The sequence below is a fragment of the Ceratotherium simum genome, chromosome 1 (assembly GCF_057802395.1).
Source record: "Ceratotherium simum simum isolate JZ-2026a chromosome 1, ASM5780239v1, whole genome shotgun sequence".
Classification (NCBI taxonomy): Eukaryota; Metazoa; Chordata; class Mammalia; order Perissodactyla; family Rhinocerotidae; genus Ceratotherium; species Ceratotherium simum.
The window spans coordinates 61,888,042-62,003,339 of record NC_141900.1 but is presented as its reverse complement, the minus strand read 5'-3'; the positions used below and the strand labels follow the sequence as shown (position 1 = coordinate 62,003,339).

The 115,298-nt window shown below is 39.8% G+C and overlaps 2 protein-coding genes across 3 annotated transcripts; one reads left to right on the top strand and one right to left on the bottom strand.

Annotated features, from left to right (window-relative positions):
• Positions 1-38,682: 38,682 nt before the first annotated feature.
• On the bottom strand, positions 38,683-91,667 carry PLEKHA8 (pleckstrin homology domain containing A8). 2 transcript variants are annotated; one of them, XM_004418869.3, is made up of 14 exons: positions 91,256-91,667; positions 75,614-75,730; positions 74,466-74,621; positions 72,669-72,793; positions 69,156-69,314; positions 68,089-68,129; positions 66,158-66,315; positions 64,086-64,245; positions 63,593-63,678; positions 60,717-60,775; positions 60,206-60,336; positions 59,497-59,567; positions 49,835-49,896; positions 38,683-44,633 (listed from the first exon to the last, which is right to left on the bottom strand). In XM_004418869.3, exons 1-14 carry the CDS (start codon positions 91,293-91,295, stop codon positions 44,436-44,438), a joined length of 1,563 nt encoding a protein of 520 aa, XP_004418926.1. In that variant the 5' UTR covers positions 91,296-91,667; the 3' UTR covers positions 38,683-44,435. The 2 variants fall into 2 exon arrangements, with proteins under 2 accessions (XP_004418926.1, XP_087285276.1); XM_087429150.1 differs by lacking the exon at positions 91,256-91,667 and adding an exon at positions 76,434-76,529.
• Positions 91,668-93,449: 1,782 nt separating this feature from the next.
• Positions 93,450-103,492, top strand: FKBP14 (FKBP prolyl isomerase 14). The gene is made up of 4 exons (XM_004418872.3): positions 93,450-93,831; positions 96,636-96,787; positions 99,676-99,803; positions 102,611-103,492. Exons 1-4 carry the CDS (start codon positions 93,635-93,637, stop codon positions 102,767-102,769), a joined length of 636 nt encoding a protein of 211 aa, XP_004418929.1. The 5' UTR covers positions 93,450-93,634; the 3' UTR covers positions 102,770-103,492.
• The last annotated feature ends 11,806 nt before the right edge of the window (positions 103,493-115,298 follow it).

Below are 115,298 nucleotides of genomic sequence, written 5' to 3'. Positions count from 1 at the left end.
TTTTGGGGTTTTTTTCGTTAACATAAAGCTGAATATTTCTTAGAAAACAGCCTTATGACTAGCCTGAATACTAGTCAGCTTCAATTCATGTTGCATAACCTAAAATGATTAACTGCTAGTTTGGAAGAGGAGAGAGTAAATTTTAAAGCGAGAGTACACGGCCCAACGATTGCACCTGTTGCATTCTCGCTGGCTGCCAGGAACGGACAGGCATTGCTGGATTGCAGAAAATGCACTGGACAGAGCACTCGCCCGCGGGAATTGAATGAGTACTAGCAGAGACACGTTAAATAGCATTCATTCTACAAACAGTCAGCGTTTATCTTTAAAGTTGTCTTCTGAACTCGGCACTGTGCTAGCCCTGGGGAAATAAATATGAATAATATGTGGTTCCACCCTCAAAGAGCTGGCCGACTAGCCAAGGGAAGCTCATGACACCATAAACCCTTTGAACACGCCCTTTACTCGGTAGAATAGATGTGAGTCTGGAAAGTTGTTTCTCTTGCACATTTCTGGGAAAGGAATTCTTTTTCCCTTGACTTTCCTTAAAAAAATCAAAGCTGCATTCCCGTAGTGAAGGTAGAAACTCCACTTAATCTTTTGGTCGAGGAAGAGGTCAGGATACTGATCAGCCCAAAGGCATCCTGGGCATTGCATCTTGTCTGATCTTTTCCCCCATGTGAGTTGTCCTTACCTGGAAGTTGATGCTCCCGTGTAACAATTTCCTGACTTAATAAGTTCCCAGTTCCTTTAAAACAATTCAATTCAGTGAACATTTATGGAGCATCTATTGGGTACCAGACAAAGATGCACAAGGCCCAGTTTTTGCCATCAAAGAATTTACAGACTGTAAACTAGGCAGAATTCTAAGATGACCCCCCAAGACCCCTGCCTGCCTGGTATACACAGGCCTTCTCCCAATTATTCAACCAAACTAATCTAGGCACTGCTGTGAGGGATTTTGCAGGTATAATTAAGGTTTCAAATCAACTGCCCTTCAAATAGAGAGGTTGTGGTGGGCCCCTTGGTGGGCCTGATCTAATCAGGTGAGCCCTTAAAAAGGATTGGGCTCTTCCTGGAGAGAGAATCAAAGCATGAGGTAGACTTATCATCTGGGAGATTCTCCACTGATGGCTTTGGAGATGGAGGGGGCCACCTGGCAAGACCAGAGAGTGAAGTCTAGAAGCTGAGAGCAACCCCTGGCCAACAACCAGACAGGAAATGAGATTTCAGTCCTTACAACTGCAAGGAACTGCCTCCGACCTGAATGAGCTTGAAAGTGGATTTTCCCCAGAGCCTCTAGACTAGAACTCAGCCTGACTGATACCATCACTTCAGCCTTGGGAGACCCTGCGCCAAAACTCAGTTATGCCGTGGCTGTGCTGGAACTTCTGACTTACAGACTGTGAGCTAATAAACGAGTGTTGTCTTAAGTTGCTAAGTTTGTTTTAATTTGTTATGCAGCAATAGAAAAATAATACATAGGATAATGGAGGAGACAGGCACATGAATAAAAAAATTCAATATGCTATTGTAAATGTTACAAAATGTTGCTTTTTTCTTTCTTTCTTTCTTTTATAATATGGGCACCTCAAGATAGAGCAAGATTCCTTGCAATTTTACCTGGTTCTGCCATTTAAAGCATTATATGCACTAGTCTGGAATTTTCCAAAATGAAGAGATTTCTTAAATTTGAGACTAAAATATATAAAATACATAGCTTTTCCACTTTTTGGAAAGGAGGGAATTTTAAAAGTACATGTGTTTTTAAATCCATCAAGTTTGCTCCAAGTGATGGATGTCCATAATTACAAAGTAATATTTATTTAACGAACACTTTTTGTCAGGACGTGAAAAATTCTCATGATGAAAAATAGAATTCTGGGTATAAAGCAATTGCTCACCGAATTGAATAGATACTGTTCGAATCCTTAGAAAGGCATTAAGTTCAAGAGCAGAAACTTTGGAATTCTAGGTTGATTCCCACTTCTGCGACTTTAAGTTTTATGTACCTCTGCAATTTACTTAATTGTCCTGAGCCTCAGTTTTCTCTTCTGAAAATGGGGGAAATAGTGAGAGTATGTGAAGTCCTTATCCCAGGACCTGGCACATAGTAAGAATTCAGTAAATGCCATCATTACTCTCAATCTGTTTCTTGGGGATGATTTGTAGGATGATCAGCTGATGAATTTTAAAAGTAAAATTCAAGAATGACATGAGTACTGGTGAGTACTGGTCACAGAGGAAGTGAAATCTCATTTTTTCTAAGTTTTTAGACCAGGGTTTCTCAATAGCGGCACTACTGGTATTTGGAGCTGGATAATTCTTACTTGTGGGGAGTTGTCCATTGTAGGGTATTTAGCAATATCTCTGGCATCTACCCACTAGATGCCAGTAGCATCTGCCCCCAATCCCCCTGCCGTTGTGACAACCAAAAATGTCTCCAGACATTGCCAAATGTTTCCTGGAGGGCAAAACTCCCGCCATTTGAGAACCACAGATTTAGAGAGACAAGTCTTGTGCTAGTTCTGCTTCAATCATTTTTATTAACTAATGGAAAGCATGTGCACATAAAGCAGTGGAAATTAGTCCTGGAAAGGGCATCTACAGAAGGCACTTGGACCTTGGTTTCCTTAATGCAACTGGAAAAGTCAGTTGCTTAGACAAGAAAATGATAAATCCCTCCACCTCCCTCTCGCTTGGATAGAATCCTGGAGGCATCCTACCCCAGGTACAGGACAGCGGTCATTCCAGAACTTCGGCCATATCTTCTGTGTAGCCCGAGGGGGCAGGAACCTCAGGGCCTCCTGAACTCCCTTTCTCGCTCTACCTTTGGCCATTGTTTGGCAGTAGAAGGAAAATTAAAACGTATCCCCATTCGTGGGCAGAGAGTTGTGCAGTCTTCATTCCATTTAGAGAAATGTTTCTCTTCCTTTATATGAATCTGGACTTTGCTCTCTCTGAACCACTGTTTGTCTTCCGGTGATGTGTGTTGGTAAGAAGAGGAGGCATATTCAAATCCCACACTGGCTTGGAGGTCCCAGGAGCCCAATTTAGAATTGCAAAGCCCACCCTAGATTCTCCTGCTCAAGCCGACTGTTCCACCCACCGCTGTTCCCAAGTCCTCCGTGGCTTTTATTCTAGTGTAATTTTGACATGTAATTTTACGTTTTATTTGCTCCCACATTGTAAGTCCATTTAATTAGCTCTACCCTCTGGTAAGTCTGCTTCATCCACACAGCGTGGTGGTTATGTGGTATGAGAAATTAGGCAGAAAAGGAAGTGTGGCTGGTTCCACATTCACCCTTTGAGCCCAAGGTAGTCATATTGTATCAAGAGGGACTGTAGATCTCAGGTTCCAGGAGGTAGTGGTCAATAGAGCGGTGTGTGATTGTCACAGCAGTGAAGGGAGAGGTGAAAGGGCCCCAGGATCTGGAGAAGCAACACCTGAGAGGGCAACATAGGAGAGACGAGAGCTATCCCCTCTCCTTCCCAGGACACTCAAGAAAGGGGACACCTGGGCAGTGGGGTGGGCAGGAGAGGGGGAAGAGGTGTGAGTTAAGCTTATGCCAAATTCTTGTTTCTTTACAACTAGAGTTTGAAAAAAAATTAATTTGGAAGGTCAGTAAAAAGTAAAAATCTCCATAAATAAATGATTGTGACCAAATACCCTATAAAGCTCTGGAGAAGGATTTACTTCAGCACTCCTGCCCTCTGGCCAGAAAAATTCATTCAGAGTTCTGTTTCTGAGTCTGTCGATCTTCGTTTTTACAAAATCATTTCTTTTTTGTTATCCCTCTAAAAGGTTTGCATCTAGAATTTGAGGAAGCTCTGGGTTACATAATTTGACTGTCTTTGCCTTGAAAACATGTCTATCTGATCAAATTCACCGGGTAAACTTTTTCCTTTTATATATGTCAAAGAAACAGAAATAATTTGATTTGGTTTGATTTGTTAATTTCTTTTTTTATTCATTTAAACACTTCAGTATTCTACGTTGCTCAGTCATTCCCCTCCTCTCCCTTACTTTCATCTAAAATAGTTCTCATGCTCCCTATCTCTAAACATTTTCACTGCCTTCCTTCAGTACAGCACACAAAACTTCCTTTCCAGTAATAACTCATTGGTGGTGCTGAGAGAAAAGCACAGACTTTAAGGTGGCAAAACAGTTGATTTAAAATTTTTCTCTTTTCTCTTTCTGATAATGATTATAGTTCCGACTCTATTTTATTTGTCTGCTGAGGCTTATTAGAACCAGTTATATTAGCTCATCCTCTAGAGAGGTGTCCCAGGAGCATTACCCCAGAACTCCTACGAGGATGCGGATCTCCTCTGGGAAAAGGTGGGTACCCAGGTGATTTGCTAAACCAGAAGCTGCTGTCATTATATTAGCAGACTGATCTCTTCTGATATGTCCATTTAATAAGGTACGATGATCTGGATGACAGCACCGTCTGCTTTACTCCAGCCTTGCCCCGGATGGAGAGTGTGCGTGTCCTCAGCTATAGTGTCAGGAAAGTAGCTGATGGAAAGAGTGCAGCTCAGATTTGTGACACAATGGAAAGGTTTGGGTGGTGGAAAGACTTCAAATCAGGACTTTGTCATTAATTGTGTGACCTTGGATAGGTTACCTAACCCCTGGGAACTGCAATTTCCTCATCTGTAAAAATGGAACAAGGGTATAAACCTTGTGAACTTGTTGTGAGAATTTGAGAAAATAAATAGGTGAATGTGTGTGTGCAGTAGGAGAATACAGTACAAAGAATCAGCATGGAGTTTTAAAAAATGTGAGAAATTTGACTATATATCCAAGGTTCTACTAGTAGTGGTCCTTGGTCTGTAATGTAGGTAGAGGTATGGATTAATTTTATTTATTTTTATTTATTTATTTAAATAATTTTATTTATTTATTTTTCCCCCAAAAGCCCCAGTAGATAGTTGTATGTCATAGCTGCACATCCTTCTAGTTGCTGTATGTGGGACACGGCCTCAGCATGGCCGGAGAAGTGGTGCGTCGGTGAGCGCCCAGGATCCGAACCCAGGACGCCAGTAGCAGAGCGCTCACACTTAACCGCTAAGCCATGGGGCCGGCCCATGTATGGATTAATTTTAGGTTTTGTTAAATGAAGTATGCATATTGAAAAATTTAAGGTGTATCATTAGAAATTGCATTCAGCTAATAATAAAAATCTTGACTAAAGTGACTTGAACAAGATTGAAGTTTATTTGTTTCACATGAATGAAATCTGGAGGTGGGCAGTACAGGGCAGATCTGGCTGCTCCTTGGTCATTAGGGCTCAGGCTCTTCTTTCTGCCCCATTGTCCTTAGGCTTCCATCCTCAAAGTTGCCTCATGATGCATGATGGTTTCTGGAGTTCCAGCTATCAGACCTATATTCCAAGCAGGATAAAGGAGGGAAGGACAAAGGAACACAGGCCAACTGTCATTTCTCTTTTAATAAGCCTTCCCAGAAGTCCCAACCAACAGTTTCTTACATGCTGTTTCCCTTCTATCTGTGAAACTCAGACGTGGAGTTTTTCAGCAAGGTATATTTCCCAGAGTTTTATTGCTAAGGAAAAAAGGGAGAATGGCTAGCAGGCTCTGCCACAAGGGTAACCAGTAAATATTAGAAAAAGAATGAGAAACTTCCAAACAAGTAGAAAGAAAGGAAAATGTGGAACACAGAAAAGTCCATCAATCCAAGAGATAGCAGGAAAGGAATAAAAAGAAGCCAAGAAAAATCATTATAAAGAAAATGCACAAAATAAGATGGAGTACATAATTCCAGTGTAAGTGTAATCATAATCAATGTGAATGGACTTAACCCACAGATGAGAAATAGTTGAATAGGAAAAATCAAACAAAACTCACCTGTGTGCCGTTGACAAGAAACACACTAATTGTAATGGAGGACACTAATTGTAATGGAGCAAAGGGGCGGGGTGGGGGTGTGTGTGATATATAACAGGCAAATACCTGTTAAAGGATAATATTTTTAAAAGGTAAAATCGTGATTCTTATATAAATAGAAAATGAAACATTAAAGATTTTATTTAACTCTTTAATTAATGAGGGAACCAGTAAGATGCTATCAAGGAGAATGCAAAGTTTTTTATACTCTTTTTATAGTTGAATCAGGAAGGAATGCACAAATAGATGCAAAATTGGTTAATATCCACAGAGTGATAATAAATTGCATTTCCCTGGACACAATTTTTATTTCTATGGACAAGAATTATTTGCATTACTATCAGTTGTCTATAAAACAACTCAAAGACAATGAAAGGCACAAACTCTATAGAGTCAGAAAACTCTGAAGGGTGTGCTCTCAAACAATGCTTCCTTTTCCATTGAAGACACCAAGTAACCTTTGGTCTCTGTCAGCCTTCCACAATTTTCCCTAGTCTCTCCTCTCCTTTTGTGATCATAACAACTTCAAAGGAAGATTATTCTTAAGTTTGATTTGCAAAATCCACGTCCATACAGTAATTTGACCAACTACAAAACTAATTTCCGTCTAGTTTTCATAAGGAATACCAGGATGATCTTTTTTTTTTTTTTAAAGATTTTATTTTATTTATTTTTCCCCCCAAAGCCCCAGTAGATAGTTGTGTGTCACTGCTGCACATCCTTCTAGTTGCTGTATGTGGGACGCGGCCTCAGCATGGCCAGAGAAGCAGCGCGTCGGTGCGAGCCCGGGATCCGAACCCGGGTCGCCAGCAGTGGAGCGCGCTCACTTAACCACCAAGCCACGGGGCCGGCCCTTTTTTTTTTTTTTTTTTACCAGGATGATCTTTTAAAAGATTTGCTCTCCTGTGACTAGGAAACTCTTGCCGTCAAATTTCACCTACGGTATCTGTAAATTTGGGCGAATTTCTTTCTTCTTAAAGTCCTCAAAATTTCTGAAGTTTCCTGCTCTGCCAGGAAATAACCTCCCTCACCTCCTGTAAGGCTGGGATCCTTTCAGCAAGACTCCAGCCAGTTTTCCTCGGAGGGCCGTGTAAGCATGAGCTCCATAAGTATAGTCAACCTTAGCTTCCTCAAAGTGGCTGCTCATAGCTGATGAAATAAGCATCATTCTCAAACATGGCACTCCAGGTAAGGCCCTGGTGTATGATCGATTCATCCAGTTGTATCCTGGTAAGGAGGAGAACAGATTCTTATCTAACCCTTGCAAATAACTATATTGCCCTGAAAAGTAAGGAGACTCAGTAAGGGTTTCTAAATTCTGTGTGACAGATGAGGATCAAATATAATTTCAAAATGTTTCATTTCAATTTACAAAAGTAGAGCCTACTAAATTTTATAGGTTGCAGATAGCTTAAGAAGAAAGAAAAGGGTTTAATTATATAATCAGAATATAGAACATTGAAACAAAATCAACAACATTCCAAAAAACAACCACAGTGAAATTGCCCTCATCAGTTCATTCAGTCTTACATAATTAATTCTTGTTCCTTGGGTCTTGGGTTAGCAGTCTTCTTGACTAAAAACAGTCCTGGAGATCTTGACTCAGTCCAATGGTATGGTCTGAAAATTGTTTAAGCGATGCCAGCTCAGAAGCTGGTACCCTAGAGACTATGTTTGAAAGCGTTGATGGTTTGAAGTACCTGGTACAGTCCTTTTCTGTACTGAGAAAAGGCTCTGAGACCGTCCTCCTTGCTGAAGACAAAATCTGGCCTGTAGCTTACAGCAGAGCCTTCAGGCAAGTGTTAGAAGAAAACAAAAACTATCTTTAGATGGCAGAGACTTAAAATAGCTGTGGTTAATTTATAACTGGTAACCTTCAAATGTGAAAAGTCTGATGAGGGGTGCCTAATAATAATGCAGCTAACAAGGAAATGTGGTTGCTTCTATGGCATGCCAAAGAAAGATAATAAAGCCATTCCAAAAAAGGAATAAATAGAGCCAGCCCTGATGGCCTAGTGGTTCAAGTTTGGCAGGCTCTGCTTCAGCAGCCTGGGTTTGGTTCCTGGGCGCGGAACCACACCACTTGTCTGTCAGTAGCCATGCTGTGGTGGTGGCTCACATAGAAAAACTAGAAGGACTTACAACTAGAATATGCAGCTATGTACTGGGGCTTTGGGGAGGGGGAAAAAAGGGAGGGGAGAGAGAGGAATATTGACAATAGATATTAGCCCAGGGCAAATCTTTCCCAGAAAAAAAAAAAAGGAATAAATAGGAAAACTGTCCATAAGGATAATGATTAAGCTTATATTCAAAGAAATCTGATTCATAAAAATGTTCTCCATTTTTTTTTACATAATTTTTACAGAGGAAAAATTCTTGAGATAGAACAATGATGATGAGACATAATATACCAAGAATATACTAAGAATATCAACTAAAGAGATTCAAGAGTAGGGCCTAGACATCTGTATTTTCCTAAAACTCCATAGGTAAATCTGATGTGCATCCTCATTTAAAAACCACTGGCCTACAGCCCCGTGGCTTAGCGGTAAGTGCGCGCGCTCTGCTAGTGGCGGCCCGGGTTTGGATCCCGGGCGCGCACCGATGCACCGCTACTCCCGCCATGCTGAAGCCACGTCCCTCATACAGCAACTAGCAGGATGTGCAACTATCACATACAACTATCTACTGGGGCTTTGGGGGCAAAAAAAGGAGAAGGATTGGCAGTAGATGTTAGCTCAGAGCCGGTCTTCCTCAGTAAAAAGAGGAGGATTAGCATGGATGTTAGCTCAGGGCTGATCTTCCTCACACACACACAAAAAAAACCACTGGCCTAGAAGATACTAGATTCAAATGAAAGAAATAAGACTGTGGCCAGGCCAAGGTAACAAGTTAAATAATAACTGAAATTATGGTTGAGAACACTATACTGCTGTTATCTAACATCATCAGGCAAAGAGTTGCAGGACTCTGATAAATATAGGAAAACACAACACAACTATTTCATAAGAGTTTTGTTTGTTTTTGTTTCTTTGTTTTTGGGTTTTTTTTTGGTGAAGAAGATTGGCCCTGAGCTAACATCTGTGCCAATCTTCCTCTATTTTGTATGTGGGACGCCACCACAGCATGGCTTGATGATTGGTGCGTATGTCTGTGCCCTGGATCTGGGCTGCGAACCCCAGGCCACCCAAGCGGAGCGTAAACTTAACCACTACACCACCAGGCTGGCCCCATCATAAGAGTTTTGATCAGTATTTTCCTTGAGGGTAAAACAGATCATGGACAGACAGGACATTGACAAATTTCCAGAGGCTTCCTACAAAGCATACCATTTCTGAAATATTTATATTAACAATGTTATATCTATACAAATTTAACCTACAGAAGGCTGAGCTTCTCTTCTGATTTGACAGAAGCCATTCTCAGCCACTCCTACAACAGTACCACATGCACAAACCCAGCACCTCGCTTTTTATAAGGTTAAAGAACTAGTCTTGTGATTTCCAGGGGCCCCCTAAGGAGTCTCAAGATAGATTTAGGTGTAAAAGCTATCTTAATTTCCTGTACATTTAAAAATGTTAAAATGGTAAATTTTATGTTATATATATTTTATCACAATAAAAAGATAAAAAATTTAAAAATTAAAAAAATGATGAGGCCAGCCCAGTGGTGCAAGTGGTTAAGTGCGAGTGCTCTGCTGCGGCGGCCCAGGGTTGGCCGGTTCGGATCCCGGGCGTGCACCGACGCACTGCTTGGCAAACCATGCTGAGGCAGCATCCCATATAAACTGGAGGAAGATGGGCACAGATGTTAGCCCAGGGCTAGTCTTCCTCAGCAAAACAAGAGGAGGATTGGCAGATGTTAGCACAGGGCTGATCTTCCTCATACACACACAGAAAAATTATCTTCCATTTGTAATGACCCAAAGATATATCTTCTCTGTAACATATAAAAATAGGAAGCAAAAGTATATAAAATTAAATTATGGTTAGTAATCAACATTTTGGTATTCTACCTTAGATGACTGCATATACTAGAAAGCCAACTCAAACTAGCTTGGGCAAAAAGGAAATGCACTGGGTCAGGTAACTGAGAAGTTCAGGAGTTGAATAACTTCGGCATGGGCGACTCTAGGTGCTCAAATCAAGTCTTTGGGTATCTGTCTTTCTCCATCTCTTGGTTCTGTTTTCCTCTGAGCTGGCCCTGTTCTTCAGCAGACTGTCTTCTCATGCTGGAAGGATAACCCCTGGCAGCTTTAAGCTCACATGATCCTCAGTGTCTCAGAGCTCAGACAATACGAGATTCATATTGTCTCTTTTTCTCCGAGTATCTGATTGTTCTCCCTAAAAAGTCCTTAAGTAGCTCTATTTGGAGCAGAAACCCATCCTTGAGCTAATCACTGACTTCGGAAGGCTGGGATACTCCAAATGCTCAGCCTGGATTACGTGCCCACTCCTGTGTTTGAGGAGGTGGGGCTCCTTGATCCCCAGACTTATCACGTCATTTAGAATAGGGAGCAGGTGTTCTCTGCACCGAGCATGATGCTAAATGTTTTCATGAAAAGGCAGCCTTGTTTAGGGGAAAGGACACCAGATGGGAATTCAAAAGACCTCAGTTTTAGTTCTGGCTCTGCCACCTCCTAACTGTGTGATCTTAGGCAGGTTATTTCACATCCTCGGACACCAGTATTTTACCTATAAAATGAATGCGTTGCATTAGATGATTCCAGATCTAAATGTCTATAACTGTGTTTTATTAATTCAGAAAGAATCAAGGTTCATTCTTCTGTTTTGGGGCTCAAAACAAGATGGAGAAGTAGGTTCTAGTAGTCTTACTCAATGGTCTTCTGTTTGTCAATAACAGAAACTCATTCAACCTAGCTTAGGTAAAAGAACAAAAGTCCAGAACGTTACATAAAAATCCACAGTATCTCACAAGAACCCAAGGACAGGAGTGGATCTCATGAGAGCTGAGAACCAGGAACTGGAAAACTACCAGAAACTATTATTTCTTCCCTCTTTCTCACTCTCCCTCCCTCCCTCCCTCCCTCCCTTTCTCTTTCAGTCTCTCTCACTCTGTCTCTCTCTCTCTGGCCAGATAATTTTTTCCCTCTATCCTTTACCTTGCACATCAGTTCCCTTCTTCTCTTTAAATGTCTACTTTCCCTGCTTCTCCTGGCATGTGCATGAGAATAATTTGCCATGATGGCAGCTTCTTTTTTTTTTTTTTTTTAAAGATTTTATTTGTTTATTTATTTTCCCCCCAAAGCCCCAGTAGATAGTTGTATGTCACAGCTGCACATCCCTCCAGTCGCTGCACGTGGGACACGGCCCCAGCATGGCCGGAGACGTGGGATCCGAACCCGGGTCGCCAGCAGCGGAGCGCGCGCACCCAACCGCTAAGCCACGGGGCTGGCCCAATGATGGCAGCTTCTGCTCATCAGTTTCCATAACTCTTATTCAAGCTAAAAGGCAGAGTCAATCATCTCTGAACCCCAGCTCCAATCAGATTGCCTCACCTCAGGTCAAGTGTCCATTCATGGCCAGCAAAGCAGAGTCATCAATCACAAAGATGACTGCTTCATGGAGATAAAGAATCCTCAATGAAAGGAGGGTATTGAACTGGAAAGACACCTAAAAAGGTATCTATTTCAGGGCCAGCCCAGTGGCATAGTGGTTGAGTTCGTGTGCTCTGCTTTGGCAGCCCAGCGTTCGTGGGTTTGTATCCTGGGCACAGACCTACGCACAGCTTATCAAGCCATGCTGTGGTGGCGTCCCACATACAAAATAGAGGAAGATGGACACAGATGTTAGCTCAGGGATAATCTTCCTCAGAAAAAAAAAGGTATCTATTTTAACAGGGTAATTTATCTATACAGACAAGTGCAATTGACTACTGTTAAGAAAGAAGAACTTGACAAGAAATAACAAGTGTTAGCGAGGATGGAGAAAAGGGAACCTTTGTGCACTGTTGGTGGGAATGTAAATTGGTGCAGCCACAATGGAAAACAGCGTGGAGTTTCCTTAAAAACTTTTAAATAGAACTACTATATGATCCAGAATTTCCACTTCTGGGTATTTATCCAAAGGAAATGAAAACACTAACTCGAAAAGATATATGTACCCCCATGTTCATTGCAGCATTATTTACAATAGCCAAGACATGGAAGCAACCTGTGTCCATCCATGGTTGAATGGATAAAGAAAATGTGGCATATATATACACAATGGAATATTATTCAGCCACAAAAAAAGAATGAAATATTGCAGTTTACGACAACATGGATGAACCTGGAGGGCATTATGCTACGTGAAATAAGTCAGACAGAGAAAGACAAATTCCATATGATCTCACTTATATGTGGAATCGAAAAAAAAACACCCAAAACTGAACGTGTAGATACAGAGAATAGATTGGTGGTTGCCAGAGTCGCGGGGTGGGTGAAACGGGTGAAGGAGGTCAAAAGTACAAACTTTTAGTTACAAAATAAATAAGTCCTGGGGATGTGATGTACAGCATGGTGACTGTACCGTATATTTGAAAGTTGCTAAGAGAATAGATCTTAAAAGTTCTCAACACAAGAAAAAAAAATTGTAACTACGTGTGGTGATGGATGTTAACTAAATTTATTGTGGTGATCACTTTGCAATATATACAAAGATTGCATAATTGTGTTGTACACTTGAAACTAACATAATGTTATATGTCAATTATATCTCAATTAGAAAAAGAATAAAAAAGAACTTTATAACTATAACGCTTTTAGACAAGATGCACATGATTAAAAAACCTTCTTGGAAAGGAGTGGATTCATAGAGTATAGGAAGCTGAACATGAGTCATAATAACCATTTAAAAAACACAGTGGGGAAAAAACACAGTGGGAAGTGTAACCACAAGTATAACACATAAATAGTTTTAGGGTCTATATGATTTATATACATTTGTCAGTGAGGATATTGATATATTAATATATGGATTTGGTGGTATTTCTTTTCTGAAATCTATTAGAATAACCAGATGGGCCAATTTCCAACAGCAGCTCCCAGGCTAATGTGTTCTGATTCCAGCTCTTAGAAGAAAGGCCATCTGATGGAATGCCCAGGCAGAATCACAAGGCGTTTCATGTGGACACTCTCATCTCTGGTCACAGCTCTAACACTTCTGTATACATATAAATATAAATATATATATTACATATATAGAGAAATAAATCTGGACATTTCATCGAAATGGAATCCTATAATATATGGTCTTTTGTGTCTGGCTTCTTTCATTTAGCACAGTGTTTTCGTCCATGTTGTAGCATGTATCAATACTTCATTACTTGCTATGGCTGAATAATATTCCATTGTACAGATAATACCACATTTTGTTTATCCATTCAACTGTTAATGGACATTTGGGTTGTTTCCACCTTTTGACTATTGTGAATAATGCTGCTGTGAATATTTGTGTATGAGCTGTTGTTTGAACACCTGTTTCCATTTCTTTTGGGTATACACATGGGTAGGAGTGAAATTGCTGGGTCATAAGATAATTTTATGTTTAAATAACTAAGGTACTGCCAAACTGTTTTCCGGCTGCGTCATTTTACATTCTCACCAGCAAGGTATGAGGGTTCCAATTTCTCCACATCCTTGCCAACACTTATTTTCCTTTTTTTTTTTTTTTTTTGTGAGAGAGGTCAGCCCTGAGCTAACATCCGTGCTAATCCTCCTCTTTTTGCTGAGGAGGACCGGCTCTGAGCTAACATCTATTGCCAATCCTCCTCCTTTTTTTCTTCCCCAAAGCCCCAGTAGACGGTTGTATGTCATACTTGCACATCCTTCTAGTTGCTGTATGTGGGACACGGCCTCAGCATGGCCGGAGAAGCAGTGCATTGGTGCGCGCCCGGGATCTGAACCTGGGCCGCCAGTAGCAGAGCGCGAGCACTTAACCGCTAAGCCACCGGGCCGGCCCAATTTTCCATTTTTTTGACTATAACTATCCTAGTGAATCTGAAGAGGTATCTCGTTGTGGTTTTGATTTGCATTTCCCTAATAGCTAAGTTCTTAGGTTTTTGATTGCACAGAAAAGACTGTTTGCTCTCAGAGGCATGGATTGTATCTTATGGGTTTAATATTCTCAGGGCTGAGAATACAGTAGGTGATTAATCATCACCTGTTGACAAATCTTTCATTCGCCAAACATTTACGAAGAGTGTCTGAGCTTTGTGAATTAGCTCAGCACCAATCCAAAAGAGTTATATTTAGCTTCAGGGGGTCAGAAGATCAGAGCGCATAGATACATTCTGGACACTCTGTGACAACAGGCTCCTAAGCTGGCAAATTCACACCTCAACATGAAGCAGCAATGGAAGCTTTAGAAGCTCTGTAATTCATTGCACCAAATGGTGGCTGAAGGTCAATTATAGCGAACACAGGTATTGGCTGCTGTTTTCATCTCTCTTTTCATTTTTAATATAATGTGTCTTGGCAGAAACCTCTGAAGGCAGATGGGTGCCCACTTCCCAGAGGTGTTTGGTGAATTAATGTGAGTCAAACACTCCAAGATGATAGGACTTCTGCTGTAATTGAACAGTCAGGTGCTCTTATTAATGAGACTTTTAATTCTGAGCATTTACTACATGGAAGATACTGTCCCAGGCAATTTATTAATAGCTGAGAATGTAATGCACAGCTTTCAGACATTATCTCAATCTTAATAATAGCTCTTTCCCCTGCTGCAGCACTGGGTCTGTCTGGGTTCACATCTGAGCTCTGCCACTTACTAGCTGTGAGATTTAACCTCTGTGAGCATCGATTTCCTCATCTATAAGGATGGAAATTAAAATGCCCATCTCTTAGGGCTGTTTTCAGGATGAGCTAAGATAACCAGGTTAACTTACTACAATGTCTGGTACCTGGCAAATGTCAATACATGTTAGTTCCCTTTGCCGTCACTTAGAAGTAGGGACATTATAGATATTATTCCTCTTACTTTGTAGATGGGAAAAGTGAGGCACAAGCCTCACAGTGAATGAGAAGTCATCACCCTTTGTGGTGTCTTCCCAGCTCACAACCATTTCCAACTCCCTGGGGACTGCACCCTGAACCAGGGTGACGGACCCACGGCAGTCATGTTTGTACCACAAGCCACTGCCCCTGGGGTCACCGTTGATTGAATTGAGGGAGACAGGTATGCGACTAAAGTGGACCTATCAGATTCTTGCACAAGAATTTGGAATTGAGACCAAGAGACAAAAAGTTAGAATCTGTATGTGGCTAGAAGTGTGTCACATAACTTAGGATCTAGATGCCACTACATTCTGGGACATGGATGGGGGAAGTGGCAAAAGCTGGTCCTTGGATAGAGAAGAGGGAAAGTAGATATGCAGAGAGAAGCAGCAACGAAAGTTTAGAAAAGATCCCAATTGCTTTCCAGTACCTGGTTCTACTCTATTCTGAGCCCTGCTCACATTTTTCCCCTTGGATTCCATGAGACACCCACCTGCATCCTTATAATAAATTCCCTCATGTTGATTCTCAAAGTTTGGTGGGCAAGGTTTTCACAGGCCATGATCTCAAATGGGCAAATGATTGAACTTTATTTTCCTGTAACTCGATTATATTTTGAGCCCTCATTCCACCTGATTGCAGAGAAGCAATCAAGTAAGCTCTAGGTAAACTCAGTCATTTCAGCACTTTTCAGGCATTTTAGGTTTCACTCAATTCAGGATATTCTCACACATTTCCTTCTCTCCATGTTGTCATCTCTGGACTTCTTGGGCATCCTGGCCTCAGGGGAGGCATTTGGTCCATGCTTATCCCCCTGGAGAGAGCTGTAACCGAGATGTGATGCATTCCTTCTGATCCCAGCTCATCTTGTCCTTGCAGTTCACTCTCCACCCACCTTATTGTGCATAACAGCTCTCCACAGGTCTTTGGCCACTGTCAGACACATTTGTGCCCCTTTTAGGAACTCATCAGCATCTAAATATTTTTCTATCCTGTTTTTTATATAAAAAGGTTTTTGACTACAGTCTGGGCAATCTTTAATCTGCAGGAAGTACAGTTGTTTAGTTATTCTTCTAATTTCTTTCTAATATCTTGTTTACAACATAAACTTTGTGCAGTCATCTTTTTAGGGGACAGCCTTTTGAAACTTGAAATTTCTTTTTCTCTCATAAATCCCAGCTGTTGTAAATCAAAAGTGTTGGATTTTAAGACTATTGTTTCTACTATAAATTTCAAGAATCTACCTTGGAACTAATTTGAATTTCAAGAACGTAATTTGGAACTCAAATCCACTTGGCTGAGACATTGCATAGTGGTGCATAGACTTACCTGGGGAGGGCCAAGGGGTAACTTACAGGAATTGCACATTTCATCATGCTGCATTAGTCTGAGTTGATTTCTTGATGACTGTGAGCTGAAAACTCTGGTTTCATTCCCAAGAATTCTTTCCATCCTTTGACCCTGCCTTTCTCTTACAATTTCCAGGATTATCTCCTCTCTAGCGTTCAATCTGCCTTCCACAATCATTATGTCAATTGGGACACAGATGCTGGAGGGCAGATGGAAAGGCTGTACCAAAGTTAGACCTACATTTGCAAGACCAAGTGAAACACAACGCCCATTCTCCTGAAGCCAAACTGCTTTTAGAAGGAGAGAAAGGAATGGCATTCCATCAAGCATACTTGTCATTCCCTAACTATGGTTTCAGATTGTCTTTATACCTTGGCCCATGGAGAGCCTTGCTGTTAAATTCTGTTCTCCCACAGCCCTTATATAGCAACTGTGTTGGGAGGCCATTTTAGACATTCCATGCTTCACTAACAGAGCAATTTCAACAAGAAAACTAGAACGGGGGAGCATCTAAGAGTCAGTTGCAGCAAATTGGAGACCAGACAATATATTCAGGATATAACTAGTTATTCAGAATAGTCAGTGAAAATCAGTTCTATGGGAGAAACACAACATTACCTTGCTTTAATATAAGGCATTTATTAGTGGCACCGAGTTAGTTAGGATTGTAGGGCTCTTAGAGTAGGTATTCCTTCTTTTATTTCTAGGTTGCAGGGCACAGAAAAGTAACCTTAATGAATTTTAATGATACAATCAAAATATAATAGCAGGTGAAAAAAGTAGTAAACAGATGTACACATGTGAATCCAGTTATGTAATACATCTATCCATACATACACATACATGTGCATGTATATCTAGACACAAACAAGAATAAAAGAAGGAAACACATAAACAGTGGTCACTTCTAGGTGGTGGAATCATGAGTAGTTTCTATTTCCCTCCTAACACTTTTATATACATCCCCAATTTTTTATTATTTTTATCAAGAGAAAATAATTAACATCATACCTTTTTAAAGGGTAGAATGAAACTTCCAATTCTCATAAGATAAGGTGAGGTAAAAAGATAATCTGAAAACTCTCCTGCCTTATTGCCTAGAAATGCTTGATGAAATATAGCAAAAATTATTTTAAATGCATGAATGAACCAGCAAGAGAGAAAGGAAGGCCCAAGCACATCGGTAACAAAGGGGAAAGTGAGTGGTGAGGATGTGAGATGCTGCTGCAGCTGGGGTTAGGCCTGGGATTCCTGAAGAAAGCAGTTTTTCAAGTGTACTCTCACTGACAGAGTAGCTTAGGAAAAACATGGGTACATCCACTGGCATAGAGAGAAAAAAGGCATTTGTATGCTCCTGTCTGGGTGGGGAAAATGTCCATCTGAGAAACAACATCTCCAGGTCTATTTCTACCGCAAATTTGGAGGTTCAAATTTGCAGATGATCCAGGAACCACAAGTATAAATGACCTCCAAGATGACAAATGACCAAAAAGGTGGTCCGGGTATGGTGATCTCTCTGTGGCAAATGCAAAACAGCTTTTGAGGGACACACCTGAAACCCAGGCCACAGGGGATTCTCACAGAAAAATGGGCTTCTCTAAAGATAAGCTCACAAACAAAAATGATGAAATGCAGAAGGGCAAAATCCTCCAGGAGAGTCAGCAGACACAGTAAATAGCACCAAGGTTCTCTAACACTTCACATAAGAGAATGACAATTTGAAAGAGAATGTAAAATAATCACATTTAAAATGATTAAAGGCCTAAAAGATGTAATTAAAACACCAAGAAAAGAACAAGTTCTATGAAAGGCACTGTTGTATGACACATATGAGCATGGAATCTGGAGCTAAACTGCTGGGTTCAAATCCCAACACTACCATCCATTAGCAGAGGGTACCACTCATTAGCTTGATTCCTTTCCTTCTTCTTTTTTTTTTTTTTTGTGAGGAAGAGTGGCCCTAAGCTAACATCTGTTGCCAATCTTCCTTTTTTTTTTTTTTTTGCTTGAGGAAGATTAGCCCTGAGCTAACACCTGTGCCAATCTTCTTCTACTTTATATGTGGGCACCGCCACAGCATGGCTGCTGAGTGGAGTAGGTCTGCACTGGGGATCCAAACCTGTGAACCCAGGCTGCCAAAGCAGAGCATGCAAAACTTTAACCATTCAGACATTAGGCTGGGCCCAAACCATTAGCTTTATTTCTTGATGACTGTGAGCTGAAAACCCCAGTCTCCCAAGAATGCTTTCCATCCTTCGATCCTGCCTGCCTCTTAGACTTTCCAGGAGTATCTCCTCTCTAATGTTCAATCTGCTTTCCACAATCCTTATGTCCATTGGGGTGAGTCACTTAATATTTCTGTGCCTCAGGTCCCTCCTCTATAAAGTGGGAATATTAACGGTACCTACATCACTGGGTGTAGCGAGGATTAAATGTGTTAATACATGTAAAGTGCTTAGAAGACTGCCTATCAAACTATATCACTATATATGGTAGATATAGATATAGGTTATATCAGTATACATTATATGTATATTATATATATATATTCTAAATCCATGAATTTAAAAATAGACTCTCAGATACCAGACACAAAAACCCAACCACATGCTGTTCACAAAAGGCACACTTAAAATCTAAGACTCAGAAAGGCTGAAAATGATGGAACGGCAAAAAAATTACACCAGGTAAATACATATTTTTAAAAATTGACAGCAAATTACTCAGTAGCCACAACAGAGGCCAGAAGACAGTGTAATTATGCTGATATTAGACAAAAAAGACTTTAAAATTTTTTAATTTTTTAGGGATAAAGAAGGTCATGGCAAAATGAAAACATAAACCATTCACCAGAAATATTCAACAGTTCTGATGTTCTATGCACCAAACAACATAATGTAATTGACAGAATGAGATGGTAAAACAGAAAAATTCACATTCAGAATGTGGCAGACAAAAATAGAATATGAAAGATTTGAACAACATAATTTACATGACTCAGTGTATACCGAAAAAGTCAAGGTTTTCTGACTACAATGTACTACAATTTGAAATTAGTTAACAAAATATAACCTCTCAAAAATCATAAAAACACATTTCTAAATAGTTTATGTGTCAAAAAAGAAACCTTGAGGGAAATGAGTACATATTTAGCAGTAAAAGACAATGATGACACCACATAATAAAACATGTGGGATGCAGCTAAAGTAGAACTTGAGTCATTAATGGTCTTAATTGCATACATTAGAAAAGAAGCCTGAAAAGTAACGAGAAATGTCCATTTTCCAGTTATAAAACAAATATGACAAACCCAGGAAAGTAGAAGCTGGGACATAAAAATAAAAACAGAAATGAATGAAATACAAAACTAAGAAACAATAGAGAGAAATCACAAAACCAAAAGTTGTTTAAAAAACAAGTTAAAATAAGATGACATAAAATAGTCAAAACAATCTTGAAAAAGAACGAAGTTGGAGGATTTACACTTTTCAATTTCAAATTTACTACAAAGCTATGGAAATCAAGATAGAGTGGCATTAACAAACTGTTACATTAATGGTCAATAGATTTTCAACAAACATGCTAAGAAAATTCAATGGGGAAAGAATAGTCTTTCCGACAAACGGTGCTGGGAAAACTAGATACCCACATGCAAAAAGATGAAATTGGATCCCTATCTTACATAACATACAAAAATTAACGTAAAATGGATCATAGATCTAAAACTATAAAATTATTAGAAAAAAAGGATAGGAGGTAATCTTTGTGATCTTAGGCAATGACTTCTTAGATGCAATACCAAAAGCACAAACAATAAAAAAAAAATTTGATAAACTGGACTTCATCAAAATTAAAGAATGCAGTACTTCAAATGATACCATCAAAAAAGTGGAAAGACAAACCACAGACTGCAAGAAAATATTTGAAAGTCATATATCTGAAAAGGGACTTGTATCCAGAATATATAAAGAACACTTACAACTCAATAATATGAAAATAAATAACTCTATTAAAAATTTGGCAAAGGATTTGAATAGATATTTCTCTAGTGAAGATATACAAATGGCCAATAAGCACATGAAAAGATGCTTAACATCATTAGTCATTAGGAAAATGCAAATCAAAACCACAAGATACCACTTCACATGTACAAAGATGGCTATAATAAAATAAAATAAAACAGATAATAACAAGTGTTGATGAAGATGTGGAGAAACTGGAATCCTCATACATTGCTGGTGGATTATAAAATGGTGCAACCACTTTAGAATACAGTTTGGCAGTTCCTCCAAATGTTAAACATGGAGTTACCATATGACCAAGCAATTCTACTCCTAGGTAGGTATGCTAGAGAAATGAAAACATATGTCCACACAGACTGGTACATGAATATTCATAAGAGCTTTATTCATAATAGCCAAAAAATGGAAACAATCGAAATGCCCAGCAACTAGTGAATGGATAAACAAAATGTTGTATATCCATACAATGTTATACTTTTCAACAGTAAAGCAGAATGAAGTACTAATATATACTACAATATGGATGAACAGCAAAAACATGTTAAGTGAAAGAAGCCAGTCATAAAAGACCACATATTGTATGATTCCATTTATATGAAAAGGTCCAGAATAAGAAAATCCATAGAGACAGAGAGCAGATTAGTGGTTTCCTAGGGCTGGAGGAGGGAGGAATGGGGAGTGACTGCCTAATAGGTACAGGGTTTCTTTTTGGGGTGATGAAAATATTCTAAAATTAGATTATGGTGAGAACTGCACAACTCTGTAAATATAATAAAAACTATTGAATTGTACACTTTAAGTAGGTGAATTTTATGGTATATAAATTTTACTCAATACAATTGCATTTTGAAAAAATTAAATAAAAGGACGTTAAATGCAATGTGGTATCCCAGATTGGATCCTGGAACAGAAAATGGACATTAGTGAAAAAACTGGTAAAATGTGAGTAATGTCTGTAGTATAGCTAATAGTGTTGTACTAAGGTAACTGTACTAATGTTAATTTCTTAACAAATGTACATGATTATGTGAGATATTAACATTAGGGAAGATGGGTGAAGGTTATACAGGAATCTGCATTATCTTTGCAACTTTTCTGTAAATCTGAAATTGTTCCAAAATAAAAGTAAAAAACAACCATGGCAAACTTTTAGTGCACTTGATATAGAGAGACAGAGAGAGAGACAGAGAGAGAGAGAGAGGAGGCACAATAAATAATCAGGAATGACACATGGGATATAAACTGCAATATAGTGGAGATGTCATCATAATACTAAGAACGATTATGTTCCAGTGTTGTATAAGGTAGGTTTCTGCACTGTTACCACCTATCAGGTCTCTGGGCTTAGGATGAATTCTATAATGTGACACAGTTTGAGATAAGGAACAGGCTCTGTTGGGGGAAACCTACACTATAGGGTCAGCAAGAAGAGACGAGATACATGGTTCACTGTCCTCCATCACCGCACGGAGAGTCATGTTAGGACCTGGGTGATGAGCTTGTCAGTGGTAGGCAAACAGACTGCTTGGCAGAGTGATCTGGATTTTAGTGTTTAATGTGTGGAGCAGCTGCTGGAGCACCTGGAGCAGCCCAGCACCTGGGGAGCTGGGGGAGCTGTGGGAAGCTGCAGCCCTCCTGCCAAAGGAAGGGAGCTACTGGTTCTGTGGGAAGCTGAGTGTGGGTGCAGCCCCTCCCTCTAGGAGAAGGCAGGGCCAGTCCTAGCTGGCTTCTTGCCCAGTCTACCCAGAGAATCAGCTCTCAGGGTCATTTATGCATAATTCTACTTGACACTGATAACCAGTAAACTGAAAACATACACAAGATGTACAATTTCTTAGAAAAATATAACTTAATAAAACTACTCAAGAAGAAATAGAATTTTTTGTTAGATTCATAACTTGAATCAGGAGTTTTAAAAGCCACCCTCCCCCCTCAAAAAAATAAATAAATAAATAAAACAACCCATTAAGCCCAGAAGATTTTACCAGCCAGACCCAAACTTCAAAGAACAGATAATATCTAAAACAAACTGTTCCAGTGAATATAAAACGAGGGAACACGGCCCACCTCAATCTATGAAAGAAAATAATTCTGATGGAAAAATCAGATAGGGACAGTAGGAGAAAGTAAAATTAAAGGCTACTCTCACTTATAAATATAGATGCAAAAACCCTAAATAAAACATTGATAAACTGAATCCAGAAATGCCTATTAAAAATACATCATTACTCAGTTGGATTCATCCTAGGAATGCAAAGATGATTAAAATTAGGGCCGGCGCCATGGCTTGGTGGTTGAGTGCACGTGCTCCACTGCTGGCGGCCTGGGTTCGGGTCCCGGGCGCACACCGAGGCACCGCTTCTCCGGCCATGCTGAGGCCGCGTCCCACATGCAGCAGCTAGAAGGATGTGCAGCTATGACGTACAACTATCTACTGGGGCTTTGGGGGAAAAATAAATAAATAAAATTAAAAAAAAAAAAAGATGATTAAAATTAGAAAGTCTGTTAATGAGATTTACCATATTAACTGGTTAAAGGAGAAAACTACATGATCATCTCAATAAATGTATAAAACCTTTTGATAATATTCAACATTGTTTCATAATTAATACCCATAGCAAACTGGAAGTAGAAAGAAACTTTCTTAGCCCGGTAAATGGTAGCTACCAAAATTATAGCAATTTTCAAAATTACATAGCAAACATTACATATAATTGTGAAATGTTCAGATCAGGAACACAAGGAAGATTTGTTCTAACACCACTTCTCTTTAACATTGTACTGGAGCTTTTCACTAGTGCCATAAGACAAGAAAAAGAAATAAAAGTTATGAAGATTAGAAAGGACAAAAATAAGCACTACTCAAGAATCTACAAACTGCTAGAAATAAGGGTTTATTAAGGTTGTTGAAAGCAAAACAGTAACATTGTTGAATGTAAAATCAGTAACATTGCTATTCACCAACAGCAAAAATTATAAAATGCAATTTTTTAAAAAAAGATATGTTTTTCGATGGCAACAATAAAATATAAGGTACCTAGGAATAAATATAACAAAAGATGTACAAGACTTTTACCAATAAAATTATAAAGCTTTATTGAAGAAAAGAGTAGAATACCTAAATAGATGGAAATATAAACCATATTTATTGAAGGGAAGATATAATTTTGTAGCAACAGCAGTTTCCCCCAAAATCAGTCTAATAAATTCAGTACAATTGTAATAAAAATTCTAACAAGATATTTTTCAGAACTTGACAAGATGATCCTTAAATTCATACAAAAGTTTAAAGGGTGAAGAATAGCCAAACTCTTTTTAAGAGGAAACACAAGATGTGTGTGTGTGGAGTGGAGAGAACTGATTCCAACAGACATCAACACTTTGTACAAATAATAGTGTGGTATTGGCCAAGAGGGAGACAATTAGGCAAATGGAATAGAACAGAGTACAGAAGTAAACTCATTTATATATGATAGTGGTGGCATTTAAATTACAGGAAAAGGATAGCCCCAGTGGTGCTGAGACAAAATTAATCTGAGATAAAATTAATCCAAACCACATTCCATACAAAAATAATTTCCAGACCCAAAGGTGAAAAATTATAAAGTTATTGGGAAAAATATCACATGATGTTTTAGTGACATCTGAATATGGAATTATTTTCTAAACCAAACCCAACAAGTACTCATCATAAAGGAAAAACAGATACATTTCATTACATTAAAATTAAAAACTTGTTTTATAACAAAAGGTATGAGCTACAAAAAGACAAGCCACCATCCAACAGAAGATATTTGCTACTCATATAACCAATATAACTAGAATCAAAAATAAAAGACAAACAACTGAAGAGAAAAATGATAAAAAGTATAAACACGCAGTACCTGGATGAAGAACCCTGAGTGGCCACTAAACATATGAAACCAAGCTCACCATCCCCTTCTTTAGCCATTCCTATTTCCTCATTTGTGAGTTGTCTCGTTATAACCTTTGTAACTTTTCTATTGTGTTCTGTGCATTTTCTAACTGGTTTGCAGAAATTCTTCATGTTTTGAACTTGCTGTTTGGATCCGGCTATTCTGACCTTGCAATGTTGGCCCCGCTGTTTTTACCCTGTGGTTTCTGAGAACGTGTTTTTCACTTAACTTTTTAAATTTAAATATGATTTACACACATTTATAGTTGGTGCTTTTTGTGTCCTAAGAAATCTCGTCTACACCAAATTTACAGAGATATTGCCCTACGTTTCCTTGTGGAACTTGCAGATTTTTCACTTTCACATGCAGTAAGATGACCTATCTTGAATTATTTTTTGTGTGGTGTGAGACATGGATTGACGTTCGTTTTTTCCCATATAGATAGCCAGTTGTTCCAGAACCTTTTGTTAAAAAGATCTTCCTCTCACCATTGAATTACTTTGGTACTTTGACCAAAAATTAATCGGCTATAAAAGTGTGGGTTTATTTCTGAACTCTCTCTTGTTCCATGATATTTATACCATACCATCTTAATTACTACAGCTTTACAGAAAGTCTTGTAATTGGCTAATGTAAGTCCTCCAACTTTGTTAACTTTCAAGATTGTTCTGGTTATTCTAGGTCCTTATATTTCCACATAAATTTTAGAATTAGTTACTCAATTTCTACAAAAAATCCTACTGGTATTTTTTTAAACAGTTTTGTTGAGATATAATTCACATAACCATACAATTCACCCATTTAAAATGTACAAGTCAAGTGCAAAATTCAAGTATACAATTCAACGTGTACAATTCACGCAACGATTTTTGGTATATTACTTTATTAATTTTTAAAAGTTGTGGTAAAATATATGTAACATAATATTTGCCATTTTGATCATTTTTAAGTAAACAATTTAGTGGCATTAAGTACCTTTACAATGTGGTACAAACATCACCACTATTTCTGGAGCATTTTCATCACCCCAAACAGAAATTCTGTAACCAGTATGAGATGATTCCCCATTCCCCCTCCTCCTAGACCCTGGTAATCTCTAATCTACTTTCTGTCTCTCTGAATTTGCTTATTCTAGATATTTCATATAAGTACAACCAATCAATATTTGTCATTTTGTGTCTGGCTTATGTCCTTTAGTATAATGTTTTCCAGATTCATCCATTTTATATCATGTATCATAACATCATTCCTTTTTTATGGCTGAATAATCCATGGTTTGTATAGACCACATCTTGTTTATCAATTTATCCGTTGATAGACAGTTGGGTTATTTCCACCTTTTGGCTATTGTGAATAATGCTGCAATGAATATTGTCATACAAGTGTCTGTTCAAGTCCCTGCCTTCAGTTCCTTTGGGTCTATGCCTGGGAGTGGAATTGCTGGGTCATATGGTAATCCTGTGTTTAGCTTTTTAAGAAACTGCCAAACTGTTTCCATAGCAGCTGCCCCATTTTACATTCCCATCAGCAACGTTCAAAGGTTCCAATTTCTCCAAATTCTTACCAACACTTATTATTTTCTGTTTTTTGCTTTGTTTTCTTTTTCATTATAGCCATCTTGTTATGTGTGAAATCGTATCTCATTTGTTGCTTTGATTTGCATTTTTCTAATGACTAATGATGTTGGGCATCTTTTCCTGTGCTTATTGGCCATTTATATATCTTCTTTGGAGAAATATCTATTCCTCTTTTGCCCATTTTTTAATTGGGTTGTATGTCTTTTTGTTGTTGAGTTATAAGTGTTCTTTGTATATTCGGGATACAAGTCCCTTATCAGATATATGATTTGCAAACATTTTCTCCCATTCTGTAGTTTACCTTTTTACTTTCTTGACAATGTCTTTGATGCACAAAAGTTTCTAATTTTGACAAAGTCCAATTTATCTATATTTTCTTTTGTTGCTAATGCTTTTGGTATCATATCTACATGCTGGTATTCTTACTGGGATTGCATTCAATCTTTAATTCAATTTTGGAAGAAGTGACATTGTGATACTGTAATTTATAACAAGAAATATATATTTGATCTTCTGTTTCTGGCACAGAGATCCTAAAGCCCTTGGAACTTCTTAAGTTATAAGAGTGATAAAAGCATCTTGATATTCATAACAAACCTCTTTCAACCACACCTGAGTTTATTTAATGAGGTAACTTTTGGAAAGCACCCGAGGATGGGGCTGGTTGCCAGGGGAACCAACTATGTGATTAGAGGGTTGGGCTGGAGATTGAGTTCAACCACCAATGGCCAATGATTTAATCAACCATGCCTATGTAACAAAGCCTCCACAAAAAACCCAAAAGGACAGGGTTTGGAGAGCTGGGTTGGTGAACACGTGGAAGTGCTGGGAGAGTGGCACGTCTGGAGAGAGCACGGCCCTTCCCACATACCTTGCCTTATGCATCTCTTCCATCTGCCTGTTCCTGAGTTATATCCTTTTAGAATAAACTGGTAAATGTAAGTAAATGTTTCTTGTGGTTCTGTGAACCACTCTAGCAAATTAATTGAACCCAAGAAGGGGGTCGTGGGAACCTCCAAACTATAGCCGGTCAGTTAGAGGCTTAGGTAACAACCTGGACTTGCGATTGGCATCTGGAAGGGGTGGGAATCTTGTAGGACTGAGCCCTTAACCTGGGGAATCTGGTGCTTTCTCTAGGTGGAGAGTGTCAGAATTGAATTGAGTTGGATTGTAGGAGACCCAGCTGGTGTCAGAGAATTGCTTGGTGGTGTGAAAAATAAAACACACGTTGGAGACATCCTATCAGTGTCAGATCTTCTAACCTATGAACATGATATACCTTTTAAAATTTATTTTAGGTCTTCTCTATCTTGTCTCAGACATGTTTTATAGTTTTCCATGTAAAGGTTTTGTACATATTTTATTAAATTTATTCCTGGTTATTTTACAGTTTTTATGCTATGCTATTTTATTTTCTAATTGTTTTTTGCTAGTATGTAGGAATACAATTTATTTTTCTATATTGATCTTCTGTCCTGCAAACACCCTAAATTCAGCTATTAGCTCTAGCAGTCTTTGTGGAGTTCTAAGAATTTTCTACATATATCATTTGCAAATAAAAGATTATCTTTCTGCCTTTTCAATCTCTATACCTTTTCTCGCCTTACTGCACTGATTAGGACCTCAACTTCAATAATGAATAGAAGTAGTGTGGTGAGAGTAAACATCCTTATCTTGTTCTTGATATGGGGGAAAACGTTCATTACCATATTGTTAGGTATAATGCCACCCAGTGTTATAGGTTGAATTGTGTCCCTTCAAAAGATAAGTTTAAATCTCAGTTCCAGGTGCCTGTGACTCTTACCCTATTTGGAAATGGGGTCTTTGTAGATATAATTAAGTAAGATGAGGTTATAGAGAATTAGGGTGGGCCCTAAATCCAATGACTGGTATTCTTATAAGGAGAGAGAGATTTGCAGACACAGGAGAAGACAGCCATGTAAAGACAGAGACAGATATTGGCGTTATGCTGCCCCAAGCCAAGGAACAAGAAGCTAGGAAGAGGTAAGGAAGTATTCTTTCCTAGAGCCTTCAGGGGAAGCACAGCCCTGCCAACACCTTGATTTTGGACCTTTAGCCACCAGAACTGAGAGAATAAATTTCTGTTGTTTTAAGCCACCTAGTCTGTGGTAATTTGCTATTGCCCTAGGGAACTAATACACGCAGTCTTGTAGTAAAAGCTGTTCATGAATTTTTGGTGTTGCTATCTAGTTGTTCTGCCTGTTTTTATGTGGGAATTTGGAGACTGAGAAATTATTCTGCTGCCATTCCCATCTCCGCAGAATCTTTCTTCACATCAATAATTTTAAACTTGTTTTATGGTCTAGCATATGGTTTAACTTGGTGAATGTTCCATGTGTACTTAAAAAGAATGTGTATTCTGCAAATGGAGGTAGTGTTCTACAAAGGTCAATGAGGTTGAGTTGGTTGACAGTGTTTGTTGGGTCGTCAGTCACTTGCAACCAAGAGTGCTAACTGGCACAGCATTCCTGAGGCCCAAATGTCATCACCACCCCTCTGCGGAGCCTTTGTCCCACGCCCTCAACTAACAGGACACAGTCCCCCTTCTGGATTCCCACAGCATTTTGTTTATACTTCTTGTAGAGCTGATACTACATTCCGTTTTATAGCACAGTGATTTAAGAACATGTCTTATCTCCATTCCTAGATTGCAGATTCCTGGAGAGCAGGGAGTGTATCTGATTTACTTCTGTGTCTGCAAGGCACAGTGACTCGCACACCATAGGTATTCATTTGTTCGCAGTGTTTTGCTTCTTGCCTGGTTGTGGAGACACGTCTGCTAATAGAACTCAGTTTTACAACACAGGGACTGGCAAGGGGCTGTATTAGATAGAGAGATCTCTGTTCTGGTATGTGATGAAACATCTTATTTTCTAAAATGTGAGATGTTTTAAATAATTTTTTTTCCCTTTTTCTCCCCAAAGCCCCAGTAGATAGTTGTATGTCATAGTTGCTTCCAGTTGCTGCACGTGGGATGCCGCCTCAGCATGGCCGGACAAGCTGTGCGTTGGTACGCGCCCGGGATCTGAATCCGGGCCACTGGTAGCGGAGTGCGCGCACTTAACCGCTAAGCCACGGGGCCGGCCCCTAAATAATTTTCTTGTAATAGAAACGTCCTCTCCTACCAATCCTGAATATTTGACAGACTAAATCAAATAACTAAAAGGAACTTAAAAAGCCTTAGGTGTAATATTTGACATTTTACATTTATGAACAGTCTAAAGATGTCCCTCCTGATAATATAATTTCCTTTGTGTCAAGGAGCAGCTGGAGTGAGCTGAGAAGGGATTACCTGTCAGAAACAGGTACCTTCCCTCACCACTCCACCATCCCAACTTAACCATTACTTGCCATGTGTTAGGCACTATCTGCTATAAATATGCTCATCTCACATAATCCTCATAACAACACCATCTCAGTCTTACAGACGAGGAAACAAAGACTCAAGGGGTTAAATGATTTGCCCAAGGTGACCCAGACTGTAAATTACAAAGCAGGACCAGAAGCCAGATCTGTCCATCCCAAGTCCTGTGTAGTTTCCACCCTCACACTCAGGAAGATGACAAGGGTACAGAAGCACCTGCACAGAGCGTGAGCACCCACCCCATGTGTAGGAGATTTGCACGTGGGCCCTGATGAAAACACCACCAAGCTTTTCCTTGTCCAGGTGAGTAAGGCAACATGCCTCATGATTTTCATATGCTGCAATCTCACTCTCTTAGCTTACAGAGGAGAAAGTGCAACTCAGAAGTTAACTAGCAAGCACAGAGCCCCCCAGGTAGGGTGCGGCAGGGCTGGGATCTGACTCCAGGTCTGTCTGATTCCAGCCTCCTCTCTCTCTCACACTGTACTCCCAGTGGTAAGGATGTGGGCTCTGAGTCAGCCTCTCTGGGCTCACGTGTCAGTGGTACCTCTCATGCCCATGCTCCCAGGGCGGATGGAGCAACATTTCTAAGCCTCAGTTTCCTCTTACATAAATGGAATTAATAATAGCGTATATTTCATGGTTATTCTGAGGGTTAAATGAGAGACTCTATATGAAGTTCTTCGCACGGTTCTGGGTGGTCCATAAATACTCATTATTATTATTGTTATTTAGGAAGGAGGTAAAGGCTAACAGAAACCAAAAGGCAGCCCAGTGTCCTGATGCTGCAGCGGTACCAAATAGTTATGACTTAATTGGACTCCTAGGTGGCCCCAGCTTATGTTGCTCAGTTTTCTTCGATTAACCACAAAAGAACATATCCGTATATTACGTGGAGGCAGAAAGCATTGAGAGAGAAATATGATAATCTGGCCAAAGGCAAATGGCTCAGACTTATTTGAAAATTTCTTAGGCTTCTTTCGGTTACAAGTGACAGAAACCTAATTCCAATTAGTTCTAAATAAAAGGGGATGTATTGATTTGTATAACTGGGAAACACAGGTGTGGAGCTGGCCCCAGGCGTGGTCTGATCCAGCACTTAGCAATGTCATACCCACATTCTCTCTTGCTCTCGCTCTGCCCCTCTGTGCAGCCATTTCTCAGCTCTCTCTGTTGCCCTCATTTCCTCGTGTTGCAGACCTCCCTGCAGCCAAGGGAGGGCAGGCTGCTGATGAGTCATTCTTATGCCATCCCACTTTGGTAACCCTACAGAAAGGGATTGTCTTAGCTCAGGCTGCTATAACAAAATACTACCACAGTCTGTGGGGCTTAAAAAACAGACATTTATTCTCCAAGTTCTAGAGGCTGGAAGTCCGAGATCTGGGTGTCAGCATGGTCCGGGTTCTTGGTGAGGGTCCTCTTCCTGGTTGTGTCCTCACATGGCCTTCCTGGTCAGTGCATGCAGAGATCTCTTGTCTCCTTTTTATAAGGGCATTGATCCTATCATGAGGGCCTCACCCCATGACCTAATCTAACCCTAATTACCTCCAAAAGACCCCACCTGCTAATACTATCCCACTGGGGGTTAGGGTTTCCACATATGAATTTGAGGGGGGACACAAACATGCAGTTCGTAACAGGGATACGCTCTCCCAGTGTCCAAATATACAGCCCCAGAGAAGTGCCCGGATAGGCCACCGCTGTGGCCAGGGGACTGGCAGTCCAACCAGAACTCAGAATAGCGAAGGGGCAGTCACTGCAAGAAATAAGAGTGTTTTCCAGAACAAGGGGAGAGGACATCAGGGCAGAACAATATATTAGATGTTCTCTGGAGTGAGGGGGAGGGGTCCTATGGAAAGTGTCCACCGTAATGCCCAGTTAGTCATTCTTCTGGAATCCCTCAACTGGGACACAGCTATGAAGCATCACAGCTGGCTCTAGGGCTCAGGCAAGGAAGAGGAAGTACCCCGGCCTCCATGGAAACTTGGTTAGGTGAAGGTCTCCTCCTTCAAGGTTGTACAATATTCAGTGCAGGGAGGAGACATGCCCTACGGGGAGCAGTGAATCCTCTGTGAGAGCAGGGACAAGTGGCCCAAATAAGAAAAGACTTATTCAGCCAGGAAAACACCAGGCATGACAGCCTTTCAAGTTTTACCTCCCTTTAAAACAGTCATGATAACAACAACTATTATTATGGCCACCACCATTTTTGGAGCTCTTACCTTGTGCTCGACACTGTGCTACGCATGTTATGTACAAGTCCTGATTTGATCCTAATACCACTCTTTTGCAATAGCTACCATGACCCACACTACGGATGGAGGGGTCTTCCAGCTCTACAATCCAGTGATCATCTTTCTACTAATCATGTCAGGGATTTGGGATTTTATAAAACTCTTTGTGTGACAGAGAGAGAGAGAGGGTCTTGAGTTCTCTCTCGCTCGCCACAACAGAATATAGGGCTTCCACGGGTTACCACAAACATAATGCTAAATGGTCCTTAAGGCAAACGCTTACTGAATCAAGTTGACTGCTGCACTCTCGCATCTGCCATCACTGGCAGCTGAGAATGAGCAGCACGAGCTAACACTGAATTACAGCTCGACTACCCAGCAATTTCACTTGGGCAGGGAAAGGGTTGACATTTCATTTCCAAACTCAAGAAGCACAAAGAAAGAAACCTTTCAGCTCCTCCAATGGACTGCAGCCAGTTCATGTGCAAAATTCCCATGTTGCTGAGTCTTTCTGGCTTCTTCTTGGAAGATGACTGTCAACCATTCCAAACGGCTTCTTTTTCCATTTTTTCACTTGTTTCAGATGTACTGGGCAAGTCACTAGATATCACACTGGTGTTCAGTTTTTCTCATTAGCCCCCATGAATACAACACTTACCAGTTATATAAAATGGGATATTTAGATGAGTAATATCTTTGTGTGGGTAAAGGAATAAGATAACCAATGAAAAAAAGGAAGTGAAGTGTGGTGAGATTAAGATAAAAATTTAAAGTACTCTGCTACCAGTTATAAAGCAAACGTTACTATAAAGAGCAGCATACACCAGGGATCCACCCACACTATATAGTGCTTTTTAACCTTGTTTTTAGAATACTCCCCCACACTTGAAAATAAAAAGCATGGTTATCAAACAAAAGTCAAACAATATAATAAAGTACAAAGAAAAGAGTAAAATAACATCAATACCCACTTAAAAATAACCATCATTGACTTTAGTTGAATATCTTCCTGACTTTTTTACACAGATAGATAAAATGATAGAGGATATTTTTATAAACATAGACTCATACTTACTTTTATTTATCATATTTATTTCTAATCATATTTATTGTTTTTTTTTTAAATAGCATTCAGCTAATTTGCTTGTATTTAAGATGAAACTAAACTGAGGCAATTACTAAACTTTAAATATTTATCCCAACAGGTATTTCTTTAAAAATCCATTCAAGCTTATTTAAAAGAAGATTATCAAAAAACTTAAGAGGCCAGTCATTATATATATATATATATTTTTTAAGATAATATCAACTCTCTGCTATGGAAATAAGAGGAGATTGGTACTCTTATACTTCCCTTTGCCCACTCCCAATTTATTATTTTATTATTAAGATTTACATTATGTGCAATATGCACCTATAATTCCCAGTTTGGTCTTGGTTTTTATGTAAATTCACCACCAGTCCTTTTACTACAAGCTCCTCCATTACTGTTATTTGAGTGATCTCTGCTCTCACATGGTTTCCTTAAGAAGGGCTCATGTGTGCTGTATTCCCTGAATTCTTGCATGCTCATGAGTACTTGACATTATATTTGACAACCTGGCTGGCTTGACTTAAGTCACTCTTTTTTCCTACTCAGAACTTTGGAAACATTGCTGCATTGTCTCCTGTCACTGAAACTTGTGGTAAAGAAATTTAAGGTCCTTTGGTGACTTGCCTTTTCTGCCTGAATGGTGAAAAATTCTTTCTTCATTCTTGAAGTCCATTAAATTTATCAGGATGTTTTGGTGTCAAGTGCTTCCTGTCAGATTTCCTAGATCATACTACACTTTTTCAATCTGAAGATTCATTGCTTCATTTTCAGGAAAACTTTTCTGTACTGTATCTTTCAATACTTTCTTAGTTTATTTTTCTGGTCACCAATTATGCGTATGTTAGAATATCTTTGTTTTCCTACAATTAACCTCTCAAGAATTACTTTAATCTTTGTTTTTAAAATTCTTCATTCACTGCAGTCATCTCAAGCCTTTTCTTCTATGTTATCAATTCAGTTTTCAACCATGTTTCTTGCTATTTCTAATTCATTTATTTGTTCTATGATAGTGTTATTTTCACCAAGTTGTTACCTTGGCCACGTAATCTGCCTTTTAATCTCATTGTTGTTTAATCAGCTCATATATCATTATTGAATTCACGTTCTTTTGAAGTTCTTTGAGAACACAATACACCTGTAGGAACTTTTGTTTCTTAGGTTAGCTTTTCTTTCGAAATTGTTTCATCTGTTCCTCACTCCACTCTTTGTAGGCTGTAGTATATTTACGTAGTTGCCAGATCATTTTATTTAAATTTTCTTATGGTTAAGGTGGGCAGCTCTGTTCAGACCATTTATTTGCTTGATATAGTGTTAGTGTGTTTGCCTTGGGATGCTTCCCATTTTATTTGACAACTATTTCTCTTCCCCTGTGAGTTTCTGTTCCATATACTTTCCTGCGTGGATGATATTCAAAATACTTAATAAGCAGCATGACACAGACACTGAACAAGCAGAATAGAGGTTGGCCATAGTTTTGGGGTAGGGGACTGAAGGTTTCTTCTTTTTCTTTTTTTTTTTTGCTGAGGAAGACTCACCCTGAAGTAACATCTGTGGCCAATCTTTCTCTTTTTGCTTGAGGAAGATTCACCCTGAGCTAACATCTGTGGCCAATCTTCCTCTATTTTGTATGTGGGTCACCACCACAGCATGGCTAATAAGTGGTGTAGGCCTGCGCCCAGGATCTAGACCCTTGAACCCAGGCCGCTGAAGCAGAGCACACTGAAGTTAACCACTACGCCACCAGGCTGGCCCCTAAGGGTTCATTACTGGGTTACATGTTACTTCTTCAGTTGCTGGACTGTGGGGTGGTCTGGAGTTGGGGGAGTTCTTGTGAGAGGGGCTGGGATGGCCAGAGCAGCATGAGACACTTCAGATAGTGGTTATTTACCTCCTGGTGTGGAAGCATTTCGATATTTTAATAACCAGCACAGCCATACCAGTGTATACCAGCCAAACCCGAGCCCTGCTTGTCCGTGTCTGTGTCTGCGTGGGGGAGGGAGCAGGAGCTGTGTATACAGGCTTTTGTTGGAGGGACTGCACTCTGCTCTGTCTTCCCGCACCAGGATGAATTACGAATGGAGAGCAGACATATCTACTATATCATGGGGGAGGAGACCCTGGAATGTGGGTTTTTGTCTTAATTCAGGGATGGGCTGGTTGTTCCTGCCCCTTGTTTCACTCGCCTCTCCCTAGCAACACCCTTCCCCGTACACACACACACACACACACACACACACACACTCCCCACTCAGGGGAAGAAAGAGATGTCTACTCATCCTGCCCCATCTCTCCAATCCACTTCTTTCCAAAAGCTGAGATTTTACTGAAAATTCTGGATTTTGCAAATTCCCCTAGTCAGGGGCAGGATTAGGAGCTTTTCTCATTCTTGCCAGAAAATCTGGTCTTTTTCTTTGGTGATCATCTTTTGAAGTTTAGGGCACAATTGCAAAGTTGGTCTCCTATTCATTGCTGGTGAATTTTTTTTTAACTGGTTTTTACTTTTAAAATTTTTATTTATTTTAGGCTTTAGAAGATGGAGGTTCTGTGATCTGGCCTTATTTATCCTAATAGAGCCCAAAGCACAATTTTAAAGGACTAAACCAGCAAATCTGGCGTTCTCAATCTGGGCTGCATACTAGAATCACTGGGGAGATTTTAACAATACAAGTGACAGGCTGCATTCCAGAGATGGATTTAAGTGGTCTGGGAGGGGCCAGACATCAGTGTTTTTATTTGCTTGTTTTTTAAGTCCTTCTGGTGATTCTAATGAACAAACAGGGCTGAGAACCATGAACTGGACTTTGCTTTCTAATTGTTCATAATTTAATACATATAAGCACCATTTAAAAAACATTTTATATTTGAATTAACAAAGGCAAAATACAAAAAACACAAATTATTTATACTCTGAGTGGTCAGTCGCTCAGAGTATTTCTTGAGCAGTCAAGAAAGCAGGAAGGAATAGAAGATATGTGTATGGCTTTGCTCCAAAATATTTTTATGTAGCTGGACAACAGAACTAACACATCGGAAAGACCCAGGGAGCACCATTTGAGGTAATGCCCTACTTCTCAGACAGTTTTGGAATCCTCCCAGGGACAAGGAAGGCACTGTTGGGTGCTGGGCGCACTGACTTGAACAAGGTGAAGTTACTAAAACATACACCAAAGAATGAGGCGAGTTCCCATGTAGTTACCCTTCCCATCCCTAAGTTCTAATTTATTCAGTATTGTTTAGAAATGCAGGAGGTGTTTAGAAGTGAAATTGATGGCTGGGATTTATTGTATCCAGGCAGTTTTTGAAGAGAGACTCAATCTGGGCTTTCAGGAAGGGGAAAGGGGAAAGGGCATTCCAAGTTTGTGAAGGAACTTGAGCCACAGCATGGAGTCACAAAGGATTTCTAGGTTGGGAAGACAGTGACAAACAGGTTGAAAAGAGCACAGTATTCAGAAATCAGAATTCAGAGAATTCAGAGAAGGCCAAGGCAGGCCTTCATAACAAACTGGGTCTAGAAAGTGGAAGTGAGGAAGGAGTTTAGGGTGTCTGAATTTCTTGCCTGAGAGATTAGAATAATGGAGAAGCCACTGACTCAAATGGCAAAGCTTAAGGGGCAACCAAGTTTGGATTTGGGGTTTCAGATTAGGGTAGCACATCTAAGGGTAGACGAGCAGGAGGCAGGTAGGTCTGGATTGGAGCTCCAAGACCACAATCCAGGTGAGTGACCTGCACCTGAAGTGTAATTTAAGGGTTATATCTGCATGGAGGCTGCTATCTGAAGCCATGGAGATGAGTGAATTTAGCAAGTCTGCAGAGAAGTGAGTAGAGAGGCAGGTCTAAATCAGGAGGAACCAGGCAGACAATCAGCCCATCTCCCCTAGTGATTCACAAAACTCGGGGGAAGAGGTTAGGTCAGTGAAACACACCGTCAGGGGAAAGGTCAGGGGACTGTCTAAGGTGATCTCATGAAGGACTTTGAAGCAGGATTTGGTTTTTAAAACATCTAAACATTTTTCAAACTTGGACTGTCAAGCCAAAGTAAAAAAAGCCCTAAAATCGGCCATACACTCAGTGTTAGCAAAGATGTGACTGCTCTGTTCTCTGAGGAAGGAGATGTGTTCACATGGCCAACCACCCAAGTGTCCTCGGTGCTGATGTCAGACCACCAACACTCCTCAATTCTCTATCAACCAGAACCACCCCTGCTCCAAAGGTGGCATCTCCATTTCGTGCTTCTGGAGAGAATGATGAAGGCGACAGTGTCAGGATGTGTGTGTGTGAGAATGCATACAGACACACACGTGTATGTGTGCTCGTAAAAGGGGTCTCAGACATCTAATCTACCCATGTGAATATAAGAACAAATAAAAACACCAACTCTAGGATGGTTCCATTCCTTCTTGCTCTTTTGGTTTCTCCATTGCTGCCACAAAGCATAGATCTTCCAGGAGTACCCATGTTATTGTAGAATAATAATAGGACAGACAGAAAATGTACCATTATTCGTAGATTCTGGAGGAACAACAAGCAGCAGACGCAGCCTCTCCAGCTGGTCCCTCATTACCACGAGGCAGCTCTACTCCCCTACCCACTGGAAGTTGGGACAGATATCCAAACATGTTCTCTTCTGCACCCACCTTGGTTCATCCTCCAGGAAGCTTATCTTTTCATGGTTCCCAAGTACCCCAGAGGGTGGAGCTGAGGGACAGAAACTGACTCTCTTCACACAACTCCTGTCTGAGCACACTGCTCCAGGCAGGTATGGAGAAGACAGGAGGTAGACAGCTGGTCCTTATACAGCTATCTCTGGCAGTACTGACCTTCAAGATTTATGGGAATGAAGCCACTACAAAAAAGCTCCTGGGGTTCTGTGGGAGAACTGCCCATAACTTAGAATAAACAAAGCCCATAGACCGACTTCAGCTCTGGACAGGCACTCCATTTTACACAGCGAGGATGATGGTGGTGGTAGTTCTTCAGTGTATGTCATTTTAGTTTTTCTTTAAGATTTGCCCATACGCAGTGTGGAACAAAGACACACCTGCTTGTCACAGTGATTGTTCCAAGGGATAGAAGCCCTCTAAAAGCAGTGTATGCAAAAAGATTGGGGCCATACTGCACAGGTACAGGTTTCTCAAGGGGAGGAATCCTAGGGCAGGAGAGTAGGCCTCTTGAGAACCGGAAGCAGGAAAGAGGAAGCCAGCCTTCAAGGAAAGTTCGCTGGTGCCCTGGCGACTATACAGTTCCTCATCCTTGCTTCTTGGTGTGCCTGCACCATCCTTTCTCTTTCCATTAGCTTTCTCTTCCCACTAGCTTTCTCTTCTTCCTTCTCTGGCACATGGCCTAACACGGCTGCTCCAGCTCGACTCCACAGGACCCTTTTGCTCAAGCACCTACCACACTTCACTTGTTTCTCTTCCTTCAGTCCCCCTCCCCTCAATTCTAATTGGCCCAGCTCATGTATTTAAAGAGGCGGCTGGAGAGGAGGCCTCAAGTGGGCAATAGGTGGGAAGCCTCTCTGAGAAGGGGGTGTGAACAGGGTAGCACCCCAACGCCAGCCATACATCTCTATCTGTCTACAGGTATCTCAACATCCACCGAGTACATGAGAGAGAAAACCTTACAAGTTCAACCCTACTTTGGCATCAAGTGATTTAGGCAAAAAAGTATCTGCTATTGAATGTAAACTTATAAACCACACAGCCATTCAAACATTACATGTAGCAAATTCATCTCTGTTCTGCATTTGTGGTTTCTCTGAAAAGAGAATTAAACCAGGTCAAAGAACACAGCCACCTGTGAAAGGAGCTAGTCTTTCTAGAGTGCTTAGAACACCCAGGGCAATGACATTACAGAGGTCATTTGATGCTTCAAAATTATTTTTTGTTTAGGTTTTAAACAGTTTTATAAAGATTTTGGAGCTAGGCGGCTTGAGTTTTCAGCCTGGCTCTACCCCTCATCAGCTGTGGAATCTTAAGAGGCTTCCGCAAACTGTGCCTCAGTTTTCTCACCTGTGACTTGAGGCTAACAACAGTATGGGCCCTACAGAGTGATTGGGGGGATTAAATGTTTTAATATTTATAAAGGGCTAGAATGATGCCCAGCAAATAGTATGTGTTCCATAAATGATACTTATTATTGGCATTTTCAATTAAGCAGAAAACCACACAAAAATCCTTAAGAGAAGCACTTGGTAAAATACTTTAAAAATAAGTTTATTATAACTAACGAATATAAAATCTGACAGATGTTTTCAAACATTTTTGCAAAAAAAGTAAAACCCTCCCTTGTTTCCCCTCCACACAAGATATAGACTAAGAACTTGGACAGAGTTTTACATGAAACCTAAACATGAAATCTCATTCATCGGTTGGTCCTAAAAGGCTCCAACACATTACATTCTAAGTAAAGGTCCACTAAATTGAGAAATCAACTAACCACTTGACACTATCTTTCTACTCTCAATATGATGCTCATTCAAAATGCTGAAGGACAAGAACAGGTAACATAAGACTGCGTGTGACAGATATTCAAAGTGCACGGATCTATGAAACCACAAACATCTGGGATAAGAATACTGGGGATGGAATTAAACATTGACTTAAAAAATTAATCCAAGGAAATCTATGTACATTGCAGCCTTTGGCATCTGGTCTAACATGTTTCTTCTTTATAGAGACATCATTTTGTCCAATCTATTAACCAGATTAAATTGACCTTAACACACATCTCATCTGACACAGATTGTCCACAGCCAATTTCACATGAGGTAGTTGGGCTGTTTACTGACATTCTAGCGAAACTGTCACGACACAGGGGACTCATACATCAAACATGTCATGAGACTGGCTCATCAGCCTTCTGGGAAGCAACAGAATTATTTCTAGATCACCCTTCTTGTCATCACTGACTCCATATGCACCTATAAACAGACACGCATACACAGGAATTTGTGTGGATGAGATCAGTTTTGCATGGTGATCTCATCCCAGGTGACCATTCCCAGGGTGGTTTGTTTATAAAGTACAGGGAGGAAATACTGACCACACTTTAAATATATATAACAGAAAGGATGGTGCTTAAAACAAGCAGGATCTCTTTCTTTTGTTTGCACATAGCTTAGCTGAAAACATTTGTTCAATCTGAAAGACAAGTGATTAAAAAGGGTAACCAAAGAATTTTGAAAACTTATGTTTTACAGAGTAGTGGTATGTTTTTTCCTTTTGGTGAAAGGCTATATAAAAACAGTGGAGAGAAGGATCAATGCATGCGTCAACTGTACTGTCAATGATCGCTGAGTCATGCCCTGGAGTGCCTGAATGCAGCAGTGCAACGAGGAAGCATGCAAATGGCCTCTGCACACAGACTACTGACTGCAACAGGGGGGAACTGGGAACGTTTACAGAGAAGTCTAGTGAACAATAAATCCATGGAATTGTTGAAAGAACCCCTAACAACCTTGTAATAGATAAGCAGTCTTAAAATACCATCAGACACCTAATGAATTTTTTTTATGTCATTATTATGAAACCCCTGAGTAAGCAATTGCAGATTACAAAGGGACATCCAAAAGCAGAACATATTTCTCAATAAAACATTCTATATACACTTCCCAGGGACACAGCTTTACTGTGCACACTGAAGTCTGTGTACAGACTGTACCAGATCACAGAGCATCTGAAGTCAGACCCTCTAAGACCAAACACATTAGCTCAGGTAACAGAACAATGGCTTAAAATACATTTTACTTGTAAATTCTAAACCTAAAAATGTAAAAAAGGTTGATAGTTCACCTTAAAAAAAGGAATGAAACATGAGGGTGGGGAAGCTGAAGAGCTGTGAAACCTACGGCTAAAATCAGAAGCAACTGGTTTTAACCCATGATTCAGAAATGCACCATTTGTGACCAACTTCTTACAGGACATGGTAGTTTAGCAGGAAAAAAACACTATAAAAATAGTTTTCCTTCAGAAAGTTTCCAAAGTGCCTCACATTATCTTCTATTGTTCATACCCTCTGACTCTCTCCACTGCCGTAAGTGATATTTCTTCATATATATGATTTTCACAATCAGATTAAGTGTCCTTTATAAGATATCTTTTACTTCAGCTCCTTTACGTACTTCAAATTTAATTAGGAAGGGTGTACTTTGTTTATTGGTTCCTATCACATAGTTTTCTTAATTAAAAACACTTCTCCGAAAATATAAAGCTGAAAGCATTAACTTTTTGGATATACACATTTTTGCAATTAACAATCAAAAAGAGAAGACTGCAAACTTTCCCAGCAGCACTCATCTAATGATAGATCACCTTTGCTAGATGCCACACATCAAGGCAGCCACCTGCTTTATAGCTACAAGTGGAAACGGGGGTTCTTTAAGAAGTTCCTGCAGTCTGGGAGGAGAACAGAATCCCCAGGCACCTAACCCTGGGCTAGGTCTGTGCCTGACGCTCCACATATGTACTAGAACACGCTGCTGAGGAATGAGGCAGAACAGCTAAAAGAGGGGATGGATTTGGTGCTCTGATGGGGCACTGCTGGCAGAAGCAGCAAGGCTGAACTATGGAGTTCAGACATCCCTCAGCGTGGAATATGACATTTGGGGAAGCTTTATGTTCAGAATGACACACAAATAATCATGACAAGGTGCCTCAAGCCACTACTTACACATCCTAATGAACACCGAGAGCCGTGCTTCTAGAACTCCCTGCAGAGCTGGATGAAGAGCTGATGAGAAAATCATTTCTACCTCACAGTCACAAATTGGTTTTACCCCCAAAATGTATCCCTCCAACTTAACATTTTTCACCAGGATTAGCTATAAGGAATCAAATTTGCTTTCAAAGGACAAAAAATTGCCATCATTGAAAGGATTTTGTTCAGTTTGACAGATATACATCAACCCCTCCTAAGCATCAAGCCTGGCTTCTACCGGGGGGAGGAGTGCAGACATGGTGAAATGATGTATATGGGAGTGCCTTGTAGAGGTCATCCAAATGTTTGGTATTAGCTTCTACTATACCTAGAAGACACATTACCTTTTTCTCCAGGATCTCTCTAAAGGTTACCCTAGAAAAGGAATCCTAAAAATGTTTTGAGCAATGATAGCTCAAGGTGATTACTCCATCAGCAAACATCCTAGGGTTTTCTCATTTCCTCTCCCTGTCAGGGTGAAAGAAAACTTGGATGTCCCAGGAATCTCAGAAGATTATGGAGAGAAAGCTTATCTTTTCTCTTTATCCCTTCTTAGATAGTAACTGCAAATTAGCACAAATTATGACTAACTAAAACGGAGAAACAAATATTGTAGATCCAGAAGGAAGCTCTGCTGTGCCATGCTTCAGGTCAAGCTGAATTTATCATCTAGTATTAGGTTCAATTTCTAGTTATTTTTACTTAAGGACCCTCAGAGCTGTAAATTTACACATCTTAGGCAAACTTAATATGCTCCAGTGAGGAAAATATCTATCAAAAAACATTACCCCCTTTCTATAGGGTTGGAAAAAGGGTAAGTAGAAAAGGTAACATTCAAATTATTCAAGCTATTCTGATCTGGGTTCCCAATGATCCCAGATACTATTAAACCCTTCTTACTCAGAAAAGTGAGTCACACACACCAAGGCAGTACCTATATAAATGTGAAATGGCCATGCCGAGCAGCTTTCTTCTTTCGTGTATATTCAGAGCCTCTGTGGCAAATCTGAGGTATTTTCAGTGGGCCCACCCCTCTCCAAGAGACCACACGAGTTCATCCAAGGTGGCAGGGAGCACCAGCAGTTGCTTAGAACGGTCATGCTTCATGATACTTAAAATCTCCTGGTGGCATCCCCTCCCAACGGCACAATGCCTAAAATGTTTTCATCCAAGGTACGAGCAAAGACTGGCTGCCTTTTCTTTTTCTCCTTTAGGAGGCTATGTCAAGGGCAGGAAGTCTAAATCATCCCCTAGTCCCACCATCACACTCACAGTAGCCAGAGAAGGAGACGCACACTAATTACTCGGGGGAGTGGGGAAAACAACACACACACCTCGGCAGCTGCCAACAGCAAGTGCTAAAGTACAAAAGAATCAATGTCATTTTAGCACCCTTTTTCTCCCTAGGTTTAAAACATTTCTAATTTTAAGCATTTCCCAGAAGTCTTTTTGTGAGCAGAGTACCTGCTTCATTAATTTGAGCTAAATAATGCCCATTTGTTTAAAGACAGACAAAAGACAGAATCAAGACCCCTCCTGACATTAACCTCCTGCCTAAGGAGAGGGTTCTCTCTGCCCTAGAACAGCATCCTCCGGGGCTGGTCAGGTGGCATGCACCTGTGCCCCTCGAAGGAACTCACCTTCTACCCTGGGGAACTACCTCATGCTGGAACTTCCCTTCCAGCTACTCTTAGGAAGTAGCCTCTAACAGGGAAGGTACCCATGGCTCTGTGCCAGGCACACTCTTGGCAGCCTGGCTTACCTACCGAGATAGTAGGACCATAGTCCTGGCATCACACTTTTCAGAAGAATGCCTACACAAGGTTGTTTTATGAAATATTTAAATCCCACCTTTAAACTGTGATACAGTCCCAAAGCTTTTGAGATTGACAAGAAGCTGCATTTAGCTTGCTCTGACTGTTGGTGATTAAACCCAGATTGATCAGAGGGCACATTCAGAACCGTGGTCCCTGAGTGCAACACCAAGGCCTGCTGGCTGGGTGTCGACACTAGCTGAATTAAGAAAGCTGCTGAGTACACTCGCTCCACTTCTCACTCTCCCTTTAACTATTTTATTTCAACAACAGCTTCTTTCTCTTTGAAAAAAAGGACATATCATTTAGTCCATGCAGATGATTGGGAATTCCATAAACTAGAATTTAATCTCGTTGTTCTTTGACCCTGTGCACACAAGAATCACTTGGAAAGTTTATTCAGATACAGATTCCTGAGTCCCACCCCGCCCCCCCAATTCTGGTTCTTCAGGTCAGGGTAAGGCCTGGGAATTTGCTTTCTGAACAAGCACTCCACATGATTTTGATGCAGAGATGGTCCGGATCACACTCAGAAATCACCTGGTTCCTCTATTTAGAGGCTGTGTGACTGTGAACAAATCTCTCAACCTCTAAATCTTCCTTTTAAAACTGGGTAATAATCCCTGAATGTCAGGGGAATGTTTTGCCATCATATCCAATTGAGATAATGCATGGGAAAGCATGCTGGCGAAGGGTGGGCACTAGATAGGGGTCATCTCCGATGACCTGTCCCACCTCTCCCGTATGTTCTCCAGCTTGGGGTCAGGGCACACCGCTCCTCTCTTCGGAGCCACAGAGTCCCCACCCGTAACCAGGGATGGACCCCTTGTTTATGGTTTCCACCTCCCACATTGACGTGGTCACACCAGTGCCCCAAACACCTTGACTACACAGTTCTTCTCGCTCACAGAGCCACAGAGAAGAGGCTCCTCTGAAGAAGGTCTGGGAATAGCAAACTCTACATTTCAATAGCTTCAACACAAGGGCTTACCTCCCTCCAAAATTTTTAATCTGGTTCTAAGTGGACTGAAACACTGGCTGTGAGTTACAGTCCTTGATACAGAATTAGCTCATTTTCAGCTTGGGTTTGGGTGGCCCATTAAAACTAAAAGCTAAAAACAAAACAAAACAAAAATTAGCAAATTCATTTGTCAAATCTGCTCTTATAACTTGCAGTGCAAGTCTATATAACAGCTATGATTTGGTTTCCAGGAGGCCCTTTGAACTGAAATATATAGCACCTTGATTTTTAAATACACAAAACACATATGCATTTAAAAAAATTATCTATAAAAGCACTGGGCTTTGCCTCCTCCTCTCTGTCCCCAAGCAGTGAGGGGTTAGAGAGGGCTGAAGCTGCTGCTGGAAATTAAACACGGCAACAAAACACGTGAGTGAACTTGATTCCCTGAAGTGAGCAGGTGGCCCTGTCCTGCAGACGTCACACCACCTCGTCAGACTCCAGTCCGTGGACCTCGTATAGAGTGTCCAGAATCGCCAGCTGCTTTTCCATGGCAGGGAGGTAAAGGCTGAGGTCCCTCTGCATCCCAACACTGAACGCTGCTTTCTGGTGGTCGCCTTCCTTTATGGTTAACGCGGCCACAAAATCTTCATAGGATGGAGCTGCCCTCAGAGCTAACTGCAAAAGAATCGCCAGTGAGAATCTGCATTACGTCTCTCTCTCTTTCACGCTTGACTCTTAGGCATGAGTGCATGCAGACACACACACTCACACACACACAGAGCTAAGGAGAGCAAGAGTAAAAAGTAGGAATATGTCCTTCCAGTTCGTGGACTCTACAACTGTGTTTTAAGCACCAAATCAAATAATTTTACGGCTAGAAGAAGCAAATATGTACTTGGGCCATCTTGAGGATGAATAATACCATCAAGTCAGGGAATGCTGAGAGAGAGTTGGAGAAAAGCTCCCTTCTCATTTGCAGTGTGATCCAGACTATTCCTTTTGAATCCGCAGCATCTACCTGTATGCATGTTGCTGCCACAGTCTTTGTTTCCACGTGGCCAGCCTTCCAGGGCACCTCACTCTCCTATTTGTGTCTCATCTCCATATATGTTTCTTTGCATGTCTCTTATCTCTCCCCACATAGATATTTCCTTTGCATTCTTGAATATCTTCTAAAAAGGAAGGGAGCTAACATTTGCTGTTTGCTTGTGCACTGATGCTTTAATGTATTTATCCCAGTTAATCTTTATAAGAACCTTGTACAGTTTATATCCCTATTTTACAGATGAACATCACATAGCTAATGAGTGCCAGGGCCAGGATCTGAACTTGGGATCATCTCTGTGCTCTTTCCAACCACACCACCACACCACACAGCTTCCCTGATGAAAGATTTTCTAGGCTCATCACAGCTCCTCTCCCTTTATAAGCCAACTGTTCCCTAAGCTTGCTAAAGTCTGCTGTCTGGCATCCACTGGGTTGGCTCTGCTGAGATCTCTGGAGACTTTCTGGAATCTTGAATTATCATTCTACAGTTGCTGTCTTGAGCTTCCCTGTACTTGGAAAGTCTTCGAGAATCAACCCTCCTCCTTTATGCAGTTGGAGAGTGACTGGCATTATCACGCAGTGGTTAAAGCACAGGCTTAGGTGAAGGAGACCTGGACTTGAATCCCAAATCTTTCACACATTAGCTTGAGGAACGTAAGCAAGGTGCTTAGCCTCCTCAGTTTTCTCCTTTGTAGAAGAGGACGGATACTACCTTCCTTATTTGAAGGACTAATGAGATATGTACGATGTGTTTAGCCCACTGCCTGGCACATAATAAAAACTCAAATAATGGTAGGTACAAGGGAGAGAGCAGAGAATGAAGGGAAGGCAATTATCCAAAAATATAACGTGAGAATATCTCCCACAACTGAGGGATATGAGTCTTCAGATTTAAAGACCTACCCAAGTGCTCAGCATAAAGAATGATCAAGACCAAAAGAGGAATATCATACAATTTTAGAATGTAGGGATAAAGAAAAGACCCTAAAAGCATCCAGAAGAGGGTGAGGAACAGCTTATATACATTGGAATGGCATCAGATTTTACAACAGTAACAGTGGAAGCTGGAGGACAACAGAGGAATGCCTTCAAAATTCTGAGGGAAAATTATTATTAACCTAGAATTCTATACCAGCCAAAGCATCACTCTAGAAAAAAAAGGCAGAATAAAGACATTTTCAGGCATGCAGGGACTCAAAATTTTAGCTCCCTTGTATCCTTTCTTGGGAAGCTACTGGAGGATGGACACCACCAAAATGAGGGAAGAGATCAAGAAACAGGAAGTCATAGGACCTGGGAAATGAAATTAGGGTGAGGTGGGGATTCAATATAGGAAATTTTGTGAAGAAAAGTCCTAAGGCAATAGCAGTACAACAGGCCTGAATAACTAATTCAGATTGCAGTAAGTGTTCAGAAAGTTCTGGAAGGGAAATCTCCAGGAAAAAAGAAAACACAGATAATCCGATACATTTGTGAGTTCAGAATGATGGTGATTTGAGAGATCTGATGGTGCAGGGAAAAGTATAAAACTTGTATAAGAAAGAACAAAAAAAAATCATAGAATTTTTGCTCATCATCATCATGTTAACTTGTGATATAAGCGTATTGGGAAGGTGGAGGCAGGGGAGGTGACGTAGGGGCAGAGGGGTCTAAGAGAGCTAAGTTCTAATCTGTAACAGAAAGTCAACGCTGATGACTAAAATTGATAAGGCCACAAGGAACAGTAAGCGTGTTTAGAATCACAGAGGTACTGAAAGGAACAGCCACAGTAGCTGAAAGCGGAGGCCTCTTTGGAGTGAGTCAGGGAAGTGGGAGCAGCAGGCAGGGACTGCTATTTTTTGTTACAACCTTTTTGGACTTTTTGACAAAAAAACAAAACAAAACCCTATGTACATATGTCTAAGTAAAATAAAATTTAAAAAAAAGTTTCCCCAGAGTGGGGCCCAGGACTACGTATTTCTCAAATGCTGCTAGAGGACTGTGATGCAGCCGAGTCTATTTGGGAACCAATGAGAGACTTCAACTGAAGAGGAAACCAAAAAGGTCAGCTGACGGCTGGTTAGGAGCCACACTGGAGACAGAGCCTGGACTGGGCATCAGGTCCGTGGATTACAACTGTTTGAAGATAAAAGTTCACTATTTGGCTGGTACATGAGTCAAATTCCCCGAGTGTAAAAGATGTTTCCCTGAGCAACTGAGATCACTTAAATGAATTTGCCCCTAATTAATTACCATGTTAGAAAACTCAAAGTTTCCAAAGTAGGGAGGACTGAAGAGTAATAGCAGAGAGGCTGAAAGGGCCTATTTAGCTCCTCTATTGATAAGGCTGTTGCCAAATGCTGGACAAAGTCTATTTTCTGAAAAACCAGCCACTTTAAAAATGACTGGCAGTAATACCAAGAGCCTTCTTGTTCTTCCTCTATAACTTTGGGTGTATTACCTCACCTCTTTGCATCTCAGGTTTCTTTGTCTATAAGCAGGGGAAATAAGAGAACCTATCTCAGAGCTATAAGATTAATAACTTTATGTATGTAAAGCACTTAAAACAACATCTAGTGCATGGTAAGCACTCACAATTCTAAGTTGTGGTTGTAGTTTTTGGTATTAGACACAGCAACTCTACTTCTAGGAACCCATGTTGAGGAAATAAGAGTTTTAGTCAAAAATGCATATAAACAGCTGCTGTTTTATTTGGAATAACAAACTCAGAAGCAGCTTAAATTTCCAACACAGTGGATTGAGCAAATAAATTATGGTACTTCTATACTAGGGAAATGTTATGCAGTCACTAAAAATAATGATTTTTAAAGACTCTTATGGGTATCTAAAAATGGTCATGATAGAATGCGAATCTCTTAAGTTGGGGGAAAGAATACAAAATTATACTAAAAGGTAAACGTCAAAAAAATTTATATGCATATACAGAGTAAGTATATAAAATAAAGATAATTATACATATATAATATAAATATGTAGATTTAAAAATATAAACATCTATAAGTAGATAAATATTTAGATAAATATATAAAATTAAATAGAACAATATTTAAAAGAATATGTAGAAATAAAAGGTAAGAAAGTAAAACACAAAAATGTTTAAAATGGTTATTATGGAGTGGTGAGAATATGGACAATTTTAATTTCTTCCCTTATCTTTTACTAGCCTAAGTTACTATACATTGGGGAAAAAGCTATAAGTTAAAAAGGTCTTTTAAAGACTCATGCTTATGATAAATTTTCTGCTATAGTTGCATTCTTGTTGGCAACATCTCTTGGATCATAAATATTTCAGGTTAAACTTTGCCTTCTATATTGAAAAAAAAACAGCCTCATTTTTTTTTCTTGTAAATGGGGCAGCTCAATGTTTTTTTTATGCTTTGTCATCTCACCAAGGGAACTCGGGTGTCAGGCACCTGCAAGCAATCACAGTATTTACTCAGGGAGATGGATGGATGTAGCAGCATCCTTGCCTAATTACTCATTAGCAGCTTCTCAATTATTCTGTCTTGACTGCGGAGAGCTGCGATGTGGGGGGTGAGCACCACCCCTGGAGACAGCAGATCTGGGTTTAGACCTGGGCTCTGCCGCAGCCTCAGATGGAGACTTTGGGACTCAAATTAACAGTTCTGAACTTGTAAAACAGTGGGAGTTAATCCTGAGGATTACCAAAGATAATGAACATGGAAGGACCTGGCACAGTGCCTGGTACACAATAGGTGTCCAATAGCCACATGGTAGCTATTATTATGATTATTGCATGTTTATGCATTGAAGGTAAGTGTGGGCAGTTTGCAGCTGCAACTGGTCTGGCTCTTATTCTAGTTAACAGTAAGATATGGAGCTAGTTATCTCCATGCTTTCAAAAAAGATTTCATTTTCACTTAAATTTTATTTCTTCCACTATATATTCTTCCCACTTTCTTTACCTGGCTCCTAATAAAGCATGACCTAAACAGTTCTTACCTTAGGGAAATGACGTCTCCTATCCTTTAAATTTGCAAAAGACATCATCTGCAAGACTATTTTTATCCTGACCTTCCAAAGAACACTCACATTCTCTGATGTTTCCTCGTGCACCACTGTACATGAGACTCTGCCTTCTCATGGCTGCATCTGACTCAGGCTGACCTCTGCCCGGATGGGAGAATCACAGAGTATTACCGCTGACAGAAGGGGCCATCGACTCCTGCTATTTTACAAAGCAGGCTAAGTGATTTGTCCAGGGGACCAGGACCCCCAGGTGTGTGTTCCTAGGTCAACAGGCTGGGAAGGGAGTGGTGGGTAACTGGAGCCAAAAACACATGAATACAAACACCTCCACAATGAAAACAACTGAGTAAGAAGAGATCTTTAGCCCTAGCTGCTGGCACACCCAATTCAGTTAATATTCAAAGATAAAAATTCAACTAAGTTAAAAAAAAAAATCAACTAAAATCTGAGAATTAACAGGATTGATTACAACGGGCAGCAGAGGGAGCTATGAGCTTGAAGGCATCACTGGTTTCCCCTCAACAGTGAGCATTCGGCAGCTTCCTGCCTACCTCTGCATTGATGCTCTTTACTACCTTATCAGAAAGGCAACTGCTTCTGAGGCAAATCTCCACGAGGTCATTGGAACTGGAGAAGGTAAAGCACACTCTATCAGTCTTTTCTAATCTAGACACTTTTTATAGCCAGCCTTTCCACACAACAAAGACCTACAGAGTTAAATGAAATAAGCAACATTTTATTCTTATTCTCAAAAACAAAGCAAACAGAAACACCACACATGCAAAACAAAACACCCTGCTGTGCCCATCAGAACATTAGGAGGCTGAAGGATTACTTACCGCAAAAACCCCTCGAACTACCCAGCCGTGGTGTTGCCGTAATGTTTTACCATATGCGGTATCTTGAAAAGAAGAAAAACTCCATGAAGAACAATTTCACCAGAATCCAATGTGCTATTTGTATCATTTCCTTTCTAAAATATGCAGTAGCATGGTCCTATTGGTATTGGAAACTGACTAAAAAAGTCTAATAACAAGATTATGTACCCCAAAAGTCTTGAGTAGGGAAAAAAGCCTACACAAATTTTTTTAAAAAGAAAAATAGATATTTCCACTGTTACTCTGTGATAATATATCTAACTTCAGCTTATTATCACAGTGGGAAACGTTCAACACATGTAAGGAAATAAAGAGGGAAGAAAGGATATTGGAAAATCGAGACTGAATACAATTAGAAATACACTGAAAAAATATTAAAATGCAGTTCTTTGAAATGTTGTGTGACCCTCAGCCAGTCCCTTAGCTGCCCTCTCTAACTATCTGTTTGTCTCTTTGTAAAATGATCTCTAAGATTCTTTTCAATTCTAATATTCTACTCGGGGATGTCAAATGTTTGTCCTAGATGTCCCTATGACCCTGGATGTACAGTATTAAACCTAGAAACCTTTAAAACTGCTATGGAAAGAATGGCTTGAAGTTATTAAGCTAGTTATAAAGTAACTGGTGAGGCCTATTAATAAAAGTCATTCATATTCTAGACTTTAAAGATAAAAACCTATCGTTTTTGTCCCAATGTGTTTTAAAATGAGATTTTAAAACTGGTATATAATAATTTTAATTACAAAAAAAAATCCTCAAGGACAAGATGACTGCATTTTATGCAAGGGATGCGTTCCTGAAGGCTTTGAATAGTTCAATATATGCAAAATTCAAAACTGGGGGCAGGCCTGGTGGCATATAGCAGTTAAGTTCACATGCTCTGCTTTGGCGGCCTGGGGTTCACAGGTTCAGATCCCGGGCTCGGACCAACGTACTGCTTATCACGTCATGCTGTGGCGGCCTCCCATATAAAGTAGAGGAAGATGGGCACAGACGTTAGCCCAGGGCCAATCTTCCTCAACAAAAAAAAAAAGGAGAATTGGCAACAGATGTTAGCTCAGGGCTAATCTTTCTCAAAAAAAAAAAAATTCAAAACTGATTTTTCCATAGGCATAAACGCATTTTCAGGTTTCCATAGGAATAAACGCATTCTCAGGAAGCACAGATCTACATCACCATAGTGCATTTTTATGTTAATGTTCCATTTTATTTTCCAAGCATCACCTCCAGTAGTTTACAGAGTGTTCATTCCTAAATTAACAGCACAGAGTATCATGGGGATTGTTTGACCTTCATCATGTTCTATCCCATCTAAATTTTATTCCAACCTTATTTATTTTGATGTGCTAGTTTCAGCACTAGTACAAGTACCACCACCATTTAATCAATGCTTTGATGACATGATAATAGGATATAAAAACATTTTAAATTAAAACAAGAGCCGACGTTAAAATAACAGAAAAACAGACACCAAAACCCCAACCACAAGCTCCTACGCAGTACAAAGCAATGTGGTTCACAGAATACTGTGCAAGGATGTGAAGCACCTGCATTTTACTGACCAAAAGGCTGTCATGCGACTGTAGCTTAAACAATTTACAATTTACCCAAGCTTTGAAATTATGTAATTCTTAGTAACTTTTATTTTTAAAATTTGGGTGAGGCTTTATTAATACTTTTAGGATATTCTACTATCAATTTCACATAAATTCAAGTTTGCATAAAATACAATTATATTTTATATAAAAGAAGACTGTACATTTGAAACATAACAGCAGATTTCCCTGGCTATCTGAAGTTTTAGGAACAGGTTGAAATGCCAGAATCTAGTGTGGGAAAGCAGAAATGATAAAAAAAAATTAATAAATTCAAAAGACTCTTAGAAACAGTCTAAAGGAGAACTCAAGATTAAATTTAATTTTTTTCTTAGAAGAGCAGACTGAGTAGACTAGGGCTGGTCAAAGATACAAGTCTTCAACATAAGCCACTCTTAAAACCTACCTGATTCTCTAAGGGGACAGATCAGGCACATTTTAGATATAAGGCCTTAGTGAAGAAAGGGTGGCTGGCTCACAAAGTGTACAGTGCAGATGGGCAGAAGATAACTAGGCACATCCTCTGAGGTAAATCAGCAAGACAATCAACTTTCCAACCATCTAAGGAGCCATCTGGGCTGCTAAGATTGTATACAGGTCCATAGAAAACATCCTGAGGGGAGTCACAGAGGCAAGATAGCGGGAACACTTTCTTTCTTCTGATCCTAATCCAGACAAAGTGTTAAATGCCATTATAAAAAACAGGAGAAATTCAATGCCATTAAAATTTGCTGGTGGACGTCCATGATGGAACAGCTGCTCCATTCAACAAGAATTTCGTGAGAGTCTACCACATGCCCCATACTGTGCTCGGCAGTGGAGATCCTTGGGTGATTTAAGCTCAGTCAGGCCCCTATCCTTAGGAAGTTCACGGGTTTATAAGACAGCTAGTCCTTTAACAAATCACTGTTAGACCAACTGCCAACTGCTGGAGTAGAGATCTGTACACAGTGCTACAGAACAGAAAGAAGAGGGAGACAAATCCAGCCTGGGGGCATGTGGACAGAGAGAATTCTCCAAAGGAGTCTCAAAGGCTGGGTAGGGCGGAGATAAGGTGGTGGCCAGCAGTGCAGACAGAGGAAGCACAATGGAGTTGTGAGAGATGCAGCGTGCTGGGCAACGGGCAATGGTGAGCAGTGCTCTGGGGCTGAAGATCACCGGGGCTGAGGCCAAATTGTGAGACCTTTATATGCCATGTCAGGGATTCTGAACTTCCCACCTGAGGCACAGTGGAAGTTTAAAAAATATAACACTGCTTTTTTCTGATTTCACAAGTATTGAATACTCATTGTTAAAAATACGGAAAACACAAAAATGAGGGAACTAAATTTATAATCATGCCTCCCAGGGATAACCACAGTGGGCATTCTGGGAGTATATTCTTTTAGTCTTTTTTCTGTACAGATAGTATCATTTTCTTCTACTAATAGTCACAATCATTCTGATTTGGAATTGTGGTAGGGAAGTAACAAGGTGCAATTCACAGTTCTTTACAGTATGCAGCAAACGTAGCCACCCTGGTCCCTGAGCCTTCAGCTCCAAAGCCCACCTGACTGGACAAACTCCCTGTTTACAAGGGCTCTGGATCAAGTGCTACGCCAACCTCAGGGACTTCATACCTTTCCTATACCTTGCCATTTAAGTCACCATTCAAAAAAGCCCAGAAACCCTTCTCCATGCCCCCTTCTACAGGACAGCAAGAAAACAAAGGTGCTGTGAGTCCAAACAACATTGGCAGCCTGGTCTAAGGAAGAGGGGGTGTTTGTACAGCAGCACGAAGATCTGTGTCCTCCCACGTGGCCCTTCTAGAGGAGCAGCTGTTCTTTGCTGTGCCTGCACCTTGCCAAGACAGGGCAAAATGTGGGCCAGATAGTCTAATGGGAGAAGAGATAGTCAGAGAATTTAGGCTGGGTCCTGACTCAGGCCTAGGAAGACCACTGCTACAATTTAAAACCAACAAAAGAAATAAAACTCATTAAAAAAAAAAAAAAAAAGACTTGCTGAAAGTCCTTAACTGACTTCTAGGGCTGCAAATGTCCCTGCCACGTGAGGCTGCATTAAAATAAGATGAAGTCTGAGCCTGACCTATTTTGGTTACCTAGAGAAGATTAGATAATGAAATACATTAATCTTCACTGTAATACCCATTCATTATCATAATGCATGTTCTATAATCTGGAGGTATTTTTGGCCTCTGAAAGACATAAATGATACCCTTCTCCCAGCTCTTTGAGATGTGTCAGTTCCTCAGAGACTGAGTCCAAGTATCTGAGTAGGAAGCCTTGGTAATCACCTTGCTCAATTCTCTTCCTTCTACAAACGAAGACACAGAAGACACAGAGAGTGACTTGCTCAAGGTCACAAAGCTAAAAGCAATGAGAACCCAGGACATTCTTGTTTCATTAAATCATTCTGCCAAAAAACTAATGTTTATTCTTTGTGAAACAAAGCAATGAAAATGAAATATGTGCCTTTTCCAGTCATTTCCTGAAAGAGTTAAAACCTAATTCTGTTTATGGATACAATAAAAACAGATCTGATTTCTCTACTGGTAACTTAGAAACTTGCTATGAGGTATTTAGAGATTATGCCTAAACCTTTATAGTATCTGATCAAGAACAACCTTTCCACTACTGTTGATGGACAACTATTCCGTCCAGGAACTGAATACATGAGAGTGTTTCTCTATTGTAAACCTATAATTGGTAGGAATTTGTAAAGTTACTTTGGGTTGTAGAGAGGACAAAGGAGGAATGCAAATTTAAGTTTTAAGAGAGAGCTTGGTAAGTAAATAAGCAAAGCCAGGAAAGATGGAATCAGTCCTTCACTGAGCTCAGGAAATGACAATCATCTCAGCTCTGCAAATGAGCTAAACTAGGGAGTGCTTAGGCAAGAATCATGAACAAGGAGTGGTTTGAAAGTGAATAAGCAGTGAATAAATCTGAAAAATAATACTGAGTGAAAAAGGAAGAATGTGTATAATGTGACACCAGGTATATGAGTTTAAAATATGCAATACAATACTAGATACTGTGTATGGACACATAAATACACAGTAAATGCATAAAACACACTTTATATAAACAGCAAATTCAGGATGAAGATCTCCGGAAAATGAGAGAAGTAATGGGGTCATTAGCCAGTCCTGGTGGTCTAGTGGTTAAGATTCGGCGCCTGGTCAGGGAACCACACTATTCGTCTGTCGATTGTCATACTGTGGCAGCTTTGTGTTGCTGTGATGCTGAAAGCTATGCCACCAGTATTTCAAATACCAGCAGGGTCACTCATGACGGTCAGGTCTTAGTGGAGCTTCCAGACTAAGAAAGACTAGGAAGAAGGACCTGGTCATCCACTTCCGAAAAAGAAATTGGCCATGAAAACCCTACGAATACCAGTGGAGCATTATCTGACACAGCACTGGAAGGCGAGAGGATGGCACAAAAAAGACAGGGCAGGGCTCTGCTCTGCTGTACACAGGGTCACTAGGAGTTGGAATCCACTCGACAGCACTAACAACAAAACATTAGTGGGGTCAAGGGGTGGTACACAGATACTGTATTGAACTATTTTATATATTTGGTCAAGTGGTAGATATTTGTTGAATATCTGAAATATTTATAATAAAAAAACTGAACTACTAGGAAAGTACCCTCTGAATTCTTTATAGTGACTAAGTTTCAAAATGAACTGTATGGAGAAAAGCCAACTCAATAACCAGTGGTCAGAGGTGAAGCACGTACCCAGAGACATCCCTTGTTAACTTCAGGCACTACCACGACGAAAACTTGTACTGTAAGTCAACTCTGCCGTTAGAGGCTGTGAGTAATTTTGGATAGGGCATGACTTGATTCACGTTCCATAGTATTTCCAGAATAATTAGTCAAGTTATGATTTGATGCTAAATATCTGATTATGAGTTCTGGCTTTCTCGCTCTCACACAGCTCTTCCTGTCTGTGAAAGCCTTTCATATTAAATATATAACTGAGCATCCTTTTTAATTTTTCCCATTTTGTGCTAGAGATCTTGGTTGGGCTAATGTTTATCTGACCTTTACAGAAGCATTCCGAGATGAGGGATGCAGCAATATGCTATCCCACTGAGGGAACAGTGCAGAACACGTAACATTTAGTACAATGGTGCATAAAATGCCAGAGCAACTTTTCTTCCTTCCACTTAAACGGATGTTTTCCAACAGCTCTTTCTGATGTGGTATCTCAAATGGAGGGGCTCACCTACAGGGTGAAGCATTAAACATATCTGCCTTACGGACCCAACTCTTTCCTTACCTCTAGAGAATGTCATAGGACACTAAGGGTTCAGAGCAGCGCTCAGCATGAGACCACTCAAAATATTCCACTCTGATCATCGTTATGAGGAATCCAAGTGATGGCTCAAATGCAAACAGGGGCAGTATAAAGCCTAAGGCCTCATTCCAGATGCTGGGAACTTATTCTGGGTCACAGAACTACAGCAATACAATGACTATATGTGCATTTTCCAGAGAATTAATAGATGTCAAGGCTTCCATTGTGTAATTTAGGACTTTTACATATTGTCTCTCATTTTCAAGGCCACTAAGATTATCAAGTTTTACGAACACTTGCCTCAAAACCTTTCTTAAGGGCCGGCCCCGTGGCTTAGCGGTTAACTGCGCGCGCTCCGCTACTGGCGGCCCGGGTTCGGATCCCGGGCGCACACCGACGCACCGCTTCTCCGGCCACGCTGAGGCCGCGTCCCACGTACAGCAACCAGAAGGATGTGCAGCTATCACATACAACTATCTACTGGGGCTTTGGGGGGAAAAATAAATAAATAAAATAAAATTATAAAAAAAAAAACCTTTCTTAAGCAGTGTTTTCAAATTTGGGAGTGCCATCTGAGGTTTATGCTCAATTTATCCTTCCTAATTGTCTTGCTGTTCCTAGGTTAGGAGAAATTCTCAGTGATTGGAGAACTAGCTAATTATCACGAAAATGATGCAAAATTAACTGATGCTGTAGCTAACTAATTTCAGCACTTTTATTCCTGCTTATTTAATAATCACTTAGACACAGTAAAAATTCCCAAATAATCAAAATGTAGCATAGTGACAGGTGAGCTGCAATGTCCTGGCTCTAGATGAGTGGGTCGCAAACGTTAGCACGGATTAGAATCACCTGAATGACTTATTAACACACCGATTGCTGGGCCCCACCTCGGAGTTTCTGAGTCCGCAAGTGTCCGGTGGGGCCTGGCAGTCTGCATTTCAAATAAGTGGCCAGGTGATGAAGATGCTGCTGTCCTTGGACCACTTTGAGAACCACTGATGTAGATCTGAGACCCTAGAGAAGGTACTTATCCTCTACAAACTCAGTTTACGCACTGTAGAAGAGGAGAATTTGGAAACTCAATTTTAGAACTTAAAAGATGCAAGCTAATTTGCCTATATATAGCATATAAACAGTATACCTTCTCTTCTACCTACATACCCTAACTCCCTCATTTCAGACAAGCTATCAGTTCCACCTATAAAGGCTGTGATTTCAAAATGAGAAAAGAGAAGCTGTTAGCCCAGAAGAAATACACATCAAGGAGCCTATCTGTATAGTTAACGTGTGAACACTTCTCATAAAACTATATTTGCACAGAGCTTGTGTGTCTGTCTGGAGAGGAGGGTGGGTTGGTTAGGAGAACTTTATCTCCCCACATTGAACACAGCAGGAAACCAGGGATCCCTATAAGGAAAGATAAGATTTAAATCATGAATACCTCTGAAATAATCCTGAACATCAGGATGAAAATCTCAAATTTACTGCCCCCTTTTCCTTTCTGTTGAAAATAGTGCAGAAGGGGAAGAGAGGGAAGGAAAAGCTGGGATTGGCTATCATTATTTCAGTTTTGAAGCAGCATTTGCCCTTCAAGTCTCCTCTTGCTTCCCAAAGTCAACACCTCCAGACTGTCCCCAAATCAAGTAAAAGGTAGGGGAGAAAAAGGGGCAGAATCGGGGGCGGGGACAGGGTAGAAAGGGTATATCCTCAACTTCCTTTCCACCTCCATCGCACAAAGCTTTTCTTTTCAGTTGCTAATGTCCTGTAAGCAGCTGGGTTCTTTTCTGTCCCAGCTCCAACAGAGGGGTAAACGAGATTAGCACTCCCCTCCTCCCCTTGCACAGCCAGCTCTAACAAAGCAATGGCACCAGGTGACAGGTGGAGTCCACCAGGCACACAGTGCTGAATCCTGATCTTCTGCATTTCCTGCAAGTGGACGAGGCTTGTTCCCAGGGTGAAATTTCCATACGAAGAAGCTAGTCTGGAGAGAAATTTCTGGCTTGGCACCTGAGCTTTGTAAACTTTCCATTTCTGATTTGTGAAAAATAAGCCCCATTTTTCTGGCCAGTTATCAACTTCAAATGTCATGATAATACAAATATAAACAACAATAGAAGCTAACCTCTATTAAGTGCTTATTATGTAGCACTTTTCTAATCTTTTCACATGCATGAACCTACTTACAAGAATCTTATTAAGCAGATCATATCATCGTTCCCGTTTTATAGATGAGGAAACTGAGGCACAGAAAGGTTAAGTAAATTTCTTAAGAGCACAATGCTACTAACTGATGGAATCCAGAGTGCCCATGACCCACCTTAATCACTCCATAAGTTATAAAGTTCGACAGATACAGATTAGGGGGCATGAATAGTTACGGTGAACACATTTTTAGTACTGAAATCAGGACACATAGGGGTGAATATAAGTGAGACTGTCCTGGAAATTCAGAGATGTACGAGAAACTCAAAAATGTAGGTATCCCAGGGATGGTGGAGAAGACCTTTTGTGGGAGAAATGAGGGTCTTGGAGGCAGGGGCCCCAATGTGACCTTGCTTCAGACCCTTTGTGGTCTTAGCACGTATTTTAATCTTTCAGAGTTTCGGTTACCTAATCTCTGAAAATGGATTGATGTGAGGGTTAAGTTGTCTAAATTCTTCATAAAATGTTATAGAAATATCAGTTTTTATTGTTTCATGGCACATCAGCAAGCTTCCAGACAGAAAGGCCTGGGAAAATCACGTGGCGGCAGAATCCCTCAGGACTCACGGCCCAGAGGGAGGACTAACAGAAGGAGGTAGAACTCACCCCCGACAACGACGAATGCTGCAGTGAACACCAGTCCCCCCCCAACAGAAGCACCTGATGCATTCATTTCACTGTTTACAATCACGGCTACGTAGAGCTTGACCACGTGCTTCTCTACATCATCATAGTGGAGGGCTTCACAGTAACATGGGATTTCATTCTCTACCCTCCCACCTTGCCTCAGGCCTCAAGGCCCATGCTGGAAGCATTTCCTGCAGGTTAAGAGTGCGAGTTCAGCCGCTCTGTTAAGGGCGCTATGAGGATGCTTCTAAGTCTTTAATCTTTCCCAAAACTGGTCAGATAGATGCATCGACTCATCCATCTATCCACCCACCCACCCAATGTTTATTAAGCATCTACAATGTTCTGGTCGCTGCATTAAGACACTGGAGATATCAGATGATCTTCTTTGACCAAGGCCTTCAACCCAGTCTCAGCTCTACCACCACAAATTGGAGCACGTAGGGCATTTGAGGTGTACAAGATGATGACCAACCCTTCATCTCACTCCAGAGCAAATTCCCAGGGTTCCCCACCCCCTTCCTTTTACGGTCTCCAAAACTAGCTTCTCTCTGGATACGGATTTTAGAGGACTGCACAGTATTTGAAGATTAATTTAGGAAGAACTAACTTCTTGAAAATATTAGGTTTTCCTATTAAAATTACGAGATGGCTCTTCACTAATTTGGCTCTTCTTTAAGATATACTGATTTTTAATAAGTTAGATCTAGGTTACCAGGTCACTAACTCTAACAAAGCATATAAGAAACAAACAATAATAATAATGAAATAGAAAGGAAACAAAATCAAATCCTGAAAAGCAGAAATGTCCCCAACACCCTGTCTCCTCCTCCAGGGGTCTCCATTCCACATCCTAGTCAACTGATCAATCAAAATGTAAAGAACACTTACTCAGGGCTGTCTGGATATCCTTTTCTCCATTTTTCACTTCTGTCAAAAATCCCTTCAAAAATTTGAGACCTCTAAAACAAAAAAGAAGAAGAGATATTATTTTCAAAGTTCACCTACGTTGAATGGGTAAAAAGAAATGGCCGACATCAGCTTCTTTTTCAATAATATCTTGGGCACAGCAGTAAACAGGTCAAGTCATACGGCAGTCCTTTCTGAGTTTCTTCCCTCTCATTTCCCTTTACCTTGCTCTGGACCCTTTTCATCTGACATACCTAAACAGTGCTTCTCCAAATGTGGTCCCAGGACCAGCGGCCTCAGCACCATCTGGGAACTTCATAGAAATGCAAATTCTGGGGCCCCACTCCAGACTTACTAAATAAGAAACTCTGGGTTTCTGTGTGTTTAACAAGCCTTCCAGGTGATTCTGATGCCATGAAAGTTTTCAATTCACTGACTTAAAGAGAAACCAATCAACTTTATCGTCCTTAAGATTCCTATCTTATATATTCTATTTAACAATGTTTATCACCATCAAGAGGGAGGCAAGAAAAAAAAAAAGGTGGCGTTCTAGTCATCAGGCCTTCTGGAAAAGGCTATGCCATTGGGTTAGATCCTTCACTTAAAAGTAGTCTCCTTTGCGTAACAAGTTTTTCTTGGTAACACTTCAGCTGAGCTGGATTTTAACTGCTGCGCCACCCCGCTGCCTCACCTCTTCAGCCACAAGAGGGCTTCTGTAGCCGAGTTCCTAACCTGGGCTACATCAGCCTCCACTTCATGCAGTACTATCTTCTGGAGGGTGGTAAACTCTTCCTTGTTGGTTATATACTTCTGATTTACTTTCTGCAGGAAAAGCAGGGAAACAAACTAAGTTAAAAATGCCAAAGCTATCAAGCAAATCAGTACAGTATTGAGACTCAGAAGTTTGTCAAGCAGGTCTCCAAGAAATCAAAATAAATTAAGCCTCTATTACTTCCTTATGTTTTCAAGGTAATGTTTTTTCATTTGAGAATTCTTGTGAAGCTTTAGCTAGAATAAAATAGTCTCAGTGTTTTAAAGTACTGTTTTTAAAGTATTTTTTTCTGCCTCAGAACCTTTCTCACAGCTGGCCTATACTTTTCACCTGAGTATAAAATTCAACAATCATTTGTTTCTGAATGAGGTTTCAAGCAACTACTCCCTTCAAATACACAGTCTCCACAGAGACAAGTTAGTATATTCACCTTAATATTTCCAACAAGATCCATTTTAACAGGAGCAAACACCGTAGGGCCAAGTTTGTCTAGAAGAAAAGATTGAAAACATCTTTGAAAAAGCAGTTTTTTCAAGTGGGACATATTTTTTATTGTAACAATAAATTTAGCAGATTTTTCCCCAAAAACCTTCTATTCTTTGCTTTTAAATCATTTTCTAAACATAAGCTTCAAAGGCTTTTAGGATATCGTCATCACCTTTTTCTATTAACACTGCTCTGAGGTGAGTAACTATAATAAAGTCCTAAGTGGCAGGTGAGGATAATCTTAAAAGTTTAGAATGTATATGGTAATCCTCAGGGCTGCACTGTCCAATATGAGAGCCACTAGATATCTGGCTATTTAGCAGTTTCGATGTAGCTATTCTAAATTGAAATGTACTGTAAGTGTAAAATACATACATGTAAAATACATACCAGATTTCAAAGACTTAGTACCAAAAAAGAATGCAAAATATCTCATTAATGGTTCTTTTATATTTGATTACATGTTGAGATGATATTTTGGATATACTAGGTTAGCTAAAATACATTATTAAAATTAGTAATTATTTTAAATTACTTTTAACTACTTAATAATTGGCTTACAGATTCAATGTAATCTTAATCAAAATCCCAACAGGTTTTTTAACAGAAATTGAAAATCTAAAATTTATATGGGCATGTAAAGGACCTAGAATTGCCAAAACAATCTTGAAAAAGAAGAACAAAATTGGAAGACCTACATTATCTGATTTCAAGCCTACTATAAAGGCACAGTAATTAAGACACTGTAGTATTGGCATAAGGAAAAACAAACAGATCATTGGAACAGAAGAGAGAGTCCAGAAACACACCCACACCTATGAGGTCGGTTGATTTTCAACAAAGCTGCCAAAGTAATGTAAAAGGGAAAAGAATGTTTTTCACAACTGGTTCTTGAACAACCAGATCTCATAAGGAAAAAAAAAAGAATCTCAACGCTTACCTCACACCACATACAAATACTAACTCTAAGATAGATCATAGATGTAAAAATAAAATCAAAACTAAAGAGTATAGAAGACAACACAGGAGAGTATCTTCAAGTCCTTGGGGGTTAGCAAAGATTTCTTAGGACACTGAAAGCACTAACTATAAAAGAAAGAAAACAGATAAATTGAATTTCATGAAAATTAAAAACCTGGCTCTTCAAAAGACATCATTAAGAAAAGAAATGGGCAAGCCACAGTCCAGGGGAAAATATTCATAATGCACATGTTTGCAATGGAATGTTATTCAGAATATATAAAGAACTCTTACAACTCAAAATAAAAAGCAAATTAACCAACTTTTAAAAATGGATGAAAGATCTGAACAGACTTCACAACAGAAGAAATAGCAATGGCCAATAATTATATGAAAAAGTGCTCAACATCATTAGTCATTACGGAAATGCAAATTAAAGCCACAACAAGATACCAATAAAGACTCACAGGAATGGCAAGAACCAAAAATGCTGACACCACCAAGAGTTAGTGAAGATGTGAAGTAACCAGAATACTCACACACTACTGTTGGAAGTGCACCATTGTGCAACCGCTCTTTATAAAGTTAAACATACGAACCCTATGAATCAGCAATACCATGCCTAGGTATCTACTCAAGAGAAATGAGAGCCAGCCCTGATGGCCTAGTGGTTAAAGTTTGGCGCACTCCACTTCAGTGGCCCAGGTCCGGTTGCCCGGGCACAGAACCACACCACCTGTCTGTCAGTAGCCATGCTATGGTGGCGGCTCACGTAGAACTAGAAGCACTTACAACTAGAATATACAACTATGTACTGGGGCTTTGGGGAAGGGAAAAAAAAAGAGAGAGGAAGATTGGCAACAGATATTAACTCAGGGCGAATATTTCCCAGCAAGAAAAAAAGAGAGAAATGAAAACATATGCCCATAGACACAAAAGTGTTCAGAGCAATTTCATTTACAATACCCTCAAACAAGAAACTACTCAAACATCCATCAATAGAAGAATGAATAAACAAACTGTGGCATATTCATTTAATAGAATACTATTCAGCAATAGAAAGGAATGAACGACTGATATATGTAACAACAAGGATGACAACACTATACTGAGAGAAAAAGCCAGATGCAAAAGAGTATGTAATACGATTCCATTTATATGAGATTTTGGAACAGGCAAAGCTAATCCATGGTGACAGAAATCAGTAAAATGCTTGCCTCGAGCTGGATAATAGGTTGGGGACTGACTGGCACAGGGAACGTTCTGGGGTGATGAAAACATTCTATGTCTTGATAGGGATGTGGATTACATAGGTAGGTGCATTTGTCAAAACTCACTGAAACATAACACAAGTTCTATGCAAGTCATACCTCGATTTAAAAAAAAGATGCATAGTTAAAGGTCATATAGCAAATTTCAAAACATTAGTGATTCCCGGTACTAGTGACTCTATAAAAAGTAAACGTAATCTGAACTTAAATTTATACATGTAATATTCTTTTAATCTTTGAAAAAAAGTTTTAACTGGTAAAATTTTTTTTCATAATACCAATGGATTTGAAGGTCTGTTCCTCAACTACTTTCACTTTTGCTTCAAGTATGATTTCCAGAAAACAGAATTCCATTTTTTCATTACATTACTCTGAGGTCAATATTTAATCATAATTAGAAATGAAATGGAAACACGCAATAATGCCTAAGGTCATACAGTTTTAACTATGTGGCTGGTGATATGAAGAGGTAGCTAAGAAGAAGTGCCATCTCACTGTACACAGAGTTTAGGACATTTCTACTGCAAAATAACTGCGGTGAGAGAGATTCCAGAGACTAATGAATTTAACGCAAATGCAGCAATCTTACCTAATACTGGAACCACAGCATAACATGATGCCAAGAATGCTTCTGTGGGAATGCCACTGTCTTCCAGAAGTTCAATGTCACTAAAGCTAGACGATTTGGAGATACAGAGAAGGAAAGATTGAAAATACAACATTAGCACTCTGCAGTTCAGGGGTAGTCATGAAAACAGCTGCCCCTCTGTAGGCAGATTGTTTGGCCTGATTTCACAGATATGCCCCAGTGATTATTTTTCTATTATAACATAGTCTAATAAAATCATTTTCCAAAGATAATCCACAAAAGCAAGCTAAAATTCGTTCACAGAGTATACTCTCACGATCCAATTCCTTCTCACCCACAGCTTCCGACAAGGTAATAGTAAAGCGGGTACTTGGTATACCATATTCCCTATTCTGTTAGAAGACACCATCACCTGAAAGGAACACCAGGACTGATTTTTTTTAGAAGGGAAGCTGGGGTCCAACTGTCAGTGATTTTAGAGAGTACAGAATACCTGGTGTTCATGGTACTAAAGAAAGTTGGGATAACTTCTTGGCCTTCTTCCCAGTGGGATTCTGGAGTGCTACTTGAGGAGTTTGATCCAGGCTGTGCCAAGTTGTTGTCACGATTTCCCAGGTTTTCCTCTCCATCTTCCTTCATTATTTCACCTTGGACTGCAAAGTAGAAGATACCTATTACTAACCCTATTAGTTATTTATTATAAAAATTAATATATATTCACTGTTGAACATTTCTAAAACATAGAAAAGTACACAGAATAAAAATCAATGAAATACTATACACATACTCACATATATACATATACTCACACAAACAAAATTGGGTTTAAATATATGTAGATTTGTATCTTGCTTGTTTTCACTGAACAGTACATCATGAACATTTTCATTATTATTCAATACTCTTCAAAACATGATTTTAATGACCATGTAATATTGCATCATGCTCATGTGGAGGGCATTTAGGTGGTTTCTAAAATTTTGCTTATTATAAATACAAAGTCAATCCTCATTATTAGTATATTCAGTATTTGCAAATCTGCCTGCTTGTTAAAGTTTATTGGTAATCCTAAAATCAATGCTGGTGGCACTTGTACAGTCATTTGTGGGCATGTGCAGAGTGGTGAAAAATCTGAGTCACCTGACGTTCCCAGCTGAGGTTGAACAAGGTGACACTCTGCCTTCTTGTTTCAGCTCTCATCCTGCACACAAGTGTGTTTATTTAGTGCCATTTTTGTACTTTTGTGCATTTTGTTGTTGATGTCACTGTTTAAAAGGGCCCCAAGTGTAGTGCTGTCTAGTGTTCCTAAGTGCATGAAGACTGTGATGTGCCTTATGGAGAAAAATACATGTGGTAGATAAGCTTTATTCAAGCTTGAGTTATAGTGCTGTTGGCCATGGGTTCAATATTAATGAATCAACAATATATATTTAACAGGGTATCTTTAAACAGAAACACACATAAAACAAGGTTATGTATTAACCAGTCGACAAAAATGTTGTGAACAGAGGCTCACAGGAACCTAACCCTGTATTTCCCCTAGGAGCAATGGTTCAGTATTCGCTAATTCAGTGTCTGCAGTGACTTTACAGAACATAACTACCGTGAATAATGAGAATTGACTGTAATGTCATAAAGAACATCCCTGTCCACAGATGTCTGTCCTTAAATCTAACTATTACCTGAGAACAAATTTCCTGGAAGTAAATTTACTGGGTTTAATAAATAACAATACTGTTTCAATAGAAATTATCCTGTCTTTATTATTTACTCCAGGGATAAGACTTCAGTGATGTGTGGATTGCTTGCCTCAGATTAACACCTACAAAAATGTGTCTTCTTTTTTTCCCAACTCATTTGGAAAAACAGGGTCCCTTATTTCAGGGTAGATAAGGAGGAAATTTTTTTTAAACTTTATTTTCAAAATATTTATTAAACACTTCCAACTCTATTAAAAGCTCTAATATGGTTGTCTTGGACTGATCTGAAGTTGCTGTTAGTGGTCAGAGCCAATGGAACTAGCAAATTCAAAAAGGCAGCATTTTCAACCTCAGGCTATTACCTAAAACGTGGGACTTTGGGTTGATGACAACAGAGAAGGCTAGGTGAAAACCTGATGGTGGCTGGTGAACTCTGACATCCTCAGGCCTCACCAGAAACCAGGAAGACAGAAAACTGAACTGCCATAACTTTACACACTCTTAAGTCTGACATCACAGCCAAAGTCCCAAGGACTCAGACACAGAGTGGAAGGCCTGTGACATACTCACACTCTCTACAAAGTCAGCACAGCTACTGCTCACTGCAGCCCACGGACAACACAGCTCCCACTCAGGAACAGTGAGTGGGAGAGTTCGTCTCAGTCTGCCTTTTCAACACAGGGTCAGATGGGGTGACAGAATGTCGTCAACTGACCTGTGTTGGTGAGCTAACATCCGCCTCAGGAGCTACCTAGTACACTGTCTCCAGGTCAATTCCCATCAAGGGTCATATCACGGATTATGAATCAAACCCCCAAGATCCTATTGTTCAACGATTTGCTTCAGACTTTACTTTTGTTTTTACCTGTTATACGATCATCTGTATTTTCTTCACTTGATGTGCTGCAATCCCTCTCTGAAGGTTTTAAATGTAAGGAGCTCTTGTTTTTCATTAGGATTTCTTCATCATCATTCATTTCCATATTTAAAGATCCATTTTCACAATTGTTTAACTCCATTTGCCTGAAAATTTTTTAAAAGGGAAAAAGCCAAAAAGTCCAATTATTTGGTCATACATAGATTGCCCAGGTAGATCTTATTCTGAGGAATGGTGAAAGGGTTCACAACCACCAACTCACGTTAACATTGATTAAAAAATAGAATTGTTAAATTAAGCCAAACCTCTCACCCTCCTGCCTCGAAGGCAGGAATCTGTGATGGAAGTTCAGAAATCAAAGAGCCATCCATGGCTCTGCATGTACCCTCAGCTGGCTCAAACTTCCTGCTCCCACCAGCAACAGGAAACAGTCATTGTCAGCTCTTTGGTTTCAATCAGCTTTCTACAGGTACCACACTTAACACTCTTCTCACTTTCCTCAGCTTCTCCCTGGGAGGTCTTTCCTCTCTCCTCAGATCTCAAAATCACTGGCCACTTAGATGTGTTTGCCTAGCAGTTAACTGTCTAGAAGCCACATGCTGGGGTCAGGGGAGAACACTCCCCGCACAGTACGTCTGACAGAAAACACTCGGGAGGACACAATACAGCTTGAGGATCTGCTGCTCTTCAGGGTAAGAGAAAAGTCTATTTAACATGCAAGTGGAACAGCTGATTCAGTTAAAGGGACAATCATACATCTTATTATGAGTGATTAGACCCAGCAAAATTGGAACAAAAATATATTCTTCCATTAAAAATAAAGGGAAATAAGGGGCCGGCCTGGTGGCACAAGTGGTTAAGTGCACGCGCTCCGCTGCGGCGGCCCAGGGTTTGCTGGTTCAGATCCTGGGCGCACACCAACGCACTGCTTGGCAAGCCATGTGGTGGCAGCGTCCCATATAAAGTAGAGGAAGATGGGCACGGATGTTAGCCCAGGGCCAGTCTTCCTCAGCAAAAAGAGGAGGATTGGCATCGGATGTTAGCTCAGGGCTGATCTTCCTCACAAAAAAACAATAAATAAAGGGAAATAAAATAAAGGGAAAGGTCCAAGCTACATGGTGACTCCAGTAAAAATATTTATTTCCTAAAGAAACACCATATTTCATCTTAGCAATTAAAAATGTAGGAGTATATTGAGGAACTACCTCAAAAAAAACAACATCTACAAGATGTTCCTAGCAGAAATATTTAGAACAGGAGAAAATTGTTAACAACAAAATTGGGAACAATCTTTGCACTAAAGAAGCAAACAATAGCATATGCAGAGAGGAAATATTAAATAATTTGAAAGAACAAATATACGGACTATGTCAAAATATGGGATCGCTTATACAAAATAAGAACAAAACAAAGACCCCAAATAATAGTAATATAACTATGTAAACGCCTATTTTTTTTTAATTGAAGGACCATTTAGAGGAAGAAATAGTTTAGATTTTGACATTGTTTTTTTTTCAGCCTGTAAAGCTACCTAAGATTTTTATTTTTAAACAAAACAAAATAGCACTGTCTTTCCTGGATAAAAGCACACTTAAACCCAAGGCTCAGCTCCTCCACAGGAGAGGAGGTTCCCACCCTCAGTACACCAGAGAGATTAAAGTTACTATGCGAAGGGTGGGATCCACATCCCAGGGAGAAGGCAAACACCTTCCTTAGGAGTCACTGCTGAAGGGAAAGTCCCCATCACTTCAGGCTCACCCAAAAGAGGAAAATCAGATACTCTTTCCTTCTGCTATCATCTCAGATCATGAGGAAAACCACCATACGATCAAAATAGTCTCATTTTTTTAAACTAGGAATAACAATATTCTTATTTTTTTATTTTTAGAAAGAAGAAAAAATAAAAAAAATTACTGTACCTTTCCAATGAATTATGAATCGGTACAACAGGATGTTTCATCTTTAAAAGAAGCAAAGAAACGAAATGTTAAACTTCCAACACAGCATATTCGAGTTTTATCACATATGAAAGTGGTAAATATGACCATAACATATACTGCCCCACTCAACAAGAACAATTTTAGATCCTCCCAAAAAAAGAGAGTCATTGATACCAACCAGTCCTTCATATTTATTCAAATAAGGGTACCCAAATTTCAAAGGAAAAGGAAGATGATCTTTCGAAGGACCTAATTATCATAGCCAAACCCTTGGTGGTTGGCTTTCTGGTAATTTCAGTTATGCTCATCAAACACTAATAAACATCAAACTATAATGCAACATTGCATCAAACACTGGAAGTATAAGGGTAACTAGTATGGGGTTCCTCCCCTTAAGGTAATTTCAATATAGAGTAAAGCTAAAATAGGGGTATGCATAGAGGAGGAGCTCTTAGCGCAATTTAGGGAATCAGGAAAGAAGAGATTAAATCCTGAAGGACAAATAAGAGCTAAGCAGGGAAAGATAGGTGACAAGGGCATTCCTGGCACTGGGAAGTGGCACAAAGATGTGGGGGGAGCTACAAGCAGTTAATACGTTCAAGCCAGGTAATGACAGAGAAAGAAGCTAGGATGAAGGAAGGGGCTAAGAAGTTTTGACTTTAACCTGCAGGCAATGAGGGAGCCACTGAAAAGTCTAGGTAAAGTGGTCCAATTTACACTGTATGAGTAGAAATACCATCAGTTGCCTGGAAGGGTGAGGCTGAAGGCGACTAGTTAGAAGGCTACCACAAATCTCAGCAAGACTCACTGGACAAGGAGGCTGGAGAAGAGACATCAGAGACACGTTTAGGTGGTAAAATTGTGAAAACTGACTAGATATAGTGGACTGAGGGCAGATATAAAAGTGGACATAAAGGAAAGTCCACTAAAAATATGTCTTTATCAGTTGCCAAATGGTGATGGAGAACATAGCTCAGAATACCACTTTCTTAACTATTCAGTTTTTCATTATGCCATGGGGCAGCCAAGCTGAGCTGGACTGTTACCTTGTTGGACTTGAGCATGGCCAGCTGTGGTGATGCTGGGGGTGTGCGATACAGCAGCTCCGAGGTGAAGGCTGCATTTGCGATCTGCATGCATTCTTCCAAAGTCTTCAGAAAAGTATTGCAGGTTGATTTTAGCAGAGTTCCCACATCAATTCCCTCCTAGGAAACAATCAGAGTGGAAGACTCCTTTACCTTGCCAAAAAAGAAAAAGCCCAATGGTGGGATGTCTTTAGAGGTTTTTATCCACAACATATGTACCCACCTATTCTGCTGGAAAAATTTGTACATCAATTACAGAAGAAAAAGACTGAATGAGTCCAATTTATCTATTAACCATACACAAGCCTTACCCTCAATCTGATCCTTCACACTCACCCACCGCTCCAGCTGAAGGCAACAACCTCTTTCAACTCAACAATATTATATGCCAGCACTGTGGCAGGTGCTGGGCACAGAGCCCTCATGGAGTTTCCAGTCTATAAGGGGTGGCAGACATGAAACAGGGAATCACACAGACTGAAGACCAGAGGGATCAATGGAAAAACGTCTCCCATTGCCTGAGTAAAATAAGGTTCTAGGATAGAAGCATTAGAAACCACAAATCATGCATTGTTTGCTCTCAGAATGGGTTTTTTGGCTTTCAGTACAGGCGAGTCTAAGGGGTGTCAGCAACTGGAATTCCTTTGAACAGCTAATCATTTTTTTTCTCCAAGTTATTTTACTTGTTCAGGGTGTTTTTCCTCTGGATATTGATATTAATAAGTCGTTTAGGAAACCGAGGCCACACCTTGACTAGAGAGTACGGTAACCACGTCTCAGTGGTATTAAAGTAACCAGACTTGGCCCAAGATGGAGTCGCTCATGCTAAGCCTCACATCAGCAAATCAAAAACTTAACTAAGTTTCTATGCTCAGCTCCCCCAGAAAGAGAAGGCTTAGGTCAACCAACCAGCACTTCCCTGCTCAGCACTAGTTACCTAACCTGGCTCTAAGACTGCCCTTTGCTCCACATAAGGAAAGTAACTCTGCTTTACCCAGTCGGCAAATGCCCAGGTTAACTTCCTTGTTCCTGCTCACTTCGGTCTACAAAAATCTCTAGCCTTGCGTAGCTCTTCAGAGCTCATTTCTATCTGCTAGATTGGATGCTGCTTGATTCATGAATTGCTGAATAAAGCCAATAAGATCTCTAAAATTTACTCAGTTGAATTTTGTTCTTTTCCAGTGGCCTCTATATTTTCTTCAATTTTGTATTTCTAACAAGCTAGCAGGTGATGTTACTGGTTGTGGATCACTATTATTCTGACATCAATTACAATGTGTCGTCCCCCCCCCCCCCCCGCACCATCAAACAATTCTCCAACACCAGCTGTCCTATTATTCAACTAAATTCTGACACTATCTACCTGAGGTAGCATCAGATCTCACAGGTTAAGAGCTCAGTCCTATAAGACTGCTCCCCACCCTCCACTTCAGACACCAATGGCAAGTCCAGGTTGTCACCTGTGCTGACTGACCCACTACAGATCGGAGATTTCAACAACCCCCTCCCTGCGTTTGATTAATTTGCTAGAGCAGTTCATGGAACTCAGAAAAACATTTTACTTACTAGATTACCAGTTTATTATAAAAGGATATAACTCAGGAACAGCCAGATGGAAGAGATGCATAGGGCAAGGCATGTGGGAATTGGTTCGGAGCTTCCATGCTCTCTGAGTACACCACTTTCCCCGAATCTTCACCTGTTCACCAACTCAGGCACTCTCTGAACCTCATCCTTTGGCCTATGGAAGCTTCATTACATAGGCAGGATTGATTAAATCATTGGCCATTGGTGACTGAACTCAATCTTCAGCCCCTCTCCCCTTCCAGGAGGTAGGGGGGTATGACTGAAAGTTCCAACCCTCTAATCACATGTTAGGGTCCACTGCCATAGGCTGTCCTTAGGCACTTTACAAAAGACACCTCATTAACATAACAAAAGACACCTTTATCTCACTTATCACAAGAAATCCCAAGGGTTTTAGGAGCTCTATGCCAGGAACTGGGCAAAGACCAAATATATATTTCTTATAAATCACATCACAACCACAGTTTCAGTTCCTAGGTACTTATTATAAGCACTTTCTTGAATTAAAAATTGCTGTGTTCACATTTACCCTTCCCTCTAGACAAGGGCTTCTCTACCTTGGTACCACTGACATTTGGGGCTGGCTAATTTCTGGAGTGGGGGAAGTAGGGAGAGTGGCTCCCCTGTCCATTGTAGGATGTTAGGCAGCATCCTGGCCTCTACCCACTAGATGCCAAAAGCACTCCCTCAGTTGTGACAACCAAAAATGTCTCCAGACACTACCAAAGGTCATCCGAGGGGCAAAACTGCTCTGGGTTGAGAATCAGTGCTCTAGACAATAAACATCCTAAGAGGAGGACTGAACTGTTTTTTGGTACTCTCCCCTCCCCCTACCCCAGCACAGTGTCTTGTACACAATAGGCAGTTGCTGAAAGAATCAGAGAGATCAAAAGGAAGTAAATGCAAGTGAGTTAAATCACCTTCATCAGAAAAACTCGAAGCACATATACTACCAATAGCTCAGTATTCTTCTACTACCTAAGAAAAGTAACTTAAAACCATTAATTATAATCTTCAGATTCTTCATTTTATAGGCATTGTTTTTTAGATTATAACTTCTTTGAGAGCAGAGCAGAGACCCTCTCTGGTTAACGTGAGCCATTCAATACACAGATCTTATATTAATATATGTTTTAAGATGAGTGAATGACAACTTTATTAATAAAAGTTAAAAATCACAATCCTTGCTGATGATGGAGAGAAAAAAAGCTGTGTCTCCATGTTTGAAAGCACTAGTCTGTACTAAAGCACAACAATTACTATGGTGAAATAAAATCTTGTTACAGTCTCATCAAAGGTAACAGATACGCATTACTGACAGACACAATGCTGGCATCTTAGTAGCCACACCTATAGAAACAGCTCTGCTAGACAGGTAAGATTGCATTTTAAAAAGTGATGCAAACTGGGGAGAAACATATTTTAGTACATCAGTACTAAAGTTCAAGGTTCCAAATGTTATCAATGAATTAATCCTGAATTTATTCCAGGAAGGAAAACTACAGTCATGTGCCGTATAACAATGTTTCAGTCAACAACAGACTGCATATACGACGGTGGTCCCATAGATTAGTACCATACAACCTAGGTGTGTAGTAGGCTATATCATCTAGGTTTGTATAAGTACACTCTGATGTTCATACGATGACAAAATCGCCTAATGACATATTTCTCAGAATGTACCCCTGTCGTTAAGCAACGCATGACTGTATATGCTTCCACATGCTGAAATTCACACATTTCTTCTCTTCGTACCTTTCTTCTCTGTTACCTTTTTCCTCTGAAAAATAGTAATTTCCAAGACAGTCAGGGATCACGTAAGAGTAAGCATCACCTGTAGGCACATCTGGTGTTACTTTCACGTGACTAGGACAAATAATATTTTACCTCGGAATTGGACACACCAGTTGTGGTCACTTCTTTTGTTTTATCTACTTGCTGGACAAGGAGGTCACAGTAGAGTCTTAGTTCCGACATTTTGGTTTTCAAGTTTTCAGTGTTTTCAGCAAACTCTAAATAACAAAATGACGATAATGTAATTACCAGAATGAACAAATGACTTACTAGTTAGTATACTATACAGATAGCGGAATATATCACCTATGCCTCAAGTCAGATGTTTATAGTATGGGTTACAGATATGATCAGGTGAAGATGGGGGAGAAGAAAAACAGATAAAGGAGATTTTCAGTCTTCTGACGTAATCTACATTATTTCTTGAGCCAACATATTGAATGATCACCAGTACAGGAAGGATACAGCATATTTCTGATCCACTTGTGTCAGAACTGGGAGCAGAGTCAAGGGTTCAGGGTTTTAGTCTCAGTTCTGCCACAGTTTTCCCTATCTGTAAAATAGAGTCATGGCTATCTCCCTGCTAATACAGTGCTCAACAATGGGAAACACTGTTCTGTAGCATGCAAGTACCAGTAATAAGATGGCTTGTTAATTCAGAGGACTGGTCCAGCAAGCTGCCTGTCAAGGCTAATGGCACCCTCCGTGCACCTGCTGCTCCCTCGTTACCCTGGCACTCCAGCCACCCTGGTGCTGAGGGCTCAGCTACAATCATTACCATCTCTGCTTTCTTCTCCATTAAAAAGCTGTATGTTATCACCTGACCTGAGTCAAAGCTGACAGTGTCTAGAATTTGGTCCTGATTTAGCATTAAAAAACAACCAACAAAGAGGCCAATTTTTCTGTTAAGCACATCTGTCATGAGAAAGGTTCCCTGAAACACTTTTTCCCGGAGGCCCCTCTCCAACCAACCTCTTAGGTGTACATATTGGGCTAAGCAGCTGGTAAGGCGGCGACTAAGGCTCAGGCAGTAGGCCCTGACATTCTTGACCCAGTCCAAACAGAAAGTTGTGCCATGTTTCTCAGGAGACCTAATGATACCGAGTTAATGAACATTAAGCAGTAGCAACCTGACAATTAAGTATCCATCCCACCCCAGGGAAGGGAGAGGAAAGCAAAGTGTTACTGCGGAAAGAACCCTGATCCAAGGCTTCTCCTGCTCAGCTACTCTTTACCAAAGGTCAACTCTGTGCCAGCCCAGGGACCAGACAGTTTCATATCATCACTAATCCTCATGGTAATCCTTCTAAGGTAGGTTGGTTATTACCTCTTTTTTTTTGAGGACGATCAGCCCTGAGCTAACAACCGTTGCCAATCCTCCTCTTTTTGCTGAGGAAGACTGGCCCTGAGCTAACATCCGTGCCCATCTTCCTCTACTTTATATGGGACGCTGCCACAGCATGGCTTGACAAAAGGGGCGTCGGTGCGCGCCCAGGATCTGAACCTGCGAACCCTGGGCCGCCAAAGCGGAGTGTGAGCACTTAACCACTTGCGCCACCTGGCCGGCCCCTATTACCTCTTTTTAAACATGAGGAAACTGAGGATTAGAGAGGTTAGCTGACCTATGCCAAGGTCACAAAGCGAGTAACCTGCAAAGCCATGGTTTGAACCCAGTGTTTCTGGCTCCAAAGCCTGCACTCTTTCTACTATGATATGCTAAGAAAGAAGAGTTAGATATAGACTATGGTTTAAATTCCACTGAGATATAAAGCATTTGAAGGATACAAAAAGCTAGCTAGGTGGTCAGAGGCAAGATAACAAATACGGGAACCCAGAGATGCCAATGGGTGATTCCCAAGGTTCCCAGACCAGAGGACAATCAATACTTGCCTTTTTCCTTCTGGGTCCTACTGTCTGTCAGGCAAGCCTTGGCTGACCCCAAGGCTACCAGCCACCGCTGTCTCTCCGCCACACTTCTGGCCTTCAGGTAGAAATACTGTTCCCCAGGGATTATCAGATCCATGCGTGTGTTATCTACAGAATGAACTGGGAGCAAGGCAGAGGGAGGTCAGAAACCTAGAAGACTCCTATCTGGGCAGCCTCTACCCCACCCAAATTCTTGAGCTCAACTGGTGCCAGTCACTGAAGGCTTCTTTGAAGAGAGGATGCCAGCTAGTTTATTTATCTCTTCCTAGATGCCTCTGCTGATGACGAGGGAAAACCCTGCAAGTGGCCCCAAGGTATTACCACTTTGGCCTAAAAAAGAATTGCCCAGTTCTCCTCAGCATCTTTTATCAGAATCGAGAGGGAATCTCTCTTTTGGCTTATGTATGTAAAATATGCTGCTCTGAGGCCAAAAAGGCTTGCATGTCAACAAGGAAAGGCATGCTCTTTATCTCCTCGAGTTTACTGGAAAGCAATCAAGAACACAATATTTTTCCTCTTCTACTTTCCTTCATAAGTCAGATCAAAAGTGTGAGAATTCTCTCAGAGCCCTTCAGGAGAATAAACAAGCAAACTACATTCTCCTTCATCCTCTACCCCCCAAATTCCCTTCTAATCTGTTTCTGAACTACATCTTTTCAGTAATCTTGGTTATTTCCCCAAACCAAGAAGTAAAGGCTATTTGTAGGTCTGTTAGGTGTTTGCTTGTTTTGTTTTGAGCACGTGGTGGTGGCGAAAAGGTGTGCGTGTCCTGATTTAAACACAGAAGTGTTTGCTGCTGCAGTAAAAAGACTTAATAAGATTTACAAATAGCCCCTGGCCCCAGGTGAGCAGGTGACTAAGGAATGAGCACTAGATGTATGGTTAAGCACATTGCTCTTGTTTATTTTGACTACCTCTTAATCAACCTCCTTGTAAACACTGGTTGCAGTTTTAGGTCTTATTTGCAAGGCTTTCTTTTGGATCATAATATTATGTATCTTTGTACTACGGAAGCAGGAGAGAAAGGCACATAGAGGTCAGGGCTTTTTCATTTTGTGGGGCGGGGGGAGACGCAAAGAAAAATAAAAGCTGCAAGTCTCTCGGTTTCTCACCTTGAATTTCACAGACCGCCATTTGGATGCTCCCTTTGCAACCTTTCCAGGCATCTTCAGGAGAATCATAATAGGATAATATCCCCCCACAGAGAAGGAACCATCGAGGCTGCCAACCTAAAAACAAGCAAGAGCATGGTCTCAGGTACTGCCTGCACGAGAGGTGCCTCCCAGGACATAGGAATAGGAAGGATCTAACAAGGCTGCTGGGTCCCAGCTCCAAGCAGCTTACAACCCAGGGGAAACTCTAAGGGCAAGAAGTAGGTTAGAAAAGACCTCTAGGTTTGATTTTTGTAAAATTAAAAACACCCACGCACACAGGCATATATTTTTAGTCACAAAACATATAGAAGTCTGGAAGGATCAGCAACAAACATAGTGATGTTCTCTAGGTAATGGGGTTACTGATGATTTTTATTCCCTTTTTTCCCTAATATAGTACTAATAATCTGTTGTTTTTAATTTTTCTAAGATAAAAGATTATTGGTTCCTGAACATTATTGTTATCACACACTTGCTCTCTCCCTCTCCGGTTAGGAAAATTATCCCAAACTTAGATATGAGGCAAAATATCATATTGCCCTTCCAACGTCATACAGAGTACTGTCTAATAAGCCTGCCCAGGGTCATGTGACACCCAGGAAAAGGTAACTTTGACTTACTATTTAGTATTGATCCACTGCAATGAGTAATCTTAAAACATTCAAGGGTCTAACTACTTTTACTTAGGAGAATTTCAGGGGACAAATTGTATCCAGTCAAAATATACATCTTATCAAGTTCCCTTACGCCATCTATATTCTAGTCAAACCAAACTTACTTGCTGTATTCCTGCTTCTGGGCTTTTGCTCGAGCTGGCTCTTCTTCCTAAAATGTCATCCCTGACTCTCTCTGCACAAGCCTCATCAGTCTCTATTCAAGATTATATTGGAGGTTCTAGCCAGGGCAATTAGGGTACAAAATGAAATAAAAGGCATCCAGATTAGAAAGGAAGAAGCAAATCTACCTCTATTAGCAGACATGCTCTTGTATATTAAGAAAACAAAGCAAAACCTTAAAGAATCCATAAAAAAACTATTAGAAAAATGAGTTCAGCAAGGTTGCAAGATATAAGACCGATATACAAACACTTTTATTTCTTTACAGTTGCAACGAAAAATCTGAAAATGAAATTAACAATTCCATTTACAACATCAAAAAGAATAAAATATTTAGAAATAAACTTAAAAGTATAAGACTTATACTCGGAAAACTACAAAACATTATTCAAAAAAATTAAAGAAGATTTGAAGACCATTATTCCAAAACTGTTACCAGCTTGTTCTTTTCTCACACTGTACAAATGTCTTTCCATACTTAATTTACAGCAATTGTTTGCAAAATTCACTTTTTTCAGTTCAACTAATGTTGAACAATAAATCTTTTTTCAATGAGCATAATTTTCTTCTAAAAATGCACTTATATTTAGATCTAAAATGCACTATATTTTCTTCCTTTTTTATCTCACAACAGCCACTATTTTTAAATCAAAATTTCTAAATGGTGATGTTCTTTTTTTTTTTTTAAAGATTTTATTTATTTATTTTCCCCCCCAAAGCCCCAGTAGATAGTTGTATGTCATAGCTGCACATCCTTCTAGCTGCTGTATGTGGGACCCGGCCTCAGCATGGCCGGAGAAGCGGCGCGTCGGCGCGCACCCGGGATCCGAACCCGGGCCGCCAGCAGCGGAGCGCACGCACTTAACCGCCAAGCCACGGGGCCGGCCCATAAATGGTGATGTTCTTATTCTTTTAAAGATCCAAACTAAAAAAGTGATTACTTGTGAGTCATACTTCTGTCTGACTAAAAAATACTGTAGTTTCCCTTCTCTTTTACTCAGCAGCCTTGTGACAATAGCTCATCTAAACACATCACTAAAAAAACAAAAAAACCCCAAAAAGACTGTACTCCATTAAAAAGATACTTAAATTTTTTTTAATACTTATTTTTAAATTTACACACAGTGAAATTTCTTCTTTGATTAACAGTCCTGAGTTTTGATAAATGCATAGTCCTTTAAGAACCACCATAATGATCAAAATACAAGAAAATTCCATTATCTTCCCCTCAAATTCCCCTTGTGCTACCCCTTTGTAGTCAAGCCCTCCCTCTACATTTCACCACTGGCCAACCACTGTTGTGTTTTTATTTTAAGTAGAAAATATTTTCTAATTTTCTTGGAGACTTGCTTTTTGACCCACGAGTTACTTAGAAGTGTACCATTTAACTTCCTAGTATTTGGGGATTTCCCACATCTTTCTGTCATTGATTTCTAGTTTACTTCTATTAAAGACACAGAACATTCTTTTAAATTTAGCAGCGTTTCTACCATGGCCCAGAACACGGTCAATCTTAGTGAATGTTACATATGCATTTGAAAAAAATGTAGTATTCTGCTGTTGCTTGGGGGATTATTCTAAACTGTCAATTAAGTCAAGTTGCTTGATAGTGTTCAGATCTTTTACATTTTGGATGATTTACTGTCTACTTAGTCTATGAATTACTGAGGGAAGAATGTTGACGTTTTCAAGTATAATTGTGGATCTATTTCTCCTTTCAGTTCTACAAGTTTTTGTTTCGTATATTCTGACGTTCTGTTTTTAGATGTATACATTTAGGATTCCTATGTCTTTTTGATGAAATGACCCTTTTATAATTATGCGTTGTCTTCTTTATCTCTTGCAATTTTCCCTGTTCTGAAGTTTACTTTGTCTAATATTAATATAGCCAATTCAGCATTCTTTTGGTTAGTTTTGCATGGTACACATTTTCCTATCCTTTTTTCTTACCTTTTTTAAAAGACTTTTATTTTTTATAGCAGTTTTAGGTTTAAAACAAAATTGAGAGGGAGATAAAGAGGCTCCCCACATGTCCCCTGCCCCGACACCTGCATAGCTTTCCCCATTATTAACACCACTCACCAGAATGGTATATTTTTTTACCATTTACACTGACATATCATAATCACCCAAAGTTCACAGTTTACCTTAGTGTTCACTCTTGGTGTTGTACACTCTGTGGGTTTGGACAAATGTATAATGATATATATCCATCATTATTCATCTCCTATCACAACCCCTGCCCCCCAGCAGCCACTTATCTTTTTATTGCCTCCATAATTTTGCGTTTCCCAGAATGTCACATAGTTGGAATCATTCAGTACATAGCCTTTTCAGACTGGCTTCTTTCACTTAGTAATATGCCGTTAAGGTTCCTCCATGTCTTTTCAGGGCTCGACAGCTCATTTCTTTTAAGCACTGAACAATATTCCATCAGCTGGATGTACCACAGTTTATTTATCCATTCATCTACTGAAGGACATCTTGGTTGCTTCCAAGTTTTGGCAATTATGAATAAAGCTGCTATAAAGATCTTTGTATAGGGTTCTGTGTGGACATAAGTTTTCAACTCCTTTGGGTAAGTACCAAGGAATGCTATTGCTGAATCATATGGTAGGAGTATGTTTAGTTTTGTAAGAAACTGCCAAACTGTCTTTCAAAGTGGCTGCACCATTTTGCATTCCCATTAGAAATGTATTTCCCATGGTTCCACACCCTTGTCAGCATTTGGTGTTGTCAGGGTTCTGGATTTTGGCCATTCTGATAGGCATGCAGTGGCTATAGGCATTGGCATTGGTTAATGGCACGTAGGCATTATAGTCATCATATGTATTGTTTTTACATACAATGAACACCCCCATTGTTGCTTTAATTTGCATTTCCCTGATGACATATGATGTGGAGCTACTTTTCACATGCTTATTTGCCATCAGTATATCTTCTTTAGTAAGGTGTCTGTTAAGGTCTTTGATCTATTTTGTAATCGAGTTTTTTGTTTGGTTATTGTTGAGTTTTAAGTTTTTTGTATATTTTGGGTAACAGTCCTCTTATCAGATGTGTCTTTTACAAATATTTTCTCTCAGTCTGTGATTTGTCTTCTAATTCTCTTGATGTTGTCTTTCACAGAGCAGAAGTTTTTAATTTAATGAAGTCTAGCTTATCAATTATTTTTTTCATGGATTGTGTCTTTCGGATTGTATCTAAAACGGCATCAAAATACCCAAGGTCATCTGGGTTTTTTCCTATGTTATCTTCTAGGAGTTTTATAGTTGTTTGCATTTTACATTTAGGTCTATGATCCATTTTGAGTTAATTTTGGTGCAAGGTGTAAGGTCTGATCTGGATTCACTTTTTTGAATGTGGGTAACTTACAGGGATTTTTGACTGTGATTGCATTGAATTTAGAGATCAAGGTGGGAAGAACTGACATCTTGACAATATTGAGTCTCCCTATCCATGAACATGAAATGTCTCTCCATTTATTTAGTTCTTCTTTGATTTCACTCACCAGTTTTGTAGTTTTCTTCATACAGATCTTGTACTTATTTTGTTAGATTTATACCTAAGTATTTCATTTTTGGAGGTACTAATGTAAATGGTATTGTGTTTTAAATTTCAAATTCCACTTATTCATTGCTGGTATATAGGAAAGCAAATGACTTTTGCACATTAACCTTGTATCCTACAACCTTGCTGTAATCACTTATAGCCAGTTTTTTTGTCAATTCTTTTGGCTTTTCTACATAGGTGATCAATTCTTCTGTGAACAAAGACTGTTTTATGTGTGCCTTCCCAATCTTTTCCTTTTTTAAAAATTTTTATTTCCTTTTGTTGCCTTATTGTTTTAGCAAGGACTTCCAGTCTGATGTTAAAAAAGAGTGGCAAGAGGAGACATCCTTGCTTTGTACCTGATCTTCGTGGGAAAGCTTCTAGTTTCTCACCATTAAGTATGATGTCAGCTGTAGGGTTTTTGCAGATAGTCTTCATCAAGTTGAGACAGTTCTTCCCCCATTCCTAGTTTAGTCAGTTTTTATCATGAATGAGTGATTTGTCAAATGCTTTTTCTGTATCTATTGATATGATCATGTGATTTTCCTTTTCTATAGTCTGTTAATGTGATGGATTACATTAATTGATTTTCAAATGTTGAACCAGCCTGGCATACCTGGGATAAATTCTAATTGGTTATGGTGTACACTTCTTTTTATACATTGGATTTGATTTGTTCATATTTTGCTGAGGATTTTTACATCTATGTTCATACATCCTTTTATTTTTAATCTATATCTCTATATTTAAAGTAAGTTTTTCATAGACAGCATATAGTTTGGGCTGGTTTTTTTTTTTTTTTTCTTTTGTGAGGAAGATCAGCCCTGAGCTAACATCTGCCAATCCTCCTCTTTTTCCTGAGGAAGACTGCCCCTGGGCTAACATCCATGCCCATCTTCCTCTACTTTATATGGGACATCGCCACACCACGGCTTAACAAGCAGTGCGTTGGTGCGCACCCAGGATCAGAACCGGCGGACCCCGGGTCGCTGCAGCAGAGCACTCGCACTTAACCACTTGCAGCACCAGGCGGGCCCCTGGGCTGGTTTTTTTATCCTATCTGACAATCAGTGTCTTTTAATTCATCTGTTTAGACCACTTACATTTAATATATTATCAATACGGTTGGAGTTAGAGCCCCTGTTTCATTTTTATGATTGCTTCCTGTTTTTTCCTGGGTTTTTTTTTTGATTACTTTGTTCCTCCCTTTCCTGCCTTTTTTTTTTTTCATAATTTTATTTATTTTTTTCCCCCCAAAGCCCCAGTAGATAGTTGTATGTCATAGCTGCACATCCTTCTAGTTGCTGTATGTGGGACGTGGCCTCAGCATGGCCGGAGAAGCAGTGCGTCAGTGCACGCCCGGGATCCGAACCCGGGCCACCAGCAGCGGAGCTCACGCACCAAACCGCTAAGCCATGTGGCCAGCCCTTCTGCCTTCTTTTAAATTATATGATTCTATTTTAATTTACCTATTGGATTTTTTGCTGTATCTCCTGGTATTTTTTCATTGGTTGCTCTAGGGCTTATGAAATACATATCTAACATTTCAGCCTACTTAGAATATTTTACCATTTCAAATAAAACATACAAGGCTTAAACCATATAAGTCCTTTTAGCCTTCCCCCTTTATGTTACAGTCATCATACATATTGTATTTACATACAATGAACACCCCCACTGACACTGTTATAATTTTTGCTTCTTTTTTTTTTTTTTTTTAAAGATTTTTTATTTATTCATTCAGTTTTTTCCCCCCCAAAGCCCCAGTAGATAGTTGCATGTCATAGGTTCACATCCTTCTGGTTGCTGTACGTGGGACTCGGCCTCACGTTGGACGGAGAAGCGGTGCCTCGGGGCGCCCCCGGGATCCGAACCCGGGCCGCCAGCATCAGAGCGCGCGCACTTAACCGCTAAGCCACGGAGCCGGCCCTATAATTTTTGCTTCTAATAGTCATACACATTTTAAAGAACTTAACATGAGAAAAACAGTCTATAATATTTACCCAGATATTTATCATTTGTGTTGCTCTTCCTTTAATCTTGATGTTCTATGTTTTCCCTGATATCATTTTCCTTCAGCTTAAAGAACTGCCTTTAGCATTTCTTTATTATAGTTTTCCTTCAGCTAAAGATGTTTTTATTTTGCCTTTTTTTGTGTGTGAGGAAGATCGGCCCTGAGCTAACATCCACACCAATCCTCCTCTATTTTGCAGAGGAAGACTGGCCCTGGGCTAATGTCTGTGCCCATCTTTCTCCACTTTATATAGGACGCTGCCACAGCATGGCCTGACAAACGGTGCCTCAGTGCGCACCCGGGATCCGAACCTGGGCCGCCAGCAGCGGAGCTCGTGCACTTAACCGCTAGGCCACAGGGCCGGCCCCTGCCTTAACTCTTAAAGATTTCACTGGATACAGAATTCTGTGTTGACAATTCTTTTCTATCAGCACTTTAAAGATGCTGTTCCATGGCCTTCGAGCCACCATGTTTTCTGATAAGAAATCCCAGATATTGAAATCGTTGTTTCCCTATTTGTATTGTGTCTTTCCACTCTTGCTACTTTTGACTTTTTTTTTTAGTTCTCAGCAGATTTATCATGATGTGTGTAGGTACATCTTCCTCTGAGTTTATACTTCTTGGAGTTTGCTGAGCTTCTTAAATCTGTAAATTTGTAGCTTTCACCTAATTTGGGAAGTTTTCAGTTATTTTTTTAAAATGCTTTTCCTTGGGGCCAGCCCAGTGGCACAAGCGGTTAAGTGCGCACACTCCGCTGTGGCGGCCCGGGGTTCCGCCGGTTCGGATCCCGGGCGTGCACCAACGCACTGCTTGTCGAGCCATGTTGTGGCGGCGTCCCATATAAAGTAGAGGAAAATGGGCACGGATGTTAGCCCAGGGCCAATCTTCCTCAGCAGACAAAAAACAAAAAGAGGAGGACTGGCATCAGATGTTAGCTCAGGGCTGGTCTTCCCCACCGAAAAAAAAAATGCTTTTTCTTCACCAATATCTTTCTCACTTCCCCTTCTCCTTTCTCCAATGCCAGAATGTTAGATCTCTTCTTACTGACCTAGAGATCCCTGAGGCTTTATTCATCTTTTTTTCTCAATCTTTTTTTTCTCTATTCTTCAGACTGGATAATTTCTCTTGATTTATCTTCAAGTTCACAGATTTTTTCCTGTGTCATCTGTATTCTATTGAGCCCATCTACTGAGTGATTTTTTTAAAAATTTCAGATATTGCATTTTTTATTCTAAAATGTCCATTTAGTCCTTTTTAATAGTTTATATTTCTCTGCCAAGAATCTCTACCTTTCCATTTGTTTCCAGGGTGTTAATCTTTATCATGCTGGTTGTTCAAGTTTTGTCTTCTCTCTACAGTCTGTCTGCTATTTTTTACTTTTCAGAGTCCTCAGGTAGTTGCTTTTAGTACTTTGTTCAGAGTTTTTAGTTGTAATCAGTGGGAGAGAGGCTACCATGGGCTTACGCCATCTTGGCCCAATAACAACACTCAAATAGGAAAACGAGTAAGATGCCTACTAAGTGAAATGTCAGCCTCATGTTAGGGTACATCACTCTGCCTATAAACCCATCAGAGTTTCTTCAGAAAGTTTGCCAATTAGGTATTATGGGAAACCAGAAGTTTACAATCTTACTGTTTAACAGAAAAAACAGATAAAAAGAAAACATTAATACATTGTGAATTTTTAAAAATCCATAATGAAATGCTGCTGTGTAGAAGGGCAGAAAACATGAGAAGGGGCTATTTAAATCCATTATAGAGAAATGAGCCAAAAGTAAAGAAAAAAGTGAAGGAAAGGTGCTTTTTCACCAAACATAAGAGGAAAAAAATAGTGACCATAAGTAAGCAGGTATAGAATGAGAGAAGCAAAAAGGCTGAATAAGTCCCTAACTTCTTTCTAGTTTCCTTTTCTACAGAATTACAGCATGAGCTTAATAGAATCTAGTAGTCTCTTTCAGCTTTCAAAATCTTTAAATCTCTATCTAAATACAAAGTAACAGGAAACTCACTTCTTTTGCAGAATCTATTTAAACAGAAAGTAACTAACGTCAAGAAAATAAAGTGAGATTAAATTTCTTGACAGGATTGACAATGTTTCTGAAGTGGTGAGTCAATACCTAATTTATTCACCATAAATTATGGTTGCTGTGTTCATAACCATACATATTATATGATCGTTATAATACATTATATTATGGATGTTGTATAGACATGTTAATAGTGAAAAAAACTACCATTTTTAAATTGAAGCAAAGCACAGTTATTGACCCCTGACCTCCACAGCCTTGGTGTTTTCCACTGTCCAGCCCTGCATGCTCCGCCATACTCCACCTCATCAGAGCCCTCCCCATAACTCAGCTTCCCTGGGGGAGCTCCAGACAGGACAGTGGATGACAAAGCCTTGGGTTCCTCTGCCAGGTCAGTCAGGAAGAGTTTTGCTGCAGCTGGGGAGGAGGGAAGAAGAAGAAGAGACTTCCCTAAAAGCAACAGATAATAACCAAGCATTAACTAAATTATAGCCTTCTTACTTTACCATTAATTAATTAACAAAGCATTTTTTGAGCACTTATAATTTGCCAGGCTTGGAGACTTAGAGAAAAGACGATCCCAGCCCTCACAGAGTGACAGTCTAGTTGGGAGTCAGGCATGCAGATGGTGAGGAGACTAACTATAATTACAGTATATTATATCAAATTCTCTTTAGAACCTTCTGTTAGAGGCTACTGTAAGTCACCTCTCCTGTGTGCCTTGGACTACCGAACTGGATATTTATTTGTTATACTCATTTGTTCTGGGCAATGCCTCGTATATGTCCCACCATCACCTTACTCAAGAGAATATTAATTAATTTTTGCTGGAAGCAAAAGTAAAGACCAGTACACAGATTTACATGATCTGTAATCATCATTCATCCCAAGGAATGACTACCATACAACTGCAGAGTCAATTCCAAAATTCTGATGGTTTATTTGAATCTTTTCCTTTATAATTAATACCCCTCCAACTTCCAAAAGGAGGACTTAAGGAATTCTGGATACCTACACTCTCAGAAGCCATGAGGAACTACAATTTGCACATAGACAATACAAAAAAACTGAATTTTTCTGGCATCATTAATCAAAACAGCTATCCAATTAACCTACCCTTAAGTGAACTATGTACTAGGCAGGTTCGTATATGTTGCCCATTTCATCTTTATAATAAACTTAGTATGACTATTATTCTTGCTGTCATCTTAAAACTGAGGCTCAGGAAGATTAAGTAACTTACTCAGGTGTCAGCACTAGGAAGTAGCAGAGCAGAGGTCTGAACTTATGGCTTTCTGACTCCAACCTTTTGCACTTATGCATTCAAATATACTGGCCCACGGCCCTGACACGGAAACCATGAATAAAAAGTTGACCATTGGATATCCTCGTGCAAAGAATGAAGCTGTACCCTTACTGCACATTATACACAAAAATTAATTCAAAATGGATCAAAGACCTAAATGTAACAGCTAAAACTATAAAAGCTTTTAGAAAAAACACAGGAGTAAATCTCCATGACCTTGGGTTAGGCAACGGTTTTTTGATATCACACTAAAAGCACAAGCAATTAAAAAAAATTGATAAATTGGACATCAAAATTAAAAACTTCTGTGTTGCAAATGAAACCATCAAGAAAGTGAAAGACAGTACAGAATAGGAAAAAATATTTGCAACTCATATATCTGATAAGGAACCTGTATCCAGAATAAAGAACTCTTACAATTTCACGATGAAAAAATAAATACCTCAATTAACAAATGAGCAAAGGATGTAAACAGACATTTCTCCAAAGAAGATATGCAAATGGCTAATAAGCACACGAAAAGATAACCAACATCATTAGTCATTAGGGAAATATAAATCAAAACCACAATGAGATAGAACTGCACACTCACTAGGATGGATATAATTTAAAAAGACAGACAATAACAAGTAATGGCGAGAATATGGAGAAATAGGAATCTTCTCTCATTACTGATGAGAACGTAAAATGGTGCAGCCACTTTGGAAAACAGTTTGGCAGTTCCCCAAACTGCTAAAAGAGTTACCATATGATCCAGCAATTCCACTCCTAGGTTTATACTCAAGAGAAATGAAAACACATCCACACAAAAACTACACACAAATGTTCACAGCACCATTATTCATACTAACCAAAAAAAAAAAAAAAAATAGAGCAACCTAAATGTCCATTAATTGATGAAAGGGTAAACAAAATATTGCATATCCATACAATGGAATATTATTTGTTAATAAAAAGGAATGAAGTACTGATACATGCTACAACTGATGAACCCAAAAACATTATGCTAGGTAAAAGAAGCTAGTCACAAAAAACTATATAATGTATAATTCCATTTACATGAGATGTCCAGAATAGGCAAATTTATACAGACAGAAGATTAGTGGTTGCCGAGGGCAAGAAGGGGTGGGGTGGGAGTGACTGCTAATGGGTATTGGGTGTCTTTTTGGAATAACGCATATGTTTTAAAATTGACTATGGTGATGGTTACACTCTGTAAATATACTAAAAACCACTGACTAGTACACTTTAAATGGGGAAAATTTATGATAGGTAAATTATTATCTCAATAAAGATGTTAAAACACAACAACAAAAAAGGTTGACCAATGGTTGTGAGACCATGAGAATCCTGCTCTGGATCACTCACATTCCAGATGTTCTCTTGGCATTGTTTACACAGCACAAACTAGGGGCAAGAGTCACCTTCCTCCACCTGGGGGAGTAAGCAAAATTATAGCATCTCTTCAGACAACCATCTGGTCAGCATGATGCAAGCTTTTGTTATTGCTGGAATGCAGTGCTGCAATGTGCTTTGCCCTAACCTGCTCAAGGAGCCCAAGAAGCCTGCAGCTGGCTGGAGCTCACGGCAGCAGCCCTCCTATCTGCTGAGTGGGCAGCTGAAAGGGACCTAAAACTGCAAACTAGAAAGCTCACAGCACAGCTCAGAAGACTGCCTTGTGACAAAACATATGCACAACACTGGGCAAAGTCTTCCTCCCTCCTTAACTCCTCCCTACCGTCCACCCCCAAATAGTCTGCTATTCTAGGTCAACATACTTTAAATATAGGTGCATTATGAATCAGCTAGAGTTATATAATGATCAAGCAGGAAGGACCTTTACAAGTATTATGTAATGGAACACTGACTCTGGAGCCACTTACTGTGTGACCTTGGGCCAGTTCCTCCACCTTTCTGTGTCTCAGTGTCCTCATCTGGAAAATGGGAATAATAAAGACAACTACTCCTTAATACTGCTGCAAAGATTAAATGAGCTAATCCATGTAAAACATTTAGAATAGTGCCTGGAACATTATACGTGTCAAGTTTTTCACTATTCTTCTTATTAACTAGTAAATCTCATCATTTTTATGGAGGAAGAACTAAAGCTCAGAATGGTAATGTGACTGCAGCCAGCAGTGATAGAGCTAGTATTGGACTTGAGGTCTCTGACTCCTCAACTAGTGTTCTACCATAGAGCGTTAATGTATAACCATGCATGTATAATATCCCTTGACTGACTAAAGATACAAGTAACAACATACAGTGCCTAGCACTATGTCTCACATAATACAGGTGTTTGTAACATGTTTAATCCATTCCTTTTTCATTCCAGGTTTAATCCAATATCTGAAGAGAGGATTTGACACTAAATCCCAGAATGTCCAATGTTCTATTGTTCAAAAGGCAGGATGGCTCAGGACTGTTGAACAAAATACACATAAGTTCTTTTTTTTTCCTTTAATTTTCCTCTGAAGGAGCACAGGGTACCTGAGTATGCCTAGCATATTAGGGAACAGAGACTTTTCTTCCTTTCTCTTTCTGTATTTTAGCGGTATACTCATGAAAGCAATTTAGATGCTATTCTCAGGGCTGGATGATGTTTCCAACTTTCAGTAATTGATACCTATCAGTTGAATTCAAGAGGCAAGAGAAGCTCACAAAATAACTACAGTATTTGGCAAAATACAGTAAATGCAGCCAAGGTAAGCTTTTCAACAATCTCATCATTTCTCTCTCTCTCTCTCACACACACACACAAAATCACTCCACAGTGTTTAAACCAGCCTACGAGGCCCTGTAATATCAGGCCTCCCACCCACCCCTGCAGCCTTGTTGGAGCCTCACTCTTCTCAGCTCTCCAGCCATGCAGGTCTTTCCTTTCCTCAAACTCACCAGTCTCTATCCTGCTTTAGAGCCTTCACACTGACATTCCCTGTGCCTGAAAAGTCCTTTCTTACAGCCTCCATCTGCACCTCTGCCTTGGCTTGCCACCTAGCTAGCTTCTATTTATCCTTCAGGCTTTGCTTAAATCTCTTCCTCAAAGAAGCCTTTCCCAATGACCCAGACCAGTCCCTCCCCTGCCCCTCTCCCAAATCACACACACTTGGAACATGCTTCTAACCACTTCTCCAATGAATATCTTTCTCCTCCACCAGACTGTAAGCTCAAGGAAGGCAGGGGCTGTGTCTGTCTTGTTCAGTGTTGCTTGCCCTGTGCCTAGCACAGCGTTCAGCACACAGTAGGTGGTGAATGAAACTAACAACATCCTCCAAGGACTCAAAGGATCAGCTGATAAACTGATTTTCTAACTTCTCCACTCAAATTTGACACAAGGCATCCCATATCAACCTGTGGGCATGACAGAAATACACAAACTATACAAACAGGTTATGTACTCTCTTTGGAGAAAAATTCAGAATGAGCAAAAACTTGGACTGGGATTATATGTATTTTAAAATTACCATGTGCAAAACCATAAGAAAAATGTGTTCCCTTTAAAAATAAGCTTCAGAAGAAGAAAAAGTACTGATGTCTTCATCAAAGCTTGTCATTAACACACACACTATGCTCTTTTGGGGAGACTAACTCACATAGGAGAGTGGAAGAAACAAGAGAGCATTTATTTGTTCCTCCTAGGCCATTACCATTCATTTCCAAAGTAAATTTATCTCCTAATGAAAGAGAATGTGCTGAACCATAGTTTTAAGTATATCCAGGCAAAGTACCCAGTGGTGTGATGGGCTTCTATGAGCAGTGTGCCCGCAACGAGGGAGCACGGGGCCAAGGGAACAGCAGTATGATGGAAGGACAGCTGCCTCTGCCAATAGCTCCAGTGCCTCTCTTCTTTAGGGCTTTCACCCTGGCACCACTTACAGAATTAACTTCTCTTACTTGGAGAAGAAAAAAGTAGACTCTTCTCCATCAGAACAGATGGCATAGGCATCACACGATAAAGATTCCAAAAGATCCTTCTAGAGAAATTTTTGCTTTACTGAAGAATACAAAAACAGTCATAAAAAAAAAGCATGACCAGGAAGTAGGTACTGTACCAAGAGACTAAACTTCCTGTATGGAAAGGAGGAGAAGAGGAAGAAAGGAGAGGCAAAAGAAAAAAGGTGGGGGCAGGGAGGTAGAAAAAAAGAAGGAAGAGCATTGAGGATGAAAGAAAAGTTAAAAAGCACGTGTGATGGAAAGGGGTGAAAGATCAGCAACTAAACTTTACTCAAGGGCATAAGATCCATACATCTCAGAGCTTAGAGATACCTCAAAAGGAAAATTATGTGATCAAGCATCCTCCCTTTAAGTTAGTGGAGTGTTAATCAGCCTCTGACATTCACTGAAGCCCGGCCATGAGTTCTCCACAGTTAAAGTAATGGCTTGACATCAATGAAGGTCCTTGAAGTAAAGGCCAGGACTTCTAAAACACCTCTCCTCACTAAGTCTCTACTACTGATTACAGGAAACATAAACAGAACTCACTTCTTTACGTTTTATTTATTTTTTGTGTGTGTGATGAAGATCAGCCCTAACATCCATGCCAATCCTCCTCGTTTTGCTGAGGAAGACTGGCCCTGGGCTAACATCGGTGCCCATCTTCCTCCACTTTATATGGGACGCCGCCCCAGCATGGCCTGACAAGCCGTGCATTGGTGCGTGCCCGGGATGCAAACCTGGGCCACCAGCAGCGGAGCGCGTGCACTTAACCGCTAAGCCACTGGGCAGGCCCCCAGAACTCACTTCTAACCACACTATGCATAGGGAGGAGATTCTGGGTACCCCCAACAGGTGCACTTTTGGCTGTGCTGTATAACCTCAACACAGTCACTATGGAAACTGATCCTCCCAGACACATCTGTCCATAAGACACCCCAGAGCACTATCACACTATAACCTTTAAAATCTGTCTTATCAAACGAAGGATGGGAAAATATATCTCCCCCATTCGAAGAGATACTGGGAATGTTTCTGGTTTCAAATACATTGCTATTGAAATTAAAAGCTCATTTTTCATAAGAAAAAGTTTAATTCCAAAAAAGTGCCTAGCACAGTTTTCAGCAAACAGAAGGCTTTAATTAAATACTGGTTGCTCAAATGAAAAAAATGTTCGTTCTGAATCATATTCACAGCTGAATAATGGTTATGCCCTCCTCAAGATATGAGGAAAGGACTTCCACAAACTGGAAAGGGGGCAGGGTACTATTTTAAGCCATTCTGCTCAGCAGGACAAGAAAACAGTTGCTAAGATCTGCATTCATTTTATGGTAATTTCTGAGTCTGTAAAACAAAAAGAAATGCTCACTGAGAAAACCAAAAGCCTTGTGCCTACTTTGGCGCTTTGAAATTGTTGAGATGGAACTCCACCTTGGTCTGCGCGCAGATGACCCTGAGGCGACAAAGGTAAAGTGTTGGCACTGGCGACTTTGTTTGAAAAAGGACTTTCCCCTCTGGATTTCCAGGTTACTGCTGGCATTCATTTGAAACCTTCCAACCCATCTGCTGGCCAGGCGATACCAGCTCCTTTGCCAGAATTCGAGCGATTCCCAGAGGACCCCACTGCGGGAGTCAGCGCCTCCCTCCAGCCGACCCGGAGGGCATCGTACCCTTCAAGGCATCCCAAATCTCGGTATTTTGTAGTACTTCAAGCGAAAGGGCAGCTGCCGCCCTCACCCAGCCCCAACAGGGAGCAGTGTCCCTACAGCATGGGTGACACGGTCCTGCAAGAGAACTGCTTTGGGGAAATATTCCCGGTCCGCGCAGGCCTCCCTGGTCTCAGGCGGGGCCGTGACCCGACCCCCGAGGCGCGTCCCGACGCCGCCCCCCGGCCGCTCAGACAAAGGAGCGGCCCCCCGGCGCGCCCCCACTCACCGCTCAGATAGTTGGTCCACTTGTACAGCACCCCCTCCATGGCGCCCGCGGCCCCCTCGCCCCCGCCGCGCCAGGGCCGCTTCCCTCGCCCGCCGGCCCCTCACTGCCCCAGACCCCAGGCGGCGAGGAGCACCGGCAGCAGGGCCATCGCCCGGCGCTGCCGAGCCGCCCACTCCCGGCGCCCGGGCCCGGTGCGGGGACGCCCGGCCCGCCTCACATCGTCGGCTCGGGGGCGGGGTCACTGCGGCGGCCTCGGCAAGTGAGGACTCGGCGGGCCGAGGGGCCGGGGCAGCGCGGGGGACGCGCTGTCCACAGGGAGGCCAAGGCGCTGGGTGGCCCCGAGAGGCAGCTGAAGCCTCCGAAATGCCGCAAGGGAGGCAGCGAGTCGCCGGCGGCGCCACCTCGCGCTACCTGGGTCCTCCACCCGCCGTGCCCCGGGCCCGCTCGCGCATGCCCAGTGCCCCGCTCGCGCTCACGTTCCCAAAATCCACTCCGGGGTTTCGTAGCGACGGCGGCGGTGGGGCTGATGAATCCGGAGGGGCCCGCAGGGAAATCGAGTCCGGGGAGGCGGGTTTGGGAGTAGGCCGGGGGTGAGAACGGAGGAGGGAGGCTCTGAGACAAGTGTGGGAAATAGTGCAGACTGTTAAAGGTGCCGTAGATGGGTCTGGTCCCACCTCCTGATATTTGGGGCCCCTTAGAGTGCCCCCTGGGTTCTAGTCCCCAGGGTCCAATTCTTATTTCAAGGCTGTCTAACTCATCCCGTTTGAGGTACCCAACAATAGGGCGTACGGAGATGATGAAGATTTCACGATAGAATACTGTGTGGCCAGTGTAAGTAGACGTCTAAACTCGAAGGCTTCGCTACTGAAAGCATGGTCCTTGGACAGCATCATTGCCATCAGCTAGGAGCTTGTCAGAAGTGCAGAATCTTGCCCCAACCCACAGCTCCTGAACCGAAATCTGCATTTTAACAAGATCCCCGGGGGACTCCTATGCATATTAAACTGTAAGAGAGTACTGTGCTAAGGACATTTGACCAGGGAAAATGTTAGCTGTAGATTAAGTGGAAAGAGCAGGTACGAAACAGAGTGTACAATTATGATCCACATTATTTTAGGCATATGTCACAGAAGCATGCACCAAAATGTTAAGATGATTATTTGTGGTCGGTGTTGTTGTAGGCTATCTTTTTTCTTTCTTTCTTTTTCTTTAGTGTAAGATTGCCAGATTTAGCAAATAAAAATACAATTGATTTATTGTTTATATGAAATTCCAATTTAATTCAGCGCCTGTATTTTACCTGGAAACCCTACTTTAGTGCTTTCCAGTTTCTTCCAAATCGACTGCAATGAACATGTATTGCTTTTGAAATTAGGAGAAAAATGTAAAAGTAAACATTTTAAACTAAGATGAGCCTGTGTAACTCGTAACCGTGATTACTATTTCTTCTTTAAAGCGGAGGTCTGCACATCTTTCTCCCCGATAGAAGCTATTATTGACCCTCTACCCTAAGGTCACCTATGTGACAAATTATTAGCAGCCATAATATTATGCGGTGTTGTAGAATGAATCAGAAGACCTGGTTTGAAGGCGGAACTCAACTGCTTTGGGGTTGAACAACCTTAAGCAGAACACTTAACGTCTCCTAGCCTAAAGATACTTATCTTTCCAATGAGATAAAAGAATCTGCCTTACTGGCAGTGCAGTGAGGTTCACGCACAGGAACACTCTTTGTGAACTCTACAGCACTATTTAAGCCTTTATCGTTTATGCTGTAAATTAAATAATAAGCAATAGCAGGAGTCTTAAGATTGTGGAATCCTGGGGGGCTTCTCACCAACAGCGAGAGTAAGCGAGCTTTTCCTGAAACCGCTACCGTTTCACCAGGTCCCACCACGCTCAGCCGGGGTACTTGACAGATGTAAATCTGCCGGAAGAGTTTCCGGGTAGCTCCTTGCCCCAGCCCTCTGCCCAAATCCGAGGTTGTGGACTTCTTTAACCCGCCGTGCTCTAGGACCGCTCAGGGTGGTTCGCCGCGGGGTCGCTGCCCCGCTTGGCCGGGCTGTGAATTACATTGTCGCCCCGCCTTTGGCTTGAGAGGCGCCTGAGGGACAGCACGGCAAGCCAATGGGAGGCCGTCCTTTCCAGGCGGCCGCGATGTAAGAGCCAGTCAGGCCGGGTCTGGGTTTAACTCTTTAGAGGTGAGTTCGCAGTGCGTGGGCAAGTTGTCGGTCATAAATGTGCCACGTCTGCTAGGAAGGGGGAGTCATGAACTTGCCAGACCACCGTTATGCTTAAGCCTTCAACTACGTTCTTAGCTCTGTGAGGTCGGGGACCCTGTCTCTGTTTTGGTAGGAACTTCTTTCCTGCTCCAGCAACATGAGGCTTTTCTTGTGGAACGCCGTCCTGACGCTGCTGGTCCCTTCTTTGAGCGGGGCTCTGATCCCTGAGCCAGAAGTGAAGATTGAAGTGCTCCAGAAGCCGTTCATCTGCCATCGCAAGACCAAGGGGGGTGATTTGATGTTGGTGCACTATGAAGGCTACTTGGAAAAGGACGGCTCCTTATTTCACTCCACGTAAGTAGTTATACTCCGCAGATAATGAAAGAACCCACCCACCTATGCTAGTTCTTGGGCAGAAAAGGTAGCGTGTAACAGGTTTTACCTCTCTTTTAAAAAACTGAAATATCTTATTTCCTTCTTTGGGGAAAGGAAATTGTTTAAAGCCAATCTTATATAACGAGGCCTTTGAAGGTGTTATTGGAAACATGTGGTCATGATAAAGCGGTTAATTTTTTATGTAAAAATTAGAACTAGAATCTGAAATACTGCAGAAATATCTAGGTGTATAATTAGGCAATAAGTAGAAAAAACTTAAAGGAATTCTCATTTCTCAAACTCCATTTCTGAGAAAAAATACCCAATTCCATTTTTAATTTGGTGTAGGTGAAATTTACTTAAAACTTTTAACAGCAACTTCATGAGCAGAATACACAATCATTTATTTGCTTATTGTAGGAGATACTAATGTTAGTTCATTGATCTCTTTAACTTTTGTTCTGACAGATGACATTTTGGTCAAGGCACAGGACCATGATTTGTTTCATCATTTGTTTCTTTCTAGAAATTCAAAGACTTCATTGATGGGTGTGGGTGTGGTTATGGAAGATTAATCCAATACCTACAGTGAAGGATTTTCAGGTGGTTACACTATCTTTATTTCTGTTCTATAAACAAAGAAATTGCAACATGGAAAAGCTTTACAAGTGTAATGCCAATTAGGCATTGGTTCTCTTCATTCCATTCCAAAAGTATTTATTGAGCATTTCCTCTATGTTAGGCCCTGTGCGTGATACAAGGGAGATTCAAATATTTTGGCTTCTCTCCGTCCTTGTCCATTCATTTATCTGTCATCTATCAAACCCTTATTAAGTGGCCACAAGTCAGGCCCTGGGGATGCAAAGATGACTAGGAGTGGGTTCTTGTTCTCTAGCAGTATACCGTCTACAGCGGGGAGGAAGACAAGTAAATAACTCATGCTATAGAGTACAGAATGTTCAAAGTGCTCACAAAGCATAATGGAGTCTGGAGTTAATTATGCTGTGAGAGGTGGGGAAAAAGAAAGACTTCCCAGAGGTTGTAATTGAGATGGGGCTTGAAAGATGAGTGGAGGGTTCCAGGTGGAGAATGGGAGAGGGAAGACGTTCCAGGTAGAGAGACGTTCCATGGTAGAGAGAACCACAGCCATGAAGCTTTGCAGTCCATCCTAGACCTCCTTTTCTGATCAAGTGCCTCCACTGGGCGTTCAGACCTGGTCTGGCTTGAGGTTTTGGAGAAGTGAATGGCACTTTTTGCTGAACTCTTCCAGCCCTTGCAAAAAGTTCCAAAACAATGGCTTGCCATAGAATTCTCCACAGCCCTGTCTTCTTATCGACAAGGCCAGTGCCACAGTGAACATTAAATGATATTATGATTTGCATTTAAAATTTTCACTTTTAGCCCGATCTCTTGTAGACCCAGCCTGATTTCTTTCAAGTCTCAGAACCAAAAACCTCTGCAGACTTTGGTAGTAGCCATGGGATATTATTTAGCAGTTTGCTACTAAAGTTCTAGTACCTGATGAGGGGACTGTTGTTGTGCAGCCTCCATGTAAATGGTTAGGAACTACTAACCCTGAGTATCATGAAAAGGAGCATCAAATGATCAGTTTCTAGAACCATAGCCTATGTGGTAAATAGCTTAAATCCTTTAGCCGTGATGAGAAATGTGCCAAAACTGTAGTCAGTGCTGGGTGGTAGGTTGTTTCTTCCTTCTTTATTCTTTCTTAGTCTTCCCAAGTTTTCTACAGTTGGTATTTTGTTACTTTGATTATGGGAAGAAATTAAGGAAAAGAGGAAGTAATGGGCTTTACCTAGATTTAGTAACCATGGTACCCATGAAACCTAGTGGAATGACTTCTCGTTCTCACCTACAAGATATCCTTGAATAGAACACTTTCCTTATTGTACTGAAAGGGAGCTCACTGGACTACTCAGCCCCGCAGCCCCCCAGTAGCTCGGCAGGTTGTTTTTCTTAGGCTGGCCTCTCTTCAGCTCATAAGCCAGGATATCTTAACCATTCCCTTCTTCCTCAGTCCTTGAGAGACTACTCCTCCAGGCTTCCCTGCATAGCCCCACAGTAGACCCCTGTGGAGAGAACTGAGCTAGGGTCTGAGTGGGAATTCAGGGTTGAAGAGCAGCCTTTTCTACTTATCAGAGCCATCAGCAGGCTGTACATCAGGAAGGTTTGTAGGCAGGCTATAAGATGCTGTTCTCCCAACTCTCCAGTGTCCTTATGGGTATGGACCCATGTGTGTTGGCAGTAAATTCTCCTTAGCCTCTCATCCTCCTTCCCAAACTCACTCATTTTTCCATTATTTTCTCCCTCTTCTGCACCCTAGTAGCCTTCCTGGGACAGCATCACTTTGTGGTTAATACCTTGAACTTTGGAGTTAGGTCAACTACTGGCACACTTAACCTCAGTTTCCTCATCTGTACAATGGGGAAATAATGGTACTTACCTCATATGATCATTGTTAGAATTAAGAGGCAAAGCATTTAGGGCATTACCTGGTATACAGTAAATGCTCAAAAAATTATTTGTTTTTATTATTATTCCCTCTGCCTGTCTCTAGCTGAGTCAACTGTGTGAAATTTGCATCAAGAAACATGGGCAATGAATTGAATTATTATAAAGTTGGCTTGGTTTTGTGTTTGTGTGTATGTATGTGTGGCTATTTTCATTAATTCCCAAATTGAACCACTTATAGGTGGAAAAAATGTACCACAGCAATAAAAAATAAAATTACTAAAGAGGTCTAATGTGTTTTCTTTCTCTCGCAGTCACAAACATAACAATGGTCAGCCCATTTGGTTTACCCTGGGCATCCTGGAGGCTCTCAAAGGCTGGGACCAGGGACTGCAGGGAATGTGTGTAGGAGAGAAGAGAAAGCTCATCATTCCTCCTGCCCTGGGCTATGGAAAAGAAGGAAAAGGTAATAACAATTCTACATTGTTACTATAGCACTAGAGTTCTTCTCAGGATTAGGAGACAGAAGTTAGTGTAACTACTATGTATTTTTTTTCTAGAAGGAAACCGAGGACTTGTATTTCTTTGAGAAATACAATTATGTCTTGATTATCATTTGAAATGGCCAATTAAAGCCATAATATCTAAATGGTCACCTGAGCTAACAATGAAAAAAGGTTCTGGAAACTTCAACTCTCTTATTTACATTATTCACCAATATGATGATTAAATGTGTGTGTGTGTGGTACAATATACATAACATGTTTACCATTTTAACCATTTGTAAGTGTACAGTTCAGTAGCCTTAAGTACATTCACATGGTTGTGCAAGCATTACCACTATCCATCTCTAGAACTTTTTCGTCTTCTCCAACTGAAACTCACCAATTTGTTTTAACAATGCAAAAAGAAAGATTACTCTATATATATATGTATTTTGATGAGTTGAACATTTGAAATATACATTAGTAAGGCATTAAATGCAGTTTCAGATATGGGCTGTGTGAAATGAAAGTTTCCCACGACAAGGATGTTATTGGAGGTTCTTTTCACTCTTGTTTTATAAAGTTTTTGAAAATTTATTTAAAAAAAATAATGGAGTGGCAAGAAATGAGTTTAATAAAGCAGAAGCAAATGGACTAACTGGTCCAGGGAGCTTTTGTGCTAATTTGTTCCTGGGCAGGCACATACACCTGTTTGAGTGGGAGCCCGTGCAGCTTTCCAAAGGACTATCTACAAGAGGCCAGAAGATGTTTCATATATAGGAGATGCATTCATCCTGTAATTCCTTTATTGTAATCTAACCTAAGGGAATAATCAAGTATCAGGAGAAATATTTGTGAACAGAGATGTCCATTACTGTGTTGTTTCTAATAGCAAAAAAATTGGAACCAACTTTCGTATATAATGAGAAGAGTTTAGCTAAATAAAATATGGTCTAGTTATTTAAAAAATGGCATTTCAAAGATTTTAAAAATTATATCTAAAATGTCTGTGATATAATGTTATACGTAAAAGTAGAAAATAAAGCTATAGTATATATACTATGATAGTAGTAAGTATAGGAAGAAAGTATATACACATACAAAATGAATCACAAGGAAATAAATAAAAATGTTAACAATGGACTGTAGGGCTGGGGATTATTTTTATTTCTGGTTCTGTCTCTTCCAAATTCTCTACACTGTGCATATATTACATACATAATGAAGAAAAAAAAATTTTAAGTAGTCATCAGAACCAGGCAGAGAACCACTCTGATACTGTAGAAATACAGACTTCGCAGCATCCTTAGGTCTAAGCTTAAGCCTTTACAAAGTGGGAATCCTAGCCCTAGTCTCCTGAGAAGAAAATAGGTGCCACATGTGAAGCATTATATATTCTAAAATGGAACTTGCTATATAAATCTTATGCATAGAGTAGAATTTACTAACCAATTCTTATTTTAATAATAATCCTCCTTAGAGAGGAAAATCAAGTGTCTAGAAAATGTTTCTCTGATGTTCAAATGCATTCTTTTACCTTCTTGTGTTTTTATTGTCTCACCTTTAATATTTATGTATATAGTATTAGTCCATTACTCTTTCTCCATACTATATTTAACTCAGTTTTATTTTACAGCGAGTAGAGAGCTAAATTTGAGTCATTTCCTTTAAACTGAGCACAATGAAACTAATTCTACTAATATGAATTTAACACTAATTTTGTAGTCCTTTAGTCCCATGTTTGCATGCCTCCTTTGGAAAGACACCAGTTTTATCGACGACCTAGTACATGCCCCTTCTCTGTCTAGATCTGGAATGGTAAGCTTCAGCACACAGTGTAAGTTTGTTCTTGTTAGTGCTTACAAATGCTCTTTCATGGAAATATGTGGGATATGGGGGACTAATAAATATTTGTAATGTCTAAACCTGTATGTTAAATATAGTTAGAGGAAAAGAAGTGGAAAAAAATTGTCCATACTTCCCAGAAAGTTTTTTTTTTTTTTTTTAAGGTCCCTGGGACTTGAACAAAGCTCTTTTCACTTAAAGATTTTTATCTCCCTTCTCAGAAATTTGTTTTAATTTCTCCCCTCTCGTAAAATTTCTTGAACATATGTATAATGTTCTATGTCAGAGGGGGTGTTTCCTAACTTTCTGAAATTGTTGAACCTTCCTGTGTTGTTTTTAAAGCCTGTAAGAGAATTACATGTTAGTTACATGTATTGAGAGCTTACTAATTTTCAAGCAGAATGCTAAGTATTTTGCATGGATTTATCTACCTTCATCCTCCCAACAGACTCTTGAGGTGGGCAGTATTGTCATCTGCATTTTACAGATAAGGACACTGAGGCTTAGAGAGAGGCAGAAGTAAGCTTCAATCGCAGATAGTACGACACCAGAGCTCACTCAATAGTATACTGCCTCCAAGTGGTAGAAATGGCAGTACTCTTATGTTTTTCTAGGTCAGAACTTTTCTGACCCCAGAGTTAGTAAATCACTTGTACTATAATTAACTCTAAATTATCTAAAGTCCTTTAAGTCATTCTTGACATATAATTTGTAATATCTTAATTATATTTGAAATTTAATACCCAGGCCATTAGGCACATCTGTATGTATGTGTATAAAACAATTTTTAATTGCAAAGCCAAAAACAGACTGCTTTTGATCTATTAGTTTGGATTATTCCTTCTTTATTCTATTTGTTTGACTAAAATATAATTAGAAGTAATTTCTATCATAAGTGACAATCTTAGGAAGGCTCTTCATTTAATTCAATTAAAAAATGTGTTGTCTAGTACCGTAAGTTTTCTATCATCAAAACTTTGAGATCTTTTTAATAAAACTTAACCCCCGTCTCTCCTCATGTCAGGTAAAATTCCCCCAGAGAGTACGCTAATATTCAATATCGATCTCCTGGAGATTCGAAATGGACCAAGATCCCATGAATCATTCCAAGAAATGGATCTTAATGATGACTGGAAACTCTCTAAAGATGAGGTGACCTTTCCTTCCTCCTACTCCTCTTTCTTTCTTTTAGCTCACTTTTTTAGAAATATATTTTTAAAGAAAATTTATTTTTATTTGGATAAAATGTTATGTGTAAGTTTTCTTAAAATACCAATGCTTTGAAAATTGACTTTTTCATAAAAAATCATTCTTTTGGAGAGAAATATATTGAGACTTAAAAAGTACCATGTATTCCTCTGCTGTTTTTCTTTCTCCCAATGCTTAAGGTTCACTGTGTCTTGCCCTTGCCCAGAGTTTTTCAAAGATCCATTTTGCCAAGACAATTCCCATTTTGGAGTTGGAAGTATTTGGAGATATTTATCCCTAGTATAAGTAACATAGATGTCCTGAGAAATACCTTAAGTGGAGAGTTTCTGTTTAAAACTGTAGACTGGCTGTTAAATGCATTTTGTAGTGATTTCCTAACAGTTAGCAACAAACACCTCACATGCTCAGTTTGTTCAAGTTAGCACCTGGAGAAAGGAGACTCCAGTCTGGCTTTTCACAGCAGGAGACCTTTCCCAGCCCCTTGAAGTCCTGGTGTTTGGGTAAGGAGAAAGGAAGAAGTCTCTGCCTATAATTTATTTAGGCTTTCGCAGCCATTGCTACAGACACTTGTCTTAGTCTGGCTGCTGTGGGGAAAGCAGCAGAGGTAGATATTTATCCCTATGTTTTTTGTCTACCCACGCTCTCCATTCTGCTTGGCTGGTCAGAAATCAAGTCCCTTTCTAAGCTTTGATCAGTTTCATTCAAATAGCCAGGAAATGATTAAGTCTTGAATAAGCTAAGTTGTTATGAATCATGGGGTCATGATCCACAGCTGCTAAATTTGTAACACCTCATAGTGTTACCAGTCGTAGGACTTTTTTCCATCCAAGATAAATTTTTATTCCCTTTCATTGAAAAAGAAGCTTGACTATATAACACATTCACATAGTTCAAAAAATCAATCCAATTTAAAAAGATATTTACTAAGAAGTGTTTCTCCTACCCACATCCTCTTCTACAGTGTGATCCACCCCTGTTTGTATCCAGTTTTATTAGTTTCTAATGTATCCTTCCGTTGTTTCTTTACACAAATACAAGCAAACATGAATACATATTTGTATTTCTCCCTTTCTTACACAAAAAATACATACTATGCATAATATTTGGCATCTTGCTTTATTCACACAATATATCCTGGAGATATATTCTATGGTAATCCATAGAGCTTCATCATTCTTTCTTTTGCCAACTCCATTAAATCATTGTAATCTTAAAAATAAATATCCTCCAGGGGCCAGTCTGGTGGTGTAGTGGTTAAGTTTGGTGCACTGTGCTTTGGTGACCGGGTTTGCAGGTTTGGATCCCAGGTACAGACCTACACCACTCATCAAGCCATGCTGTGGTGGCAACCCACATACAAAATAGAGAAAAGTTTGGCACAGATGTTAGCTCAGGGCCAATCTTCCTAAGCAAAAAGAGGAAGATTGGCAACAGATGTTAGTTCAGGGCCAATCTCCCTCACCAAAAAAAATAAAAATAAAAAAAATTTAAAAATAAATGTACTCCATATATTTGCATGTTGGTGGTAAGGAGAGGAGAGAGACTTCGAAATTGCTTATCTAACAGAAAGAATACTAGGGATATGATTAAAAATGAAAATACAGGTTGAATTGCATTATGGTGAATCTAGTGGGTAATTGAGAGCAGTATTTTGTTTCTATCTTTAAATATCTAAATGAAAATGGAAAATTTTAGTCTAAGCACTCATCCAGCTGGTTTTTGCTTTAATTTCTGAGATTGGAAGGTCATGTAGCGTGATTGTAGTTGTGTCCACAGCATGTACTATTCCCAGACACATATTTTTTTATTTTTGAGGAAAATTAGCCCTGCACTAACATCTGTTGCCAATCCTCCTCTTTTTGCTGAGGAAGATTGGCAATGGGCTAACATCTGTGCCAATCTTCCTCTACTTTATGTGGGATGCCTGCCACAGCATGGCTTGATAAGCAGTGTGTAGGTCCATGCCCGGGATCCAAACCTGCGAACCCTAGGCCGCCAAAGTGGAGCACACGAACTTAACCTCTATGCCACTGGGCCAGCCCCCTCAGACACTTATTTAAATAAAAGAAAGCCATCATTGAATCTGATTTTAAGAGAAATATCTGGGATTTTGACCCTTGTTGGATAATAAGATCCAGATAATTCAGTGGATTGAAAGACAGCAGTCTTTCAAATGCTTGGCTTTAGTTAGAATTGAATGAAGAACAGGTAGTATGCTTTCACTGGGTGTTGTTTTTGTTTTTGTTTTTTTTGCTGAGGAAGATTTGCCCTAAGCTAACATCTGTTGCCAATCCTCCTCTTTTTTTGCTTGAGGAAGATTAGCCCTGAGCTAACATCTGTGCCAATCCACCTCCATTTTTTTTGTATGTGGGACGCTGCCACAGCATGGCTGGTGAGTGGAATAGGTCTGCGACTGGGATCCGAACCTGGGAACCTGGGCCACTGAAGCACAGTGCACAGAACTTTAAGCACTAGGCCATGGGCTGGGCCCCACTGGGTGTTTTCCAGATGATACAAGCCTTATCTTTGCCTCTGAGCAATATTCTGTGCCCCTACTTTAGCAGTATAGCAACAGTTTTTAAGGGAAAAAATTCCTTATAATTTTTTTACTATTCATTAGAAATATAAAGTAGTTGTTCAGTAGCTGTTATATATAATTAAATGAACTACCAGTCCAATCTGTGATATTGATTGGCTCGATATGGGTATCTTATGAACTAGAATTGTTAATGAGACTCATTATTTTGTAGGTTAAAGTGTATTTAAAGAAGGAGTTTGAAAAGCATGGTGCGTTGGTGAATGAAAGTCATCACGATGTTTTGGTGGAGGATATTTTTGATAAAGAAGATGAAGACAAAGATGGATTTATATCTGCCAGAGAATTTACATATAAACATGATGAGTTATAGAGATACATCTGCCTATTTTATATAGCATCCATCCTTAAAGAGAGGCAACCATCTTTAAAGAAAGTCTTATTTTTTTTAACAGTGTTCTGTTCTTGCTTTGTTTTTTATTTTTATATATTTTTCTGAATATTATTTGAAGAACCCCTTAGGGCTTCTAAGTACCCATTTCTTTCTGGTGAGTTATTGGGAAGAAAAAATTAGTTTGTCTTTGAATAGAAGACTTCCGGACCATTTTCCACTTTCACATATGAAGCCTTATGTTTTACTTGCTTACTTGTAATTTTAAATATTGCAACGGGGAGCATGCCACAACATGAGAGCAGGTTAGAGCACAAATCGGCACCCTCTATTTCTGCTTCCCTCTATTTTCCCTAAGTTAGATACTGACATTTGAAAACCCTTTTGCAATAGCCAGAGGCTTACTATTTTCATGTTATAATGAAACAGTATGTCTGTAACTGCCTTTGAGTCTCTGCTTGAGGAAAAGAGGAAAATGGTTGTTGGACTCTACTTGTTAACAGTTAACTGCTTTACTGAGGAGCTGGGCAATGCTGAAGTGAGTAACAAAGTTAATAATTTATAAATATGCATACATCAAAACATTCTGCCTAGGACTTAAGCTACATTAAGTTTGGTTCCTAGTAACTAATGACCTACCATGATAAATAGGACAAATTATTTATGTGTTTGTTTCTTTGTAATAAAATATGTCAAAATATTGTAGAGGAGGTTTTTATTGTTCTTGCCATCAGTTGATTCCAACTCCTTGCAACCCTCTGTACAGCAGAGCGGAACCCTGCCCAGCCTTTTTGCACCATCCTCTCACCTTCCAGCACGATATCAGACAATGCCCCGCTGCTATTCGTAGGGTTTTTATGGCCAATTTGGGAAGTAGGTGACCAGGCTCTTCTTCCTAGTCTGTCTTAGTCTAGAAGTTCTGCTGAAACCTGTCCACCACGGGTGACCCTGCTGGTATTTGAAATACTGGTGGCATAGCTTTCAGTGGCACAGCAACATGGAGCCGCCACAGCATGACAACCGACAGACGGGTGGTGTGGTTCCCTGACTGGGAAACAAAGCTGGGCCACAACAGTGAGAGCTGAATGCTGAGTCTTAACAACTAGACTACAGGTAGAGGAGGTAGAGAGTTGTATTTAGTCAATGTTTACTTTTTAAGGCTAGCAGATTACCCTTCCTGGTTCTTTAATGAATAAAGTTTATAACTAGTATATTATACTACAGTAACACTGTATCATAAGACAAATTGTTAAGCCAATCAAAAATGAGGCAGACCTACTGCAGCTACTATTGAATAGAGATCTATCCTGGGTCAAAAAATTGATGATTTTAAAATTCTACCTTTTTTTTTTCTTTTTGGTGAGGAAGATTAGCCCTGAGCTAACATCCATTGCCAATCCTCCTCTTTTTGCTGAGGAAGATTGGCCCTGGGCTAACATCTGTGCCCATCTTCCTCTACTTTATAGATGAGACTCCTGCCACAGCGTGGCTTGATAAGCGGTGTGGAGGTCCACGCCTGGGATCTGAGCCTGAGAACCCTGGGCCACTGAAGCGGAGCTCGAGAACTTAACCACTACTCCATCAAAAATTTTATCTTAAATTGACTTTTACCTTTAATACTTTAAAAAAGTGCCCCAATCTCCATTTACTAAGAATAGTCCTTTATAGTCCACAAAGTGATCTCAAATGCATCATCTTTGATTCTCATTGCTCTGAAGCCTCTGAAAAAAGCTGTTGGATCTTAATGTACCTATTTTATAGATGAGGAAATTGTCATTCAAAGAGATTGATTGTTGTGCCCAAGGTCAACAGCTAACTTGTAGAACCAGATTTCAGTCCCTAAGTTCAGTATCTTGCTACTGCCCTCTACTATTGAAAAAGTGAAAATTTTCTTTGAATTCATTGGGCCTAATTCTTTCTTCAATTTGCTCTCCTAGCAGTCAACTCTGCTTTTTTGTCTTTGGGTCCTTATCCTTTGAAGATGGTTTACTGGCTGTTTCTGGTGCTTTGGAATTCTTTCCATGATCCAAATGGCTCTAGTTTCATTGGATAATCTTGGGGTTAGCACTGAATTGCCTGAAAAACCCTGTGCGGTGAGAGATTCCAGGTGTATGTCTTAGTCCTTTCATTCCTGTTTACCTCTGAGTTTTTTGTTTTACAAAAAAATTATGAACAATTATTAAATCTTTTATAGACTATATTCACCCGTTATATATTGACATTTTCCTCACTAAAACATAAAGTTCTTGGGAAGAATGTGTACAATACCTTTCTCTGATGAAATCAGCTATATCTAGAAAACTAAGTCATCACTGCCATTTTCCTTAACCTGGAGGAGTTATAAACCACCTTACAGAAAGCCTTATGCTGTATTATGGGGGAAAGAAAGTGGCTTGTCATATGGTGTCACTTTGTATAAGTATTACTGATGATGCTATCAATGGTAAGCAAGAAAAGTAAAAAGAATTTTGATTATTCAGGCAGTGTGTTTCTTTATCTTGCATGAATTTGTATTAATTGCCATCTAAATATTTAGACACAAGTATAAAATGAGAACATATACATAGGTTAGGATTGTTTTGAAGTTATCTGCCTTTTTGGTTTAGCTGCACATATGCACATTTCCATTCCTTGGAATAATCAGACATAAACTGTGACCTCTCTTGTTTATAATTTGACTCTTTAATACTGCTAGATGTGTCATATTTAAATTTATATGACTAGGTTGTGATATTCTTTTCAAATAAAGAATTTGTTCCCAATATTTATTTGGGAAATAATTGGCTGTGAAAAATTCTTCAGGTACCAATTTCCTCAGTAGCTTTATTGATTTTCTTAACTGTTATTTTAGGTTTTATGTCAAAATGAAGTGAGGAAGATGGACAGGTAGTGGGAAGAGAGTGGTATAGTGACACTTTGAATGTGCCTCTGATTACTCTGTTTAGATATATTTGTAAGGCAAGCTGTGGTTTGGTTTAAATTGTTTTGAAATAAGCATTACACCTCGAGCCTTGAGGGCAATAGTTAAAAGTGAATTTTTGGTACTGGAGAAAGCATCTGTGTGTTGTTTTTGTTTTGTTTTGGTGGTTATCGTTGTTTTGGTTTGGGATTTTATTGTGTGTCACAAGTGGACATGATGATTAATGCCTACTGAGTAAATTAGTGCTATAAAACACCTTATGTAATTAAATGAAATGCTGGGTTGCCATAAAAATAACAAGAAACAATGATTTCTAATTCAGATGGGTGATTAGACATTTGAATCTTTCCTTGTGGAAATGAATTTGCACTTCTCTTATTCATGATATAGGATATTGCTTACATCTACATTCCTATATAGATGTCCGCATACTATCTCTCCCCGCTGAAATGTCAAACATGATTATAAATTCATATGCCCATTTGAAAGCATTAAAATTATAGTACTCCTATCTCTTAATATATGTAGCAATCTTTTTAGCAGGATTTGCATATTGCCTTTAGTACAATGAAATCCACGCATTCTTACATATGAGTTTGGAGTCTTTATTTGAAGGTAAATTCTTTTCTCTCTGTAAAATATTATTTTGCTTCAGCTTTGCCTCTGCTACCTCCAGCTCCTTGCTCCAGGCTGACAGCAGAAAGAAACTTGCGAACTCATTGGTTTCATAGCTCAGTCCTCAAATACAATGAGAGGCATGCTTTGGTTCCTAAAGGTTACAGAAATGTAGCAATGATTCAAATTTAGGGCACATCAGAATCACACAGGATATGTGTTAAAAGTAGATTCCTGAACTGTTTCCCTAGAGATTCTGTTGAATTCTTGGGTTGGGCCCATGAATCTGCATTTTAACTCACTTGCTAGATGAGACTGATGCAGGTGGTCCAGGAACCTTAATTTGAGAGAAAACGTCACTAATTCTCTGCCCTTGAATATACAATCTCCTAAATTTTTCTCTTCTATGAATATTCGTTTTTGCATTCTGGAAAGCATTGGGCATTGGGGCAACTAATTCTGCCTAAAAATGAATATTACAGTCAAAATGATAAATTGGGTGAAGATACCATTTTTCTCAGGGTTAGAAATTTTTTTGACTCTGAATTCTTATAGCAAAAAGTTAGATGGTCAGTAAATATGTTTTTGTGAACATCTTCCCAACCAGAAGAGAGAAAAGAGCCCCAGAGTTTCCCAAAATTATTCTTCTAAATATTTTTTCAGAATTATCTACAACCCACCCATTTTGAAGAATATACAGCCAAGAGATTTAGGAAGAAATAAAACTATTCTCTTAAAAAATATATAGATATAGGCATGTGTATGTCTGTGTGAATGTGTGTGTGTGTGTGTGTGTGTGTATATATAGTTTTGTACTGAGATAGTCATTGAAATGCTCTCTCTGGTACACGATTTGTCCTCTCTGAAAACTTGTCTTTACCATGCAGTTAAACTTCTCTTTTGTCCATGTGGAGCCTATCATTCTGTACTTTGCCCACATTTCTGTGTTTCACTTATAATTTAGGTAAAATTTCCCAGTAGTTCTCCATGTAGAACCAACAATAATCTTTTTTTCCTTTACAGCTTAAAGTTTACCAAAGGGATTAAGTGGCTTATTTTGATATACTTAGATTATTGTTAAGGAAAAGAATAAAAACCGTTGGAAGATTCCAGGAGATCTGCAACACGTAGCGCACAGTCTGTGGATTCTTTTGTTTACCAGTTCTTTATGTTCCTGTACTACTAATAAAGCCTCTGGCATAAAATGGATGACTTGAGTGAAAATGAGTCAGCCAATAATTTACGAAGCCAATCTAAGTGCTTGTGAGCTAGGCTAACATCAATTTTGTTTTATGATCTAAAAACAAATGACATGAGATGTTTGCTGAGGTTTTATTCTAAAAATCCAGAGTGAAGTGAAAGGTGTCCCCTTGGTAGCTAGTTAACAGCTAAATTATATCCCACTGGGGGATTTCTGGGAATTTACAAGTCATTTCATTAATTTAAAATTTGATACTGCAGTAGGATAAAGATAATTTCCTTTCTGGTAAAGAGTTGCAGTAAAAACAATCTCATGTACAATGTAAATTGAGGTATTGAAGGACAGTTCATTCCTATAAAGAATGAAGTAAAGGTAGGAAGACCCTTTGGGACTTAGTTTCAATTTCTTATAGCATTTTCTCATTCATTTGTTGGACTTACTCTGCCAGAGTGCATTTTATGTTAACATAACTCTGAATCTAATTTTTACCTCTGGTTAGCAGACTAGGACGTTATAACATTCAACCACATATTGGTGGTTCTTACCCATTGTGATCATATCTCCTGGAATTGTTGTGCAGCTGTTTTGTGCAGAATGCATTCTGTTTGAGACATTCTAGATTTTTTTAAGTGGTTCTTAAGATAGTAGCTAAATTTAATTAAATGGGTAATTATACTTGTATTGAATAACCAAGAAGAGGAGTAGTACAAATACAGAAGATTTGCCTTAAAGTAAGAGACAGCATTTTACTTGCAGGAAAATAGGGAAGAACTTAAAAGGACCTTGCAATGAAATCCCCATTTGAATTGCCAAATTTTCCCACAGCATAACCTGTTCTCTCCCACTGTCTTCGTACCAATGGTTCCTTGACACTGTTCACTTAAGTTTTTCCTTGCATTATTTTGGCTGAATTTTAGAAGGTATACAATCTTCTACAAAGTGTGATGTATTTTTTTTTTCTTGCGACATGTAGCAGTATCCAAGGTTTTCTGTTTTGTATCATAATCTTTAAAGAAAATTAAGCAGCTTCCTAAAGTTAATTGATTCTTACATTGAGACTGAATAGTAAATCAACTCTGCTCCTTAGTTTTTTTTTCTAACATTTTACTGCTATGACAATAATTCTTCAAAACTGTTAACTGTTTATCATTCACCTATCTCCTCTGAGCTGGGCAATGTTCAATGACTTTCTAATATTTCTTTTTTTGAGGTAGGGTATTTTATTTATTTTTATGAAATTAATATGTAGTACAGTGATTTTTTTTTACAGTTCAATAAATTTTAGTATATTCATAGAGTTGTGCAACCATCACCACAATCAATTTTAGAACATTTTTATCATCTCAAAAGGAAACTCCCATACCCATTAGCAGTCACCCCCAACTTGTCCCCAATTCCCTAAGCAACCACCAATCTACTTTCTCTTTTTACATGCCTATTCTAGAAATTTTCTAATAATTCTTAAAGCCTAATCTTTATATTCAGGGTAAAGAAAAATAGATTATCTGAAAAAGTCATATGACAGTAAAATAATTTCTGCTTTTAATTTTTGTTTCCAAAAATACGATAGGTGCTTTTTGAAATTCAAAGTGAATCAGACACAGATGCCAGCTCTAAGGAATAAATTATTCTATATATGCGAAAAATCAAATCCTTAGCACGGGTAAGAGCTAGACGCAATGGTGTAAGAGATATAATAAGAATAGGGCTTGGTTTATGATTAAGGGTAGAAAGTCAACGTAAAGCAGAGTAAAGAATAATCAGAAATTTAAAGACTAAAATATCTCCATATATCTAGATTATCCCCAATTCTCTAAAAGTTAGGTAATTAAGCCAACAGGAAACAAAATAACACCAGTTTTCTGGTCTTTCATGGAAAACAGAAGAGCACCCAAACCAAAATACTCTTGGCCTGGAGTCAGAAATTTCATACCTTCTCTCAACAGGTAGAATCATTGTTTAATCACTTGTAGCATAAAGGAAGTCTTCCTTTAATTGAATCCAAAATTCCTACAGCAATTTAGACAGACTTTCTTTAGTTCTCTGAAGAATTGGAAAATAACTAATAGTAACTTCTGTTTAAAGTCGTATATTGGGCTGGCCCCGTGGCTTAGCAGTTAAGTGCGTGCGCTCCGCTGCTGGCGGCCCGGGTTCGGATCCCTGGTGCCCACCGACTCACCACTTCTCTGGCCATGCTGAGGCTGCGTCCCACATACAGCAACTAGAAGGATGTGCAACTATGACATACAACTATCTACTGGGGCTTTGGGGGAAAAATAAATAAATAAAATTTAAAGTCGTATATTATCTCAAGGGAGCAGTGGTGTTAAAATCACAGAGATAAGAGGCTCAGCCTTTACAATTCTAGATGAGCTTTCATCCATTAAAAGGTGGCCTCAAGCATCACTAGAATTTTAAAAACAAGCCATATTTTAAAAATGTACATAGCATGAGATGAACCTTTTCCACACACGTAAACTAGGGAAATATATCAGCAAGAAAGGATTAGGTTGAAACTCCTGAGTCTGATTATAGAATCCTCTAGTCTTCTTTTTGATGATCACAAGAAGAAATTTCAGCAATTCCCTTTAAATTATCTGTATAGTTGGCTAAACCCATGAATGACTCCTAGAAGTGCAGCAATGAATGTGAAGCGTACATAACAATTTGTATTTAAAACCAGGTCCAGAGCATTTGTGAACTGTTATTGTATTTAAAATGAAATAGGAGCCATTCATTGAAATGATATATTTGAATAATTGAACTTATAAACCCATCACCTAATTATAATGAATAAGATTTTACACCTTTTGCCAAAATACAATTTATGGTTTTCTAAATTACATATCCAAAGGGCTTAATGGATCATTTAAATTCTAAAAATATTCAAAAATAGATTTTAGTATTTATAATCTCTCTGTGTTGTCTATACTCAATACGGGTAGTAATTCTGTAAATTGATTTAAATGCATTCTAAAAGTTGGTTTCTATGGTAACCAAATTCAGAAAACTAACCTTCTAAACATGGTTGTCATAGGATTAAGGCAGATGGCTGACTAATCTTAACTAGTGCTTTTCTTTCTCATTTTTCCATGGTTTTTCTGTCAGCTCGTTTCTCTGGTTCTCCTAAGATTACGTACAAGGCAACTACACAGGCTTTCTTACTCATATATAAGTGTCTCATTCACATAATATTGTCTGTCGTTCATTCCCGTGAGATTTGCCCAATGACACATCTTTTTCTTCCTGTTACAATTATACACTAAAAGAAGCACGAAGTGGAAATACCTTTGTATGCAATGTGTTAAAGGCATTTCTTGATTACACATGTACTTCACCTCCTCAAAAATCATTGAATAGGGTTCTTTAGACAATAACACGTTAGAAGAAAAGGCAAAATTGTCATCAATATTTTTAAAAAAATAGTCTAGGTTTGGGTAACCCTCATTTATGATCATCTTTAAACTTGTTTATATTTCACAATATACTAGATCAATGTATTTATCTATGTATAACTCTTATATTACCCTGACAGCAACATATAATATATGCACACATTACCTCTATGCCTCATTAGTTTCCTTGCTTGCCTCTAACTTCTTGAGAGGAGGAGCTATCATATGCCTTTTTCATCTTTGTAGCAATAGTGCAATTCCTGGTACAGGTGTTCAATAAATGTTTCTTATTAAATTAGTATATTGAAGAAGTGCTATAAGTAAACCATGCATTTGTAGTTCTTAAAATGATGGGTCTAGTTGATTCTGTATCATGACATTTGATTCCTTAGAGGCATTAAGATTAGTGTTCTCAGACTTCCACATCCGCCCATGAAGGAAAACTTGCTATGGGACTTGCTGTCCTCTTGCGAACAACTAGAAAACTGGGCAAAATATATGAAACAACTTTTGTCAGACACTGGACAACAAGCAGAGTAGGAATGTGATTCTTAAGAGAAAGGAAACAAGCGAGATGAGACCACAATTATCCCAGCTTTCTGCTGGGAGGCAATTCCTGAACCATACATGGCAAAGAGAAGGGAAACAAAACAGAGCCCATTCTACTTGTGGGGTTGAGGAAACAGAGATCAGAATTCAAGGAGGTCGGGGCTGCTCCGTGGCGCAAGCAGTTAAGTGCGCGCGCTCCGCTGCTGCGGCGGCCCAGGTTCGCTGGTTCGGATCCTGGCATGCACCGATGCACTGCTTCTTAAGCCATGCTGTGGTGGCATCCCATATAAAGTAGAGGAAGATGGGCATGGATGTTAGCCCAGGGCCAGTCTTCCTCAGCAAAAAAGAGGAGGATTGGCATTGGATGTTAGCTCAGGGCTGGTCTTCCTCACAAAAAAAGAAAAAAAAAGAATTCAAGGAGGTCACAGAAGTAGAGTTTGTGGGCCAGAGCTCTGGAGAAGAGAAAACTAAATGGGAAAGAGCTTCAGAAATTTGCATAAAGTTTCCCTTGAGTCGTTGACTGAATACCATTCTGTGCATGCATATGGTGAATCTCCACAAAGTTGGGCAAAGAACAACACCTCAGCAAAGAACAACTACCAAGGAGCTGTACACCAAAAAGTTCCCAGAGCTCACACAAAACTGGGAACTGTTCAAGTTCCTACCAGTCGGAATTACCTTACTGATTACATGGAACATTCATTGGAGCCCACAGGTGAGTCATACCTTAGCAGAAAGGCTAAAGTAGCCATCGAGTTAAAGCTATCCTAGGGCTGTCCTAAAGAGTTTATAAACAAGCCTCAAATGAGTCAAGCTGATTCTTAAGTAACTGACTGCCAGAACGAAGTCCAACCACCTTTAAAGGAATACAAAAAAATCCTTCACTCAACAGCAGAAAATTCACAAAGTCTGGCATCTGATGAAAAATTACAAGAGAGACAAAGAAGCAATCAATACAAATAGACAAAAATTGACAGAAATGATAGAATTAGCTTATAAGGACTTTAAAACAGCTATTAAAATATAAATATGATCAGAGATTTAAAGGAAAACATATAGGAGAGAAATGGATGACATAAAAAGAACCAAATAGAAATTCAAGAGATGAAAAATAAAATATCTGGTATAAAAATTTCACTGATAGTGGGGCTGGCCCTGTGGCACAAGCGGTTAAGTGCGCGTGCTCCTCTTTGGCGGCCTGGAGTTTGCAGGTTCGGATCCCGGGCACGCACTGAAGCACTGCTTGTCAAGCCATGCTGTGGTGGCATCCATATAAAGTAGAGGAAGATGGGCATGGATGTTAGCCCAGGGCCAATCTTCCTCAGCAAAAAAAAAAAAAAAAGGAAGATTGGCATTGGATGTTAGCTCAGGGCTGATCTTCCTCACAAAAAAAAAATTCAATAGTATTAACAGTCAATTAGATAACAGTAGATTAGAGACTACAGAAGAAAAGATAAGTAAACTAGAAGAAATACTAAGAGAAATTATTTAAAATGAAGCACAGAGTGAAAAAAGGCTGTGCGTGTGGAGGGGGAAGAACAGAACCTCAGTGATCTGTGGGGCAATATCAAGCAGTATAATACATGTATAATTGGAGTCCTTGAACTTGGGAGGAGCAGAGTATAATGGGTAAAATATTTGAAGAAATAATGGCCCAAAATTTTCTTAATTTGATGAAAACTATAAACCTACAGATCCAAGAAGCTCAATGAGCCCCAATGGAATAAACAAAGTAAAAAAATAAAACAGACCAAGGTGCATCATAATCATATTGCTCAAAACCCATGTTAATGAGAAAACTCTTAAAAGTGGCCGTAGGAAAAAAATACTACGTACAGATGAAGAAAATCAAACATAGACTTTTCTTCAGAAACTTTGCAAGTATTGTGACAATGTCTTATGACAATAGAATGGTACCTTTCAAGTGCCAAAAGAAAAGAAACTCTCAACCAAAAATGTATCCAACAAAAACGTTTCAAAAATGAACGTAAAGTAAGACTTTTTCAGACAAAACCTAAGGGAGTTCACTACCATCAAATCTGCACCTACAACAAATGACAGCAGTAGTCACTGTAAATAGTAAAGATGGGGCTGGAAATAGAAGTGTGCTGTTGAAAATGTTTTGCATTATACCTGAAATTATATTATTTGAAGGCAGACAATGATAAATTTAAGATGCATATATATTGTAAATCCTAGAGTAATCAAAAAATAAAACAAGCAGTATAATGAATAAATCAAAAGTGGATATAAAATGGAATATTTAAAAAATACTCAATTCTTTGAAAGAAGGCAAGTAAAGAGCAAAAAGAGAGAAAAAGGGGCCGGCCCTGTGGCTTAGCAGTTAAGTGCGTGCACTCCGCTATTGGCCGCCCAGGTTAGGATCCTGGGCACCCACCAACACACTGCTTGTCAGGCCATGCTGAGGCGGCATCCCACATACAGCAACTAGAAGGATGTGCAACTATGACATACAACTATCTACTGGGGCTTTGGGGAAAAAAGGAGGAGGATTGGCAATAGATGTTAGCTCAGAGCTGGTCTTCCTCAGCAAAAAGAGGAGGATTAGCATGGATGTTAGCTCAGGGCTGATCTTCCTCACAAACAAACAAACAAACAAACAAAGAGAAAAAAAGAACAAAGAACAGATGGAACAAACAGAAGCAGCAAGATGTTACATTTAAAACCCTTCATATTGATACTTACATTAAATATAAATGGTCTAAACCAGAGTTTCTCAACCTCAGGGCTATTGACATTTAGGGCCAGATAATTCTTGGTTGTGGGGGCTGTGCTTTGCATCATAGGATGTTTAATAGCATCCCTGGCCTCTGTGCACTAGACGCCAGTATAGACCTTCCCCACCTCTGTCATTGCAACAAGCAAAAATGTCTCCAGACATTGCCAAATGTCCCTGTGGGGTAAAATTGCCCCTTTTTAACAGCCACTGATCCAAACGCTCCAATTAAAAGGCAGAGAGTGTCTGATTGAATGAAAAGCAAGGTCCAATTATATTCTATCTAAAAAACCAAAAAACAAAAAGACCACTATAATACAAAGAGACAGGTTAAAAGTAAAAGGACAGTTTCCTTTGTTGGACTAAACGCACAATGAGGCCCCTTATTGCTCCAAGAATCTATGACCACTGCTCTATTTTGTGGTATCCGCACTGATTCCCTCAGCCCTCTCCCACTATCCATTCACTTGTGTGGCAAACCACAAGCACAGGCATAACATTCAAAAGACACGGGGAAAAAGTCTCCTTCCCTCCCCTGCATTCAGTCACCCCATTCTCCTCCCTGGTGGCATCTACTTGTACAATTTCTTATGTATCCTTCCAAGATATATTCTATGCATTTGCGAATATGAGTACAGGCATTTTTTTCCTTCCCACAAACAACACATTTGCACAATTTTCTGCACATGGTTCCCCACACACACTTAGTACAGGTTGGAAATCTTTCATATCAGTAAACAGAGGTAGATCTTCATTTTTTTTTTTTATAGCTGGATAGCATTCCATTGTATTGATGTGCTGTCATTTATTTGAATAATCGTCTGTTGATGGACATTTGCTTCCAATCTTTGCTAGCACAACCAATGTAGCGATGGATGACCTTGTACTCATATCATTTCACACGTGTCAGTGTATCTGTAGGATAAATTCCAGAAGTGGAATCCTTGGGTCAAAGACTAAGTATATATTTGTTATTTTGGGAGATATGGCCAAATTGTCCTCCATGGAGGATATAAAACTTTTTGATTTTTGCTAATCTGACAGGTGGAAAATGCTACCTTGTATATTTAATTTGCATTTAAGGGAGCTTGAAT

What these genes read in the sequence shown, in the direction of transcription:
- PLEKHA8 (XM_004418869.3), bottom strand. Translation starts at nt 91,295, where the DNA reads ATGGAGGGGGTGCTGTACAAGTGGACCAACTATCTGAGCG. An exon ending in TGCTGTGGTTCCAGTATTAG is followed by an intron (nt 60,776 to 63,592) that starts GTAAGATTGCTG and finishes CTTTTCTTCTAG; the next exon opens with ACAAACTTGGCCCTACGGTG. An exon ending in TAGTTCGAGGGGTTTTTGCG is followed by an intron (nt 44,634 to 49,834) that starts GTAAGTAATCCT and finishes ATTCTTTTGCAG; the next exon opens with TTAGCTCTGAGGGCAGCTCC.
- FKBP14 (XM_004418872.3), top strand. Translation starts at nt 93,635, where the DNA reads ATGAGGCTTTTCTTGTGGAACGCCGTCCTGACGCTGCTGGTCCCTTCT. An exon ending in CTATGGAAAAGAAGGAAAAG is followed by an intron (nt 96,788 to 99,675) that starts GTAATAACAATT and finishes TCCTCATGTCAG; the next exon opens with GTAAAATTCCCCCAGAGAGT. An exon ending in GGAAACTCTCTAAAGATGAG is followed by an intron (nt 99,804 to 102,610) that starts GTGACCTTTCCT and finishes ATTATTTTGTAG; the next exon opens with GTTAAAGTGTATTTAAAGAA.